The sequence below is a fragment of the Myzus persicae genome, unplaced genomic scaffold (assembly GCF_001856785.1).
Source record: "Myzus persicae strain clone G006 unplaced genomic scaffold, MPER_G0061.0, whole genome shotgun sequence".
NCBI classification, from domain to species: domain Eukaryota; kingdom Metazoa; phylum Arthropoda; class Insecta; order Hemiptera; family Aphididae; genus Myzus; species Myzus persicae.
In genome coordinates, this window is record NW_019103864.1 from 73,127 (window position 1) to 217,305 (window position 144,179).

Consider the following 144,179-nt stretch of genomic DNA (forward strand, 5'->3'; position numbering starts at 1 on the left):
AATTGTTATCGTAGCATGTAATCAATTTAGTAAAACGGTATATTGTCGTTTTAAAATTAAAGATTATTTTACCTCACGCAAAAACTAATCGAATTGTTCCGATCTATATTTAGTGTTGATGTTCGAATTCGTGAACGTGAAATTTTAATCATACGACCGGGAAATATCCACGGCTGCAAAAGGACTGCATGTAATTATCATTGGATTTTATTTTTCTCACAGCGATAAATTATTACTGAAACAAATTGCGGACTATCATTAAGTACACGTGTGTACATAGCTACAAAATACATTTTAATATGTTCATTTCAATATAGTTAATCGTGAATATAGTATTATGTAGTCAGGATAACGACTGTATGACTGTAAATCGTGAACTACTGTGGAGAAATATTGCAAAGTCAATTTCAAAATTAAATTTATTAATCGTGTCAAGCGACTCAAAAAATGTTAATTATAATAAGTACATAATATGTGTTTTATAATAATTGAAAACCACTTCCAAGAACACTGGTCTTGCGTGTGCTTTAACTATAGAGCGCCTAGAGGTATACACGTTACGACTTTTTTTTCGACACAGTATTAATTCTAACACTGTTTTACGTGAAAATATTATACACGGATAATGTTTCGAACGTGTATGATATTAATATATATCCATGTGCAGAGCAGTGATTCGCCAAGTATGCTACCCCATTTTTTTCATTTAACTACACGTTTATTCAAGATCTAATTTTTTGACATTTTTAATCGCCTAGGCTGATTGTCCACCAAACAATTTGCAGTAAAGCGGCCGGGGAGGAGGGGAGGGACAGAAGTTTTACTAACGTGCAAGACACTCCTCGCGAAAAACCCGACAGTCTTAAGAAAATTGCGTCCTCAAGTGCAGGCGTTCGAAGGTTCTAAAAACCGGCGTTTGAATAAATCGATATTATTATAAAGACGAAAATGGGCGTTAGCGAGCTTCGTTCTGTATGATCACACGTACGATAATGAGCTCGGGCTGATGTGAACGACCGCAAAGGATAATTATTGTTCGCGACGGGCAACAACGGCATTAGACTTTGGGTTGTGCAGCAAGGTGTATACGGCGGAATAATATAACCGCAATAAAAAATGTATACAATGTACACGGAAATTCGTGGAATCGGAGACAATCGAGCTCGTTATGCGGTTAGGGCATAATAACATCATATCGGACTCGACGACAATAATATGGCTTGAACGTGTAGGACAATAATAATATATACTGCATAAAAACGGACCGAGTCCCCACACGTGGCTTATCTGCGGTTCTGGGCGTGGAACTTTCACAGCAGGGTTCATTGTTGAGGTCGAACCCGTGCGGGCCGTGTTCATTGGTCGACGTGATCTCTTGTAAAAATGTGTCTGTTATCAGAACAGGTGGTGTGCGGTGGACAGGTGTCTGGGTTTTTCCATCGACGGCCGCTAATATTATTTTAACACGCTCGTTGTGGAATTCAACGGCGGCATCATATCATATAGTACTATTTAACGATATACCGACAATGTCACAAAAGCGATTTCCGCCCGACTAAATCGTCATGAAACGAATCAAAATAATTATACAACAATCGAATCAGTTTTAAGTTGTATAGTAGGTATAGACATATTCTGATGACGGGAGACGTGTAAAACAACATGACGGTTGCTTTTATATCGAACAACGATAAAGACATCAATATTTTCACTGACAATATTATTGTTTTGTGGGTTTTTTTTATTTATCGTTCCATTGAAATGTCTTGTCGCGAAAACCGGTAAAAAGGTATACGCAAAATTATAAACATGTAATTTAATACAATAGTTATTTTTTCTGTCTGTGTTGGTAAAAAAAAATAATTAGTTTTTAATATTTAATGTTTGTTATTTGTTAATTAATTAATTACCTATTTGAATTCATATGCCTGATTCGGATATTTTCATTTATTTAAACCACTCGTATTATATTATTTTCTTATGGCGACTTTAACGAAAAAATTCACTTTCGATATTTCGAATTTTCAAACAGTTTACTGACGATTTCTTTCCTATACTCCATAGTATTTAATGTATTAAATAAATAATATATTATTTGTTCGTAATTTAATAGACGAATTCATTATTTATACTACCCCGGATCTGCGCTCTCTGCAACACCTATTGGTACAATATTATTTTCATTATAATTCTTCCGAGTTCAATACAACCTCACAACGTTTCGTACGTATATTGGGTTCGATAAATCCAACGCTTTCCGTAGATTTATGTGTATAATATAATATGTAGGTCGATTCTAGTCTCGTCGTACGTAACGGTCAGAAAAGAGCTTCGGGTCGATCGATATAGATGGACCGAATATTACGGGAACACTACGGAAAAAACGTCCAAAGCAACTCTGGACATTTTTATATTATCACTGCAATGGTGGCGATGGCGATGATAATAATATAAAGTATAACCCAATAAATAACGACAACAATACAACAATATCAACAACAACAACAACAACAACAACAACAACAATCTCGGAAATCGATGGGTATACCACCGCGGAGTGTCTATAATAATATAATATGTCGGGAATAAATATCGAGTACCTACCCACACATTATGTGGATACAGATATCATGTAGATGCGTGTACAACATTCGCTCCTCCCTCCCCCCCCCCCATATGTATTATTACTACAACCCTTAGCCGACCACGGGGCGGGGGTGCCCGTAACGTCTACATCACACCGTATATATATGTTATATATGGTGCGCGATAAGGGCGCAACGTGCATATATTAAGTGCTGTACCGGCGAGTGTGAGTGTGTCAGTGTGGGTCCCATACAGAGAGTGTGTAGAACTGGCACGCTATAGCTGAATGCCGGTCCCTCGGGATCGGGTCCGGAATTCCGGGTACGGTCGAGGGGAGGGTGTTTCGAGAGTGGGAGAGAGCTCGCCCGCCCCTCGACGGCGGGAGTGGCTCGCCGGGGGAAATTTACCGTTTTACCTTTCGCGGCGGGCGGCCCGCAGTTATTCTTCATTTCGTCGAAGAATCTGACGTGAAATATATTTACGGACGAGCAGCGACCCCCCTCCTCCACGCCGCCGCGCGCCGTTTTAGCGTGTGTTATATTATTCGCACAGCGACAGACGATTTTCCGGGCCACGCAGAAGGTTTCACACGTTTAGCCCCCGACCACCGGACGAGTGATCCGAGCGCTAGGTTTGCCGCTGAGTACTATATTTTGTGTGTGTGTGTGTGTGTGTGTGTGTGTGTGTGTGTGTGTGTGTGTGTGTGTAGGGTAGTTCACCAAGCAAGGTCTCAGACTGTTTTTCATTTAAAAACTAATTTACTCAAAAATGTTAGTCTTGGTGACCTTGTTATCAAGTATGTATAGATGTATTGTATACACTACACCCCATATTTTAAGGAGTGCCCTGTGGCCATACCAACTTACTTTTTTCAATGATAATCAGCCTTCTTTCTCTGTTAATTGTTGTTTAGATGATATTATTAAAAATGTTGGTGTACTGAAATCGAAGATCAAACTATCCCCATGATAAAATATATAGGTTAGAAAGACGTGAGGGGTATTATGATTAGAAAATTCAAGTTATTAATCTAACAACATTTTAGATACGTTTTGTTAAAATCGTCCGAATATAATTATAACAGTACACGTATTAGATCAAATGAAAAATATATTTTATAGTTTTATATAGGATTATTTTCCTATAGAACCTATACACATTATATTGTAATATCTCAAAAATAATTAATCGTTAGAATTAAAATTACGATAAGTACATCATAATTTTCCAAAAAAAAAAATTGTTTTATTCATAATGTACAGTAAACAAGGCTAGTTCTCAGTAAAAAAAAATAACTATGCTTATAGAAATCGATGTTAAAAATCTAAGCATTTTAATTAATAAGTTTACTATTATAGAAAACAAACATGGTGAGCATGCTTGGTAAGTCACCCTATATTATATATATATTATATTATACATTTACATTGTATAGCCAGTAAACAACAAAATTATACAATAATGACTGCCTATACCACTTAACCTGGACAATAACATCACAACTTTATCCCAGTGCCGGATCCCCACGAGACCAGGCTACTGCTTAAATGGTGCAAATAGAGAAGTTTATTTTTAATAATATGTGGACACTGTTAATGATTTTATTCTTCACCAGTTTATATAAGCCTAGATATATGCTCACAAGAGTCGTATATGTACATATTTGGCTTTTCAATTAAATCGTAACGCACAAACATAGTATTATACTGTTTATACTCCAATCGTTCTTTCTTGGTCCTATAAATCTTAGAAATGGACACTTGTTGAATATAATATTATAATATTCGGTTAGTTCAGATCGCATTCCCAGAGATGACGTGGGCCGAAATACTTACTGTTGTTGTTATAATCATCACAATGGTTAACTGTTATTATTATCATCATTTTATTGGTGTTAGAGACGCTTGGGTTCAGCGAAAACCAATTTTCTCGCATGTCAATATACAGCAGTAGATTTTGGATAATAATTAATATTGGTTTCTGCTTGTCCCGACCGTTTACGTGTGCTGTGCCACGGTCCGGGGATAATAGATATTCCAATCGGATGGAAAGCCGTCTATGTCATTATAATTTATATTAAACCACATCGATTACGTAAAAAACATGATTTCATGTCACCAGAACTTAGGTATACAGTGTCATTCAACGTAACGCTCAAGAATAAACAGGGGTCGCGATCCCCACAATACAATGACAAACCTGCGAGAGCCTTGAACGGGAAAAAACGGGTTCCCCGCTATCCTGATAAGATGACTGATACGATATTAAATGCAATAAAATGTGTAGGATGCGAAACGAAATAAAAACCACGGACTAAGGATAAAATGGACTGGAAACGAGCTGCATATCAGTGGCCTCGAATGTAAGTGCAAGAGCCGGGGGGGGGGGGGGTTGCAATGAGCACTGAGAGTTTACAACGCTATCTGTGTAAACACGGACTAAGCTTAAAATGCGACTCTAAATAAAACCACCGGTAGCGCTGATCAATTCCATGCCCAGTGTTGATGATAACAGAAGAACTTTTTTCGAGCCGTCACCCGTCACCCACGCACACTGTCGTTTCAAGTGCATTATAATATCTTAGTCCTTGAATTAAAAACATACCATAATATTAAATTAAATGCATTTTGGACGGGATAAGTTTTTCTTCGTAATATTACAATACTTAACTTTTTTTTTATTATATTTATTAAAAATATGTTTTACGTTTTATGATAAGACGCGAGCCTCGGTTTGGCCACCTCTGCTGTGTAATTAGATGATAAGTGATAACGACTGTGCATCGTTACAGAACTGGAACATCGTGTTCGTATTATAATAATTGTATGGTAGACTTTATGTTTGGTTACGATAGGGATGATTAGTCTTAGCTCAAAACTGTATGGAACTGTTCGATTCCGAATGGAACGAGGGATGATTTGGTTTTGTAATGACGTTATTCGTTTTTTTTTGATATGGTGAACACATCGAAGGTTTTTGTATTTACACTTGAAGCCGATGTGAAACGTTTAGTACGGCTATCGAGAAAATCGGGTAAAAATCGATGATGATGATGTTATTATTATGTAACTGGCACGCGCCAGCTTTATAAAATAATCTTTCGACTGTTTTTTGGATGAACCAAACAGAACCGTTTTAATGATGAGTTCTCGTTGCTTTTTATTAAGCCTCCCGGCCAGGACACTAGGCTGATCGAGCTATACTTTTTTATCACTATGAATTATGAGTTATTTAGTATACACATCTAACTTTAATTATAAATGGTATATCTAATGGAAATAATTTTAATTGTTTTTGTTTCTTTGCTTACAGGTAATATATTGTGAAACAAAATATATTTGACAGTGTCACAACAAAGACGATATCATCATATTAAAGTATAGTTATCCACGAAAAAATATAATGTCGGTAAAGGTATTTATAATAAAATAATTTTGAAATATTTAAGTTAAAAAATACATAAATATTAAATACCACTCATAAAAAAATGTATAATACCTTACTAAACGTTTTACATGTGTACCTAATTATTGACAATTACTGTAATTATTGATTTGGAAAATGTTTAATGTAAGTAACGTGCATTTACTGAGAAACAAACATTAATAACCCAAGTGCTAACGTATATAAATTAAAACTATTTCTTGGAATTTCATAATGTATGGGTATATTATGCTTATGTGACACTAGTGGTATGGGTAAATCATGTATATCTGATGAACTGTTATGTAAAATCTACAAAAATGGTAGGTACCCCAGACCACTGCATGTCATTCTAAAGTTGTCCCGAGATGGTCAACTTTAAATGTAATGAGAACCCTTGGAAAATCAGTATCATGAATAAATTATTATACGTACATGATATGTATAATAAATGTACATTAGGTATATATATATAAAAAGGGGTAATTAAGGACTCTGCTGTACAATTGTAGGAGTCGAGGGTACCTCGCTGTGAGCAGCCATTGTAATGATTATTGTGTAAATTATAATTCAATGATAAATAATTGCACAAGATGAAAAAAATGATTCTGAGCGAAGACGTTCTAACTTTTCTGTATCCAAGGTCATCAAACAATTATTTTGACAATAGTATTAAAACCTTAACAATGTATTATGTTTTATTAGTTTTTCCCGATAGCTTTAATTATTTTAAAAATCACTGAGGATTTTCAATTTTTACATCCCAAAAATGACGGCTAGATCAAATCTGCTACTGTGAAATTCCGTCGAAGTTAATGAACTGAGAATTTTTTCTAATAGAAAAAGTTTCTCCAGACACAAAAAACACATATCATTGTAAAATCAATACATCCATCGCTCCGTTAAAAATCTGAAATAATTCATTTGATTTCGATTACTGGTCTAAGAAAACTTTAATGATTTTATAATATATATTTGCTATAATTTAATTATAGTATTCTTATCGTGTATTACTATTCTGAATATAAAAAAATAATGTTAAACACTTTTGATATGGTAATGCTATAAAAATCGATTGCATTTAGACTGAATTCCCAGGACTTTTGTACTTATATTTATTATACAGTGCAGCGTGAGTGGTTCAAACGTTATTGAATGTTGAAAAAATAGCAATTAAGCTTACACGGCCCTGTCATAACATGTATGTATGTCAATTTAGCTTTCGCATGTCTTATCATTGAGATTATTCCGATATGACCTCACAGTATAACTACATTTCCTAATAAATGTTTATTCATCGGATATAACGATGGAATATTATTTCTTCGTACGTGGACGAACCTTTTCCGACGACTTTCAACATTTTCCGATGTAATTACTTGAATTTCTCTCTAAAAAAAAAAAAACATTATTTTTTTTTTAAAATTTAAAATAGACATCGTATTCTGCTCAAACCGATGTAAACAGGATTCCATTTGCCGTTAATAACACTGTAGATAACATAACATTATATTAATGATACAATAGATATAGATTTTCTCTAGTATTATTATGTTCCGTACCCGTCGAAATACGCTTTCGCTTTAATATTATTACAGTCTCGTGCGTTGACATTGACATGATTCCGTCGTTGTTGGACCTTTTTAATAAAGCAACACATCCTGCATTTCGCTAGCTGCCTTCTTTATTTCCCATCTGCATGCTACCATAAAGTTTTGTTGGGGGTTGAACACTATTATTATTATTATTATACAGCCTGCGTGTGATATGTGTATTTTAATTTTGGACCATTTCACCGCTGACCGTATTTATGGTGCGTACCTAAGTGGTACGTGTACAGTGTGCACCTACGTCGTACCTATATATTTTTTTACGGCACTTTGTTTATTGTTTTTCCCATTCGCCAATACCGTTATAAATGCGCTGAGCACAATATGCTAACAATGTTATACATAATTATAGATGGGTAAAGAATCCACTTCTAAGTCACTTTTAATTCGTGTTTTTTTTCTTAAACGACGGGTTGTGTTAATTTTTGTTTTAAAAATTGTATGAATACCCATCAAATAGAAATGAGTCGACCTGTATTTTAGATTATTATAAATTGTTTGTTTAACCTTCATATTTGTACAAAGATCTGGTAATAACCGAACCACCAATTTGAGAACCGATGTAAGTCACAAAATTTCACAATTGAGATATTGAATGAAATGTGTTATAAAATGGTAGACGGATCATGTGTGAACATTTTGCAAAAATATATTTAATTTCACCACTGTAAATAATCAGTATGTAAGAGAAATAACCATGTATCACCTCCCACTGGTAGCGTAAAAACAGTTTTTTCTTGTTTTCTCAGAATTGCCTTTTATGGACGTACGTCGTTTCCCAAAAAGGTGGTTCAACTATTATAGAATTTTCTTTTTTAATAGAACTGGCATTATGTAGTGTTTTTTATTGTGATCCAGAAAATAATTATCTCAGATTCCAGAAACATAATCGTCCAGTAATATTATTTAGTCAAATAATACACTTTTTTCTAAAAACTGATCATTTTAATTCATAAAAATTCTCATTTTTAAAAACCCTGCGAATCAATAGCTCTTATATCAGCTATATAATTTCAAGAAAAAACAATTTATTCTTATTGTACTATACGCCTAATAGGTCTGTGGTAATTGCAGTAGTTGTAATAGTTGTATAATATTATTGTCTGGCTTTCAATTATTTTTGACACGGCGTGATGAGTAGGCAATATAGGTACATCGCAAGTTATCATGCATGCATGCTTTGGTTAATTATATTATTACCAATTACCATATTATTATTATTATATTATATTCGATACCGAATTAAACAACTAAATAGTAAGTTGTGGTTTCCATTGTCACCATTCCATCTAATAATCAAACGCGTATGGCAGTATTTTCGCCTTTACAACTTTTGTTTGCATTATAGGACGTGTACTCCATAAATAAGCAACTATAATAATACACTTTTAATCCAAAATTATTATTATTTTTTTTTTTTATTTCACATTAAATCCATAACTCATAACTCATAGCATTCGACGAAATGACTTAGATATTCAGGTACATTTACTATGTGGTGTATATAAGACCGTTATACGAGGTGCCATCGTGATATAGCAAGGAATTGGATGTGACGTGTTATGTTTTTATACGAGAAAATTATCAACGACACAATTTCCAAAACAATTCTGTGCGCAAAGTGATAATGCGATAGCATCAAAGACACTAAATTCAAGTGTTATATGTTTCTCGATTGTTCGAGAAACAATATAAATTTAAAATGTTGATGAATTCTGAGAGGTACATGAAATTCAAAATTGACGAGTTATGAATTTAGTTCCAATACTTTTTTTTTCGATCTTTGTAACAAGATGTACCAAATCTTAAACAAAATTAGAATTTACAAGAACAACGTCATATGAATCCAAAATATTAATAAATTGTGCGATTTTTATCTTTTTAAATATTGAAAAGTTCAATAACTATGTGATATAATAGCTGAGTGGGTTGTATCATTTGCTGAGTAGATGGACAAAAATATAAATTTCAGAAATCTTTTACGTACACGGTCATATCAAATAGTAACCATTTATCGTTCCACTTAGATAATGATTTTAGAATTTAACTCCAATTTTTTCTTCACATCGCCACTTTTAATATCACACGGAAACAATTAATAACTGTAAATTGTTTGAAACCTTTGAAAAATTAATTTAGGGTAATATTTTCTGTATCAGGTTTATATTTTATGTTGTACTTACATACATACGGGTTGTAAGTACACGTCTGTAAATATGTATAACATCGTTTACATAATACTACGTTAGTTTAAAAACCCTACGGACCTTCAAATTAATATGTACTTAAATTATTACGTAATTTAACAAAACTGATTACCAAGTTTCTAGATGAGAACACGATGTTATATGTGTTATAATATGTATTCCATTTTACCACATCACTGTTCATAATGGATGAACCCCAGAGATAATAATATTAATGAAATTGTATTATTTATATTAACTTCAACATGGCTGAATGTTAAAAATGAGAAAATTCCTTTTATTTGACGACGATTTGTAAATTAAATTATTACAAAAAGAAATCTTTTTACTAATAACGTATGAATTAATAATAGTATCAAAATAATTTTTATCTTTAGTTTAACATAAAATTGGAATTTTTCAAAACAATGTTATTAATTGACAGCAGCGTACAAATATTTTGTATTTATAATATGTACATTAAAAATATGAGCCTTAAGTTCGTAATATTATAAAATCAAATTATAGACATAATATATAAATAGACAATTAATTTTCCGATTTTAAGAGGAACAATGAATATTGTATTGGTTTTTCAAGTGTGTAATTTTTGTTCCGTGTAATACTTGACCTTTAGGTTTTAAGAGCGGCAAAGCTTCTTTTATCTTCAACTTTGATGTTATAGTTAAAGGTATCTAAAATTGGTCGAAATTGGTACTTTGTTGGGGGCCCAAAAGTAAAATGTAGGTACCTCCTTCTTGGAAGTTATTTTCAAAATGATCGGTGGAATACAGAAATCAGTAATCGCGGAATAAAAGAAATATTTATATTCCATATTTTTTTTATTGGTTTATTGTTGCACTTCAACGAATAACCTGCAAAATGAAATAGATATTTTCAGCAAGCATTTTTAGTTTTTTCAGTTTACGTATTATAACATTTTGTTTTTTCCAAAAACTTATCAATTTAGTAAACAGTGCATTGTAAAATTTCTTAGAAATTTAAAAAATATTGAAAGTACGTGGTCACAATCTTTTTTTGTTATAAGCGTATAATATTTAAACTGTAATGATATTCAAAATTATTAGATATTCGAAAATTAGTAAGTTATTTTGTATTCTAATATTCGTAAAATGTTCAATACCTTTAAATTTCTCACAAGTTTTTTACTAAAAATAAAAATAAAGTTCAGCATACTTTTCCACCAATTAGCATACTAACCGCAAACATTTTTTATGAACATTTTATGTTCAAATTTTGACGACTTGTGTATTCAAACACAAAATAATAATTTGTCACTAATCGATTTTTATTATTTTGTAGTAATTCAAAACAATTTAATCTAAAAAACTTGAAACATTTCACTATGACTGGACATATCATTTTTTAAACAGATTAAATTTTCAAAATATTTAGACTCATTGTAATCAATTTTTATACATTTGACATTTTACTATTTGCATTAGATATTTTCTGCGTCAAAATAAAAAAAATTACCAATGTCATTTAGAAGACGTTTACAAAATTGTCCATAGTGCATTTCACTGTATTTGTTACAGTTAGCATGTTTCTGATTAGGTAAAAATAATAGAATTCGTATCAAAATATATGCATAATATGTATATGCATTGTTATTTAATTTTGGAATAACTTAGGTATTAGAAATAAATCGAATTAATATCAAATTAGAAACTACTAGTCCTGCGTACGACTGTACGTTCGAGAGTTTACAGCTGAATTACACTACCCGGACGAGCTTATCCTATTTAAAATAAGAAATATCTAAGTACTTGGATCGATACAACAACGAATGTAACCCGGGTGCCTTGTGTTATTTGCGTCTACATCCTATTTTAAAATTAAAAATAAATGTATAGAATATTATTCCATTGCAAGTACAGAAGCATACCGCATAGTAATAAACTTTAAATTAACCAGAGTACTAAAAGAATATTTCGTGTACGATAACATTACATTTATGGCATAACTATTTGTTATTTATCGTTTGACGACCCTATAAAAATATCCATGAATGTACGTATTACGGGAATCAAGTTATTTGAAAAGCACAAATAATCGATTGTTTTTGGGTTTGGTTATGATATTATATACTTTGTATTTATATTTTATAATATTATAAAGAATTTGGATTTATGATTATTTCCAATTCCCACGATTCAAGTACAATTATCGCAATTTTCTACCAACTGGATTGTATCCAAACCATTTTCCAAAGCCGAAGATCGATATAGAGGGTCATGCTGATACACGATGAGCATTCGCGCCATTTTATCTTTCAGCTGTAAATGCGTTTAAATAAATTCTGAATTTTGGAATTCTTAATAGTACATATACATTTAAAAACCATATGATCAAATACTTTGATTGTTTGGCTATTTAAAAAAACGAAAGAAATGATATATTTTTAAATATGAAAATCATGTTTTTTGAGGAAATCGATTGACAGATAATGATATAAAACATTTTTAAGTTTCTGATATTGGCACACAGGGTTTTAAATCTCGTGTTCTTAAGATAGTGTCCACGATAATTGTATTGGAATGCAATATTGTGAAGATGATTATTTGAACACCATTATGGAAATCAATATTCAACATCAATCTATTATAAATTGATTACGTTTAAACAGCATAGAACATCAAAGTAATTTTCATCTGAAGAATGCGTTCGAATTACAAAAAAACCGAAATTTAATTAAACTCACAGGTAATGGACAACACGGAGGTGAGCGTGCTTGGTGAATTACCCTGTACAAATTTTAAATTAAATATTCAGCAAACTCATCAACAACAATGAAGTATTTGCTTGGAATAATACCACGTCGAGTCAGATTACTATATACGTGAAAGCCGATGCTACTCTTTTAGAAATTGCCTAGTCACCGTGTCACTCTTCAGACATATATTTATACGTGGAAACCAGAAACTGAAAGTTAATATCGTCTTGATATTTTTATCTTAACAACCCGCATAATAACTCACAGTAAAAAATTAGGTCATTTATTACACGGGAAGAAAAACCAAAAATATTAGTTTACATGTTTGTAGTTGTAAGCCGTACTTCCCCAATCCTAGTTTTGATTTTAAATATAAATTTGAGCAAACTTCATGATCACGGGTCTTAAGTTTCAAGTTTTACAATCGTTTGGCAACGTTTTATATTGTTGTGTAATATCGTTTTGATTACACTCACTCATTTTGGACGACTTACAACTATTAAGTATACCAGTACTCAAAGTACCGACAATTTTGAAAACAATATATTTTTATAAAGATGGTTAAGCGTTTCATTATTACTGAATTCGTTTGTAAATACGTCACAATAAAATAACATCTGTGCAAATTTCATAAACTTAATTTTTTTCAAATTATAATAATTATATTGTGTACTAAAAATTAGAAATTCAATATAAATAATGATAATAGTTTTTCTACTAAAACTATAAGCATTTAACAGTATTTAGTTTACAAACATAAAAATATGTTTGCATTTTGTTTTTTAATTGCGCAAATTTTAAGCTTCAGGATAGTTGTTTTTCTAGAAATCAGCACTCGATTAGTTAATGCTGAGTATAATATTTAGTTCACTAATTTAAAACATTTATACGCAACAAATTACGTGAAATTATATAATTCAACATATGAAAATGATTTCTCAGTTAAAAATTCATAAACATTTATCTTTCCATAGCTAATATTTGAAAATATCTCATAAGTTTTTCTACTTTTAATAAACTATAGTTTACCAGTTAGTAACTCTATTATAGCCATGCGATATTTTAGATTTGTTATTTTTTTTTTTTTGATTTTAAATTTGATTATTTATTCGAGTACTAGTGACACACCGTCTGCGCTCAAAATCCTTTTTCGTATAGAACGATTTATCAATTATATTTATATCGAACTCATCCATTACAATAGCACAATGACATACTTTGACAACTCCTGTACAAGAGAGTGAATACCACTCATTTTTTCTTTTTTTTTAACTACATTTTTAATGATTGTTCATTGAGAAATTAAATTTGTTTGTTAATATGTTTGCTAACGTTTTAGCCGAGAACGCGGCAGTTTTTTAACTTATAATAGATTATTATATTCCATAATTTAATAATTTAATATAATATAGAAGCATATATTTATTTTGTATTAAAATGTATTTGAAAATCATAAGACATCATCAATTAATTTTAGCAACTAAATAGTAATATTTTGAGTTAAAAAAATTAATCGTGTTAAGCATTTCATAACTGAGTAAGTAATTTTTTATCTACTTCAAAAATATTTACCACACAGATCAGTAGTTAGTGAGATCGTATTACTTCAGAACTCGATAAAAAAAAATAGACTGATATAAAATCTTAATATAAATTACAGCAATACAAAATAATGTAAACTTTATAACTACTGAATTAATGTTTATTATTTCAAAGAATTATGTTCCGTCCACGTGCCTTTAAAGTTTAAATCAACAGCTTTCAGATTTAATAATTATTGTGTGTAAAACATATTTCGGTGACTTTTTGATAAAAGTATTTTCTTTGGGGAGCAAACATTTTTATTAGAAACGTCGTTATGGGGTTTGACTGTGGAAATAAACAATTGTTTAATTAAATCAGATTATCATCGCAGCACGTCCTTTAATTTATAATCTAGTTGAACAATTTGACTAAATATAATTCAAGTTATCATAATTGTTTTATTAAATTATACATGTTTTGGATACTATATGTCTGAAACACGTATTGCTAATAATATTCAATATTATCGTTCGCATTTTTTTCTCTAATATTTTTTATCCTTACAAAAAAAATACGAACGTGGTACTTTGACATACATTCTTAACCGTTGAAAAAAGAAAAATTGGTTTAGTTGACAACATCTGAATAATAATAGTTTCAATGCCTAATAATGGTTATTTGTAGCAGTTCGAATTATTGACGTTCAACATTTCTACGATTTACTGTTTTTTTTTTCTAAACTTTTAACTGCCCATATAATATATAATATATGATATATAGAGATTTACTTATAATACTTAGATTTCACAAAACTCAAACAGTTAACAGTTTAAAACTCAACAGTATATTATAACGATTAATCAATTACAGAACAAAAGCAAAAAAAAAAAAAGAAAAGAAAAAGATCGATGTGAGTTATTACGTAAAAATACTATAAGGATTTCGTGAATTTATGTATACAGGTTGGTTTGCCAAACGGCTCGCCCCCTGTTTATTCCTAATATCAGATCTAGTATTATTTTATTGTACTTGGACCGTATTTACATTTTATAAATAATAATAGATTGATGTGAATTAATTTTTTGTTCAAAATTCCGTATCTCCTAAACATTAAACATTCCAAACCCATCGTTGTGGATCCGCACATAAAGTCAAACGTTAACTCAAAAACTACCTGTTGGAACTTTGATTCTGATGTATCGCCATTTTCAGAAGAATTATTCGTTTTGTAATATTTACAGTGGAGATGACGGGCGTTCATTTTAAAAACAAAAGTTTGTACCTACCTGGGACGGTGTAGAAAAAAAATATCAAGAATTCGAAAGTATCGTGGTTTTCGAGTATTTCTGAAAATTAAAAAAATCCTATTTCGAATAACCACGGTATTGAAAAAGAAAGGAGTGTGAGCACGCTTGGAGGATCGTCCCGTGACGTCTACGTCTCAATGACGTCTACGTCTTAATGTGATCACTGGTTTATAGAATCAACCGTTTCTTAGAATCAAAAATGAAAATCTCAAACCAAATTGTATGTTAAATTGACCCCTTATTAGAATCACTAAGTACCGGATAATTGAATCACTTTTATGAACAATCTTAACGTTTTTATGGTATTTCACACTGATTAATGTATAGAACCCATTTTATTTTTGAACTTATTAGTATAAGACAGTAATTCGTTGTACGTTATTGTGTTGTTCAAATATCTTTGTGCGTCGTGTACTCGTATCGTTTATTATGTATGCTACATTAAATATGTAATTACAAATAAATAATAATATGTAATCGCATAAAAATATTGAATAGTGAAAAAATTGTTGTAAATGTTTTATATGGGATCAACCGGTACATAGAATCAAAATGACCTGCACCAAAGTGATCGCATTAAGAGGAACCCACTGCATTATAGAACCGAATATTGTAATAAAACATAATATTATAACGTGGTGCCTTTTTTCGACCGGCAAACGCGCGTAAATTACTCCATAATAATACAGCGGAATATACACATAAAGTGTTTTTCAACTCGACTCGTTCGGCGTGACAATAGTCGCGTCGACAACAATAAACCGCTTTCCAGTGACCGCGGGCTACAACACACACACACCCACACACACCGACCACTGTTGCGTGTATATACACTCTCTGTCGTCGTGTATATATATATACCGAGTACGCGGTTATACGGTTTGGCGCGGGTCGGCCGAATAAAACCTCGCGTTAAACTCCGAGCACACGTGAATCGCACAACAATAATTCAAAACGGCGTTGGAGAGGTTTTTACGGGCCGGAGACACAGGAAGCGAAAAGTGCGATCGAGTACACTATATATGTATATATATATATACGCGTACACGTATCGCAGTGGCCGTCGAGCGGGAGGGCGGGCCGCCGAAGGGTTGCGTATAAAATTCTCGGACAAAGCGGACGGGGACACTGATTTAATGGAGTTGTGAAAAGTTGTACCGCGCGAAAACGTCAAAACCACGGTCGCGGTAACCGCGGCAGAGGTGCCGGCCGCAATAGTCGGCGGCGGCGGCGGCGGCGGTGACCTGCGAGCGGCGTGCAAGACTACGGAGTAGTAGAAGAAGAAGAAGCAGCAGAAGAGGACCGCCGGAGCTGTAAATTACCCGCAGTGTTTTCGCGTATATCCAACAACTAACGTCGTATATCATTGCAGTAGAACTTTTTGGCGGACGGGAGGGATTCCGGTCGCGTTGTGACACTCGTTAAAGTTGCCGCGTGCGCGTGCGCGTGCGTGTGCGGCCATTATTCGGCGGCCAGCGGTGTACGGTTCGGGTCACGTGTGTATGGTTGTAGTCCTCGCCGTGTGTGCAGCGATGGCGGCGGCCGAGAGGTAGTCGTTGTAGTGTGTGTGTGCGTGTGTGTGTGTGTGTGTGCGTGTGTGTGTGTGTATGTGCGTGTGTCGGTCGACGTGCTGGTGGAGGTAGTGGTGGCGGTGGAGGCGGCGGTGGTAGTGATGGGCAAGTCGCTCTAGGTGTTAAGAGTCGTGGAAAGAACGCACTGTCGTCTGTGGCGGAAAACGTTCGTTTAAAATATCGCGAAATCGCGAAAAAACGTATGTATACAAATAAAACCGAGTAAAACAAAATACAACTCGATCTATGCATGCGATCCGAAGTTTTAACGTCCGCCGCACGGTTTCCGGTACGGAATAATTATAAACATAATACAGCACCGATATTATATTATTATGAAATGGCAATAGTTGTGTAGCACATCGCATGGGCCGTACTACATAGGCATGGTGAAATTATATCGAAACACATATTATTTTCATCGTCGGTTTTTTTTGTTCGCGTCCATAAAAAAGTGTACGGTGACAATATCGATGCAACACTGTACACGCAGTCCAATCGATGAAGACGCGAGCAACAATAAACGAGACATTTATCAGATTTTGTATACATTTACATATTTTGTACGCTTATTTATATCTGTACGTGATGGATTTTATTACTTTTTTGAATTGTTTAAAAATAATTGAAAATTTTAACACATATTTTATTTTTATCATCAAAATAAAATGTCTGAAATATTTATTTTTCATTCAAAAACAATAGCATATGTATTGCGTGCAGAAGTGCATTTGAAGCTGGCTTATGATGTACACGAATTGACATTTTAAATTTGATTTGGTCTTCAACGACCTGTCCACCAAGATTTATTTTGGAGTTTGATATTGAGCAATTTATCGATAACATACAATTATTGCTTACCTATCTAATAATGCTATATTAAACACCTTCTCGACGTATTGATTTCGTGTAACAAAATATTAGTGTGATTGAAATAGAAATATAATATTTGGAATAATAATACTAATAATAGACATTTAAACTTTATATTCAAACTACTTAATAATGAACTAGATTATAGCAATATAGCCCTTTAAGACTTTATTAGGGAAATATGAGTTTCGAATCAATTTTTTTTTAAAAAAACACCATGGGTAATGTTTTGTTTTTCTTTACAAAACATCCAATTATTCAATCAACTCGGCAACAAATATGCTAATGGCATTAGCATATTCAGCTAATTTAGATAAATTGTATTGCAATATTAATGATATTAAACAAAATATATATTATGTGGTTTCATTTAATTTTACAGTGTTACCAAATTATATATTACTTATTATTGTATGCATTCATACTACTTTCTTGTATTTTACTATAATATTCACAGGCCTAAGATATAAAAATGCATCCATATACTCTGTAATCTATGTACACACATTTATGAATTTATATTTTACCTACTACTACAACTGCTATTTTTAAACATAATTTTTGTAAATGGCGTTTCTTTTCTCTATAAATTAAAAATAAGCCCCGTGTGAATCATATACGTGAGAGCATATTTTGTTCGTATAATCATGCTCATTATACAAATTAATAAAGCACGAGATAAGACAAATTACAATCGATTTCTTATTTTCCAATGATTGTTTGTGTATTGTGTGTACTATTTTTCGTTTGCATTCAATTATAATAATATGAATAGTATTTAAACATTTAGTCAATATACACTTATTCCTATTGTATGATCGGATTGTAATTCCGAAAAAAAAAATTAATACCAATATTTAGCCGTATAAAATTGTATACTATTTGACGTTCGTTGAAACGTTTTTTTTTTTTTTTTAATTAATAAGTACTTTTCTTTCAACGAAATAAACAAAGCAATATTTTTTGATCCATCATCATCATACTTATTTAAAAAGTTAATTTAATAAAGTAGTACATTTTTATTCAAATTTTTAACACGTTTGTTCGTATCATGTTCCACACTCCATAGTATTGATGATAGGTATTTTTATTTTATTTTCTTAATTTACGTCGAACAGCGTTATGGTAAGACTTAAGTTTAACTACTTTAGTACAAAAGCTATTGTATCTCTAACCTAAAAACTAATATAAAAATAACGTATTTGAGTCCACCATTATTTTATATAAAATTGTGTATCAAATATTTTTTTTTCTATTAAAATGGGTACTTAGCATTAGACAGTATATTATAAAATAATATGTTCATTAAGGGAATCAACATTATATTTTGAAAACCCTTCAGTTCAAAACGAGTTTGTGATAAAGTTTTTAGATGGATTATTAACATCAGGTTAATGTTATGATAACCAGCGAGGTAGGTTTATTAGTTTTCAGTCACAGAAAATCCCACGGCATTAATGGGATTAATTTTAGAAAATCACAGTATTATTTCGGATTAATGTAAGACAGATTTCATGGTAGTTGGTTCAAGTCAAAGATGAGGATTTTAGATCATTAATTTTAATTCATAAATTGGCAGATCACGGAGCAAGTTGTCAGAGACGGAGGGGATACGTGCAATCTAAGACAGTGCAACTCTGTGTGCTGTTGAAATTGCTTTTGTTATATTAATTTAATCTTCTACCACAAACTGAATTATCACTGCATTATTCAAAAATCGTCAGTTTAATGACGCATATTAACTAAAAACAATTCCATTAGATTGTTTAATCATACAACTGATAAACATCTGTACAATAAAATGGTGGTGGGTGGTGATAGTTTACTATGCAATTCGTATACATCTTCGTCGATTAAAAATTAACCCCTATAACGTTTATTTGCTTTATCTAATTAAAATTAATATTCATTCAGATAATAATATTATGATATTATTATAATGTAAAACAATTATTCATGCCTATAATTATATTGTATATACGATATAATCCAAATTATCATACTATTTAATTCATAAAAATAAATTAAATTGTTGATACTGTTAAATATTCATGTGTTTTAACTGCAAATAATGACGTTCATAATACGAACTTAATGTATACTATTTTACAAGCCTTTTGGGTCTATTTGAAATTCCAAATACGTTTTTTTATTACACTTGATGTTATTTTTTGCTTCTGGTGACATCTTATTTTGTTATTTTTATGAATAGCTATACAATTGCAATTTTTAAATGGCATGCATTATTAACATTTATAATTGTACACTGGGTGTTGAATAGAGAGTTAATATTATACTACAAGCAATTAAAGCAATAATGAACATTGTTTTCTTGCGTAGTATATAAATATACAAGCATCATTATGAATTCAATAATTTTCGTTCAATAGTTCACAGTAAAAAATCTCTATTTATGTTACGTAAATATTTAATTAGGGTGTGGGCATTCAAAAATAAGCCCCAACATCGTTTATTTATTTTTTTATATAAATTTCCTTTTTAATTTTCATTCATAATCTCATACCTAAAAATTACAGTTTGCAGCAAACCGGATTACATAATATTTTTGCTGACCGAATATATGCGTATTATTTACTGGTCGTAAAAAGCCGAAGGGATTAAAAAAAAGGTTCTTATTAGCATCGTTTTATTTCCAAGTTGCATAATAAATTAAAGTAAATGTAACTTCAACCATAAAATTTTCATTTGAAAAATATGATTCCTGTATAATACAATATCTGAAATACGATGTTAATGTTTATAAATAATTAATAAATTCTCATTTATATTTAACAAACACCACATAATTGAAAACTATATTAAGAAACATCGAAACATTGGCACATTTTTGACACAAACTTCATGCTTATACATTGGTATAATAAAAATCATAATATTAAAATATCAATATAAAATAACTATAATAACAATAATGACAATTCTGGGAGAAAACAAAAACTGTGAAAAAATATCTCCAAAAACCAAAATTATACCATCAAAATAATAAATTATAGTGGTAGTAAAATAAAGAATGATCAACTTATTGAGATGATTTTAAGATCCTATACATATACATATTATAATATAGAATATCATATACAAAGGATAACTATAAACAGTAATGTCACTCGTCAATATAAGCGAAAGCTGTCTGAACAAAACTAAAACATGTTTCAATATAACAAAATATTGAACACATCTGATTTCGAAGGTACTATTGTGTAGAAAATGGTATCGTAAAAATATTCGTTTTATTGTGTTGAGGTTTTTACTGATAATTTGGTTTATAGCACTGCACTATACAGTGGCGTCAAACGTGATAGATAAATATGAGAGATGGTCAAACATCTTTAAAATGTGTGCATGGCGTAGGTTGTCTAGCTATAAAGTCGCAAGAATAAAATGGAAAAATGACATTTAAAATGATTACTGCATGGTTTAGATTGCTAGTGAAAGAGACAGTTTTCGCCTTAGTACGGTTGAATTAACAACCAATTTATTGTGTTTTTAATAATATGTGTGTACTCAATACCATTATATATTTTATCGTTTAACATAATTAAGTGTATATAATTATTACATTGAGTTTTATGATAAGTAATTTTAGGTACCATATACAATAAAATTTTTATTTAATTATGGTAAAATAGTTGTTATACTCTATAGTACATTTTTTGAACGGATTTTTTCGAGCGAGTTTGATTTTTAACCAGAATTGTATTTTTTAAATTATTATTTAACCCAGTACAATTTTTTATTTTACCGACAGTATAATTTAAATTTAAGAAAAACCCTGTAATTAAAAATAAATTGTGTTTGTGGCGTTGACTTCACACATTTTTTTCATTCAGTCAAGGAAATCATTTGGTCGGATTAACTTTGTCTTTTAATCTTATTTGGAGTATGACTATAAGTTTAAAATGCATTAACTCGAATGGACTGATATAAAACCTTCTAAAAAACACTTAATAGGATAAGCTGGACTTTAAGGCGTAGATATATTGGTGAAACTAAATTAACCTGAAATGTTTTCGTATTATATATTCTCAAGGTATAAAATAATTATTTATAAGATAAAAAAGACATTGGAGATTGACCATAAAGGATTTAACATAGTTCCCGATTATCCTTTACCGTCCTAGTAGGTATGTTGAACGATTGGAGAGTCTAACTGTAATATATAAATAGTATTATCGTCGTTACAAGTTTACCGATATTTTTTTGGAAAGAAATCTAACCTAACCGTCAGCTAATGATTTATCTTAGACCGAAATGTGATATGAGGTACAAAAATTAACAGATTTACACATTGTTCAAACGTTTGCCAATGTTTTCTATAAGATCGATTGGATTCGTTAATTACTATTGTCCGAAGTTATTTGCACAAAAATGCAATACAATAATAGTAGGTATCTAATTGTTGTAGTTTATCGAGAGACATTCTATACAAGACGATTACCATTTTATTATAATATAGCCAATATAGGTACTTACATAGATTCTTTTATTAAGCGTAGTGAAGTCTCAAACTGACGGCAGTCGAAAGACGCACAATGCCAGAGACAATGTTGTTTAGATATTTATAATACGACTGATTAATTTTTAAATAGGTAATATAGATCAATTAGTTTTTCCTATGTATAACGTTATCATCATTAAAACTGTACAACATGGATAGTTATGTGTAAGTTTGGTAAATACAACTGTATTTAGTATTTACCCGTCAGAATTAAATTCGAATTGTATCTCAAATTCCGTTTCAGATAAAATTAAGTGTTGGGTCAAAAAGTTTATTTTAAACTAAATTGGCAACACGTAGAATGTACTCCGCTCGAAAACATATTATTGAGCTTGCAATTATTATCATCGACAAACAAATCATACACAAGCGCAGTAAATAAAAGTTTCGACCAAATAGTATATGAAATACATTATTACGTACACGTTGTACGCAGAGTAATATTTATGATAATCATTAAAAAAAAAAATAAAAAAACGTTCATAGCTCGAATATTACAATGCCGATATTTAGTATTACGCGGATGATAACGTTTTGGTTTCACCAGTAAATTACTTTTATATTATCTAATTTTATAACGCAAAATTATGTTTTTATCAGGTAATTGTCGTACTATTTGTTTTATTGCAAATTGCAGTTTTGTTATTGAGCCGGCCAGTAACAACGGTTATTTATTTATTTGTTTTGATACGACTGTGGATGCTCTAACATTATAATATTTCATATTATTATCCATGACTATGTAATCAAAATAATAACTCATAAATTATTGTATGAACGCTTCAAGTTATGAAAAGTGTCCTTCAAACACCGTGCAGTAAAACAAACTCCATCCAGAATCGTTTTTTTTTTTTTTTTAATGCAATCGTTTATCATTGTGCTTAAAATATGTATCATTATAATAATACTTCGCATTGGCTTGCGCTCGGGTGAACGAAACTAGACGAGTGCTCAACAGTTATTGGACCACTGTGTCCTGCTGTCCGTTCCGTTTTCAACATCCTTCCATTTCAAATAAAATATAGGTCAGACAATTTAATTTCAAGAAATAACCATCGTCAACAATTAAACCACGAATCTGCAGTTCAGCACGATTTTCATAAATTATTAGTTTTTGATTGTTTGCAGTCTCGGAATTTCTTGCGTACATTTAAAAATACTTCATCTCGTTTTATGATAGCGATTTTCTGTCACCACTTATCAAAATAAATTATCATCACTAAAAGGTAATTTGTTATATGGGTGTTATTAAATTGTTTTCACTTAAATCTAGTCGAATGCTTTAAATGTCAAGTGATAAACTTAAATTCAATTTTTTGAAACGATGTTTAGCTAATTCTGAATAGATCTCCCTCTACAAACTTTGCACCATGTTCTTGATGTATTTATAGTGCTCCGTTTACATGGTCGGAAGTAGAGAAACAATAGTTTCTATTGTTATTGTAGTTCGTACAAGAGAGGAAAATTTAGGATAGGTTCAAAATTTTGGGGGTGTATTCGTGTCCTTTTAAGTCAAACTGAGACAAAGTTTTCAGCTATTATGTAGTTTACTAATTGTTTAATTTGTTTTACAAGCCTAATTCAGTCATTCGGCCAACCGTTCAATTATAAACATTTCAAACTATTTTATGAAAATGTTAAGACCATGCAATAAATTGAAAAAAATATTTGTCTGTATATAGTACATCAACAGGATGTTGATTATTGCTTTAATTACTTGTTGTATAATGTTAACTCTCTATTCAGCCGACCCGTGGTACAATCGTACAAAAAACAAAGCGAAATAAAGTTGATCTTTCAAATTTTAAAATGAGAAGCCAATATAACATGTTTCTTATTGCTCGTAAACGATTTGTGTAATAAGTACATTGTGCGCTTATTTCTCATTTATAAACACATAATAATAATATATTGGTCTGATCGTTATTGAAGCGTCGTAAAAACCCAACCTAATAACGCGGTGAAGCGTTGAAGCTTGGGGATGAACCGACTGAAGTGTCTGCAGATTATTGTATTATGTGATATTAATTTAGACGTCGTACGAGAATTCAGGTCGGCTGTGTGTGTGTGTGTGTGTGTGTGCGTGAATTACCGAATAGATACAAAATTGATGTGCGGCCATGTCGGACCGACTATACCGACCGAAATTGGCCGTCCTTCGCGGTGAATCGCTAAAATTCGTATCGCCTGGAATAGGCAAAAAATACCGAAATAGTTCGGTTGCGATACAATCTGACCGCATACTATTCGCCGCCCACACAAAGCGTTTTCGTAACGGAATACTTTGTGAGGCTTTTGCCTACACAAGCCCTGCAGTGTTCGGGACAGGCGTGGTTAATTTCCCCGGGGTGGTGCTCTCGAGGGGCTAAGGAGACACTTTTGGTTCCGAGTTTATTTTTTATGACCATTAAGCACAGCGTTTGTAACCGTTACGGTGACGTGCAGCGCGCGTATAGTTAGTAAATCCTTATCATCTCTGTTGTTCGACATTTCGCAGACCTTTAGCCGTTGTCCGCGCACTAACTAATTATTATGAAAATGCCTTATAATATATCGTATGTACGACTCGCGTCTAAACAATATCACTGCGAAAACGTATTGATTCAAACAAATCGATATAGTGAGTACCTTTGGGATGGTTTTCTCGAAAAAAAAACATTGAAACACGTACCTACAACGCGAACACCGGTTGCTGCAGTAGTGAGGCCTGTCGGTAACTCAAAATTAACGACAGACCGGTGGTATTATGTCGTAACGACGGAGACGACGACAAAATTATCGATCGCTCTCTTCCACATATACCGGTATCGCCGATATAATATAATATATCGCGTAAATGTTTGAAGAATAGGTTAGGTGTATAACTCATCGCCGTAGTCGTATATAGTCGTATCTACAACCGGCGGCAGTCAGTTCAATCATAATAATATCGTGTGCTCACTACGTCCGATCGGTAATAATCGTAATGAACCGTACGTCTACATCGGCGGGGGGGTCACGACACTTGTTGTAGTGCGGTGTGGTCTAAACGCGGTATACGGTTACGGGGCGTACGATATATTACACGAAACCGGCCGAGGCCGAACAGGCGGTTAGCAAATAATACTCGTACACTTGGATTTACTAATGCAGTCCGTGACCACTGTACGACAATCGTCAATATTGCTCGCGATCATGTCAATACGGCGACGACGTGTTCGTGTTGTGCAACAGCCGTGGGTGGGTACCTGTAATCCATCTGTATCTGCCGGTAAACAACGTCGTAGGTGGTGTAGTGTGCGGTACCTACCCATATATGTTCTATACACCGCACGATGACAGCGAAAACAACGTATCAATTATTATCGGGGGGGGGGGGCCTTAATGTACGACCGGCGGCGTCGATCGATGAAATGTATTATTAATTATTCTAATATAATGCGTACCGTTAGATTTAGGTGTGAGGGCGTGGGCGACTGCAGCCGCACAGTGAGAGTACCGAGCGGATTTCGAGTGTCGACCGCTGAGCGTTACCGCGGTATCCTCCTCGAGCAACTCGGCGGAGGTCGCGGGGGGGGGGGGCTCAGAATAATATTAGAAATTGATTAGCGACCCGATCGGGGAGCAGACCTCGAATTTCCATCGTGTGCCGCTGCGATTCCTATATCCCCCGACCCGATTTACGACGTGTGGCCAAAGGTACGTCTTCGGTTTTTATTGTTCAACGCAGCGGTTCCCAACGTTTTTGGCCTAAGTGCTGACCGCCGATTTTGTAAAAAAAAAAATCTTCGAGGCCCACAAACGGCTCGCCTATATGCGAATGCATAAATATATAAATATAATATATACAAACTATTCAGTCGTTAGAATTGAAAAGATTTAAAAAATCAATTGTTTATTATGAAAAACACTTCATTAAACTTGATCACAAGTTAAACAATTTAATGTGATTTTTGACATTACTTGTCCTTCGCGAGAGAGTCAGTATCGGGATGAAAATCGGATGGTTTTACAATTAAATCACTTTCAACGTTCAGTTAATTCCTATATTGATTAACGTTAATTAATAATTTTGACACCAATTTGACACTACAGAGCGCAGATAATATTGATAAATATTACTATAACCAGAAATATTACCAGATATGTACCTACTAAAAATATGTAATAATATTTTTTTAAATACATATATAATATAAAATATTTTATATTTATATGGTTCACGGCCCAATACCACACTGCTCGAGGCCCACAAGTGGGCCGCGGCCCATGGGTTGGGAACCGCTGGTTTAACGGAATGAGCGAGATGTCAGCGATTTGATGAGATAATATAATGCGACAACAAAACGTATGACGTGTGGTACAGAATGATAACAGACACGACTGGTTGACGACAACGCGACACTTGTCCACTAACCATTTATCATAACAACAATGTCTTATCATTACAGATCAACTGTATTATTAAAGCTTACGAATCGAAAGTACCGTTAATCGATAATCAAACACGTATACAGACACTGCAGGGACCAAATGTACAAGTGCTGTACTATAATGTACTCGCATATCGATTTTTACCTAAGGAATATTTTTATCAACTCCAGTATCGCTAGTTTGGATTTTCGAAGTAGCCATGTTTAATAGGGACTTTGTGACAACGTATAATATTATAATTTATAATAGTAATATTATTGACATTTTATACTTAGTATCATAACAATATGTATACAAATCTTAAAACCGTAAATAATTATACACTTGCTTGGATTCAGTAATATTATAAAGACTTTTTTGATCAAATTGCAACTGATTTTTTCCATTTTCTACTTGTCATTACGTCTCAAACAACATATTATAGCTACCTAGTAATAACATAATAATGATATTTCGTATTTCATAATATTATACGATTAACATTTAATTTTTACTTTTTGTTTTTAAAATCCCAATGCTACACGACTATTGAACACAATATTTATAATTGGCGATATTAATTTCTGGCTTAATAAATTTATTAAAAAGCTGTAAGATGCAATGTGAAAAAAAACCGAAATTTTGACAGTGGCTTCTGGTAGTTAGTAGACATTTTTTGGGGGAAATTTTAAAAATAACCACTTTAAGTACCAGTTTATGTAATTGAAGATGATTACCGATGATCCAATATTTCTGTTACATTTTTTTTTTCATTCGTTAATATTATTAATTTACATTTTTTTTAATGTTAATTGAATGTCGAAATAAATATTTGTATCGTAGGTAGGTAACATATTTTATTTTGCGAGTATGATTTAAATTAGACTATATTTACTCATATTACTTATATCATACAATATTTCGTAACCCTACCGATTCGCATTTGGATATCTCTGTAACATAGTAGATACATAATATTAGAAATGGAGAATTCGTCCCGAGCTTTTAAGATACACATTTTAATGTAACCGAATTTCACGTGAAGAAGTTCACTTTGAACAAAAAAGAACTTGATTTAGAACCTTTTAGTATTGAACATACGACCTGTGTCCAATTTCCGAGCTACATAGAGTGAGGATATGTGAAACTTTTGGAGTACGACTGTTCCATGAAAATGTGTTGGTGGGAATACTAAAAAAAAAAAAAATAAAGAAAAATAAAGAAAACTATAGCATAACATCACAGTGAAACCATCACCTTCGGTATACCGTGTTCTCCGGAATCTAAATCTAATTACAAATGGCGCGCCGAATAAAAAAAAATCCATACTATTTTTTGGAAACATTTAACACACCTACTAATGTTATTAAATAGTATCAACCGACCCGACAAAGTTGTTGTTGTCGTCGACAGTTTAATAGGGCGCTGGAATGCATTATTTTTCTTGTACGCGTCATATGCATGTGCGTATAATGTAGTAGGTATATGGCCGTACGAAATTCGATTTACATTGAACACACGAGCGTAAGTACAACGCAGGGTGCAAAGTACAAAAAGAGTTTTCGGACAGTTTGAGAGCAACATAACGACATTCTAGCAAATTGCATTTCCTATGTGCATACAGATTTGAATAAAAACCAATTACAATAAACTTTTTTTTTCGATAAAAAATATAATAATACCTACTATATTGGTGTGTTTTCGTTATAATTTATCATAATTTCATACCGTTTTCGAATTAGTTTAAATTAAATGTAAAAATACTTTTTTTTTTTATTACGAGAGTATGCACAAATTGTTAGTGAAGTATTTTGTTTAGTAAAACGCAAGCGTAAAAGAGTTGCTGCTAACAACTGATATAGCTAATTTTTTTTTATTATTATTAAACTATGACATTTCAGGTTTATAGATTTTTTCCATGCTAAGCAAAAAACCCGTAACTCCATTTACGGTGGATAAATACTGCCGGAGAAAAAATCGTACATAAAATGTACAGCACACTGCACAACCTGCTTTAAAGTGTAAACATTTAATTTTCGTTATATTATTACAATAATAAGTAGGTACTGAGAAAAACTTTTAGTTTTCCAAGTACACAGTATTATTATTGTATAGTGTAATAAAACGATTAACTACTATAAAATAAATTGTACCCGTGAACTTCATGTCGAATATCGTCAACGTTATTATTTATATTATATTTTGCGCTCGTTCCGTAAAATATATTTTGTTGTTGCTCATTAAGCGTTTCATGATATTATGAGCTGAACTAATTACAAGACATTTCTTTTCCAACTTCTACAAATAACTTTCATTAGAATAGTAGGAAAACATAGAACAAGTTATACTATTTTGTCACCTAGTGCGACACCCACTGCAGCTACCACAACAGTACAATATTATCGTTTGAGCATGTTATATTATTATAATGTATGCCGGCGTTCAGGGTAGGCAATATAATAGCAGTGCACCAACCTTGGAATCAATGCACTTCTATATTATAATATAATTTATATATTATATAATATTTTATTTTAAAAGTAATGAACGGGTTTGAAACCCTTTTGAAATTTTTCAAAAACAACACAACGACAATAACAATTATAACAGATCATTAAATTAAATTTAAAATTATGGCAAATAAGATAAATTTAAATCATTACGGTCATTTAAAATTAAAAAAAAATTAATATAATAATATATATTATGTGTAATTAAGGATCGTTAGCGGAATCCTGATTGGCCATTAACATTGAACCCCCTACATAATATTTTTATAAAATGTTCATATTATTATCATTGATATACTACATTTATGTTCGTTAATTATTGAATGATGAACAATAAAAAATATTTATCTTGGTATAATTATAGTACTACAAATTTTAAAAAATAATACCTCTTTAAATTATTAAAATAAAACTATTTAAATGTGTACTAAAATATATTACTTTAATAATTAATATTATTTTGCAATTATTTTGTTACACAACTTTATTTCTAGTTAGTAACAATAACCAACTATACCTCTACATAAATAAAGTTTTAATTAAATCAGATGGTAATATTTTTTTATATCAATTCATATTTTCTTGAATGATTTTTATAATTTATTCCTTACTGTGACCCGGTTGTATATTATATATTAACATATTTGTTATTAGCTAGAGTTATGAAAAATGCAAAGTGAACGACAAATTCATTTCAAATCGGCATAATTGTGAATTCAAACTTTTCGGGGCATATTTCTATAGTATATTTAATAACAAATTAAGTACAATTGGATTCTCTTTATATTAGCAAAACGTTGTATAACTTAATTCCATAAATGAATAAAGGAATCATAAATGTCTGATATTGTCATCGTTGGCAAAATTATAATCATATTATGATTCATGCGCAGTACTCACTGATCAGTAAAAATATTATATTTTACTTCAAAAAAATTCATACATAAAATGGCCGGTTACAGTATCATTATGCTCACTTTTAACGTTATTATTACGAACATCGTCGAGATATCACTACAACATCTGTCTAGGGAATGATAATAAATTACAGTTGAAAACTTTATCATTTACAAATCTAGTTCTTGTATGTACCTATTTACAAAACAAAAATGCTGAAAAACTAGACAAATAAAAGCCAACCAAAAACCCGACGGAATATTATATAATATGTGTACACATTTTTCTCGTGATATTTTTATAATTGACATTGATCAATAATCAACACGGAGATGATGTAATTTAAGTTACTTTACTGTCCGAAGTTAGTTTTTTGCGTACGTCGTGACAGTTTGCAATGTATGTGTTTATAAGTTCGGTAAACATTGAACATGTTCAGAGGGGTCCGTTAACTTTTTGAAGAATAAATACATATGAAATAATAATGAAATATAACCTAATCTACTTTACTATCAATTAAAATATTGTATTTGTTCTGAAAAATCTTGGTCCACGAAAAAAAAAATATTTTTTTTATCCTATCAACGCGTATAATTCAAGATTGGATAACTAAAAGAAAAAATAATGTTTGTGCGCTCAGAGTTCCTTCAAACAATAATTTAATAAATGTAGTCGTGTTAATGAGACTGTATTTTAATTTTTTAAATAATTCAATGTTTGATTTAAAGTTCGGGTAGCTATTTAAATTATCGATCTACGTTGCATCGAATCAAAATTCTCAGTTTTTCTCAGTTTCACGCCTACTAATAGTTCATTGGGTATATTAGTGTTTGTTTTAAAAAAAAAAAACATTCTATATTCGGTGTTTTTACTATTTTTTTCTGTATTTGTACATTCTATGTAATGCTTTACACGTTTATCAATTAATAATCAAATGCGTTTTTTATGAAGTTAAAATGCAGAGATGATGTATGTGACATAAAAAAGAATCAACTACGGCCGCCATTGCACGAACATAAACCCATAACATAGTAAACCGTTAATTATTTCGTATCAACCTCGGTCGTAAACAGTTTTACTGAAAAAACTATTTTACACGATCATCAAATCAATCAGAGTTGCAGCGGATTCACTGTTGGATTTTTTTCTGCTCTATTTACACGAACACCGTCCGCACATAAATTAAGTTATTAGGTTAAACGCGATTGAAGTGTATGTTTATATTATATGGGTACACTTGGTTCACGGTAGTTCGGTCAAGAATTAGCACATGGTATGTATCCGTCAATACGCCAAACGTGTGTGCAAACTTTGATCAGTTCAAGGGACTCGGGAGTGCAATCAAAAAAACTGAGGAAACTTTTCCTCGATGTGCCCTATAGCTATACGCGTCGGACCCGTCCGTCGGTAAATTGAAAATGGAAATTCGTCGGAGTCAGAAAATTTGAATGGCTCTATTTACTTCGATAACAATTTAAATTTGTTACGTTTTTTTCTCCCGCTTTTCCTCTTGGCTCTCAGAAAAATATGTGTATATATATATCTATTAAGGGCATCCCGAATTCAGCAAAAGTTAATCGCACAACTTTCGAAAAAATGTATTCACCGTTCGCCGCCTAATCCATCAGCTGAGAACATAATATAAGTAAATTAGTTTTCGCGAACGATATAGGTGTATTGCATCCACCGTTGTATAAAAATATATAATCAAACGCCTCGACGGAAGATTTATAAACTATTTTCCTGACTTTTTCCGTGACTGTGATACAATAATTTGAATATATAATATATTATCATTTTTTTTCCTTTTCATTCTGTGCCGATAATTTGGTCTCAAAAAAGTTTTTCCATTTGTTGACCCAAACGGCTGACGAGAAACTTGCTTTTAATTTCACTTGTATATACCTTCCCTGCACCCCCTCGTCACTGTTTCGATTTTCTACTTTCCTTCGGCGGCCGATGAGATGAAGAAAATTTTTCAATTCTAACACTATGTATCGGGCTAACTCGACGAATACTCTTTCTGGACAACTTTTATAATTAATTGTTCTACGTTGTAAATTTATAAAGTGAACAAATAATTTGCCATCCTGCAAATAAGCAGAGAGAAAACCTCAACATCGGGGTTCATGATAATCGATCGAACGCCGTGATAAACTCAAAGGTCCGTGGGGACAAACTTTTCGAAAGCATTTTGTACCCCTCAGACTAGCTTTTGTCTGTATAATATTTATGTGCTCGAAAAAATAAGTTTTTGTCCGATCGGCCGTTTGCGAATCTGTGGAAAGTCACTAGGATCGAATTTCCAGGGTAATTTATGGCTAGGGACGAAAATGGCCCCCTTTTTTCCTAGCACTCGGTATTTTACAATCCATATTTATGAACTTATTACCTACAATTGTGAGACTGTAGAAAATATTAAGTGTACGATGTCATTCGACCAGCGTTTCGAGCAGAAAACAATTTTATAATATTTATATAGGTACGTATTATTGATTCGGGTTTACTCGTCTATCTATAATAGTTTTGTATTTGAAGTATAATAAAATTAGCGACATAATATAATGATCTTGGAAATTTAAATGTTCTGGTACTCTGCTGATCTATACTGTAATAACTGTTTTAATAGAAATTTCTTGCGCATTTACATAAAGCCCAATTATCAAAGGAGACTGTTCTATATATATATACATATTATATATGAGAAAAAATAATAACCTTATAGTGCTTCATAGAAATAGTCACTACCAAAGAACATAGTGTCGTTCGGCTACCGCGGTATTTACTTCGAAACAGTTATATAGCCTGGAGCCGGTCCAATTTTTTCGGTTTTCCTTACTTCTTATTTGTCTGTTTCGTTTCCTTTATTTATTTACCGCGGCAGGCTTGCAAAATCAATATTCTCAATTGAATTTTCACCAGACTGTTATTTTGAAAATTTTAACGAATTAACGTCTTAAATAATTGAATTAAACAACAAATGGAAATGAAAAGAATATAAACTATCTGATTTCACAAACGATTTGACAAGGAAAAAAAAAAATTAAACATTTCAGTGGAAAATAAATTACATTTCATCTTTTAAACTCCCATAAATATGTATAAGGTCGGCAATATCGAAACGAGCAATAGAAACGTTTAATGTTTTGTAAAAAAAAAAAAATAAACCATTTTTTATAATACTTTAAAATGATTACAATTATGCTAAAAAAGTATATTTCGCGTTATATCTATCACGTCTTAAACTCTAATATTATGTAATTTAACCACAGTTTACAGTTACATTCAGTTCGAGGAAACTTGGAAAAAAATTATTTACTTCGCGTGCGGTAGGTACTTATGGACTACTTATGTAATCAGTTCAAATAAGATACTATTCAAACATTTTGTGTCAACATCGGTGTCGGCGATTATTCATATCGAATGCACACCAATTGTAATATAGCCGGCTAATGGAAGCGAAGAGAACTTGATTGATTGATTCGATGAACGTTGTATTCCAGCACATCAAATATATATAAACTACGATGAACGGTATCACTTTGTCTACATTCGAGTTGCCCTCTCGGATACGTCTGACTTGGATTCCGGTCGATGTACAATGTTATTGACATTAATGCGGTTAAAACGTCCTATCGGTATTTCGTAATTTCAATAATTTAGGTATTTGTTACCCTTGTTTTCCAGTTACGTTGTACTATAATTGTTCAACGATCGAAATTCGCATCGAGAAAAATCAAGTAGAGCAACGGAAACCAACGCGGTTCAAAAGCTGCGTTCCGAGTGCAATATTATTTACCGCAGACGTGGGGGGGGGGGTCGGCTAGCTATGTAACTTGTAGGCGAAAATGGATTTAGTTTTTGAAATCGCAATTACATTTCACACATTCAGTCATTTAAAAAAGTCATTATTTTTATGTTATCATAATTTTCATTTTTACTGCGATATACCTATATATTTCAGTAGGAAATAAAAAAAAATAATAATTATCAATGATACCGTCTTAATTTGTGGTTCGTATGTCTATTGTCAATAACACTAGTTCACGCATTTAAATGTATAATATGATGATACAAAAGTTTATTGTACATATCTGTGTACTGCTGTCTACTGCACTGCTAGTCAAATAGCAAACGTGATAAAGGTAATGTAAACAAACTATGACAAAAAAATAGCAAAGTATAAGGCGGTAGTCTAAACCATAGAAAAGATAATACCAAAAATATTGTTTATAATATAAATCGCGAAATTCTCTACCCAGGTATATCATTGACTACAATTATTTAAATCCACATTTTATTAAAAATTATTTTGGACATGACATAAAATTAGTTGGAGAGCTGCACCCCCCTCCCAAAAAAAAAAAAAAAAAAAAAAAATTCGGGCACTGATTTTGATCGTATAGAAAACACACGCTAAACGGTGCGCTTAGGTGCGAATATTATGACGTGTTCTTCTAAGCAGATGCCGTAAAATACAAGAAGAGATTCTCAAATGCGATATTCGTAAAGAAATAGTCGTGTAAATCTTGAAACGAAAACTTCGGGGGTGATGTGAGCTAGCAAATGACCGATTTCGACGAAATCTCGTCCACATCCGCCGGTAGGCATACATACGGTACATAATCGAGCTGCGAATCGTCGCGCTCAGATAATATACGCCATTTGTATTCAATCGCCCGACGACCCGTCGCATTAATAGTGACGGGACGGCCATCTCGTCCGAATAACTCTGGTCCGTCGGAACAGTTTTATCGGGACGATGATATTGTATTATCGTCTGTTCGCCGGCCCCAGAATTCGCGGTCCTGTAACAGTCCTCGACGCTAATTCATTCCACGCACGCGCAATACGACAAAATCGTACAATGATATTATAATCTGCAACAAACCTGCAGCACATATTATATACCTACACACAGTAATACACGATATAGCGGGTACATATTATAATTATCGTATATTAATACATTTCGAGACCTGTTGCCGCCGCATTGTCGCCCTCCCCGCCCGTCCACCCCTTAACCCTTTCTTAGAACGGCGGTGATGGTCGGGGGGGGGGGGCAAGGCGGAGGATCGGATTACTCGAATGCCTGCAGCTGCGGTGCGCCATTTAACGATTAATTCGCGCAAGTACCACGAGGGCACGGGAGTACGACGTGGGGAATGCGCATCCGAGGAGGAGGTCACGAGATGATAAGAGTCCGACTTCCCGGAGACTTTGCACGTTGCGCCCAAACAAGAAATATACACGTGCGGTCGTCGAGTGGGTTTGATATTGAATTGAAATCCACGCGTTTCTCACTCGAGTCGGCTAACGTGTCGGGTGTAAAATAAATTCCGATAAATTCTACTGTACCAGTGTCTTCGGGCCAGTTATGAACGTGACTGTTGTAGTAGTAGTAGCAGCAGAGACCGTATAATAAGTAGGTATAGGTATTAAAAATAAACGTTTAAGTTTTGTATCTTTTAATGGATGTAACGCTAATGTACGGTGAACGGGTATTCTCGTACCCCTTTGAGAATCTTGGAAATTCGTCTCGGAGACGCACTGAATAAAATCATAATTAATGTTTTCGCTCGGACGGCATTACTTAATAATCGAATTATCAATACAAGGCCCAGATTTGTCCGTGACTGATGGTGTCTCGTTGTAATCGGGTTATTCGAGTTCGACTCCGAATCTAACGGGTTTAAAAAAAAACGAAAATTTAACTGTTCGGCAATTAATAAGACATTGTAATCGTTGCCGTTTCAAGACTTTTTATGGCCGCCATAAACACATATTTTACACGAAACCGAGACTGCCATTAATTTTGTTTCCGAAGATATCGCAGAATACATTTATATCTATAATTATTTACGTGTTGAAACATTTTTCTCTATCCGTTTTAGAAATGTGTCCCTTTCACCCGATGCCGTATATTTTATGTACGCGCAAACAATTACTGGCGATCAATTGTTGTACAATTATTATAATGAACCCGACCATTATATATTTTGATTATGTTTTCAACCCTCCCCCCCCCACCTGCTCCACGCCATAATCACCACTGCAGGGTAGATGCTCGACGTGTAACGGAGGTAAGTTTGTCGCCACTCTCGCTCTCAGACGACGACGACGACGAGTACTCGGCGAAAACGTCCCACAGTGCTGCAGTACACACATCAAAAACACCCCTTTCTCGGCCCCGCCGGGGAGGTGGGTGAGTGATAGAGAAGGGGCGCGAACGTCTTCAGGGGGGGGGGGGAGCGCTGCTCGCGTAAGCACGCATTTATCATTTCCGCGGGACGGCCCCCGGTGAATGCGCGTATGGTGTAGAAGCGTTTTGTCGCCATTTTTTTTTTTTTTTTTTCATGTCACCGAGCGGGTTTAATAACAATAATAAATCCGTACGCTCGCAACCCGCTCCATTCCACCCACCCTGTCCCGCCAGCCGTCACCGAGAAACGCTTTCGGGCGACTTTTACGCGCGTCGTACCTGTTACGCCGCTGCTGTCACGCTCTTCGTATCCAACAAATGGAACCGACCGAGCACACGCGTATATTATACATAATAATAATAATAATATATATCACATTATCATAATGAATGATTATAATAACGCATCTGCTATACACGGTACACACGGCAGACGGGGTCCCTCTACCTCCACCACCTCCCCGCCAACACAGCCACCACCCCCGCAGCTGCGCGATTGCCTCCACTGCTGCGTGCACGCATACCGGGGGTGGGCCACTGCAGGCGGCCCGCGCTACATTTTCAAATTGTATCGTACGATTGTATTAAAGTTTATCGTCTATACTCTGTATAGTCGAACTCGTGCGCCCTCAAACGAATTTGTTCGATAATCCAACGGCGGTCGAAATCGAAAAGCCAGACGCTGAACTTCAATATTATAGGATCATGTGAGTCGCAAACAGATCCATCATTGTTGTCTACAAAAGAGGTTGACACAAGCATTTGGCAAAAATTAACTATTCTAAAATATCCGGCGATACGAGAGCTCGCGTCGAAAATGTTGTCCATGTTCCGGACTACTTACATTTGTGAATGTACATTTTCAAACATGAAACATATTGAATCAAAACATAGTATGATCGACTTATACAGACGAAACATCAAGTCGTCGCCCATTTCGTGTTTCTTCGTCCGAAATAGAAGTCGATTTCGCCGCGCGACGTCATTGCAGGAGCCGCACGCGCTCAAAACTCACACTAAACAAATAACTATTTATATATTTTAATATTGAATTATTTTTAACAACCCCGTTTGTATTGTACACGAAATGAATGACGATTAAAATGTATGTGTTTTGAACGACCTCATTTTTTGCTTTCTACGCTCCGGCCGGCCGGGTTTTGATTTTCTAAAAATCGGCTAATCGAGTAACCCCTCGAGTCGCCCGTCCCCGACGCATACGACCGCGACTACCTGTTCTCCACTAACCACGTGTGTGTGTGTGTGTGTGTGTCTTTTTACAGGCAAACTGGCGACGTACACGCAGAGACCGCAGCCGCCACCGTCTCCGACGCCGCCGTCGGTCGCGCGGCAGGCCGACCGCACGTCTTCCGCCCCCGGAAATGGTACCGACCAGCTGTACCCGTTTTTTGATTACTACGTGCCTCGGAACATCACGACCACGATCGGACAGAGCGCGTTTCTCCACTGCCGGGCGGAAAACTTGAACGACAAATCGGTAAGTGATGATCCGGATAACAGCATATGTACGCGTGCTCGATAGTTTTGTTTTGGTTTTTTTCTCGTATAATTACGTTACATCACGTGTCCCGTCGGCGTGGTTCCTTGTCAGCGGAATAATACCAAACTTAAAGTGTGCGCAAGACGTACTGCATCAAAATGCACGATAAAACTACTCGTAAAATGAGTACAGCAAAGCACGTCTGCATACTACATTATTATTTTTACTGTATTTCTAGGCGATTTCTAGGTATTTTCTATTTTTGCTGGCCACCTATATTGCTGAAAATCTGAATAAAAAAGTTAAAACGTAATATATTAAGCTGAAACTATTTCTGTCGGTTATCTCGCAAACTGAAATAATTTCGTACAAAGGGATTAAGCATTAATAATTTATTTGAAAACATAATAATAATAACGGTTAAAATCCTATTGAAAATAAATAAAAGCTAGTTCGGATAGTCAATACCTCCTCTATTGATTATATTCGATTTTGTAAAAAAAAAGATAAGCATATTATTATTTTAAAACTGAGTACCTACTTACTATTATGCATAAATTGATAATTATTACAAAAAAATGTACTTGTTTATTTATTTATTTCAAGTATTTTTTTAAATTTTATATAAATGTATTGTCATTATCCTTCCATGTAGAAACATGCATAATTTTTTTTAACAAATTGCCACTTTAATCCCATACACCGGTACTTCGCCCATGTTTGAATTACAGTTGTAATACATTTTGCATCTATATAACAGTACGGTTAACACATTCTCAGGGGCTAACTCTTTGAACAATACGTACTTTATTAAAACAGCGGATAACGTGAATATCCGACCAATCACAATTATTAATGTCATCATTATTATATTGTATTAAAAAGATTAAAAAGCCATAGATGCCAAAGTGTCAAGGATTGGTATTTTTATGCACGTATCGTCCAACTTTAATAGAAATATATAATATTATATGTAGCCGATGGCGACCCTATACACGAACAAAAAATATATTCTTCTATCCGTGAGCTGAACAAAATGTATGTGTGATGAGCTACCATTTAGCTTTCTACAGCGGCTGAAAAAAATAACATAAAGTTTATACACCTTCCAAGTGTCAAGGAATCTATTGATATAACTTTTATTGAACTAACTATTCGTTTTTCTTTCCGTATAGACCTCATTAGGACTTTTGCAAACATTTTTTTTTTTTTTAAATTAGCCAAATCGGTCCAGCCGTCTCAACCGCTGATGAGTTTACCAATAACGGGCAGCATTTCGTTTTCATTATGTAAATTATTAATAACGATGATGGCTCAAGTGTGCACAGCGTATCTTTGTTTTTGTTTTCGTTCAAATGCAAAATCTTAAAACCACGTCCATGTTATTACCGGATACTGTTTGGCATTAAATATTTGTCATGCTCGAACTCGGCCGGTGTTCGGGTTCAAAATAAAGACAATACCGTCTCGCGGCTTGCGAATGTCGCAGTAGAATCGTTAGACGTTTTTATTTGCAGATAAACCGAGAGTTTTTTTTTATTCTGTAAGCCTATTACTTACCTTCTTTTTTTTTTTATCATCCTTTTTTTGCCGATCGAATGAATCCAACAACGACGAAATAATAGCAATTTGCGTACCACTGCGGTATACATTCGGTGCTGTACGCTGTGTTTCCTCTCCGAGGGACGTTTCTCACAGTAACCGTACATACATTCGTTATCAAGTATCACTTACCTTTAATAATAAATAACTAACAGCATTTATAAACGTAATGGACTCTGCAAATTCGGATATATTTCATATCGAACGAATTAGAGTCGACCTAATTTCGTTATTTTATTTATTAAGGAAATCCAACAATATGTACCTTAGTTAACCGTTGTCCAATTCGCCTTGAATATATTTGCAATATAAATAAATACAATACCTTATAAAATATATCCAAAAGTTTAAATAATTTACATAAAATTACATATATAAATAATAAATGTATAAAACTTGTCGCTTGAAGTTCGATCAAATGTATTCAATAAATTTCGAATGTTGATTGATATTCTTTGTCTAAACGAGTTTCATTTGTAAAAACGTAAACCATATTTTCACACCTCAAAATGTGTGTACATTAGGTAGGTACCATAAAAGTTTATTTTTTTAATCAGAGAGTAGTAAAATACAGGCGAACTTTGTTTTTTTTTTCATTATTTACAACTGTCGAACGAATGGTTTGAAAGTAATTTTACTTCTGTATTTTTTTTTTTACTGGAAAAGGTGATATAAGAAAATGCAAATTCTGATCAACAACAAAAAACTATAGTTTTTACTTCTAAGAAAAAAAAACAGATTGATTAAAATCATTTTTAACCAATATACTTATTCAAACTGTAATTTTAATATTTAAAATAGTAATATGATTTTTTTTATAACAACAGTTTTTAATATCAGAGTTTTAAAGTGCAAAACTTTTTATTCGTAATAAACATTTAAAATATCAATACATAATATATTATGTTATTTGTTTTGTGTTGGCAACTTTTAAGAAATACATTTTTTCGTTAAACGAGGGTAAATTTAAAAAGATAAAATTATACATTACTGTCCACTGTCCCTAATTAAAATTTATATTATACTTATCAGTACTCTAAATAATTACTCTACTTTTCCCTTCAATAACTATTTTTATTATTACAAAAGGTAGATTTTTTTTTTTTTAAATGATGACTTCCCTTACTAATATTTTTTATTGCATATTTTCATTGCAACAATGATATAATACAAATAATAATACTACAAAAAACTACAGTAATATATAGCATAACTCAACCCTCATAAACGATCTTCGTGGGATCTGCAATTTAAATGTATTTTACAGTTAATTTAAAAAATATGGCATTATATAGTATTATTTTTCAGTATTTAATTTAATTTAGTATAAAAATAACGAGTTTTATCTTCCCGGCGACATTGTAAAATAATATTTTAAACTTCGACACGAGTTAGGTACTTAAATACCTGAAATATCAGTCTGATCTCGAACACTGTAGTTCGTACTATCGTCATTATGACAACATAATATTAATATTTTAAAGGCAGCGTAAGCATTAAAACATCTCGTCGATGGTAACAAACCGTTGCGGTATAAATTATTTTAATTAAACCACGCTGCAAACTCGAGATACACACGAGAAATGTTACGATTGGTTGTGTATGGTCGTAATAGTCGATATGAATTACAGACGTTAACAATGATTAACGTTTAAAACAATACACCGTCTCTATATAAGTTCGCGCGATGAACAACTCGGTTGGCTCGTGTGCAAAATACACGATGGTATAGTGTTGTTGATTGAATAAACTCGATCCTAAATCACATTTAAGACGGCACGAATAATAATAATTGTATAATTGTATATAATTCAATTTGGCACGAGTACTAGGAATCCGCGTTGCGGACACGTAAAAACAACATTCGAAATAAAATATAATAATCGTACCCCGCGTATTTTATTGCAACATGGGCTGCAGTCGTATATTGATATGCGTATAAGACAATATACGATTTCGTTTAAAAAAAAAAAAAAAAATACATACATACAGTCCATTGACAGATTCCGGGTCGTTTTGTGTCGACTGAAGTCTTGACACTCCAACAGTCTGCCCAGACCGCATACGCATAATATCACCTATTTATGATCTACTGACATTATTCCCGATGGCCATACAGATCCGATGGCTGTACACAGTGTTCGTATATAGACGTCGACGGGATCGCAGCAAACGTTTCGACCGTCTTTGCGGGCACCATAAAATATATATTATTATTATATTGTCCTCCTCCGCGGACGTCTCATACCTGCGGAGGTACCTATTTGTTATTATGTTCGGATCGGATCGGAGATAGGTACTCGTTAAGCTTTTTAATTCACTTTGTGGATCGTCCTGTGAAACGATTTCGATATACCATTCGACCGAACGATGGTATGAAGTTTTAAGGTAGATTGCAAACTTGGTCGGGTCAAAGGGATTTTCATCATCGATAACCCATCGTAAAACCTATTTATACGTAAATAATTTCCGAAATCAAGTTCCAAAACATGTTAAATTCCCCAAAGGTATTAAGCACTGCGCACCTATATAAGTTTATATAATAATAATATTATCCGAAAACACTATACGGAAGCGGTGTTTAACATAATATATTATACTCGTAGATGATACGGGTGACTGATTGACATAAGGTGTTGTAAATCGTAATTAGTCCTCAAAAAGCCATTAGAGTCACGCGTCTTCGGCTAAAATTTGTTCATGTATTAAACATTATGTTATTATTATCATTCAAACACGTATAGTCGTCGGACACAGTAAAGTTAATTCAAATTTGGTAAATCAAATCGCGATGAAGTAAATCATTATTTTGACTGAAATATAAAATATATTATGTGCTTGTAATATTACAGTTGTGACGAGCATGTTTGTTATTAGTTTAAGTGCACGAAACTCACTATAGCCACATTGTGAACAATTATTAGGAAATCAAAAACCGAATGAAAATTATTTTAAAACAGTACTCTAACTGCAGTGGAATTAGAAAGCATACTTTTCAATAATTCTTAATCTTTGGGTTTTAAACCTGATTATACTACGCATTCACTGTATCTAAAATTCTAACAATATTATAGTTAGTTATAATTTTTTTTTACAAAATACCAGAAAATCAACTATCACATTATTAACCGATGCATATTGGTAACTATGGCAACAAAAGACTTTTGAGTATTGTTGGCGCACTTCGTGTTCTTACCGAAGCAGTTGACACGACGTACTCGCGGGGTCAGGAAAACAATAATAAAATGGTACAAATTGGTAAATGGTAGGTAGAGTATAATATCTGTATTAATCAATATCTCAGATAATAATAATAATAATAAATAAAGGGCAGTTGACGATAGACGTCTCTACGTCAACTACGTACATAAAACTCAATAATAATAATAGGTACAATTCATAATAATAATACAAAATAGCAATGCAACATACGGGGATAACTGTTGTTATTGTTGAGCGGCGGCGGCGATGGTCGTCGGAGGTGGCTGGACGTGACAATTATAGGCGACCAGCTGATCGGCGGCGGCGACCGATAATTGACTAATCAGTTAATATGGAAATAGCTCGGCGGCGGCGATGCTTCTTGAGCTTACGTAACATGCAGGCACGCGATACGCCACAACAACGCAAATACAGACGTACTACGCGCGCGACACAGCAAGTATCAACGACGGCGACCGACACAACTATAGCGTAACACACGAGTATACGACACGCAATTCGGCCGACACAATACAGAAGTCGGAACCACAGACGATACCCAAAAGGTCTCCACGGACGTCAAAGCAACGACGTCCGATGTCAAACGAGACAGGGCAACTCAACTAGACATATCGGCGCGCCAACACAACATGCAAAATAGCCAGTAAGATAACACGTCGGACGGGAAGGGGAATACGCAAGCTTAGTCGGCGGTCAACAGGTAAAGTCGCCAACACCGATAGCGGTACGAGTTTAACGACGGCTTGCGTAAACAAGTATAATATTACAACTAATTAAAAATAATTAATTAATAGTGATTAATCACTTTTTAGTTTGTATATTTATTGTTTACCGTTTATAACAATCGATTTGATTTTTGAGGTAACAAACTGGAAATGATCAGAAACAGAATGAACAGGTATTTAGTACTGATCATAAAAAATAAAAATAGGATCAAACTTTTTGCACCAAATAAATATTTTAAAAACCAAACTTTGATTTCCAAATAAACCTTTTTTATTAAATTTAAATGAAAATCTATAAAACCTAAATAAAATAAACAAACCTGTTTTACTCTATTACACATATTTCACTCGAAATATTTGTAGATATGTATATTACATTGTATTTTCTAAGTTTATACTCAAAACCGAATATATCCTCAAACGAAAAGTAAAAGTTTAATAATGCGTAAACTAAAAGAAAATAATAAGAAAACTCATTTAAGTTTCAAAAATAATATAAATACGGAGTTAAAACTTTTAAGGATACACTCAGGAAATAATATTAAGTGGATTTGTAAGTTCTAGGAATATGCAAAACTATACAATAACACGTTACATTATTTTTAAGTACGTTTTGCTACATAATTTAAACATATCAATTTCCAAAAATAAATTACAAAACAAATCACGAAAATTAAGGCTCATCACTTTTATTAATTTAATAATTTATGGTGATTTCAAAACATACCTGCAAGTTTTATCAGTAAAAAATTACAAATTGATTATTTTAAAGATCAGTGACCAAGCTCTTAAGGGTTTTATTTAAGTCTGCAATGTATATCTTAATAAACTCAATAATCAAACTAAAACTCAGAGTTCATTAAATTTAATTGTTTTATTTAATAAAGTCACCTAAATAAGTCATAAATAAGCTCTGATTATTTATACTGAATCATGTGTGATTTATGAGTTATGTTTTGCGAAACAAAGAACTAGAAAGATAAAAATCCAAAAATAACTGGATAAAAACTTTAATTAAATTTGACCACTAAAACTATACTGCAAATTTTAAACAACTTATAGGGAAATCATTTACTATATCGGAAGTCGAAAAAAAATTATTAATACAATACTGTTTGTCTTAATTAATATGCATGTGAGCAACTCTGCAAATAGTTTTTGTTCGTTTATCCAACCAAGAATTGTGGCTGAACAATTGGATAAGCGCCAACGGGTTTTGGCAATTTGAAAACAAATATAAATTGAAAAACTTTTTTAACAATATTATTCGAATTTTTATCGTCGTTGTTGGTTATTTATAAGACACCGATGATCGTGATAACTATGATGGGTTTTTTTTTTAGTTGTGTTTGTTTTTAACGATCTGAATTCCTCACATTAAAAAATAAGTCGTCCAAATTACTCCTAATATTATTCGACACGCAACCTTTAACAAATAAACGTCTCGAACTTCCTAACAACTTAAACTCGACAATAAACATTTAAAAAAAAAAATAAAGCCCAACTCTCTTTTTCTCAATTTACCATTAAATTATAATTATTATTACTATACGACTATACAACTATCGGTTTAAAGCCTTATTACAATCGTTATAAATAATTAGTGTTACCAAGTCGTAGAGTTAATGTTTCCAAAACAAAAGTTTTGTTTTAAACCACAATCAATTCTTATAATATTATATATTCTCAGCTTGTTTTCGAATCAAAGACGAATTGCACTCAATAGGATATTCATTCGACACTATAACGAAAGCAATTAATTGAAAAACTAAATATATTTTACAAAATACTTTTTACAACCCTTATTAATTATTTTTTCGACAATATCCTCGTTTGGATATGAATTTTAATTACTTAAACGAAAAATAAATACATTAATAAGGTGTAATGTATTTTATAATGTAAACAGTGAGTATTCAACTGGACTAAAAATAACAACCGAAACGTTTTTATTATACACTCGTAACGTACATTTTAAACTTGGTTTTACTAGACCCTCCTAATGGCCAATTTAAATCACTATGTTTTTATTGAATAAACGTTTGTTTTTATAAAACAAAATGTTCTTTCTCATCGACGTTTAAGCATTAGTACCCACAATTTAACACAATGTATTCATTTTGTAAGAACACGTTACAAATAGTAAAAATATTTTTATATTGCAAAAATATACATAGGTACCTATTATAATTCTAATGTTACAAACACAATAAAATAATATAATATGATTTTTGTTTTTATTTGGCAGCATTTTCATAGAATATATTTAACGAATGATTTGAATTACAAATGATTTCGTTAAATCTATATGTTTTGAATGATATAAAAAAAAAACGTTTTCATTATAACTTACATTGTAGTTGAAATCTCAAAACTTTAGATTTTTACCGAGACATATGACAGTTAATAATTATTTTGAATGAACCGAAAGCTAAATGTAAAGTATGTATCTGAAATTGAAAAATGCTCATAACAGTTGGAGATCTCAAAGTAGTAATGCAATGCAGAATAATATGGTTTATAATAAATTATCTTGTATTAAAAGAAGGGGCGGCGGTTAATAATTGTTTCTTTCTAAAGAAATTTTTATCTGACAACCCGTATCATATTGTATTCTTTATAATTGTGGTAATTTTTTTTCAGTTTTACGTCTCGTATTAAGTCATATTAACGAGCTATAAGTATCGCCAAAGAATAAAATATCACAATCAAACGTACGAAAATAAAATAAATACGTATACAACTACTTATCCGTAAATATGCAATATTGTAATATTTAGATAAGCAAATAACCACAACCTATTAAGTACCACATAAATCTGTAAACTAACTCTTAATTATATTTAATACCTGCTTATAAGTGATTTAGAAACTCCAATATCACCAATACGAAGTACCGCCTTGGTGGCGAATTGGGCCAAACGATATATAATAATTGTATTTCTCTCTGTATTAATAATTTATTAATATTGTGCAATATGTAATGCAATCAACTATTCTTGTATTTATTTTATCTATTTTTCTTTTTGGCCAGTAAATATAATCTTATAAATGAAAAAAAAAATAACTTCAATGTAAATGTAATTGCAGGCCAACACAAGCGATGTCGAAGTTCTTACACTCAATGAAATTAAAACCAAACATACGATAACAGTATACTCGAAAGTGTTGAATAATAATATAAACGTGTAGGTATATTGCACGAATTACCTGACCTTATCGTTGCCTTTTGTAAAACTGTTTTCAAATTTTCCGTGAGGGATGAAAATCGCGAACTTCCGTGTATTCTGTTGGCGTTGCAATCGGTTAGGTTGTGCCGATGAGTCTTAAACATTATACATATAATATTACAATAATGTATATATACTATAAAAACCGTATATATAGTGCCCGAAATCGGAGACGATTGATCATGATACCATTTCACGACTCGTGACTTGCTACGTGTATACCAGACGTATGTCTATACATGCACGTTATGAGAAAATTCGATTTTTATTCTCCGCCATTTAATAGTTTAGAAGGGTAAAGAATAATCCGCAGTACGTCATCGTTCAGGGCCGCAGTGCTAACTTCGTCATCGCGGTCGTCCTATATTATATATACAAGTGCGTGATTTCCGCCAGACTCGCCGAAACATGTTTGGGATCGACTAATAGCTCGTTAAAAAATAATATGTGTCTTGTACGTCGTATATGATATTATTATGTAACGCGCATGCGCGGGTGCATTTATCCGTTCGTTCCTCCGTCTAACCCTGCCCCCCCTTCCCTCCCTCTCGCTTTCTCTCGCCCTCTATCTCGCCCTCTATCGCTCTCTCCCTCTCTCTCTATATATATATATGTATATATATATTTATATATAATATGTAATCGGTTTAGAACAAATCCCGTCGAACCGTTATGACACGTTATTGTAGTGTTATTGGTAATATTCTTTGCACAGCGAGAATTCGTCCGGACGTCGTCGCCGTCGTGGAGGAGGAGGGACACTGCTGCACGCTCGGCGATCACGTACTGTACGCCCCGAGAAAATCGCCAGCGTTCGAAATCGAGTAATGAGACTATACGGCTCGTAGTGGTCGTCGGTAAACGTGTACACGAGGAGGCTGCGACGAGGAGGGTTATGTGTATAGGGTGGGTGTCCGCCGGTCCGGGTCGTATAGCGCCGAATCGAAAGACGCGGCGGGGCAAATACGTTTTTTTTTTCAAAATCAGTTTTCATTCGCTGCGATCGCGTTATTCAGTTGTACACACGAGTTCGAAAAACGACAACCGGCACATGATGGCCACCTGCGAACAGTAGCGGCATTGGTGTGTGAGCTCATCGCAAGAATTTTCGATGACCTGCTCACTCTGACGCGCCCGACCGATAGTATCGTTGACTATTATACTCTTTCGATCTCTCCCTTTGATTCGCTTCGAGTTTCGTTTAGACTTCAAGACGTGTATAACGATCGCGTGACGTTCTGGCAGAACATTCCGTCATTACCGTAATGTCTGCTCCAGTTATCTGCTCCGTTATAGATATAAATAATCGACATCGAATACGGTTTTCGACGAAAAATCAAAACAATAACGAATAGTGGATGTAACAAAACCGCGACAACCATTCGCCGTTATGCGGTAGACTCGGGCCTAGTGATGGGTAAATACCCGATAAATAAATTTTGGGTAAATAACCGAGGTATTTACCCGGTATTTTGGGTATTTGTTTTTGATTGCGTTTTTTTAATTTTATTTCTTTAATGTTAAATAAATTGTAAAACCTTTTACCAATATAATGTAACTAAAACAATGTTACTTGTAATTTTGTAATTAAACATTAAGATAAAATCAGGCTAAAAACTTATGTAGTGTTAGAGCTTTAAATACTTGAAATAAAATAAAAACAAATTATAATTTTTATAACATACATTATCATGCTATAAAATAATAAAACATGACAAAATCAACAAAAATAAAAGTAAAAATAAAAAATGCAATGCTCTGATTAATATTAAAACAGATAGGTACCTAATCTTATATTTCTTAAGTTATACAAGTATAAAACACGCACACGCCCACCAACTTCAGCAGTGTGACAGCCGCCAGTGCGATATTGAAAAAAAAAAAAAATACCCGATTTTGGAAAGGTATTTATATCATGGGTATTTACCAAGGTATTTACCAGAAATAAATTTCTTACCCATCGGGTATTTACCCAGTGCCCATCACTACTGAGTCGGGGCTATATTATGTTCTGCCGACACCCTATATTTTCAAAAGTCGTGTGTGTGCGCGTGTGTGCGTTCGCGCGATATTTATAAGCCGTCGATTGCGAAGAATCAAAAGACTTTTAACGCTCTTCGCTGCACAGTCGTACACTACGCGGTAAACGTATTTTTTATGCTCACCGGGCCGTCCGCCAGTCTTACTCCGGCGATGGCGTTTTCGTGCAGTCCCTCTCCGACGTACAGTGGCGTCGAATCGTATTCCTCTCTCTTCCGAGACGGTGTGTTTTTCTTTCGCTTTATTTCTGTTCTTCTGCCCCGTGACGCAGCGACGCCATTGCCGTCGTGCCGTTCCCCGTTCCAGCCGATTCGCGTGCACAACAACGCGTGCAGGGAATGTTCTGGGTGAGGACTGAGGGTCGCGGTCTGCACATTATGCGTCGCGGGCAATGCGTTATGCGTCGGATCGTGTTCGTGTAGCAAAACGGCCGGGAAATGGTAATCTGCGACATGAATAATGACCTTTTCTGAATATTTGACGAGCTATACCTGCGACAGAAATACCACGAGTGCCGAGTAATCTATACCATGTCGCATACCCGTTATAATTTGCAATTATTTCAACGGACGTCAGTTTAAAAAATATTTGATGAATTACCACACGTATAGGCGATATCGCAATCGTTAAGAATACAAAACAATATTTGGATTAAAAGTAATTTGTTTCCGAAACGCGAGGACTATCGAAAAAAAAAAACATTTAGACGAAAATCGAATTGGCATAACTTGCTGTTTTTTTGCTTCCGACATTTTTAAACAATATAAAATGTTGACTAACGGCATGTGCATACCGATAATATGCATACCTTACATAATTTTACCACGGATTCTATATACAACGCATTATTGTTCCTAGACTACAGTTGGAGCTACACTGTATAGTGAACGGTTTCTAAGTTTTTCAAATTAAAAATGCTATACATCATAAAGCGCGCACAGCACTAAAAAAAATGTAAGCATCATACATTTTTTTCCGTTTACCGCTGTCTTTACTGTAGAGTCGAATATTTCACGGGGTCGATGGTATATTATAATTCGATTTAAAAATGTTACCATGTCGGAGACCGAATAAGGAAAAGGTCCATGCTCTGTTTAAAATGATTACGTTTACTTTATAGTGACGATTCACGAAACGTAACTAGACCATACTGCCACAGATTAAAAAATAATTATTTAATCAGCGATACTACTGAACACACGACGAACGTGTAGCAGGGTTAGGTCAGGACTGCGAATAGAATTGATCGGACCACATAATTAGACTCGCATTATTAGGTCGGCGCTGGGGATTAATGGTAACCGGTTAAACCGACGTAATGACCGAGAAAATCGTCAGACAACGTTCCAGTTCGATCCGTCGTGGTGCCCAGCACGTCTTAATCAACAAGTTGGCCTTTGATCATAATGTATAGGTAATAAACGTTATGGCCTCAAACTGGAGCCGACACGTTTCCACCTTGCGCTTTCCCCCTAGGGATTCGCGGTGCCCGTTTTTTTTTTCGTTAATCACGAATTTCATTTAGGTCTTTTGACGGTAGAAAAACGAACAGAGTGCTCAGCCGCAGCTACCTAACCGTCTGTCCGGGTGCGAGTTTACCGATAAATCGGAGGAAACATTTCAAGACGTTCGGCCAAACATTATATTTTTTTTTTTTTGAAAAGCGTATTACCGCGACACAACCTGTGAGCACTGTGCCTTTGGAAATCTGCTGGCAATGCGTGCAATCCGTTTTATTCCCTCGCAAACATGGTCGCAAGACTATATTATTATTATTATTATTATTATTATTATTATTATGATGGGTTCGCGTTCGGCGCCGGCTCGACTGAAGTCACTCGGTGGTCGTTAACGTGTATACCAATAATGATTTTAAACCGCGACGCAGGTCACTGCGACATCGAAAGGGTGTGCGGGACTGTGTTCGGGCCATTGTTTAATCCGATATGACGATTTACTGCTCCATCGTCGGATTAAATTAATCGTAATCGAGGTGTATATAATTTACTAATGTTTGTTTATCGTATACCTAACGTGGCGTGCTATGTAATTTCACTGCGATTCCTTTAATCTGCATAATATATAATATTATTATAATATATTGACCGGAGGAGGAGGAGGATTAATCGCGGGCGTGCAATCTAAAACGGTTTGTACGAATTAAAATATTATGCGCGACTGCGAAAACGCATTCTACTAAAAAAAAAAAAATTTTTTTCAAAATTGAAACAGGTCGGCCGCGGACGACGATTTCGTTCGCGGCCATAGATCGAACGGCATAATACGTTTATTTACGAGTTAAGCAATGGGACGGAAGTACCTATATCTATATAAGTATAACTGCTGCAGTGTACACGCCGTGCTCTCTCTCTCTCTCTCTCTGTTATATGTACGTTCGCGACCGTAAAAATAAATTTCAGTTAGATACCCCCCCAAAGTCCCCGCGGCAGTGTATATAAATATATATCGACCTCCGCCGCCATAACTGTACGTCTATACGACCGCATTTGTCTCGCGGTGCAAATTACACAGTGTCCGTCTCAATACGAGTTTTACGGGATTTAATCCGCCGGTGGGCACCGCGGCGGATCGAGCAAAAAATAGGCGTGCGGTGTGATGACGATCTATGTTTATATACCTACGATTACGCGATATTATTATTATTATTATTATTATTATTATTACTATACACCTGTATAAATATATACGCGTTTAGACGGGCTTAAACGATAATGCCGCTGCAGAGTATTATATTTTGTACCCGCAGCGAAATAAAAGAGCCCGGTTCCGTTTTCAGGGAATTATTCCAACGCAGTTTCGGTATAATCCACAGTTTTATTATGCGCACGCCACGCCATGATGTCCGTTTAACGATATTATTGAATTCGATATTATTATCATCGTGGGCGTAATATTATCATCACGTCATATCTTACTGCTTCCCTCGTCCCTGCGAAATAGTACACCCCGACAAGATATCCCGAGGACACTGGCGCGGTGAATTTCATAAAAAATTATTGAGTACCTATGCAGAAATAATGTGCGCTCAAAAACAATAGTTTCTTACGATACCAACATGTCGGGTTATATTTTTAAAATCATGTAAGATAATCCATAATCGCAACAATAATATTTCATTATGACGTGTACGTTTCTATTAAAATTAATGAATAACTCGTTTTTACTATAGCACGCGATCTCCTTGTTAATAATTAAAATTTAAATAGAGAAGAAATAAATAATTCTCGTTGATGAAATTTCAATATTATTGTAAGTCTGTCGGAATCAAATAACACCGTTTTGCGTTTACAAAGCGATCACATTTAATTGTGAAGCTTTGATATTGCGTTATACTCAGGGCCATATTTAAGACTTTTCCTTTGGCAACAACATTTAGGCGCCCACGCTCTGCTTAATATGTTTATTCTTTCTTTTTGCAGTATCTGTACACAATAGGTATGTATTTATTATTCACACAAAATCAATAATAACTGTCTTATGGTTAACTAAATATTAACTAAATAAAACGGGACCCGTTTCGCCCAAAAATGACCGTACCCGTTTCGCCCGGGTACCCGTTTTGCCCAAATTTTGTTTTTATATGATTTCCATTTTGCCCAGAGTATTTTAGACCAATTTAAAATTAAGTTGGCAATAGTTTAGTCAAATATTATATTTTAGGGAACGTTATAAAACCTATAGTAATAATCCAGTCGTTATCGTATTGAAATCGATCAAAATCTATAAAGCTAATTTATCAATTACTCGTTATGAATTCATAAAAAACATGTGTAATCATTTTAAAAATAAACTGTAGGTGGTATTAATAAATATATTTTGAACGATTAAAATCGATTTTTTTTTATAAGATATGTGTAAATTTTTATGACGTTAATTTAATTTTTTAATAATAAGTATTTATAAATGTTGTGGACTAAATTTTAAATGTGTTAAACTTTTGTGCAAAAAAAATGACGTGCGTATATAATAGTGCGTATAATTTTTGGAAAACAAAGAATATCGCCTACTCGTGGTGTTTTCTGGATAACGCTAAATGATACTCAAATATTTGACTGAACTATTGCCAACTTAATTTTAAATTGGTCTAAACTGCTCTGGGCGAAACGGAAATCATATAAAAACAAAATTTAGGCAAACGGGTACCCGGACGAAACGGGTACGGTCATTTTTGGGCGAAACGGGTCCTGGCCCGGGGTAAACGTTTTCCTGATTGTACCACTAAAATTGTAATAATACACCACGTTCCTTGTTTTCGCGGTAACATTCGTACTGATCGATACGGTTCTCGTCGAGCAGCTGACCGCAGTCGTTTTGAGATCAGATATCATAGGCAGTCGGCCGAGTTCCTTTTTTCGCAATTCGCGAACAGAACCTCACGATACCATCACACCATACTGTATAGTAATATTATGCGTACGGTTTAAGGATTTACCGTGGTCCTGTGGTTTCCACAACCGTACAGTCGACGGATGACGTACGCGTACAATATATACATAATATTATATTATATAGTTTTTTTTTTTTTTCATCGTCTGCAGAGCTTGGCGACGAGTGCCAAACACTCGAACAATTGGCGCGCGTTTAACGGCAACGGGGCGACGTGTAATAAATTTGGTACCAACGTATTATAATTTATGAGAGTTTACATAATATTATCGTCGAGCCCGCCGCCCCGCAGTCTGTTTCCACGGATTTCCCGATAATACCAGAGTCTCCGCCTTATCACGGATTATTTTGGTGGGGAGGGGGAGAGTTTACCGAGTGCGTCCTGGAATGACCCTTAATTTAATATCCCGAGTGCGTTCCAAGAAAAAGAGATCATATTTTTGACGTAACCCGAATGCGCCCCTGCAGTTAATTCAACTTATCCAGCGTGCACAACACGAGTTGGTTATTATTATTTATTTTATCATTTTGGCGTACTCCCATTTTTATACGTTCTTGTATTTTCTTTTTTCTTTTTTTCTGGTATAATATCTAATTGAACTTAATATTTTTTTGAAAATTAAAAACACGCGTGACCACTCGTCTGTTACGGCTCTGCGTTGAGCATCAGTTCACGTTTCGCATTTATTGACCAAAGTGAATCGTAGTCGTGCGCTGGTACTATCGAAGTGAAAATGAAATTCGCTACCATCGACATGTTTGTTTTTGTAAAAGTCACATGCTTAATTGAGCTATCGTAATCGAGTGTCGGTTCTGTCTCTTGAAAGTTTTGGCTGCGGACCCAAGGACCCGATCGGGTTTTTGCAAATATAATTTGTCGACAAGACTCTGGACGCACACGGCCTTCACAGTCCACTTTCCATAAAAGGTAAAAATTAAAACAAGTTGCAGTCGGTACATTACCCGTATTCACTGTCACACGATCCCGCGTTAGCCGTATGGTTACCACCGTTACCGCGGTACATTATAGGTACCGATAAGTTAAAAATATTCAACCACTTTATACTACTCCGCGGCATTAGATGGTTATCAATTACTGTACACTTATACTTAGCGAAATCGTCTTACCCAAACAATGTAAAACAATATATACTTCCATGAGCATATATTTTGTTGTTTTTGATACAATTATTTACATCTTATTTATTTGCAGTGCCGCAAAAACCGAGTGTGCAGAGTGTGCGGCGCACACGGGCTTCAAGGCTTACATATATTTGGGAGGGGGGGGGGCGGATCCCAACCTGGAGCAAACACTGAAATTGTCTTAAAACTCAAAACTTAATTATTTACAATACTTTTTTTTTTAAGTTGAAACATTAGTTTAGGTACCTAGGCAGTTGTTGGTACAGTAATATTAGATTGAATAATAAGTATGTTAAAATAGGATGGCAGGTTTAGAAAAAGGTGGGTACCTATCAAGTATTCAGGTGTCAACGTTTCTAACTTTTTAAGTACTATCAATTTTTCCATAAGATCTATTTTCATCGCGTCTATGGGTCGTTTTTTGTTGAATTGTCGGAAGAACAACAGCCTGATAGCGGAAAACGACGACGGTTAACGAACGCACACAACATTTATAGGTATTTAGTACTGGGAGGCCTTTGAAATATGTTTAGTCTACCTTTTTATTTTTATTAATTTCAGCTTATTCTATACCATCGCCTATTCTTATTGTTCCATTTGAAACAGATTAAATGAAACGTATGAACCAAAAACAAATATATATATACATATATATATGTAGGTATACACAAAACCTGAAAACGTTGGCACTCATAGATTGTAATACTTACAGTAAAATTAATTTAGGAAGGGGCCCAAAAAAAATATCGCACACGGGCCCCTTATTATGAAATTGCGGCACTGTTTATTTGATACCTATTATATGGGCTATATGTACCTACACTGAGAGCGCAAGCCATATTTCTTCCTGTGGTTAACAGCTGATTTTAAAACACTGACAAAGTGTGAGAATCACTCTGGACACCAATTTCGAGGTTACTACATAGTATACCTTAAATCGCGGTACAAATGTATAAAATTTACGTTTAGAATTATTATCGCAACAAATAACATGATTAGAACCGTCTGTTTTTAGTGAGGAAGCGGGCTTTCATGTGCAAAACGCAATATTTTTTTTTTTTTTGTATGATTATACTTTATCATGCTTATTTAATTTAACTCTTGCGACTAGGTGACTTTTTCGGTTTATCTACATAAAATATTATAATGTGTCTCACTTAAATGTGTATTTAAAAAATGTATAAGACTCTCATTGATATTTCTAAATGTATAAATAATTTGAGCACATTTAAATTCATTATTTTCTCCTTCTCGTTTTGGAGTTTAAGCTGAAAGATAAATATAGGCATTTAAAAATATATATAATGCAAGATGTTTAACAAATATTAAAAATGATTCATTTACGACAATAATCCGAGATGGTATATTTTTTATCCGTCCACAAACAATTATCTTACATTTGAAATGTAAAGGTTTATTTTAAAAAATCCTCTCTTGTGATCATATTGGTTCCAAATATAAAAGAGATCAATATCGGCGCTAGAGTGTTTCCTGCAGTGACGTAACACTTGTATAATAAATTTCCAAGCCTCTCATCAAAAATGTATATCACGAGGAGACCAAAAACGTAATACCCAACCGTTTTAGTTCACACGGAAGTTCCTTTTGGAGAAATATATATTCCTTTTAGTCTAGAGTTTACCATTTGTGTTGAAAATGGTATGTGTCGCACAATTTCAAATTGAAATCAGAATATATATTAATGTGAATTATTTAACAAAGCCTATTTATTAGATCGTAAGACTTGACACAAATATAATATATTCTATTAATTTTAAACCCAAACAATTGAATAATCGATCACAGGATTATACATTCTTTAATATTAATTTTTTGTATAATTTTTATTTTGATTATTAATATCTTTGAATAAAAATATCTTTTCTTCGATATCATAATATTATTGATAAAGTCATTAAAAACACTTGTATAAATTGAAAAAAAAAATTGTGTCCTATCATATTTTCGCCTTGCACAGGAATGTACCGAAATCGCCTATCAATTTCATTGGTAAATTCATTTTTTTTTTAATTCGTTAAAAGTTCATTAGTATGATAATGTACATTTAATAATAAAATAAACATTTGATACATATTTCCCAAATTAATTTAAATTTGTTTTCTACGTCAACAGCGAAAAACAAGTCCTAGTAATCCAAAAAATTATATATTTTATTATAAATTTAATAAAATATTGACTTTTGCTGACATGCATACAAGCGCATATCGATTGATATGTCTCAGTGAATTTTATTTTATTTCAAACTGTTAGGGTGTTGGGGGTAGTTTTACTTTAAGAATCATAAATTCAATCCATCCCTAGACCAACACTGTTATTAAGCGTTATCACTGATATCTACATAGAATTTCGAAAATATTTCTGCTAAATACAACCGATAATTCAAAAAAACGATATCGAGTATTATAGAAAAATACTCATACGAATTCCTCTTATCTAACCACATTTACGTAATACGGGATACAGCAATGTTAATTTGTCTTTAAATATTATAATATTCGATTTGTAGTGTTTTATATAAATTATTAGTGCTCGAAAAGTTTTACCTTTCATCTTTTAAAATAGGAAATTGAGCATGTTTGGTACCTTAGACGGGTCGAGTTTTTACCATTTTTAGGCCCGTAAGAAAAAACAACCGTGTACCGACAACTATATACATTTTTTTTAGACATTCCGTCGCACATGATTTTTAACAGGCTTTACTCAGAATCGTTTATTAAACGCGATAATCCATAATATTACTTTCAAATTAAATATCGCGACATACCCTTATCCTTATGCTGTACTACTTGTTTAATATACTTTTATCAAAAAAAAAAAAAAATAGTAACATTTTCGGGCCAGTAACTTGTGTTTTTGAAGCCTAACAATATTATAATAATTATAATAAAAAGAAACTAAAACTTAACTATACTTAATATAATATTGATATTATACAAATAATAATATATTATAATATATTGTACACATGACAAAACGCATATAGTTGCATATGAATGTGTTGACGTCTAAGTTTCTATGCAATATTTTCATAAGTCAACACATCTAACCAAGCTTGGCTTTGTAAATGGTCATTTTTAACTGAGTTAAGTTGATATAAAACATTTCGAAAATTATAAAGGTAATAGTTATTCTAGTTATTCTATTTTTTTTTTTTTTACTAAACGAAGTTAAAATGCAGGTGGAAACTTACTGTTAACTTATTAACTTGAGTTAAGTTTTCTTTTTTTTTTTTTAATAAATAAATATCGAGTAATATGGTTTAAGTCAATAAAAATGTATGTTATGCAATATATTCATCATCAATAATGATTTCATTATATTTATTATTTAATTTTTTATAAATTGATGTAACTTGGATTTGATTAAGAGTAAATCGTTATTTATCAAATATATATTATTAAAAAACGGTTAATTCAAGAATTAAATTAATGAAAATTAAATTTAAAAAAGTCAAATTAAAAAGAACTTAAAAACTAAAACTAATGCATCTAACTGATTCGCATATCATAAACAATTAAAAGCCCATATAACTCTTAACACATTGATCGACCGTCCATGTGTTTTGAGGTCAATACTCTTTTAGACCCTATGTTTTTATATAAAGTACTTGTTTTCCACAAAAAAAAATCAAAATGGTTTTAAATTGTGGGTGGTGTGAATTTGTGCTACAGCATTAATTTAAATTCACATGACATGATTCATCCCCGAAGTCGTGATAAATCTACTTATTTTGTACTGGAAAATCAATTTACATGCAGAGCTCTAATGTAGTTTGTTTTTAAATGGACGTCTGCCACAACAGAGTGGATTCGATGAAATTCTTTTGACGACTGGACATTCGGTCGAATTAAGAAGAAACGTAATCCGTTTTTTGTTTTCGTTCATTTTGTTTTTTGGCCATTTGTGACCGAAACTAGAATGTTTATATTCGTATGTACTTAAGCATAGTTTTTTTTTTTTTTAATTTCCGGGCTCCAGCGTATTCATTATTCGAAACTAATTCTTCGGAGAAGGTATACAGCGCCACAATCTCTCACGTTAAAATTAATTATAGATTTGCTGCCGAGTTTAAACCTTCTGAATAATGTATTCCGCGTTCTATGTCAGCCCGAACTTATTTCAAATAACTCTTATTGTACTTAACGAATTGCCAAGAATGACATGTTTTCTTCTTTGTCCATTTTAAATTCTATTCTCTCTGAACAACGAAGGATTCAACAATGTTGTTTAGACAATATACGTGTATATAGGTACGTGGTTGTTCCATTGTTCTTTTTTTTTTTTTTTTATACTTTCTGATGATTGCTATTCCAGCCCAGCTCTTAGTTTAAAACGTGTCTAATATATATATTTCTCAGCGTGTGTTCAGAAGACGGCTTTTAGGTGTTTTTATGTCCTTCTGACTCACGTGTGTGGCCATAGATGAAATTGTAACTTCGCACCTACAACATTTACTCGATGTCCGAAGTGCGCTAAAAGTTATGTTCTCCGGTCGTTACTAAAACAATTGTACTGCGTTTCAGTTTTTATGACCGTTCGCCTCGTTGTCGGCCATCTCTGCTGCAGGTACAAATTGAAACACATATAATATATGTAGGTAGTATAGGCGGTACTTACAGATCATATAGGTTTTCGTTTGAAAATCGAATTTATCGTCTCGCATATATTTGCGCCGTGCCTGCAACAGCGCGGTTCTTCGTCGTCTTCACATCCGTTCAAGACCCACCGACTCCCCGACATTTTAATATTATGACTGCCGTTAGGTCTTAAAATGTATCAAAAAAGGTAGGTTTGCTATTTTTGTCGTTACGACTGTTTTCACTTTGTTTCTGTGTGCGCGGAAAAACAATTATTCGGTTGGCGCAGTAGTTAAATAATTTACTGGTTTAAATTGCATTCACGCGCCCAACGTCGCCGACCTATGACAAATTATTTTTATGATTTAGTTGATTAATTGTATGTCGTCGATGTATAAACAAAAAACTAATTATTATAAATGACACGAGTTCGTTTTCGAGATACCAAATCGAATTATTTTATACGGTTATATAACTTAAAAGTTATAACAAATAAAAATAAAAATGCATTCAAACGTGTAAGTGTGCGTGCACGTTGCAGTCATAGGTACCTATCCGCAATGTTAGCGTAAATTACAACGAATCAAAAATGCATTAAGTAATAAATGAACATAAATCAAAACGAAAAAAAAACCTTATGTCCGTAGTATCATATCGTAGTAATTTATTATAGTTTATTTCTGTTCGAGTATCATAATATTATACATATCCACTTTAAATCGATTGATTAATTTTGAGATTAAAAAAAAAATCTATTTCACTGTGGACTATAATAATTATCTAAATAGGTACTTCAACAAGCGTACCTTTATAGTTGTAAATTGTATATACGTTGTACGTATAATATTGCAGTGTGCATAATACATATAAAATGTATATTAGCGCGATGTTCATACGACTTATATTTTCTCGCGCGAAAAAGCAATTTTTCATTTACACGTACCGTTTTTTTTTTTTTTTTTTTAATAAACCCCATTCACAAAGCCATTGGAACAAAGTGAGTCGACAATTCGGGCAAACAATACGTGTTTGTATTTTGTAGGCTACGCAGCAGCCAGATATGACAGAACGCGACTTCCGGATGGTTTTTTTTTTTACTTTTCCACACACACACCCGCACGCACACACACACACGCACACACACACACGCACACGCACACACATTTATTTATATACATATACATGGATTGTATAAAACTACGCCAGGAATACGATATTTACGTACGCGCATGGGTCATCGGGTACATCCGTCGCGATTTTCTTCGACTAGGTCGTTAATAGCTGTACATGTGTACGGTATCCGTTGACTTTGTGTACAAAACATCTCGACGATGACATTTTTTGGCCTATTCTCTTCGCCGCTTTCGGCTCATATTATTTTTTATATATACATCATGTATTTTGCAATCAAATACAATATGGTGTGCTATACACATAATAATATCGTGTACCTAGTGGCCGTCGTCGGAGTCGCGTTGTTTTTACGACCTTTTTTCGTCATCCGGTTCTCCAAACGTAATAATTATCAATTAATTCTCCGATGCTGACACACACACAGTCGACGAGGTCGTTGTTGGGAAACACAATTTCGGACGGTTATTAAAGTCAATACAATTTAAATTATAGAAAAAAAATATCACTTATATAATTGTCACTTTTAATTGAACACCCACGATGTTTTTATTTGTGTGTCGCCCGCGTCCATAACTGTCTGCCGGAAGTCCCAGACCGGCGGACGGATAAGGGGTGAGGGGGGTACCTGAAGTCACTCGCAACGTGTCTCGAATCGGGACGTAATCAAGCAGTTCTCGGAATTCTCGTAAAACAATACGACAAATATAACTTTGGATTCGTATAATGCGAGTACACAGAACTCGGGGGTAATCACTTCGCTCATCCTCGTTTCAATTTTAATCAAATTATCGGCCAAAACGCACAGCCATTATCGGTGATGGTTATCCGTTCGGTTTCATCCGCTACACGGTGAGCGTGTAACCGAATAGAATATTATTATAATAGTAATCATTTGCCATAAACGAGCGTAATTATAATATGTATCGAGAAATAACAATGATCTCAACCATTGTTGTAGTGTAATAACGCGAAAACGAGGAGAAATCGAATTATCGAGAGTTTTATTATTTCATTGCAGAAAAACCGATCGGTTTATTTTACATTGAAATGGCGATGCGCCTGCGCGAGGAAAAATGTACATTATTTTGAGATGATCTGATTTTTGTGTAGCACTTCCGCGTAGAGTAATCTGCAGTTATAGTTGTATAGCGCGTACAACAATACTGTTATAGTTCCGTCCTAAACGTCTATTCAGAAAACTAATACATTACGAGAGATTATATTTCCGGTTCAGACCGCGTTCAATATGCTCGCAACGGTTTTTCATTCTGTTCGCGAATTATTGTGGCACACCCTTTAAAAAAATCGATCTATATACTATATTATTTTTCAACAATTTCACAATATTTCTCCTATAAAACAGAAAACGTTAATCTATTTCCAACGACTTTAAATCCAGTTTTCATTTTGTTATTTTAACCAAAAAACTTTATTTTCATTTACATTAAATCCCATAAAACATTTACAGCAGACCGTGATTATTAGATTTATAAAAATAATTTATATTTAAATTCGTAGCGATTTGTATTTCGTATTGTGATTCAATAATTGTGTTTTGAAATAAACATTTTTTTTTTCAATACCGAACAGGACGTTTTGAAAGATTGGAACGAAACGATTATAATTTTTTTTTTTTTTTTTTTATTCCTCATAAGCACCAAGTGCCACCGACTAAAAATGACTTGAAAAGTTTGTATACAAAAATGTATATTTACAATTTGATTAAACTTTTATACCTTTACAGTAGTAAAACGCTGTTGATTAATATTGTTACAAGTGACTTGTATACAGTTACTGTGCACGGATCCGATAGTTTACGAATTTAAAATGAGAACAAATATTATAGGTATAGTTACCTGATTAATTCGGTTATTTATGACGTCGTTTCACGGCTTCTGTTAGTTGAATTATTTCCGTAGCCATTCTAAGCATATGTTATTGACTTATTGTTCCATTTTTCTGGACAATCGAAGAACACTACACTTGCAATTTATTAGATAGCCGGACGAATACAACGATTATTGTTTTGTTTTCGTTTTTTCATTAGGTTGGTAGTGCTATAGCTGCCAAAGTACGTTAAAAAAAAATATGTGTTAGATTTATATACAGCCTTCAAAAGCAATCAAAATCGGAATGAGTTCTCCTCGAGGAAAAACACTTACAGATTAAGATATCTCGGGGTTCTCCGATCGGTGAATGACAATGAAATCAATCCAAGTGAAAAAAAAAGTGACATACGAGATTATTGGGTGGGACACCAAGACGTCCGTCTTTTAATTCGAAAGCGATGATAAATCATTGCGTTCGTGATAAAACGTTTTGGAACGGAGTCTTGTCAACTAAAAATGGTCGATATTTGGTAAAAAAAAAAAATAATAAATAACAATAATAAATTGAGTACGGTTATATTATAGTTCAGTGACCATCGTGAAAACTATTTGAAAATTCGGGCATTTGTCATCTCGACAAACATAATATTATTGTCCGGCTCTGTATGCTACACGGACGACGATTTTTCAGCTTTTTACCGTGGAAAAAATTGTCGTCGTGAGACGACTACTGCACAGCGATATGCACCCCGCGCTCGACAACTTCAATGAGAATCTAAAACGCTATTACCAGAGGTCCATAACTCCAGCATCACCCCAAGATGCAAGATTTTCGTACCTAAATTTCGTAAGATTGTGTAACCGTTTTTCCACAAAGTATATAACCACGAAACTTTTTTTGAAACTATTACAAGGAAGTTCAGCGTTCCAAACCTTAAAATGATTTCTTTGATTTTCGCCAATAGCTGTTGCCTGTGTCGCCGGGGGGCCGAGCACCTGCACGCAATGCGTCGTCACAGACGTAAATCGAAAACTACCTGCGATCACAGGTTGAAAGACGTTAAGGGTTAGGGAAATAAAAGTAACTCGAAAATCACAAAAACGTTAAACGCTCGACGACAATTATAGCGTCGTGTGATTTTCTGCCGCTTATATCGCTCGCTGCCAAAACGAGCGTTCGCAGCTACATTTCACCGTGTTCGCGTACAAATATACGACATTATTAGCATACGGGTGCAAACGGGTACTTGCCCGGGACTGTGCCCACACCGGCCGAGCGAGTGTGCTGCGGTGTAGGTCGTGCATACGTAATGACTGGATAGAATTCAGCGTAAAATCTGAGAGTGTACCGACGCGAACAATGAAAACTAATTGAGAAATAATACAAATGTATTTACGCGTTCGACTCGCAGGACGACAATTTAACAATATGTCTCGAGAACACATTTTTCAGTCGATTCAGCCCGTATTTTATATGCTCCTCGCCCATCGACTAAATCCACTTCACAATATGAAATTGTAACGATAAGTATATCGCGTTTCACGTACTGGGTTTTGATCAGTGGTAATTGATTTGTTCTAGTGCTGATTTGCGGATTACGCGGTGTAAATATATTATATATTTCGGCCAAGCCTGGGCATAAACGAGTTAAGACTTTAAGGCCGAGTTAATTTTAACTTTTCAAAATTTAATTTGTATTGACTTAGCTGATTTTTATCGATATAATCTTAATAAACACCAAGTCACTTTGAATCAAATCCGAGTTACGCTAATTTATAAACAATGAAATAGTAATTATGATAAAATTATTGTTGATGGTGCATATTGCATAAACATATCATACATTTTATTATTTTAAACCATATTAATGGCTATTTATCTATTAAAAAATAAAACAAATAAATAACTCAACTTAAGTTAATATCCGTATAGCTTTCACTAATATTCAACTTACCCGAGTTTGAAAAAAATTGAGACAACTATTGACTTTAACTTTTTTAAATGCTGTCCAACAACTTAACTGAACCCGATTCAAAATTATCATCAAGGCTCATCGATTGAAGTCCCGTGAATCTTTTTTCCGGAATTCTCGCGGCAGCGGAGGCCAAATTTCAAAGAGATTAGACATCGGGTAGGTCATCAGGTACCTATGTTATTATGCGCCCAGTTCGTGGGGTACAAAGTCAAATACAATCTTACAGTTTACAATTATTGTCCACGGTACACTCTGGCGGGTTAGCAATAATAAGCTTATTCGTCTCCTCTTCGAATTTAAAAACAATGAACGGTCTCTCTCTTCGTAATAAGATGATAAATTATAAACGAAGCTCGTCCGCCGACGGATTAATCGATTTTCGGCGAACGGCTCGGACGACGAAACGATATTGGAAACTTTTCTACTGAACGATAAATATTTGAAATAATTATTCACGTCATACATTAAACGTGTACGACTTGAAAACCCTTTGACGCGCGTTACGAAACGATTTTGATTTTGAAAACGTGATAGGAATCGGCCAAAAACGGAAGACTTTTTCTATATACTATTAAATATATTAAGCTGCAGTTATTAATTTGTCGAATCGTACGTGAGTCTGTGGTTTTTTATACTGTTGAACTTTTTGGTGAAATGTGTTGGTGCCAAAAATACTTGACGGGTTCAGACACTTATATTGTATTCCAGAACGTTATCGTTATGGACGTGATCTCAAACCATAGGCTTTATTGGTTGACTGTATTGTTTGTGCGGACGAAATAAAAATATATGAACACGACAATTTGAACTAAAAAATATTATAACATTTTTTTTTTTTTTTGTAATTTCCCGAGTTTGAAATATATTTTACAATATAACAGTATAGTACTTATTCAACACTTCCAGTGCGTTGCACATGTGCGATAGGTACCTACCTATAACACCGTTGATGAATTATTCGGTACACGTTTGCCGCCCCAACGAGTGCAGTTCAAATAAAACGCATTATAGGTATACTGCAGTACAACCGATGTAGCTTCCTCACTCTACAGCCGGAATCGAAAATATCCATTAATTAATTTAATAAACGAATATTAAGTTAGATATTATTGATATTGACTTTAACGATAAAATAGAAACGTGTTCAAACTAAATGTTTGGATATTAAATGGTAATTATCATATATTATTATTAACCCGTTTTCCAATACCCGTAAGTGCTGAAATAACTAAATTTTAATATTAAAAAAAAAAAAAATTGATCGACAACAATTTAAAAGCAGTTTAATAATCGTCCCCTTTTAACGTTTTTCCATTACTGAAACGTTGTAAAATTTTAAAATGTATTCATTGACCTGAAAACCAACGGAAATATACTTACGGGCTTAAGACTAACAGATATTTCCATTATATTTCCCCAAAACGTAATACTGTTATAAGAAAAGAAATTTATATCACAACATTTATGATAACCTAAAATATATTTCGGCACTTACAATATCAATGAGACGAGATATTTTATTTCAACATTATTCTAATATAATATAATATTTTTCTAATATTGTTATAATACAATGTCAATTATTAATATATTACCCTCTATAAATATATAATCCATTTCGTAAATAATTAAAAGTCCATCTTTATTAATTCCCAACTATGCAACGTACGAACATATAACATAATATCTTCGAGTAATCCTCTTTTTTTTTTCATTTCTCTTTCAATCGACACACCAACAGTGAACTTACGGAAGTCGTTACTACTTTGTCGAGTGAGAGAGATAGTTGTTTCCAAATGTTCAATGTAATTGCGATCCCACGACAGGCTGGCTTCTAGATTAGAAAATGGTTGAAAACAAGTCTTATCTTCATTTATTCAGACACTGTGGTAGGTAAAGGGAATTCATTTTTTTCTCTCTTCCCCCGAAATATGACAAATTCGATATCGTATTGTTTTTATAGTATAGTACCTATACAGTATTTTTTTTTGCGACCGCCTCAGACCATTTTTTGTCCCTAAATTACATTTTTACCAAAATATATAAATATTGCACTGGTTTAAAAGTAAGAAATGGTTTTCGCATCGTGTCAAATCGTCTACCAATTCGATATTAATTTAATCCTAGTTCGTTCATTTTTCATTTTTTTTTTATTGTTTAAATTTAAATTAAATTTTGATGAAATACTGAAACGTCCAGCTGAATTATCATTCCAAATACCGTTTGTATAGCATTGAATTGAATTATATTTTGTGGTTATTTAATTTAAAATTATAACCATTGGCATTCGTTTGAACGGTTTACTATTTTAGTTTCTCAGCAAAGCGCTCCATACGTCGCAAATGTGTCTTTATTTTATTTAATCGTTTGCTGGAACCTATGGATAAACTGGTATAAGCAGTAGGTGCAACTTCAACATAGTTTGTAATCGACTAAAAACGAATTTTTTTCCCTATTCAATTTGTAGTTTTAGTTATTAAAAGGATTGACGTTTCAATACGAAACGTTGCTCTAGCATATTATGTATTTCGTATTCAATAAATTCTGAAATCTTAACTCATAAATTATTTTTATGAGTACTTAAAATTTGAAAAATGTACTATAAACATGTAAGTATGATAATATGTATTCCGGTTAAAATCGTTTTTCGAATTCCATGATTTATCGAAACATTATTCATCGGTATCAAATTAAAAAAAAACGATATATAATAATATAATAATTCACTGCCTTGTGCCGAGACGAGCGAAGTGAGCCAAGTATCCCAAATCCGTTCCCACTCACTAATCCTCTACTTGAAATCATCTGGTACTCGGACAAGCCGTAAATATATATGAGAGTACAATACAGATTTTGATGAAAAATTCTAACTCGGTGATTTTGTTGCAGTTTTATTTAAATTTGTCTTGCCTTTATAGCAAAGTATGCGTTTAATTTTAATACGCGATGGCATATTCGTTAAAAAAATTATGAGGGCCATTTTGGTTAGTTTTTACATTAATCGTCCACGTTACAATACATTTTTGTGCAGTTATGCCTTAAATATTATGTAATCTCAACCATAAAATTATACCGGAATATAACACAGAAGTATCCATTATTTATCAAAGTTTTTTCCACGTATTTTCTGACTTGATGATGTAGAGACAGATGCAAACATTTTATAAACAAAAATAAATATTGATTTGTTTGTATTTATAATTTGTTTTCTTTAGTAAAAATGTAATTTCCCGCGGTTATTTTTGATTCAATAAATAAATTAGAGGGAAAACTGTATTTGTTGTACACATGTCAGTCCATACCAAAACATGACAATAATATAATGTTGAATTCAAATACCTACATAAAACTATAAAAGTATAAAACAATATTTGATTGTGATTTTTATTATTTTTCTATGGCCCACTAATACCAGCTGTATTCGGTTGAAAGCGAAATAACGCCCCAGCGGTCCTTAAGCATAATAATTATCGATATTTATTGCAATTTAGATTCCGAGCAAAGTGATGATCGTTGCAATGATTTGTTTTTCCGGAGACACTTTTTTAGTAGAAAAAATTATCTTCAATGGAAGATTCTAATGAAAGATTGCATTTAGTTGGTACCTACTTTCGGGGAGATAGAAATTGAAAATGCTCAGAACTGTTTTCAATAATCGGAAAACCCCATTATTATAACCAACAAAAAAATATAAACATTTGTTAAAATTGTAATATTATTATGAAAATAATTGTTCGGTAAAAAATGAAACATCGTGAAAGTTATGATTATAACAATGATAATAATAATAATTGTTAACATATTATTCATAATATACAGTGTTTCACAACGTATACGTATATACTATATGTGATATCCACCCGTATACGGTGTATCTCTTAAACTTTAAAAAAACTTACAACTAACCGTTTTATTGGAAATTAATAATTCAATTTTCAAAACGTTTACACAAGTTATAAACTATAATATTTTTAATCTATGAGCTTGCTGTCTCGAATATTTCTGAGAAACTCAAAACGAACTTTCGTTTTTAATAGTAAATCGAACATCATAAAATTAGGTTTAAAGAAATTCCTAGTATTTTATTTCAAAATATAAAATAATATTGATGAATCATAAAGCGTATAACTTCAATGGAGAGCAAACACTCTGTACAATACTATATTATAAGGCAGGGGTGGGAAACTGGCGGCCCGCGCTACATTTTCAAATTGCATTAGGTATAGGTATACAAATCGATTTTGCCGCGTTGTCATTAGAAGCCACACATCCTCAAAACTCTCACTAAACTGCGAATAACTATTTATATTTAAATATTTAATTAAATTATTTTCAATAACGCTTTTTGTATTACCTATTTCATTATAAACAAAATAAATGCTAATTAAAATCTATATTTTGAATGACTTTTTTTTTTTGCTTTCTATGCTCTGGCCCGCTAGATTTTAAATTTCTAAAAATTGGCCCTCTAGTAGCTTTGAGTTGCCCATCCCTGTTATAAGGTATTCTATAATAATTGTGATGGTATATAATATGAACCGAGTGATTCGCCAAGCATGCTCGTCCTCTATTATTTGCCTTAAATTATGAATTTATTCTAAAATATACTCAAATACCATGTTTTCAAATCCTTAAATTCTTTTTTGCTACTTAAGGAGTGCGCTCTAGTGATATAAACTTCTTCTTTTTTTTTTAATTAACCCCCCCCCATCCCCCCTTTTACTGGAAATTAATTAGTGTATAATTTTTTTTTGATAATAGTCCTTAAAACTGATTTTACATAAACATAAAATAGACATAAAATTGGATCTAGTATTTATTATACTTGGGAAATTTTTCCAAATTATTACGATACATTAATATTAATGACTACAATTTTCAAATCACCACAGGCCCCATATCTCATAAACTCATTACTATGGACCTTTTATCCTTGGAACTCGACAAATACTCATACAGTGGACACAGGACGCTCGTTAAGTAGTAGAAAAATCTCAAAGATTTGAAAACATGGACTTAAAGTATTATTTGAAAATTTAAGAAAACAGGTTTTGAGTAACTGCATTATTGAAGAAAGCGAGGAGGCGAGCACACTTGATGAATCATTGCGTACATTAGGTTATAGGTAAAAATCCTGTCCTTACTCATATCGTTTAATAATGAACGTGGTCAACGCATTACAATAAAATATCGAAGTACAAAATAAATAATCAAGTGTTTCGAATGTGTCACACTGTGGGTAGAAGTTATTGTACGTCATGTGAACTATATAAATATATTATATACGAAAACCCATTTAAAAACCAATCGACCCAACCTAACCGTCTCACTGATTAATTCAGTGGGCAGAATCGTATTCCGCCAATGTCGACTTAATGCGTAATAATCGTACGGATTTAAGTTATGCGCGTGAGACGCTTAACGCCCGCACACGACGGTATATCATCGTATCGATCCCTTTGTACATTTTTTCAAAAAAAAAAGATATTTTTAATTATATATGGCTATAATGTTTGTTGATATATTTTTACCGGTCGTCGCGATATCAACGATTCAGTCGGAAAATTCCTCGAGAATATCCTAGTTCCCTCGGAGTCCCGCGGGTCGCGGAGCGTTTGAAATTCGTTCATATTACAATATGATGGGTCGTGCGCCGATATGTTTGCCGCCAATAATGCGCTTGGGCCGTACTGTGTACTGCGCGACTCGTATAAAACCGAGAAACGAATACGATTCGTTGTTTTTGTTGTTGTTGTTGTTGTTGCTGTTATAATAATTATTGTTGTTGTTGTTGTTGTTGTCGTCGTCGTCGTTATTATATACTGTTGTTGACGGCGTTGTTTTTGACGTGTGCACACAGGTATCGTGGATGCGGAAGAGAGACTTGCACATACTGACGGCAGGAGTGCTGACTTACACCAGTGACCAGAGATTCCAAGTCATCCACCCGGATAACTCGGACAATTGGACCCTACTGATTAAATTTGCTCAACCGAGAGACGCCGGAATCTATGAATGCCAAGTGAATACCGAACCCAAAATGAGTTTGGCATTCCAGCTCAACGTCGTGGGTAAGTCATACACAACACGTGGAAAATTACCGCGAATCGTGTTTCGCCTGCGTAGGTATATTATACAAATGCGAGCCGGCGCGAAAATATATAATATAATATACATTTGAGCATAAATTACGGTGCGGTATGAGTGGAACGCGAAAAACAATAATAATGTGCACAGGGTGGCGTGTCGCTACACGACGACTGTTGTACGTTTCGAATCCATACGCGCATCGTCTCTATTTTTTTATTTTTTTTTCGTCCCTTAAATGGCAACACTTGTTTTTAATTCCGTACCCGGCAATTGAATATTTTTCCGAGCATTTTGATACATAAAATATTATATCGTACATACCGAATCAATAGTTTATTATTTATAAGCATTTATGGTGCGGAAGAGCGGTGCAGTGCAAACTCGCGAAGTAAAAGAATATTTTTGCCCTTCCCGCACCAGTCCGTTCTCCGAAACTTTATATGCTTATAAATAATAAAATATTCGTTCGATATTCGATATTTAAACGTTGACGTTTTCAGTGAAATATTTAGCTTCGGAAAATATGAAATTAAAAAAACATCGATAACGGAGCAGGAATTGTCAGACGAGAGCGAATACGGGGAATATATAGATATTAACCCTTAAAAATACAGACACGAAATTATGATATTACGTGAAACGTAGAAATCGACAAACGAGTAGACGCACCTAAATTCCAATTGCCACCTGTAGTTTGATGATTTTTAGATGAAGTAGAAATGGTTTGTCCGTTTAATCGCACCGAGGAATAATATGAGATATTGGGTGTATAATAATTGAACTTTTAATTTGCGCTTTTTTTTTAATAATTTTTTCTTTCCCTGCCATTTGGACATTAAAAATGAGTGGAATCAGTGTTACGATTGAAAACTTAGTTAACTCGACAATTTTAAAACCGACTAATTATTGCACTCGTATAATGGGGACCTACCAATAAGGCCTTCGAGAAGGGGGTTCTAGGGAGTGTCTAAGCGTGCAATATATATATGTCAGTTGGCAGATTGATATATTAAGTATTCGAGTTGGCATTCGGCAAATTATAATGTTTAAATAATTTTGTAAGTACTACAAAGTTCAAATATGTCATATTAATGTATTGTAGTTTATAATAATATGAAGGAATTATGTTAATTTTTCGATTGCCAACTGTCCAACACAAATAGTATAATAATATTTAAGTACCTAACAATGAACACATATTATGTAATATCATAACAGTACACGAATTTGCCTATACATTTGCATAATCGTTGAATTATTTTTAATAACACTGTTATAAGAGCTGATGAGAAACTGTTGTGCGCTGACGGCTGTAATTTACATTCATAGAAGCAATGAGAACATTTCATGTTGACTCGTCTCACCTAGACATCGTTTAAGTGATAAGATTCTAAAATTGTTTCACTTATATTATGTAGTCAGTATTTGCAGTATTAACAAAATATTAATTAATATTGTTATTGAATATTTGGTTGTTTTGTGCGTTGAGGCATTATTCATTCCAATCCTTCCACAGTGGTATAATCGATATGCAACAGTGTTATACATTTTGTTGTTGATAACATTTTATTCCAATATACTAGTCAAGATGTGACGAAAAAATATATTATATAAAAGATAGCAAAATAGAGAACATTATACTAAAATATTTAATATTTTGTAACATGGTGTAAGATACGTCTACTGATTACAATAATGCGTGTAGGTAGGAGATAGTTGTCGAGCGACGCGAGAGAATTTTTTTTTGAGTCGACGCATTAATGTATCTCACCTCCCCCCCACCCCTCCTTATTATTTTGTTCGGGACGGCCCGGGTACCTACTACAACGAATCGCACAATATTCGCGGACGAACCGGACTCACTCCATCTCCCTGTACATAATAATGTGAACACGTGCATAAATGAATTCGACTCGGGGATTAAATACGTATAGGTTTGGACATTTTGCATTTCCATGAGCTATTAAAGGTAAAAAAAAATAAAATATAAAAATATGTCTGCCGTTAATATACGGATGGGTCCGGTTGTTATTAATAAATGAAAAAAAAAAAATAACGAAACAGGTACTGTATAAGAGGTGCGTTAGTATGAAGTATATTTTATCATGTATAGTTATATATACAGTAATACACACCCTTGGATGGTTAATCCATAATTTTATAACACTTTAAAACGTAATTTCACGCACGAAACCACTGCAGCGTCGGGACACATAAAACCTGGTGTATATAATATATAATATAAGTATAATAATATTAAATTAATGGAGTTTTCATTAGCCGAACTTTGTGTTTATGGTAAAAACTCGGCGGTATCAGCTGTATAATAATTAAAAAATATTATTAAAAAAAAAAAATCATAAATACTGTCGGTTTTTTCGAAATTAGTAAATTATTACCGTACGTCCGTATCAGTATCAGAATATTACCGCCGCCTCCGCCACCGTACCACAATAATAATATATTATAATATTGTGGCGAAAAAAAAAAAAAGGTACAATATAATAATATAGTAATTATTATTCTACCGACCGTTATTATGTTACACTCGTATAATATCGTTACGACCTTATATTTTCATATCTCGACAATGCGATTCTACCCCATATGTATACCTACCCCGCCCGTCGTATGGAGAGGAATATTATTTTTGTTTATAACCAGTTAATAACAAATGCTCTGCGTCGCACGCACTCTCCCAAGTGTGCACAAGCAGTCTATAGTCGTCGTTTTTAATCCGAGACACTTTATCCGCTACTGCGTGCCCAGGCATATTTCTTATTTTATTATTATCACTGAATCAGACCGTCAGACGAATAAATACGATTTACGATGATTTCTACCTCCTCTAGACGAGCTCGTGGTGGTGGTATAGACTATATTATAGAGAGTTGAAATTATCATACAATCGGATTAAAACAACAATCAGAAAAAACTATCACGAATACCTACATGGGATTTTAAATTCGTAGTAAACTATACATCGGACATATTCTTATTGCGTAATTTATAAACAAACAAACCGTTCTAATGTCGTCGATCAACAATAATTGTCTATAATATTATCGTGTATTGTACACATATTGTTGTCACTGTACGCATTTTGTCATTCGGTTGTGGACAGCGTTATTTTTTTAATAACGCATTTTGAAGTACCCATCTGGAAAATGATCTTTCAACAATTTGACAATTGATTCTTTTGACAATGATCTGGAAATAACCATACAATTTACAAATATTTACGTTTTTGCGACTATTTGTACATCGTCCAAACTCGAGATGATGTGAACGCGCATAGGTAAAAAATCACAATTTTACAAAGACATACGGATAATTATAAACGATAAATCCATCTGGACGAGCATCGAATCGTTAAAAGTTTACACGAAACTGCATATTGTCGCGTACAATGGGTATAACGATGTACGTCAAATGTCAATAATCGAACCGCGGTCGAGTTTTTGGGATAGAGCTCGCCTCAGACCTTGTCTGGCACATTTGAGAAGGCCATATTTTTGGCCAACCATGAAAGACACTTCGAAAATTTGAAGTCTTTCACTCCGACAGACATGTACAATATTATTACACGTTACGTTGTACAACGCGCGGAATTCTTCCACCAAACACGAACTATTTCTCGTTCGTTACAACCGTTTTTTACTCTCTTCACTATAATATTATTAGCCGGTCTCAAAATATGTTAGACATTCCGCGTATCTTAGACAGTCGATCGTTGTTTGCCGTTTTTATCGCATACAACGCGTTTATGTGCATCCACATAATATAATATGAAATCGCAGCGTTCGAGTTAATTATTAGAAACGATCGCTTCCCGGTCGCGGTTCGTGACGGAATGAAAAAAAAAAAAAAAAAAAACGGTGAGAAAAAGCAAAGGAAAAAAGAGGAGGCCTTCGCGGTGAGTTATGTTAGTTTTTCGTTTTCGGTCCATCAATAGCGAAATAGAACGAATGGTTTTATCGCCAGATATTTGTGTAACACATTACAATGGTACGTTTAACGATTTTCTGTAATCCGAGTTTAATGGTGGGGTTCGAAAAAAATTACGTTTTGTACGGTTTATATAGTATATATATATATATATATATAGATGTACAGAATATACGCACACACATATATATATATATATATATCGATAACTCACCGCGCCCCGCCTTCCCGCCGAAACGTCGGGTGGGGAGAGGGGGGGGGGAGAGCAAAAATAAAGAGAGGAGAGATGGTACGTACGAAAAAGAGAGGGAGAGACGGCGAGAGAACAAGAAAGAATACCGACCTACAACCCCGTCTTGCGCTCGACTACCGGATTAAGAAACATGTAATTCAAAACAGGAGAGTGATGTAAAAATGTTTCGAGATCTCACGTACGTAAGTCTGCGGGCGGATTATGCAGCCATCTCGCGGTCGTACGGAACTATTTGTTGAAATCAATACTTTAAAAGCGTTTTTATTTTCTGGCGCTATAATATAATACAAATAATACACACACAAACACGGAACAATATTTTATTGTACGATATAATATTATATGGGTGTGGGTCGTCGTACACATACGTACCGGCGGTGATTTAAAGCGGGCCCCATCACTCGCGCGGGGACTCGCGCTCAAAATTCGCGCCCGTCGCATCATATTTTTTTACTACCTGTATTATTGATATTATTGAAAAACGCTTTGCGATCCCGAATCGTCGATTTCGGTCTGCCGATCGATCGGCCGCAATTGAAATAATAATAATAATATAACACCCCCGACCTAACTCGACCTGATGACGACGACTACGATGCCCGAGGTTTTTATTACACCGTATGCATGGCCTGCAGAACTATCCCGCGGTCCGTGTATAATATATTATAATATGATATTACACGCGGGTCGATCGATTTAACAGATTAATTTTTTCAGAAAACGCTTATGCCTTTGAACTCATTTCTTTTGCGCAATGTTGACATGAATCGTAAGTCGAAAATCGCATTATTTCGGTACGGGGTGGGGCTGGCGACATGTGCAAATTTCGGAAATTCGTATAACAGACGAAATATTGGCTTGCAAATTTCGACAACTACCTTGCAAATCGTTGCTAATTGGCTGCTAAATGATGGTTCAAGAAAAATAAAAAAATGTGTTTTCGTTGACATGGGTGGGGCTGGGGACATGTGTCTCCAGCCCCACCCTTAGTTTTTTTTATTTTATGATTCAACTAAAGGCTTGCAAATTGTGAAAACAGGTTTGCAAATTGTTGCTAATTGACTGCTAAATGTTGAGTTGAAAAAAATGTAAAAATTTTTATTGGGTGGGGCTGGGGACATGTACGTCGCGAGTAGCTACGGACAATTTTTTTGGACATTTTAGACGAGTAGTTCATTAGTAATGAGCACTTAACGTCGAGATGAGCAGAATAGTGAACCTGCGACGTCTTGCGGGGTACATCATCACCACTCGACACTTGTAAACTTTAAATGCTTATACCTCATAAGCTACTCGTCCAAAATGCGATTTTTATGCATCGACCAGAGTACAAAAAAAAAAACATTCTGCCTAATGCGGAATTAAAAACTCAAGTTTTCATTAAAAAATGTTTAAAAAATAAAAATAAAAATGATAATAAAAATATGACAAAAAAAAATGTTGTTTTCTAAAACAACTATCAATGTTTTTTTTTATGTATGTAGGTTGATGGTTTTTGAAATAATGAGAGTCCAGCGTTAAATAGATCACCCAGTATATAACTAATAAATATATATAAAATATATACGGACGGAGAACAGACTTTGTATAATATGATCAACGACACGATGACTTCTAACGCGACGTAGGTATATACTTCCAAACACGGTTGAAAGTGCGGTTTCCAATTTGATAGTTTCGCACCGTAGCCGTTATTATATATTTATAGGATTTTGGATATGCGTCTCGTCGAATCCCCCGCAGTCATTATCAATCGACCCCTGGTCAATTAACGGCGAAAAGGGTGTCCCCAGACGTTCGGCGACGTGAAAATCTCCGCATTATATTATAACAGTGTACCCTAGATGTTCAAATTAAATTGCACTGGACATCTGCAGCGTAGAAACTTTCGGAAAAGTAAAGACTTACCTGTCCATGGTTATTTTATTATTCAACTATTTCGGTGAAGATCACAATAAGTCATTAAATTACATTTTAGTATCCCTAATGATCCAAGGGACATGCTTACTAGGAGGGAAGGACTACAGCCAGCCCATCTGGTTCCTTTTTTATATTCATCTATTTTATTGCCCCGTCAAACCATAAAACAAATTGTATATTTTAATGGTTAAAATTAAAATTCGTGTTATACATTTTTTTTTCTGTGTGATGTTTAATATTTCATACAAGTTAGCTAATTGAGAAACAATAAAATATTTGATTGATAAAGCAGTGATCGTATGTTTACCTCCACCATGGGATGATTTACCCTAATAACTTAATAACAGTTGAAAGTTAGTAAATCTTAATACCGTGTAATTGTTTAAACGTCCTAAAATAATTATATTCTATACCTGCCGACGATGACTTTATTAAGGTGAAATATCTTCGACTAAAACTTTTTTAGAAACAATATTCTTATAAATTGTCCACCAAACGCGGTAAAGCACGATTGAGCATAGACCTTTTTAGCAACACGATTGAGCATAGAATATTTTATGCGATGTTGCTAACATTTTGTAATTTATTATTTTCACGTATTATTACATCAATTATTATTATATCAGCGCCAGCCGTGAGCCCAGAAAATTACAATCCGCTAAAGAAATAAAAAAAATTGAATTTTATATTCAAGCCTACAACCAGTATTTAAATCGTAAGAATACGGAATTTTTATTATTATATTTAGGCCAACTTGGAAACAGATACCAAGGTATATCAATTTGATTTATAAATATTTTGATTTTATTATTTTCATAAGTCATAACTATTATTATTATTATTTTATTATTATCAAACAGATTTATATACTATGCTATATTTTGAATTATTATGATTATTTAAATACATTTTTTTGAATACATTTCAAAATTGAAAATGGCAACGTTGCAGAGTTTTTTATGCTCAATCGTGTTGGTTTTCTTTTGTATTTCAATTTCCTTTGATGCGCCGACAATTTATGCTCAATCGTGTCGCAAAAAAGGTGTTCTATGCTCAATCGTGTCGTAGCCATCAAACGCATATTCATAAACTTTATACAAAATTATTATTATTTAAATAACATTTATCTATTTACACACATAATGCAGTGATTAAAAATCTGATTTTTGTAATTTTTAAATACTTACACTTAAACACGTATTTACATATTCTTAAAACTTTTTGTACTAGAAATTTGTACTCCTCTAAATATTCAGAGGATCATTATTCTAAACATTTAGACGTATCATAATTGAAATTCGAAAAAGTAGTTTTTGAGTTGGAATTACGTTTGGTCAGATAATATAGGGGCTATAGTATTTTGAAAATTTTAATAATTTATATTAATCGATCAATAAACTTTAAAAATAGCCCAAGTACAACAAGTAGGTATATACAAGATCCGATATAACATCTATTTCTTTTTTTAAAACTATTTTTATGAACTATATTATTATCCTTGATATAAATATTTTAATAACTGTGAAGCTACTAGTTTAAATTTTAAATTAAATGTGTAAATAAAAAATTTAAAAAAAAAAAATGATTTGCTTAATAGTTTACAGTTGACGGTAAAGAAAGAGGGTTATCATTTTAAAAACAGAAGTTTGTATCGCCACAGGACACTCCTTAAGTAGAACAAAAAATCCTAAGTATTTTATAATAAAAAGTCTTTGAGTACTACATAAAATATTTAAAAAATTCCAAAAATCATAACTTTAATGAATTCAATATTAAATACGAAATAAGAGCGAGCATGCTTGATGAATTTATTTAAGTGAACCACCTTGTACAGTATAAATTATAATATGTGATTCTTAAAGATGTGAGTGCGGTAAATTTAAAAAGTAAAATTTAAGGGTGACCCCATCCTTAGTTAATATTGATTGATTAAGATTAATGAAATCCGCTATCAATTGTTTACCTCTATATTATTATCAGCTACCTTCAGACTCAACCGACCAAAATTAGGTTGTATTTAACTGTTACTATAATATTACTATCGTATACATATTTATTAAATATCTTTTGTGATGACATTTTGAATATTTCGAAAACAGTTTTTACTTTTTCTTTTATACGAAGTAAATAGTACATAAATGAGTCTTAAATAAGGTGTCATTCACTCCAAGTTGCCAATTTTACCATTTTCACAATTTGTTGGCAGTTTCTTTTTAACTAAATTCTCTATCTCTAATAATTTCAAAATATATTATATTAACAGCCACACGAATTTTATACGGTTTACAGATATAATTAGGTTTGCATAATTACCGCGATACTTTTAAGACTTTGTTTTCCAAATCCTAACTTTAATAAATAGGTATTGAAAACAACGCTAATAGCAATATGACTACATCTTTCATTGTTAAATTATGTTTTTACCTTTGGGCTAAACAAAGTTGTACATTTTGTTTGTTGTTACAGCAGTAAACGATTTTTTATGTTTTAATAATCGACCATACTTATTTTATACAAACAAAAATGTTTCTGAGATAACCTCGAAAAACGGTTGATTGCTACTCCGACTAAACTCTGATGTATCTCAAAAAAAATTTTAAAATTGTACAACTAGTCAAAAATACATTACTCTGCAGTATTATACATTAAAATGGCACAAAGTATTTGCTATTGCAACATTGTTGTTGGTGCCTTTCTACCTTTCTTACGGTATGCGTGAATATAGTAATACTAAGAAAGGCGCCTACCTAAATATTCGATATTTCATTTTCACGTCTATGTCAAAATGATTTTTCCAATTTGTAATCAAATTAAACTGTGCATATGGTTATTATAATGATATGAGACATGGTACTTAGATTTTTTTAATAATTCACTATTTTTATTAAATAACAATACAATATATAGTATTCTAGTTATGCAAACGTGATCGATTCACTAACATAAAAAACATACAAATATTATTAATAACATAATATTATATGACCTATACAAATGGTGTGGTTTTTTTCTTTTGTGTTTTTAATTTATTGTTCACATATTTTTGTAATGAATCGTGGAAATGAATCCTCGTCGGTAAAACCAGTACTCTGTCACTCCGGTTTTGTAAACGACAACTGATGCCATCTGCAATAGATTGGTCGAAATCGATTAGTTTACATAAATTCTGTGTGGGTAAAACGTATATGGAATATTTCAAATTACGATTCCTTGACATTCGTCTATACGGCCATAGATATGTTTCATACTGAAACCAGTGTCCTTCATAGACCGCGCGAACCTGTAAGTGATCCTGTCCGACGATATTGTCCGCGAACTACCACTACCGTCCGCAATATCGGTCGCGTTAGAGGTCACCGACGAAAGTGCCTAAATTGAAAAACACATCTATGACATTGCAGCCGTAGTTCATCGATCGTTAATTGTATAGTGTTTTATGTTATAGGTCAGTGCACGTTTTAGTACATTAAGATATTTACTATGCGATATATTAAAATATACATTATCAGCATTTTTCGCATTTTATCCTCTAGTCAATATACATTCAAGGGACAAACCACAATGGTAATTTAACAGCATTTAACAGCCGTGACCTAGAGTAGAGTAATCGTTGAATAGGTCTTGTGCAAGGGCGTAGATAAAGGTGAAGGAATACCCCCACCCCCTCCTCATTCATAGCTGACAAATATATTAATGTGTAACGAAATTTTTATTAATAAATTAACTTAATTGTCATTACCTCTTCACGATGTGATCCAATTACTTCTATACATTTTAGAGGACATCGTAGTTTTGATTGAGTGTCGACATAATCGTTGTACCAATATTTTGTCATCATACTACCACACGGACTTATGCGCATGCAATTTTTCCTCTATTCGGTATGTTTAAAAAATAGTGCGATTTAAATAATTATAAATATTATTTGTTAATTGTGAACGGATATTTATTAAATGTAATTTACAATAGAAAGGACCCCCCCCCCCTGTCATCATTCTCCTATACCTAAAACATCAGCTTTTCTTTCTTTAATAAATTATTTAGCCAAAAGCTAAGGTTTGTCAAAATGGATGTGGCATAAATTACGAGTTGAAAAACACAAAAAATAAAAATCGAATATAACAAAAAAAAACATATTATAATATTTTAGCGCGTAGGCTGCTCGAACAGAAAATTCACCGCTGAAACGATAATATGGAGAAATGTACGTTAATATATTATCATATACGTCAACGACGTTTTATTTTGTTTACGTAGGCCGACACGATTTATCTTTAAGCCATTCGAGATCGACTTTGTTCCGTTGACGTTAATTATTATGGAAATATATCATCGCGATTGAAATAGGCTGGGTTTTGTCGGATGTGAACGGATATGAATTATTATATTATAAAGAACGAGTTTTTTTTGTTCTATTCCAAAACTGCGCTCTCGTATAGTTTGCTATAATGATAATAAAATAATACCAACTTATAGTGTTGGGTGAAATATTCAAATAATACAATAGATACTAGAAAACGCTAACGTCCTGATACGAATCGTAAGCTCTTCCTTAATAACGGTTACTGTGGTTCTCATCAAAACTCGTTTTGGATGTAAGTAGTTGGTATACCTTTGCAGATCTAGCGAACGGCATGAACTTCGGAAAATTCTCTGGACGCGAGACGATCGACCGCTGTCGATGTGCACCAGACAATTTCTCATTATGAGGGATCTTTGTCGCCATGTTTTTCCACTTTCTGAAAAACGTGTGCCATTTATTTTCTGCAGTAAATAATTTAGTAGTTAATTCGTTTTTTATTTATGAATTTTTTTAGCTCTCATTATAGTCGACATACAGATAACACAGAGTTATATTTATTGTTTTGTAAAAACATTATGGGGTTAATTCAAATTGGAATAATTATTTAAAGTTACATCACCAAAATTAGAACTCTCGTTGGACGGACTTATCAGAACATAATGCTGAGTTGTTATAGTTGCTATATGATTGTGTAGCTGCGTTGTACACGTACTTCAGAGGAGTATTATAAATTATAATGCAGTTTGTATTGTAACGTTGTGTAACAAGTCAGTGATAACACGATACATGCTAAACAATTGAAAGTTCTACTAATCTAGAACCACATGCTTTGAAAATCTATCTACGCAGAAGCGCTTCGGAATCCTTAAAAAAAAAGGTAATATATTTATTTGATTCCGTTCCGTTTGGTTGTAACGTTTACGTTCAGCGTTGAACTATAGTTCTAACAGACTCCTATTTAAGCATACATATTCTTTGTTTGTTTCTGTTCGGTCAGATCGAACACCAGTTGAAAAGTGTAAGCACTCTTTAAATATTTAAAAGTTAACATTATCATATCATAATATGTAATATTATGTAATAGATATTCATAATAATATATAATTTCATATTTGTATTTGTTGTGTATTAAATAATTAATGTTTCACTATTTTACTATTTTACTATACATAATCTTTTATTCTTAATGCCTCAAGGTGTAAATTTTGTAAATAAAATAATATTGGAGGATCCTTCTCATATTCGACTAGATTTAATAACTGAAATAGTTTAAGACTGTTTTTACCCTTTATTTAACTGTGATTTTTAATAATTTTACTAGTCTTGTCCAATATACAATTTCAATAGAAATTATACTATTGAATATAAATGAGTTTTATTTATTCGTCGTTTTTTTGTTAAAAACATTAAATTCGCATTTTACTTCTTTAATTACTACTTATATTTTTTACCTACACAGTGTTTGAAATAAAAATGAATACAGTGACTGCATTGCAATATAATACAATTTTATGAATCGAAAATAGCTCGTTCATTAATCATCCTCATCAGTAATTTAATTATTTAAACAATAAAAACATTCTATCCATACTATGATTCTATAATACGATAAAAACGATAAAAACGATCACTGAACTTATTATGGAAAAAAATAAATATAAATATCGTAAGTGCTGTCGTTGGTTTTACAATATTTTATTAATCCTACCATATTATGCTAAGTGTATTCGTATGAAACTATAAAAAACTATTGAACTTAGACGTTTACCTGCGTAGCTGTAAAAAATTTGGTCGATTTTTGATAGCTTTATGACTTCACCAAGCCGTCCGACGAACACCTAAGTACGTTCAAAAATGATTTGAGTACGTTAAAATTAAAAAAAAATTAACTTTTAATAAATAATGAGTATCATTCGAACCGTAGACAGATGAATGGTGATTTTCATAAGTCACAACCAGAATCCATAGATCACTGTGCATTTTTGCCAACGTAATAATTGTTTTAATTTACCAACGACACGATTTTATATAATCTCTTTTTTAACATAGATATGTTTTTGGGCTAGATACAATTTTATTTTTTTCACCGATTTTTGTAACACTTTGTTTATTATTTATTTCCATGGAAACGCAAATCAAGAAAAAAAAATTTAACTAAATATTAGTAGGTATTTTTTCACTGTACTTTACCAAAAAACATTATATCCACATGCATGATTCCTTAACGCCGTTCAGCGTTAATATACTAATAAATAAATATAATAATTTTCCTTAACGAAAAAAAATATCTAATAGCTACTAATAAATTATAATATTATATATTTTTAACATTTTTACATTAACGTTTACTTAAAGAGTTAACTTTTACTCGATTATGACGGGATATTCTTTGTCTTGTATTTATTCTTGAGTTGCTGCTGGCTAAAAGTTGATGAAATACCTAATAATATGTGAATTTCCGTTCCGTGTTGCTTTGGTCGGATCTCAAATATTCTCATTCGTTTCTCGTGCTACACGACACAGCGATAAATCGCAAAGTGTAAGACCACGTGGATCACAACGACGAACACGATCGCTTCCGGGTATGGGATCGCGGGCACGGCGCCCCGTCGTAATAAATCGTCCAACCGACGGAGCCTCCCTGGATTGTATGTGTTGTTAAACAATATTATTTTGGAGCCGTAGCCACAATAATAATAATAATATATTTCCCGGACAAGCTCGCTAATAAACGGAATTTGCACCGACCGCTAACCGATGTCGACGACGACAGACAAATATTCTATATTATGTTATGGTCGTCGCCGGTGAGATAAATCACCATTATAGGTTCGTATTGAATTATGTGTGACGGGTATATTATGTGTGTTGTAAATTATCTGAAACAATAAAGAAGATTATAAAATGACCAGAATAAGCCTATCGCCTCCTCCACCCCTTCTCACCGGGCATCCGGATCGAAATATAATATTATATTTTGGCGTATTTATATACATGCACAGTATAGCTGTATATGTCCGCTGACCGAGAAAATTGCGACCTGGAGCTCGTATCACGTGGAAAACCGAGAGGCTGACGCACTGCTGTAATATATCGTTTTTACGCTTTATATATTATGTAATATTGTCGTTGCTCACAATTGTATTATTATTATTATTATTATTATTATTATTATTATCGGCCAGACTCGGCGTTAAGTCGCGCCGTGACGAGACTTTACAATACTCTGCCGGTCGCGGGACGCGGGGCACGTAAGAAAGTAAGTCACTGTTGTTATTTTTTGAAATTAGTTGTAACCTTTCGCGAACGGATATTAGAAAACGGTGCAAAATATACTACGACTAACGGACGCGAGGAAGTGTGACGAGGAAATCGAACTTCGAGCGTCTAGTTTCACGATGTAATAATAAAATATAAAAGACAAGTGCGACCAAAATTAATGAAGAAAACCAACAACACAACAATAGAATTAAAAAATTTTTCAACTTTTAAATATGAATTATGACGTGCATCGAGTCATTTCGTCGTTAGAAAATAAGTATGCAGAGGAGTGGGGGGATACTTATTTTTAATTTTTCTCTTTATATGAATATTATGTGTTGTATATTTTATCTTCCGCATGATATAATTACAGTGGTGACCAAAAAATAAATAAATAAATAACTATTTATCGTAATTAAATACTTAAGACTCTCTATATTATATAAAATAATTTTAAATTACAGATATTAAAATTAAGAATGCAAAAAGGTGGTTCTTGGGTAGTGAAATCGTTTGGTTCTACCTCCCCTCCCAGGGAAATGGTGAGCAGAGCGACAGGATGCAGATAAAAAAAAAAAATAAAAAATAAAAACATTTTTTATAAATAAAACATTTTATGTTAATAGAATATTTGGTTGGAAATCTTGTTTTATCTATAAATCGTGTTCAACACTAATTTCCTGGGCGAGCAGAGACAACTTAGGGGTTTGACGCCGGCTCTAAAGCTATGTATTATACCTCCAGTATGTGTGCAGTTTACAATAGGTACATTTTATTCCATTTTTCATAAACTCTTCCTGCTCTCCCCAATCCCCATCATCAAAATAGTTTATCATTAAGCGATAACCCGACAATCTGTTCCCGAAAACTAACCTGCTATCTGTGACTAGTGGCAAAATCGAAATAACAAATAATAATAAACTATACCCGTTTCGAATTATTATAAATTTTAACTAAAATATTTTAACTGTAGTTTGTATCAAACTTTAAATTATCTAAAAAAATAAATATAATATAATAGTTTATAATTATGTTATAATAGTTCGGTTGAATACAATTAATATAATTTATATTTTATCAGTGCCGATATCTACATATTTAATATGTCCGAGGATATTGTTGTGGAGTTGTATTCTATTTTAACTGACAGTTTGCGTGTTTTAAAAATATTTTTAAGTCTTTTGAATATAATCATTATTGGTTGGTCGATTTTCAACAACAAAAAAAAACCAACCAACCATCTGCTATGTATGGACAATGCCCATTTCAAATGATCTCGTGCGTGTAGAAAGTTTAGAAGTTAATTAAATAAATTAACTTTTTTTAATGGATTCCGTGATTTTAGCGATTTCCGACGAGAAACAAAGCACAAAACAGCGCCACACACGTCCATCATCGCACTACCACAATCTCATTTTTAAACAAAGTTCACGTAATAATATTTGATTACGGCACGTCATTATTATTAGAAAAAATGTTCGGCATTATAGTAATGTTCAAAATTCAAAAAACGAAATATCATCGTAATATAAATTCGAAAATATACAATCATTGTTTTTCTCGGCAAACGTGGAATTAATTCCAATTGTGCATTATACCGTGTTTAAATCAGATTCCTGAAACAAAATATTGTTCATTTTGTTGTTTTCCCCACAATATGATGATACAATATCGATAATATTAAAACCATCATCACTATTTTTTTATTAAACACATTTTAAAATTTAAAACATTTTGTACCTAAACAAATACGGGTTATTTATTCGAATATGCGTACTTGAATTGAAATTTTACTCTTGAGATATTATAATATTGCAGTTAAATAAACCATGATACTTTGTTTATGAAAAGTAACAAAACAATAATAGTTGTACATAAATAATTATGAGTTTGACTTTTGGCCATATATATTGCACTACAATAAATTCAGAACGAAATTAGCCTCGTTACAACGGTGTAATAATTGCGCCTCTATATGAAACGAACAGTTTATTTTCACAAAATAAACAATCGATTTAAAATATTTGTAGAAGCATCTTTTTTATTCGGTTTGTTCCTTTCAGATTGTTCTCAATTTTGTTTGGTTTATGTTCTCAAGTGGAAAGTTGAAAGAGATTTTAAATGAGGTACACTGAAACTTTACAGCGGTTCAAGGTTTCAATGAATAGTTTCCGCAGAATTTACTTTTATAAATGAGCCAAGTTTGAAATTAAATTAAATTAATAAATGCAGTCGAAATTGGTACGCAATTCATTTTTTCGAATGCAAAACAAATTTACCAGGGAAATAAAGCAGCATGACTCCTCAGCCTTACGGAAACGTCCATAATTGCAATGCAATAGTACCTAATAACGATTAAAGGTTATTCTTTTCTACTACCTATGTGCATTTTGTAGTACAACTCTTAGATTCTTCGTATAACATAGATACCTATACTGCAGTAAAACTAAAATAGTTTTTCGCTGTTAACTGGTATGAATACTCTAAATACCATGAAATAATACAAAAAATAGACCTATACGCGTGGTCCATATCCGATCCAGTTCAAGCGATAACAATACGTAAAACTATTCCTGCTCCCGAGACAACACTATACTGGGGTAAAATGTAAACGTCTTGGCACCTCATCCAAACTGACCCGCCTTCGATCGAAACGCCCACCATCCTGCACCGAGCCCACGAAACAAAATTGATCGAATCGACGTATACAATGCCGTTTAAAATATCTAATCGCTATGAGTTTCTTACTAAGCCGCTCAGTTACGATTACAAAACTTAGAGAAAAAATAACAATAATTGTAAATAATATCATACATCGTGAAATTAATACTAGGTTGAACATTTTTTTTTACGCTTGATATAATATATAAAGATATGGTTTATTCATTGAATTCATTGGTTAAACAGTATATAATAGGTATCACATCATAGAAAAGTTATGAACTTTATATATCCACTAATTATTATGAATAGGCAATTATTATATGACATGGGGTCAATTATTAAAGCTGAGCTGTATTAAAAAAAAAAGTGCGTGTACCTATAGAAACTCTGTGATATGGTTGTTACAGCTGATTAGTTTCTAGATTAAAATATTTTTTATGTATACTAATTAATTAATATTAACCACTTTACAAAATTCTACTACTATTTTATTATTCAAATAAATATGATATTTCTGTTGTTATTATTATTGTATATTTGCCATATTGACAAAGGTATTTTATTAATATGAACTGACTTATTTATTATTTTACATTAAAATTGCTGTGATATTCTATGCCTGAAATGTCAACAAAAAAATCCACCAAATTCTATAATTTAATTATTTATTTGAAATACCGTGTAAACATGTAAAATACATTCACTTGATTACCTTAAACTACAATCGTTTTACTTAATATTTAATATTCACAGTGTCACCTTCTCCAATATTTATATTGTTTATTCTAATGTAACAAAGGCCCATTCATTCAGTAGAAAAGTAAGTTAAATTATTTTATTGAGTAAAATTATACACGGAATGCACTTCGGTCAGACCCCTCTAAAAGATGACATACAATTTGGACATTCCAATTTATGTTCATTTTTTTGGAATGTGATTCGAATGCATCGTAAAGCTATTATCTTTTGAGTCGTCGGTAAAAGGTAATAATATTATATATTATTAAAGGCTCGGTCTTGTGATTCCAGGACCTGTATGAAAAACATTGTCAATTTGTAAACATCGAATATACTAGAGTACACATACGTCAATTAGATCGATTTACTGGCATTAAACGGGTCACTGAATATTTGTACCGGCTGTAATTACTAAAAAGCAGACACCGTGGTGACTTTAAAGTCACGTGGTTTCGAACACAAACAATACGTGGGATTTTAAATTAAAATACGTTTTTACTCATAAATATCACCGGCAAGTACAACCACTATCGGTTTACTGGTAATTGTATGGCTACCGTTGATTGTTAATAATTATTCAACCAAATTATTTGCACCTTAATATACCGAAAACGCAAAACAATAATATTACCAGATATTTTTTTTCACCATCAGCTCCAACGATGTCGTTTGAACGTTGAGGTAATTTTAGATTCTGAGTGGAGCGATCAATGTATAGACTTTACAATAATATGTGTGTTTTTTTCTGTCTGTCATGACCTCTGGAGTAGTAGAAAAGCTGGATTTTCAACATTGAGGGTATTTAATCTAGTTGGTACTTTACAGGCGGGTCAAAAGTAAAATTCCAAATACTTTTCAAAATAACCAGTTTTCGACAAAATGTATTTTAACTTTTTTGTTGTAACTCATAAATTAATAACTTTAGGGACATAATGTTTTTACAGAATATTCATATGTATAAGCATTTACTAGACATGGAATGATTTTCAAAATACTTAAGATCTCTTCGTGTTATTTATAGTATTATGAATTATCGTTTTTTAAATTGATATTCATAGTATAACGTTTTAGTTTTTTATATCACTAGGTTCCTCATAATTTATTCATATTATACTAATTAAAATCCAAAAACCAATACTTTTTATAACCGTTTAGTCTAAATGTTTACAATATTATGTATTCGTAGCAATCGATTTTAGTTTTTTATTGTATTTCAAATGTATTAACAGTAGAAACTTGAAACATTCCACTGTTACTTAAATTATAATTTTCTATACCTACTCTAGAAAAGATTTACATTTTAAGTACTTGTAAGCTTTAAACAATTATGATTTTTTTTAGTTTTTCATTTTCAATTGTTATTAAAACTAATTATCCACAGTCAAAAAGCAAGACATTTTAATACGAAATTCTACATAAGTTTACTTTATTGTAATCCATAAATATTGATAAATATTAAATACACGTGCAAATTTTTATTTTTATAAGCTTTGAAGTTAAAATGTTAACAAAATTCGTCAAAATCGCGAATATTTTCAAACTATTTTGTAGTTAAAAATATATTAATATTCAATTTGTATAGATAAAGTTTTAAAAAGTAATAAAAGGTTCTTTATAAGTTGTTCTTATTCCATTAAAAATATTTAAAATACAAATACACAGTTTCATTTATTATAACAAGCATTTGAATCCAAATATTTATGAAATTGTTTAGGAATTTAAACAAAGAACAATGGTTTTTAGTTTTTTTGTATGTAGTTTGAAATATTAATCGTTAGGGGTTGAGACTTTTTGCCATTAGGTATATTAATATTTCAATATTTTCTAAACACAAAGAAATCTTCAAAGTATTATTTTGAATTCCCATTTCCAACTATTTAAACTAAGATCTTATTCACATATACTCATGTTTGTACTTCGTACTTTTGTTTGTCTATTTATTAAGGACATATTAAGTGATCATAGTTAATAATAATAATGTAATTTAAAATAATCGATTTTTTTAGCTGACGGACAGTCTTTACCCAGAACAGTTTTTTGTATATAATTGTATAATATCATTGAATTCAAATTTAACACATCTATTACTACAGTAATCCACTTGACACCTACTGTACCTATAGTAGAGTATGTTCAGTAGGTACCCACTTGTCATAAAATTTAAAAACAATATATTTTACAAAACTGTTTTGTAAATTTTATCATGCGTCTACAACGTGTATACATAAAATACACTAAAACGTGAAAATTTAAAGTCCCTAGGATTATTTAAAAGTTTTAAAATAATGTTAAAAGTTTGCTGTGTTGTGGAAATCCAACCCGGGCTTGGGTTTTCCTTATACGGTCGCGGTTTTTGGGTATAGTCCTTCGCGATTATCCAGAAAACTACTGGTGAATTCCAAAAATCACCTGTTTAAAGTACCATCTGCGTCGAATTACCGGTGCGGTATGGAGTGGGCTATACAAAACTTTCGGATGACACTTTCCACACGAAAAAGTGTTTACGGACGTAATAATAATAATAATAATAATAAAAAACACATCAACGTCCAATCGAACGGCGTACCGAGTCCAATACACAGAGATCATATACATCGTGTAGTATACATTCCAGCATAATACCCACTATAGCTAAATTATGTAGATGAATGAAAAAGGGACGAGAATATATTATTATTATATTGCGTTTTAAACCAATAAACCTAAACGGATCGTAAACATCTCTGCAGGCAGGAAGATTTTCAACGTATTATAGTTATATATTTAAGTGCTCGGCCCAAAGTATATCAAAAAATGGATGTTGTCGACATCGAGAGATCGTGTGTGAGAGAGAGAGAACGAATGAGTGAGAGCAATAGGGTCTGTCAAAAATGTTTTTTAAAAAATACCCAGACATTTCTTATTATTTTTTTTTTTTGCACAAGTTACGATCTGCCATCGTTTTATACATATACTTTGTCGTAGGATATTAATGCGGATATTTTTCGCATTTTATCGTAACTCTAAAATGATAATAATGTATTTAGAAACTATTTGTACCTATATATATATAAGAGTCGCATATACGTTTTAAAACTTTAAAACGCTATTAAATTGTTGTAGTTGCTAATACAGCCAAAAAAAATCCTTCTACGGAAAAAGTTTGTTTTTTTTTTCGTTTTTTTTTTACGATACGATTTACAACTATTTTTCTTTACGCGGACGCGATCCCAGACTTTTTCGTTTAAATCCTTAAAACGGTACATAAAATTGGGATCGTCCATTGACCGCGGATAATCGTCGTACTGCGACTTTCCAATTTTTATTGCTAATATTTCTATAAAGGTTTATGGTCTTAAAAATATATATGAATAATATGCGGTAATTCTAGGGTACGGAGGAGTGAGAAGTGCGTGCATAATATATAGCGATGTGTTTCAAAACGCATAATAACTGCGTATATTATATTCGACCGACGAAATTGTCACAAACCTCGCTTCGGGCGAACAGTACTCGACACTCCGCTGACAAATCGGCGGCAAACCCGGGTATGAAGTCTGCTGCAGCAGTAACCATTTATCATATGAACGCAAAACGTGCAACGATCGAATTTGGTGTCAACGTAGTGGCTTAGCACAGCGCACGATTAATCATTAATTTACAACAAATTTTAAATCAAACTGTTTTTTATGACGCAGCAACAAAAAACAAAAACAGTTTCTGATCATACCGCATTCTCCGCAATCACCTGAAATTGCGAGCACTCGTTGTAAACTGCGGGGTATAACGATTAACGAATAATAGAATAAAGCCATCGAGTGTAGGTAGTCCGTTGTACAGTTGTTGTAGGTCAAGAGTGTACTGCTACATAGTCAGTGAGTATGTCACTATTACAGTGACCATTACGGGTGTGTTAAATTTGAATTCGATGATAAAAAATTATTATTGTGTACGATGAAAAACGGTTCTCAACGAAAACGGTCTAACTTTTTTCACCAACAGTTATTATAATAATAATACTAAAATGTAACAAATGTTCGTATTTGTTTTTAGTTTTTCCCCATTGTTTTTAAAAGGACTGGAAATGTTTTACTTCTAAATCTAACTTCCTACCTCTGAGTTGAAATCCGACTATTTTTTTTTACTATTGTAAAATCAATACATTCATCGCTCCGCTCAGAATCTTTGACCAGTGACGAACTCTCTATTGACTATTGTTCTAATCTGTATTCGAAAGAAAAAAAAATTCTTTACATAATTAATTATTATTGATAATTATACAAAACAAAAATGGTGGATTAAATGTTTTACTTATTCTTGCCGGCTTACAAAATTTTAAAATGTTTGATCTTTTTTGTTAAATAATATATTATCCAAGCATCAACGACTCTAAATAGCTTAAAAATTGTCTTTCTCTGGCATATCGAAATTGAGAAATGTTTTGCTCTATTGAAGTCGTCGACTGATGATATTTTAAAATGTAGGTGTTATCTGAGATTTGTGCCATGGCTACGAGATATTTTGGCGATACTTTATGGGGCCTATCCAGAAATTATATAATCAACATCGTGCAAGTTGCAGACAATTATCGAATGTTTACAATGTCACAGGAATTTGAAAAACTAGTTGAAGTGTCATGTTCATAGGGTTTATATTGTAAAAAAAAAAAATAAAACTAAAAATACATTTTGAAGTTTCTCCTTGATATATTCAATGTTGAATATTAACTTATTAATGGCACCTACGCGTATAGGTAACTCAGAAGTCAGAACCCAAGAAAGTGTCAGACTTTCGACATGAACTGTATTTGTACGTAGAATAGAATATATCATTGTTATTAGACACGTGGTTATAAAAAATTGAACAAGTTGTATTATTAAGTTTGCGTAGGTACTATGATATCAATATAATATGTACTTACATTTTGTTGATTAAAAAATATATTACAATTTCGTTTCAATCAAAATGTCTGTCCCTAGTTTGTGAAATATTAACCTACTATATTAGTCTTACGTAACATGTATATTGTATACCTATACCATAAACTTGGAAATATTAGGTACTTGAAGTGTTCAGGAGATTTAATGATTCATAAACTAAAATATTTTATTAGATTTGTATAAAAAAATAAAAATCTTAGGTTAGGTTAGCGTGGCTCCATATTTCTCCAGTTTCCTCCTTCAACTGTTTTCGGTCAAATTATTTTTCATTTATGCCCAGGTAAACTATACCCAGAAAACCTAAAAATGATCAGTTCGAAATACTAGTACTGTAGTACTAGATTTTTCCGATCCCAACTCCTGAAATTGTGTGAATGAGAACATCGACACATCGTTGCTAAACCAAAATGTAGTTTACTCTGCAGATTTAAAAATGAGTGGAACATTTATACTTAACAAAATATCATGTTTATATATATATTATAGAGTACAGACATTAGAAATTATTGCAGTGCTGTCGAGTGTATAATGTATATAATATATTTCGTTTTCTTCGTCTCGCGTCAGCAGAAGTAATCGTTTGCGGATCTTCGAAAACGGACGAAATTAATATTCTCGTGGACGGCTCATCTGAAAAATAAAGAGAAAAAAACTTAAAACCTAATCGCCAAACACTTATCGACACCGACCCGACCAACCACATCTGGTAGTTATAGTGATCAATAGACTTAGAGGGCGGGTTTGTAGATAAACGCATATCAAAACGATTTAGGTGCATATTTTTTTTTTTTTAGTAATAGGTTGTTAAACGATTTCCAAAAAGTTCCTACATTGTGCAGTTTATTTAAAATTAGGATACATATTCGGTACTTAATATGATCTATCTATATATTATTTAGGAATCTTACTTTAAAGAGTTACTCGAGTGCAGAGCCACGGGAAAAAGTCGCCAATAGAAAATTCGAATAGAAGTTAGATAACGTATGTTTGACGTTTGTCTGTTAGTCAAAACTTAGCATCAAAAATCTAAAACCCTATCCATACCGACCAACCACATATTATATATTATGGTGGGTAAAACGTAACAGAGTGATTCACCAAGCGTCCAAGAGTAGTTTTTATCACCTCGGCTAGGACGGTTCAAGAAATCCCAAGAATTTGAAAATAATATGGTCTGAATGTGTATATATTATGTTTAAAAATTCCAAGAATCAGAATTTGAACTAATTCATTATTAGAGGAAAACTGATGATGAGAACTCTTGGTGAATCACTATGTATGCCTACACACGCATATACCTAGCTAGTAGATATCGACATAATTATACTTATAACCATTGCATTGTATCCGTAGATACTGGTTACGATTATCGTTTTAATTTAGGAACAGGAATTTTTCTCGGTCATTTTCAGACACCCGTACATGCCACCCCGTTGGTTTTGGCGAGCACGCTGAACAGTATCGACCCATGTCTATATGCCTTCTACATGTATGTATATATATATAAACTATACACTACACATGTGTGTGTGTGTATGTGTGTGTTGGAACCAGACAACGTTTTGCCGCGTCCAGACCAATGGCACGACTATAATAGGATCTCGAGCATTATACGCTCGTCAAAATGACGCGAAAAACACTGAAATCCATCCGTCGTATTATTACACTTATATATTTGTCGAGAGATCAAAAACTTTGTTTTGTGACGCAAAGAAGCGAAATAGAAAATTGTAATTGTAATTGTAATTCACGTACCGTTCGTTTCGTTACACGAATTTTCAGCATAAAATATAATATTTATAAAACAATATGTTGTAACGACATCATAATATTATTTAATATCGTAATATAAACATATAACTATTATATTCTACAACCTAATTTATAGTATTATTATGCTTTGTTTTCTATTGTGTGAAAACAAAATTGTATACCTAGTAATATATCTATATCCACTATCTCTCGCCGAGTTAATCGGGTTAATTTTCAATCTATTTTCTTTTTTCTATATTTTTTAAATACATCCCATAGGGCTGAAATGAAAAATCAGTGGCACATTAATAATTATGGTTTTGTTTTTTTTTTTTCTTAAATTTCTCAACAAATACATTTAAAATAAAAAAATGTTCTTATTTATGTACCTATAATATATACTTATACATTATTTTTCATAATTTAATGTCACGCAAAATAAAAATCAATTAACTGTTGGCAACCTTAAAAAAATGTGCAACCCTGACATAGGAAATATATGATTATGATCGTAATAATAATGATAACGATGGTATTTTGATTTTAGACAAATTTTTACCTGATTTATTCCGGGAAATAATTTCCATCACTGGCTACCACACAATAATATCAGAAAATATTAGGTATATTATTATTACGGTACATTTGTTCAGTCTATTTTGTCTGTTTTCAGTACTTTTGTATTAAATTCTATAAAATCTTAATGTAATTATAATGTTCAATTATTGTACATAGTTTATATGCAAATATTTTATGTTATAATTTGTAAACGAGAAACCCTCTGTCCGGCCTAAATAAACGATACACAAGACATTTCACCACTTCCTAGTTGTTGGATGGCGAATGTAAATTAACGGGAATTAGTTTAATATTGTATGCTACTTAGATGAATTAAGAATTAGTTGTCCGCATCGTTATTATATTAGAGAAATAATTCCCATCTGTGTACACATCAAATTTACGTTTTTAATAAATATTATTTTTAATGACACTATATGTATTCCAATAATAATAATATAACCTTCTACCTTTAATAATTTTCTAGATAATCATAATATCATTTAAAAATCAAATGATAACAATAATGGTTAACGTTATTTAATTTTTTCCAACTTTTAAAATCATTAAAAACAGCAAATTTACCGATAGTTACAAATTTAAAAGTAAGAAATTATTAATCATCTTATTTTATTCGCCTTTTATCTTCATGACGTACTTTATAATGTGTAATGATATAATACATTGTATCTTTGACCGTTTTGTTACAAGTCGAATATTTTTAACTCTAATAAGACCATTAAAATGTAATATGCTATAATTATGCATTGTTTTTTTGGTTAAGGTTTTTAGTTGTTTTTTGTACTTACCAGTTATGATCGTATTGATATACCTACAATGTAGGTAATTACTGAGTACTGAGACAGCCGATGAGGATTTAACTTTTTATACCACGGTAAGAAGAGTAAGGAGGATTAATTGATGAAGTGAAATTTGAAATAAATTTATAAGATTATTAAAAAATATATTATAGTACACATAAACCAAAATATAATCTTATACAGATTGTTATTACTGTTCACGAATGCACGAATTGGCATGAATAAACTCCGTAAACTATTTAAAAATGTAAGTTATGATTTTCCGGAGCCAATTTTGTTTTGAAAAATAATATATGTTTGGTCCTGGGAACGTTAGAATATTATTAGTATTATTAGTTATAAGTCCCGGGAGAGGTATAAACAACATGCACATTATACGGCGTTAGCCTAACGCTAACCTAACATAATGTAAGGTATATGTAGGTATATGATTTTAAATAATACTGTAATGTATACAGCATACAGCGTAACATTTTTATATTATTATTTTCAAGGAATAAATATTATGTATAGACGTATAGTTACCTAAAAGAAATTCCAATAGTTTGTTAAGAACACTTCCAATAGGTAATTTTATTTTACAAAATATACCTTCACACAAAATATACAACACTGTCTTCCTCAAAATGTTTTTCAATTTTCGATCCATTTGAATTTTCATTTTTACTGAATTAAAAAATAACATCTGTAACAACAAATTAAATGAACATATTGACCCACTTTTTTATCAACAAATATCGACCATAGTTTTTTGGCGTTCAAGTTCTACCGTAATTATTATACGCTTAGATAGACTATCAAAATCCGAAACGTAATTCATAAAAATCATAGAAATCGTTAGACACCAAACATCGTAGGTTAAATCTAGATGGTACGTATTATGTTATTACTGATTTCCATATCAATTGCAACTGCGGTATTTGTTATGAACTTAAAATTAAGTAAATTATATAATATCATATTATATATTTGTAAGAATTTTACGCTAAGTGTTTCTCAATAAAATTTAATAACCCGATAAATTAATCGTAATATTAGACTTAACAGTTAACCGTTATATAATTGTGTATCAACGATAAAATAGAATGGACCATTGACTTAACCGCAAGCTAACGACCAACTGTAAACTTTGAACGAAACTTATTATTTTAAGATAACCTATGATAATAAATGCATTCAAATCGATGATTTCCGATTGGCGTATTCGACTAACGAAAGACCTAGAGAGCGCATCTATGAGCACTATATACCTACAACGTTGCGTATCCATTGTTGTGTTATTGTCTAAAGTATATTGCTGGCGTAATTACCTACTATATTTTCACAAACCACCACAGATCATTTTTGTCTGTCGATTAATACTTCGTAGCAACAAATTAATATAACTATAAATGTCTTAAAAGTCTGCAAATCAATCTTTCTCAAATTTCAGAAGGTATGAAGGGATTCAAAACAAAAAAATACTCTTCTCCCCGTGAACAATATATCATGTAATCTTGTATTTACTTATCATTATTATTAAACAATGAACGGAATTCCAATCAAAAACTTTAAAACCAGAATTTTTCAAGCTTCTCAATAATCAACCATTTTGTTTCATATAGAAACAAAAGGCGGTAGTTGGTCTCGTGGATTTATTTTAATAATTAATTCTCTGAAAAAAGCACAATGAATTAAAAAAAAATCTTAAGTTTGAAATCCCTCAAATTATCATACGTTATAGTACAATGGTTTTATCCACCAAATACATAGCGAAATAATCAATTGTATTAAAATGTATATCCATTAACGCATTAATATTTTTTTAATATTTAAAAATAAACGATTACAAATATTATTTTGTATTAACTCGTATTATTATATTATTAGATTGACTTGAGAAAACCCGTAATTTTATTATTTGAACATGAGGTGTATTGGGCAAGACAAGATTAAGTTAGGTTAACAGTTAACACAGATTTCATAACTAAAAATCAACCACGTAGATAGATATAAATTAACTATTTTTTCAAATATATATATTTAAAAATAAATGATTTAATCGAGTCATTCCTGCAAAAGTATGTAGATATAAAAGCTATTCATAATTTATGGTATAATTTTATTTCAAGTTGTCTATTAGTATATATATATATATATATAAATATAATATGTAGTCAATAGTCATAGTTATATTAGCATAATATATAATGAGTTGAAAGTACATACTCCGTTTGCTGAGAAAATGTGGTGCACAAAACCAAAAAATGTCAACGCGTCGTATTCTGCCACGGCAACCTACCTCCTCATTTCTCACTCGCAGTCGTATGCACAAAGAAATCACATCCTCTCGGTGAACGGAGATACGCACCTTTATAATATTATACCATTGAATGCTCTTTTTGGTAACCAAAAATTAAGTAATTAGCAACGGTTTTTTTTTTATTAAGACAATATTGTAATTTAGTTTAAAGTTTGTATATAAATGACTATTCACCATCATGGCATATTTTGTTGTCAACCACGCGCGTCTTAATATTGTGTTATCATCGCCAGTGTCATTGATCGAGCGCGCGCGTTTGATTCGCAGAGATGAGGGCCAGGATTTGCGGACCGCCGGAGCTGTACATCAAAGAGGACAGCGAGGTGAGCATGCGGTGTGAGCTGAGTCAGGGCCCACACGACCTGGGTACCATATTCTGGTACTTGGGCAACGTTCCCGTGTACACGGACCAGGCAAGCCTGCAGTCAATCCGGCAGCCACGGGTCAGCGTTCACACCGAATGGGTGGACGGACTCAAGAGCACGCTACATATAGCCCGGGCCAAGCTTGCAGACTCCGGGAACTACACGTGCATGCCCACGTTTGGACAATCAGCTACCATCAACGTGCACGTGGTCAACGGTAAATGCTGCATGTGTATTGCATGTCCGTCATGTCTTCTCCCTCCCTCTCCAAAAAAAAAAAAAAAAACGATATCCGTGCCAACTTTTGTTGTAAGCGAGTTATTTATTTAACAAACGAATTTATCACTTGATAGTGCAGAGGCTGGGGGACAAGGTAAAATGGGTAGTATTTGAATATACCAGGGCAAACGCCGAATTCAAATTTTGAAAACTGTCTTATAAATACATATAAATTATGTTCGAGTATCGCATATGAAATATTATGTTCACGGATATCGTTTGTGGTGGGAGGAAGAGGAAATGTACTTTGTATGTTTTAATACCTATAGCTATAAATCCTATATATGTACATTGTAATTAGTGCGTATATTATAGAATGTAAGGATGTTATATTTTTGCGTATCTGCATTAGATGTCAGGAACATTTGCAAATGTACGATACACTATTCCTCCAAAAGTGTACCGTAACTGTCCTCCATCGTACGAGGAAACGACCACTCTCATATAATATTTTAAAAAGTAATTATAGTTGTGTATATTATTTTGTCCAAGGACGTCATCTGGGAAAAATGTCGTTCCTGGGAATGTTCTTTTCTAATGAACAAACAATGTCAGAATATTTCTTTTTTAAATTAATTTAAGTAAAACGGGAATACACAGTAAATTTCAGAAGTATCGCAGCTTACCATACTTCTAGAGAATGCCGGCTCTGATTTTTTTTAATCCACGCACCGATGTGCGTATTCTAGTTATTTCTCCTCTCAATTTAGATGAGCAACTTCCCTCCCCTTCATCCAGGCCCAGTTGATATATAGAACACGTCACACGTCGAATCGATTAAACCCCATACGTTGATACATGTATAATTTATGAGCATCGACAAGGTTATATCAGTTTTGTTCGACGTTCAGTGAGTTAGCAGAGGAAAAAAGTACTAACCAAAATAATGTACAATCATTTAAGTACTATCAGCAGTAGGTACTACGAATATTGTTCATGAAACTGGAGTAAACGCATGCCGAGGTAGGAGGCAAGATGTATAATATGTATAATATTATACAATTATAATGATCTAATTATTGTAGTAAATTATGTAACTATTGTCACTAAATAAAATTTTCAATGAGAATAATACGTCATATTATTATATAAAATATAAAATATATGGTTTAAATAGAGATACTTTGATCTGTTCCTTGACAATTACTATTAGCCATTAGGTATATAGTCAGACTATTCCGCTATAACTCACTCAAAAAATGCAATATTAATATAAAAACTATTAAGATACCACCAATGACTTTTTTAATTTATATAATCGATAAAAATTAAATTGAATTAAACCACCTATCGTCAAAAGTGTGTTCGTATGAAAAAATACAATAAAACTGCTTTATTTAATCTTTATTGAAAACCGTTATTTTTAAAGTTCTCCGTATAGAGAACTATTTAAAGATAACTATTTATGAAACCAAAAAAATCTGACGTTTCTAATTTTTAATCGACACTTTTCAAAACAATACATTTTTGCTGGCCTCACCGAATTAAACAATAAAAATAGTTCATTGAAAATCAAACATCCATACATTTGACTATTTGAGGTACAAAAATATACATATGTACATTCTTTGGGGGCAATTTATTTGGGTTAATTTATGAAAAGAGATACATCAACGTTTTTTCGAGTAATAACTAATAAATGATATTATTAATAATAATTGTATATTTGTGTGTCTGAATATATTTAAAAGTGACATCTCGATTGTGCATTTTCTCGGTTTCCAAACTGATGCAGTTCAAGACCAAAATTATAAAACAAAACAACGTGAGGTTTATTATTTACCACTAATACAAATTTAAAGTGCGTAACAACTCAAGAGTCTATAAAAGGATTAAAATACTGTGTTGAAAGTTTAAAACTATTAATTATTTTAAAAATAAATTTTTTGAAAAGAGTTTATTTAAGTGCTTTTAAATTGTGCTTAAAATAATTGCTATTTCGAAAGTCTTTCAGCAGACTTTAAAGTCGTATTATTAACACATCACAACGAAATATGCACACGATTAGCACAAATGGTATATTTTCAACATAGTTATATACTACTTTTACTTTAAATGTCAATCTTCTACAATATCATACGCGTGACTATATCATACATCATCCACACAAGGTAAAATTCTCGAAGACTTGAACACCGATTTTGTTTTCAATTTTAGTACATACCATATTTATCTAAAGAGTGCTAAAGCTCGTTCTATAAAAGCACGTGCATATACATGCTTACACACAATATTATCACAAATGAGTACAAGCCTACTAATAACGAAATAAATTATGCGGAAAGTTAACAAACATAATAATAATAATAAACATCAAACGGGCATAATAAATTAAAACGTACAGGGAGTAAAAATAATGTTCGGAAAAAATGTGTTCAAAAATTTGGTTGGCTGACTGAAAATTCTGATTCGATTAAACCTTAGGCCAGCTTATGCTTGTGTATTATATTATTATATTTTTTATCCTTAATATATTCACATATTATATAGATAAGTATAAACGTATTATAAATAGTGTTCGCCCAGGCCCCGAAGCCACAGCGACTACGCATATGTACATTTGTAATTATATTCGAGTCATTGCGACATTCATTAAGGATTTAAATAAACCCCTTATGGTTGTTTTGGTAATTTATTATAGCTCCACCGAGAGAAGATCGAACTTCAAAAATAAACATACGGCATAATATAAGTACTCATAATGATGTACGACGAAAGTCGAACTTCACTAGTGTTTAAATTATATATATACACCGTACCACCTACAGCGAGTACACATTCTAGTTTTTGCTTGGCGGAGTTGTCAACCAAACACGGATTGTAGATAACAAGCAGGGTAATATGTAAATATTTAAACTCCAAATAAATAAGTAGGTATTAAACACCGAGTGTGTCGTATATGTGAACCAATGAAGAGATGCCGAAAATCAAGCTCATACGTTAATAACCAATATAATATACATGCACGTCTGTCGTGTTTGGTCATTCTGCAACATAAAGTCACACTAAAAGGACTGTTAGTTTTCTGTTACATTCAACTCATCCGTATATTAAATAATAAAATGGCATATTCTAAAAACTTTTTTACAAAACAACATAATAATTATTTTTTGTGGAATTACTACATTCATTTCAGAGAGCAGCGAATCTCTATTGATTTTACAATGATGCGTTTTTTTATTTTGCGCGACTAAAGACACTTAAAACAGAAAAAATAATTCTTCAATTTTCAACTTCAATATCTTTTCAACATTTGCACTATTTTTTCACAAGCGTTTAAAATTCATATTTTGACAAAATACGTCAAAATTGATAACAATTGTAATTGTATAGCTTTGAAAAGTTCCTTATCAGTACCTCTAACTAAAAACCAAAAATATAATAATATAAAACACATTTTTCCTTATAGACATTTGACGAAATTGGATATTTGAACACAGAATCGCGATTTCAGTTATTATAATCCAACATTATTCTTGGGGCTTTTAGATATAATATTTAGATTAATTTTAGTTGTTGTTCCAAAAACACGGCTTCTGAAAATTTCAAAATTTCTTACAACTTGTTGGTTATTTTTGAAAATGTTCTCAAAGACTGATAGATTTAAAAAATAACTTTGTGTACGCTGTAATAACATTTGGACCGGATTAAGCGATTACAAATATTTCATACAACAAGTTTTACCTTTATAAAAATAATATCATACAAAAAAATACAATTCTTTTTAAAACTAACTATTGTTCCAATTAAAATCTCATAAAAATATATCCTATCTTAAAAATATAAAACACTTTTGATCAAAAAATATAAATATGTCATGTCACTATTTCAATTGGGGGGGGGGGGAGATAAACCACAAGAGAAGCAAACAAATACCCGTTTATAGAATAGGGATATCTACAACCTTTCCCTACTGGGCCCACCATTGAGTTTAGTTCAGAAAAATCGTTTGTGATTTGTAACATTATATTAATTAAAACTACATTTATGAACCCAATTCTGTTTATTTGAAGTGGCATTTTCTAACTTCTTGTAAAACAATATTTGAGTAAAATTTGTTGAAAAGTAATTTAATATCTTTATTTTTAATATATATACAAATTTAAACAGTTCTCGTAAAAAATAAATAAATAACTGAATAAAAATCCAATTTAAAAAACTTTAAACGTCAAAATAATAAATGAGATGGCTTTAGTCGCTATATTTAATTTTATTTCGCTTAAAAAAATTATATCATTTAAAAGAATATATGAACAATTTATTTATTTTAATACGTTTGTACAAAATATACAATATAACAATAGTTTAAAATAGAATAATTTTAATAAATATATATTAGTCATAATATAATACATACAACCCTAACTTACTACATTTTTTAACATGTACTTGAATAATTGAACAATGTACCTAATAGTTCATTTTTCTGAAATATATTGAAATAAAACCAATAAGTACCTAAACCTAACCTAACCAACCTCAGCAATAACATATTTTTAATTTTTTAATTAATTCATTGATATTTCTTTAAACAATATAGTATTATAACATATCATTAAATAAATTGGTATTTTATATTAAACTTGTCCTAAACAAAATTTGTTGGGTACTATTTGATTATAATATTAAAATAGGTATAATATCATTATTAAAATGTAATAATACATTCGTTTATGTACAATAACGTAGTGAATAATCGTTCATTGATCAAAGATAAAAACTTTCACATTAATTTACAGCACTTGTGTACAACTCCGATTCGTTTTAATGTTGTTTTAAGAGCTTTATAAATCCAGAGTCATGTGTTATATACGGTTATATATAATACACAGGAGTGCATGTATAGTGTTCTCTGAGGTGTCATATAATCCGATTATCTTGGCAATTCTCAAAACTGCGGTGACGGAGAGAAAACTCACAAAAATGTAGTTTTAAGCAAAGTAGGTTGTTGAAAAATAAAAAGTCGATCGCTCGAAAATTTTCAAAATAAATAAATACACATCACTGTCTATAGTGTATAATACTCGACGATTATGCTTATGCTTTTACGAAAAGTTTTTCGGTATATCCGTTTTTCTCTTATATTATACAGAATTTACTTTTAGCGCATCAACGCTAAGCCATTATGGTGAAAACATCGAAAACCAAGTAACTGTAGTAGAAGTGAAAATCATATATTATAATATATCAAGTTAAGAAGATAAAAAATGTATGAAGATAGGTACGTATAGTGAACGAAATGTAAATTAATTTTGATACTTATTTCATATTTTAATCTAAAATATCATCATCGCATTCTGCAAAATTCTGTGCATCTGGCTCGCATAGACTCGGTAGGTGCATGCCATCCAATGATTACACAATTTTTTTTCAATTTACATTTTAAATTATTCAAAATAACTAATAAGTATATATGAATATTTAAAAAAATAAATTAAAAAGACTAGAACGTCTTTCGTAGGTAATAAATTCTACGTTTTCTATTGACTTGAATCAAACACGATTTAGGTTCTGCGGACCAAAGCGAAGATAACGTATATATTAAATTAGTTGGTTTGGACATTTTAATCCAGTCGTCACGTTTTTAGGGAGGTAGTTTTTTTACTGTCTCGCCTGAAACATTTTCCAGAACTTATTTCTGTCTCTCGTTACGTCTGCTTTCCACGATACTAAAACTTATACATACCATAACCAGTTTTTTGGACACATTAGATAATAATTGTAACAATGAAAAGCTCGATATTTAAACATTTTTACGACCTATCAAACAATAGAAATAATACAATAGAAGTAATATAAATACTAGTGATAATTCGTTAATCAATCACGCAGATGTTGATAAAAATTACAGTGTCAATTTTCTGAGACCGAGAGAGGATGAGAGACTGAGAGGATGAGACTTACGTAATATAAAATATACGTTATACATTAATACGTAAAGATTAGGTATTTATATTACAGGACACTCAAAAAAAGATCAAGTGGTGAGTTTTTGACGGTTACTTTTCAGTTAGAACTCGTGCAAAAGTGTCTGCAGTAAAGTCAGTTGTATTGCGCTATTTGCCTATTTTACTTAAATTTGATAGACCTTTATTATACACTACGCATTAATAATTGCAGATGTAATCGAAATCGCCCACGTCTATTCCTTTTAAACGGTAATATATCTAATAATAATACTAGTGTACGTCTTACCTCGAACCGACACTTGCGGCAAGCATAATCCTTTCAAAAACGAACGAAATGGTCGTTAGGTATGTCGGTCGGTAGTGATGAAGATCACGTCATATTACATTCATAATAGTATATTTGCACAATACTCGTTTCGGCGGAATTTTGTGGAGCTGCACACCGTTAAACGGCAACAAACGGACGCAAATGAAACGTCAGTTTTCCGAATAATGGCTGAAAACTGAAAATATCGTGGTTATCCGATACTACTTAGGTATACACATAATTTGCTACTTACCATGGTCGAAAAATAAATTCTAACCAGACTTAAGACTATCGCAGTTGTAGTGAATAGTAATCGCGATTGTGTAACCGCTAAATAAGGGACATTCACAACTCGTTCGTGGAAAATAGTGTTGCCAACATTTTGTTATCTGCATATTGAACACCAGGAACGTAGCCCGGTGAAAGGGTTCACTCAAGTCGTGAAATTCCTGAATTGGTCAAATTGTCATTGGTGCCAACATAACTATTTATCATATACAGAGTGATTCACTATGCATGTTCGCCCCTATTTTTCATTTAATAATGCATTTATTCAAATTTTGATTTTTAAGATTTTAAATACTTAATTAAAAACCATCTTGTCAAGTTCTTGATATTAATATATTAATTGTTCTACTTATACTTAACTTCTGTTTTTTAAATTACAGTCCCCTTTTCTACCATAAATTTAGCGGATAATTTTTCTGAACATTTTAAGGTATCATAATCAAATTTCGAAAGAGTAATTTAACTTTGTATGCTAATGATTAGGGCTGTGAATTCATAGGAAAGTGCATTTTTTTTTTGGTGAATGTAAGACATAGCTTTGTGAGTACATAATTTGAATTACGTAATAACGAATCCATCTATGAAACTTTTATTTTGCATATTTTTGCATTTTTTGACGTTTTTAATTTTTTAGGTCATTTTTTTCGCATTTTTAGGTCATATTTTGCTTTTTTAGTTCATTTTCTAATATTTTTAGTCAAATTCCGTCAATTGACTTGTTTGAAAACATTTTTATTTTATTTTACGCGGGCTGTACCTATATATTATGCCAAATGTATATTTTATTAAATAATATTTTATACAAGTCACACGCTATATACGGATTAGGTAAAGATAACGATTCGACAAAATAAGGCAATTGCTAGACAACTAGATAACTTAGATAAGTTATTGTGGCATATCGTCAAATCAAATTCAATCAACATTTTTATTATTATTTTTTTTTTTTTTTAAATACTTTTTAAACACTTTATTGTACTAATGTTTAATATAAAGTATCCAATATTAATATAAATATAATTTTTGGCATTTTATATTCCTTTTTTTTGCATTTTGAGTGCATATTTTGCATTTTAAGTGCATATTTTATTGCATATTTTTGACATTTTTAATACATTTTTAAAGGTTTTTTAGTGCATTAAATTCACAGCCCTACTAATGATAATAGATCCATAATAATGGGTTTGGAAGATATGGTGCCTATAGCAGTTTGACAATTTTAGTCATTTTCATTTTTTATTGATATATTAATCTACCTATTGATATTTATAGTTTATAAGAATGTTCCAATTATGATAAATGCTAGATCCGATAATACATATATTTTATATTTTTGTAAAACCATTTTTAATGACTAACAGTAGTATTAACATTTTAATAACTGAAATATTACTCGTTGGAATTTTGAATTATGTACATCAAAATGTTCATCAAAATTATCCACTTAATAATTTACAGTAAAATAAGTGAACATTTTATTTTAAAAACAGAAGTTGTATCGCCACAGGATACTTCTATTAAGTAGTATAATAAATCTCGAGAATTTTAAAATATGGTCTTAAAGTATATTATTTAAAAGTTCGAAAAATCATAACTTTAATTAATTATATTAAATAAAAATTGAGTGTGTGCATGCTTATGGTGAATTACCCAGTATATGAAACGAACTAAATTATATTTTCTACTAATAGAATGTTTAAAAAATATGTCTGCTTTTCACCAGTGTTGATGTGTTGCAGCTGTGCTATTGTAGGTGTTATTAAAATAAAGAAAAGTGTATCGATAATACATTTATACGCTTAAAAATAATACCGGTTTAGTATTTTCTTCGCCATTTTGGTCTTCCAAGACCTCATTATCATTGTATTTGCATAATCTATTATTGGCAAAGAATCAAGTCAGAATCGTCCCGTGATACGCTCAGCCGTGGATTTGATATTATCTGGAAAAATAAACAAAACGTGTAAATAAAAACGAAACTACGTGCTTTTACGGGAGGAAAAAAATTTGTATTTATTTTTGCATTTCGTTTCGGTTGCCGGGAAAGCAAACCCGAGGCAGTCGTATTTGGTTTAATGGTGGTGTATATATTATGTGTGTGTATATATTTTTTCGGTAAACACATTTGCAGTTGTCGATGTATAGGTACTTCAATGTCTTACTGCAATGTAAATCATAATGTGAAAAGTAATGTATTGAAAATCGCATATACGTTTTAATAACACGTGCAGATAGGTTACATTTTATTATTATTATATATTGCATATTAGATGATTAAACTGGCATTGTACCAAAATTATAATATTTGATAATGTTGTCCTGTTCAATACACGTCACTACCGAGTTTAAAATTTGTTCATAAACGGACATAATGGAGTATTTGATTTGATACTGTTTTTAACTCGTCCATATTATTATCATTATTATTATTATTATATATTCGTATAAGCAATGATTCACGGCTTTCGACTGTGACGTGGCGACAGTTTTAACTCACGCCCACTCAAAAATTAAATACTCGGGAGCACCATCGGTAGTGACCTATTTATGAAATAATAAAAAAATAATCTACCCAGCTTTTTAAATCTGCCCTCCCGTCGTCATCCGGATTTACACCGAACTTCCCCCTGCTTCCGAGACGTAAACGTAATGTGTGAAAAAATGTAATGTGCAGTGGGAGTTTCAGAGTAGTATGCTACTAGATATTAATTATCCTCTGCAAGGAAAATTGAGGCATCATAGATATAATATGTTTTTGGATATAATGCAGTAGCATGCTACTACATCTTATTAGGAATTTAATTTAGTCACATTTTTTTGTTTTCCGTTAGCGAAATTGGTTAGAAAAATAGGTACCATCCAACCCAAAAACATATCAACGTTAAAAAAAATACCAACAATAAACATAATATGAATAAATACAATTCCATCTTAAATCGACTATGGAAATAATGAAGCTAACCTAGAATAATAAACGTGCCTGCGTAGAGCAGAGCACCTCCCTCCCTCCCTGCATTATTTTACAGAATTCTACAATAATATGCATAATAATGTTATAATTCTGTATCGCTTTTTGTGTATACAAACTATACTGTGAACGAATGACGATCCTCATTCGGCCAATGGTGTATGCCTTTTCTTGTGGGTAAGACGATATTATTTATTATATTTCACAAATAAGGTGTGCATAACAAGATGGAGCACTGAGATAAAAAGTTCTAGAAAGTTGTGGCTGAACTGTGTGCAAAACGAATTTCGGTAACAGCTATTAAACGAATAGTGCACATGACGCATGCGTACAATAGGCTAAAAACATTGATGATATCAAAAACACAAGTTTTATTACGAGTGGGCATATAACACACAGTGTGTTTTTATTTCGTATCTTCCGCAGTTCGTCGACACCCGACCATTTCGTTGACTAATAGGTTAAATCAATGTACACAAAGGACGAGGAAGACCGAAGAAGACATTCATATGAGAGATGATTGGAATGGCTGGATGAAAAGGGTATTTACATATGAAGACTCTAGCATTCAAGAGAGAAGAATGGAAGTCTATTTTTCGCTATGACAAGGCTTAGTCTCTAGAAAAGAATGTAACGAGACAAAATACCATTTTGTTATCGGTCGCGCGCTCTAGAGGAACAAACATGCGCAATAAGGCCATGTACCTGTATCGGCCCCACCGACAGTAACAACCGTTTCCATAGAGTGCGTGCTGGAGCTCGCACTCTACGGTCACCGCACAAAGTGCAAGTTTATAACAAAAGTCCAACTTAATGTATCATCTTTATTCAGTCAGTCACGTTAATACTTAGTCAGCTTTCGAACGCAGGCAGCCGCCCGGAATCTAGAGATGATATAAGTAAACAAATATCAGTTTTATACACGGACATGAAACCTCATCCTACATCGGTCACCCTTACAGCAACACGCAGATATACGAGCCAGTATTAACCCAGAAGGCAAGAAGTTTTTTCTCGTACAATACCGCTCTTACGAATCGTCATTTGTAAAGTGTTATTCCGTCCGTTATACCCTCCTCTTATCCAGTGTGCATAGTAATACGTTTAGGCGTATTGACAAGCTGTGCACACCTGGGTAATAGGAGTGGTCCGCTGTCGTCCGCCGGAGTAGAGTTGTGGTGCCTAGTAATACGTCTTGGCGTATTGACAAGCTAGGTACCACACTCATCGAAGTTGGCGGTCCCCGTTGCCGCCGTCCGTCGACCGCCGCCTCACGAAGTCCGCTCTGCCGTCACTCACGCCGTCCGTCGACCGCCGCCACACGAAGTCCGCGCTGCAGTCATCCACGCCGCCCGTTGAAAACGCCGATTTTACCGTCGAGTCATTGAAGAAGAACCCGGATCGAGTCAAATTGTACGAGGAAGAGCCAAGGCTGCCGCCCGACATTACCACCCAGGAGTTCAGTATAGTCTTTCAATCTACTCAGTAATCCAATACCGGCAATACCGTGAGTCATATAGATTCGATAAATGTCTGTAGCTCAAAGAGCACTTGTCAATAATTAAAGAAAGATATTGTAAAAACATTATTCAAACAAAAATATCTGTAGCTCGAAGAGCGTATGAGAATAATAAAAGAAAATATTGTAAACTTTATGTCACGTGAGAATAAATACACACAATTATTTATGAATCAAACTTAAAGTGAATTGAATTCTTACAAGAAGAAAAACTGTAATGGTCGAGCAAATTGAGAAAAATACGAATGTCACGTTAGGTGTCTAAAAATCATAACCACCCAACACAAATGTTAAATTACAAGACAATTTGATAATCTTCGGATTTCTAACAAATTTTATCTTAGGTTTAAAACGCTTAAAAAAAAGTTGTGCGTGTATTTTTTTTGATATTTCTATATTGCTCCAAACCGATATTTTTATTTTTTTAATAATGACAAAATGACACCTACTATCTTACTTAAAAACAAATTTTTCAACATTATTATACATCATTTTTCTTATTAAATATGTATGAGCAATATGGTATTAAAAATTATAGAAGAATCTTAAATATTATAAAAAAACTCGGGTAACTGGAAGTCAGCAAATTGGACATGGACCGAATCGTTATAGAAGACGACGCAAGCCGATATTTAAGGGAGCGTTATTAAATCAGATTTGTACAATGGAACCGTAGTCCCCCCTCTCATTTCTCACACCACGGTGCAAATAGAAATTAGAATTTGCCTAAAAAAAAGAGTGTTCGGTCGACAACTCCTCAGGTTTATTATTATATATTTACGAGCCGCGATTTCCATCCACCAAGAGTGTAGTGGGAGCGAGGGGGGAGGCGATTTTGACGTAAAAGTTTTGGAGTGCTAACAATACACTTCAACCAACCGAAAAACACGTTCACAGGCGAACCGAGAGAAAAATCCACACTCTCGCTGATGCGTCTAAAAAGAAATACTCGGTATACAAGTATATTATATGCACCATATTTGTATCTCGTCGTGACTTTCAGTCTGCATAATGCATCACACGAATAGGGGGCAAAAAAAGTTTGTGAGAAACCGTTGTCGTAGTAAAAAGTCTTGAAAACCCGTCGTGAATACGTTCGACCGTTTCCGACGAGAATAATGTCATATTCATTTTTATCACGGATAATAAATATCGCGGACTAGTTATGTTCGACGTGTGTGTTTGTCCTCATCGTCTCCGTGATCACATTTATACTGAGTTACATTTTTGCAGACATTTTTCGGAATCGTAATCATATTATAATCAGAGAGCCACGATTCGAGTGGCGTTTTATGGCTTACCTAAGCTCAAAATAAAAACAATAAAAACTCGGTTACTGGGCAATAATTCTAAAACAGCCATATTTAATACCTACCTGTATAGTTGATATATTTATTTATATTATTATTACAATACGTGCTGGAATGGGGGTAGAAGGTGGACATTTAGATGGATATGGATTATTCACAAAGACAGATAGCAGTTTACATTCATACAAATATTAACCGAGATATGGAATGGTTAGTTGCAGTTAAGGGATATGTCTCCTCGTTAGCACTATGCATCATTCTTTTGATAGGCTATTTGCGTGAGTAATATTGCCAATTGGTGGTAGATTTAAGCACATGAAAATGATATAAAGACCGTGAGTACTAAATTGAAGGAATCTTATGGAATTTTCGGGCGGGAGTGAGATGGGTGTGCTTATCGCCTCCAGTTTTTCATCAAAATTGCACCCCTCGCCTTCGCGTACGTCGTGTTTTTAAGTTCGCGGTCTGGAAATGGTTTATTGTTAGCAGAGGGTGAGGTGCAGGACACCCTATATGCAGTACCCCAAGCTGAAGGTCGTTTTCTCCGGGTGCTGCAGGGATGCCAGAAACGCCCGATAGGAATCGGCTGATACACCTGCCGGCGACCGCACTGGAGTACATATTGTATATATTTATATATGTACGCACAACAATATAGTACGCTGTATTGCGGTGCGATATTAATGTTCGCCAGTTTTTCTACGTCAAATTTACCAGTCCCCGGTGCGTTCTGTCACCGGCCGAAAACCCTTTAAATGTGGCGCATTAAACAAACTCGAAAATCCACGAGACTCGTGTATAATATATATATATATAGGGTTAAGTGGGCTGTATAGAGGCGTACCTCACCCGCACCGAGGTTTCCTCTTATTTTCACATTTCTCGGGACGCCGTGTCGTCGTGGCCGTCGCATATCGTTCGACCGTAAAAACGATCGATGGTCACTTTCGCTTTTGTCGTCAACTCATACGAATACATATATATATATATGATGGGGTGCGTGTAAAACGAGCTGATTCCGAAATGTACGGCTATTTGGAGGAGGAAATTGCGCGGCAATCCGTCTGGCACACACAACGCGTATGCGTCTAAATGTATAGGTATAATATAACGTAGTGGCAATATAGTATAATGTGTACCTACCAGTCTATATACACAGGTACAATATCGTCGTACTTATTGTATTTTTATGCGTTGTGCAATACTTTAAACGGCTTTTCCAATAATTCCGTCCAAAAAGGTATCGAAGCTTTCCTCATAACCTGAACTATCAAAGATACATAATAGGATCATGGATTTCCCACACAACGACTGAACAGTGTGCATTTTTGCAACGTATTTATATCGTTATTGCGCCGTTGTGAGGGTTCAGTATTCGATACTAGATCGTAGGTGCGTGTGAGCCTCGAGAGGACGTGGCCATGTAATATTATTGTAATCCTACAAATAAAGAAAAATATTATTTCGGTACACTAAAAATAGTTCGCTATAGATAGTATTATACTACAGGACGCGGTAGAGTCAACTGGCGGGATTTCCTACTAATTTTAATAAAACTGTTTTTCTCCAAGTTGTACTGTTAGTTATTTACGGCCCTCAAAACTCGTTAGTTGGCTCTGCCACGCGCCCACACCCTGTATTACAGTATTCGTGAATACATTATTTTATATAAGTACTCTTGGGAATTACGAGGCGATCGTCGACGAGCTATATTATTACACTACCTATACCGTTATATAATAGAGTATTAAATTAATTTCGTCGTTAGTGTATAAATGTACCTGTATTAATACACGGAGTGACACGATAATCAACGAATTTTAAAGCGTTATGCGGAAATGGGACGCGACCTCCTCTCCCACTACCCCAATTTATTATTGTACGGATTTTAATGTGGGCAAATTTTTTTCCCCAACCCGCGTCGAGTTCGTCATCCATAAATGCACGTATAAGAGTAAATTACATAATACCTAGGTATATATAAATGTATTGAGAAAAAAAACACGCAGGCACTCAAGTCATTAGACATTTCACATTACCGGTGGCTATGAGAAATAAATTACGACTTCGTTTTCAAACGAGCCTTGACGACGGTCGATATTTAATTTTCTCGGTGAAAAGTCCCCAGTGGAAAAGTAGGCGGGTATACACATCTAATCAACTTAATCGCATTGGAATTTTAAAAAAAAAATCACAGTATTTAGATGATAAGAATTGAACAATGTAATACTCACAATCGGTTTAATTCGACGTTCTGATTGAATAAACCAACATTATATTTTAAAATATTTTTGATGAAATTCGAAAGTCTGAAGTGAACATAGAATTATTTAGGAAATTAAGTAAATATAATAACGTAACTCGAGTATCAAACAGAGTATTAAGCCACGCACTTGAGGATTATCTATACTGACCACATCACTCTTCTTATCAAATCACCGTGCACTGAGACATTTAAGAACATTTTAAATTTCAACATTTTATGAATATTTTTTTGATCCAGAATTATGGAATAAAATGGATAATAAAGCTTCATATTTTCAAGTTCAATGTTAGTGCTGCAATGTCATCTAAAATAAAAATAAATGTATAAAAAATATTCAAATATTAGAATTTGGTTAAAATAAAGATGCTTCAAACGATGACAAAAATATTTTTTAAAAATCGTTGAATAAACTTGAAAAAGTAATTTTAATGAACTTTCGGGATTTATCATTGAATATATTACTGTGTATTTATATAAATAAAATGGTCTTTAAATACTCAATTTAATTACAGTCTTTTATTTTCTTTCTAATTAAATTCGTCCTTTTTGAAAATCTAAACAGTAAACAAAAACTTTGTTTCCACGAATATCGAAAAAGCGTTGTTTCTGTTATTACTCAAATATGCTTAAAAAAATATATTATATTATATTTACGCTTTCTCGTTTATTATATTAATGTTAATATACAAGTAAATTAACTACACATTTAACAGTGATATAGGTTTGTGGTTTATATGCTAATCATGCAGTAACCTTATTGTAGGTGTATTACAAAAATCAGAAACAGGAAACGCCATTGAAATACGTATATTATAATATACATCGGAGGAAATATACCATCATAATATGGGTAAACGGATTAAAAAAAATCACTGTAACTAATGAACCGAACAATTGTTATCGTTTCATTGACTTTTTCGGGACTAGAAAATGGGGGAAAACGTTTTGTGTCCTTTTTTTAAATAATCGACGATAAAGATTGTTACTGTCGAGACGAAAAAACAAGAGTCTAACATAAATTGTTTGGGGAAAAAATAGCATTCCAAATAAACATGTTGTTATTTTGTCCGTCGTCGTTTACGAAAAAATAAAAAAAAAAACGTTTCCTTTTTTCCGTTACACTAGAAATAGCCGCACTGGAGACCATTCGATAAAGCCCAAAACACTTAAAGTAAACACTACACGACTAACAAGTATAAAAATATATAAAAACAAAAAAGTACCGTTTTTCTACAAACACAAACAGTTTGTACATAAAAATAAAATAAAAATAACATCGCCAATTTCTGCCTACTATATTGTAACAAATAACGGCCTTTTCAGAAACTGACGTTTTACAAAGCGTATTATTATTCTTGTTTTTGTTTTATTGGTTTAGTGCCTCAGTGGTTATTATTTCGTTTCTCTGCAGTAAGTAAAGGATGTCGTTATAATTAATTTCACTATAGAGTCAATAATTGAACACTGTGTTTACTGATATCCTCGTGGTTTCGTCGTATATTTCGAAATGTTAGTCGTAAACTTTAAAACGGTCCAATAAACGCGTTAGAGCTTATAATATATTGTATGGTATTAAATATTATACTATAGGTACTCATAGGACTGGGCAATAATCAGTTACGTATGGTATCAAAGTTGTATTTTGCAACTTATATAATATAACTTGCAATCACTTTTGTAGTTTTCAAGTGACAGGTTATTACAATTGCCTAGTAATTTTAAATACACAATACACGTCATAATATTGTATAGTTATTATGAATTTACATTTAAATATGTAATAATTTCTTACTAAATACTAATAAATAATAATTGAATGATTTCAATATCGTTTGTGTCATCATTTTTCAATAAAAAAAAATAATACTGCGTACAACGAGCAAATTTTAAATTTTAACAAGTTAATTATTTACATAAAAATTGGTTATATTTTAGAAAAAAAATCCGACATAATATAGATATTTGTAATTTGCTCAAGGATTTAAAGCTTAAATACATACATGGTAAAAATTACATTTTGCAATATTTTGTAACCAATGTTTTTATACATTTCTGTGTTAAGTTTAGTTGTATTAACCTACTATCTATAAAAACATTTAGTAACATCGTAATTTTCTTGAAGAGTTAAACATAAATCATTGATTAACTTGTAACTTTAAAAGACGTAGCAAAGTTACTCCGACTGTTATTCATAACCGCTTGGAAACTGTCGAAGTGTATTATCTTGCAACTATAAATACACAATATTGCAGTGTAACTTGTAACCAGTTACAACTAATCGATTGCTCATCTTCCCCGAATACATAATTACAAGAATATTGTATCAATCCTAGACGTTAAGGCATTTTAGGTTAGGAAAGGTCCGCTTCTATACGAACCTTCTATAGCAGTAAATGCAACCACTTATATTACAAAGATCCTGAACACTCGCATATGCACACATAGAAATATTGGAGTTGAATTCAGTTTCAATCAATTGTTAAGTAACTAAATGTTAAATTAACTGTAATTTGTATAATAAATAACAACATTGAAGTGTTGTATTGAATGTCGAGTCCTACACTACGTTTAGTTAGAACACTCATTACGTATATTCATTGTTAACCATATTCTATATTTGAATTAAAGAAAAAAAATGTATTCAAAGTATATGAACGGTTAAATTAAGTTTTTTTGATGTAACTTTAAAATCATATCCATTAATAACTTAACAATTCCATATTTAGTTAATCATGATTCAAATAACCGCAGTTGGCGTGACCTGAGAATATTTTATACTTCAATATAATGTACTTCAGTGCCGTGGACAGGTGCAGAACTTGGAGCACATTTTCCCTACAACAATAAATATTAAAATAATACATTATATTGAATCGATCGGTTGATTGAATCAAAACGACGTAATATACCTGGCTCGTGTGTGATGTGTTTATTTTACAGTAACCAACCCCTTCACTTCACGCCCACACAAAAAAATATACAATTATAACAATATTATAATAAATTGCAGTATACTGTGTGGGATATTTTTTTTTATTATTTCCGTTCTCTGTCAACAGGCGAACACCCTGCAGCAATGCAGCACGGCAACCGGAGTGCGGTCAGCGGCCAGATGACCGTCCACGTGCTAGCCCTGTTCAGCCTGGTCATAATGCTGTCCAATCCGGTGCTGTTCGGACACTGAGGAAAGCAAACCGAGGATGGCGAGGATGCGATGGCGGCGCCGCCGTCTCGTCCTGACCTCTCCTTCGACCCCCAAGCATCCACATACCCCCGCCCTCGCCGCCCTCCAGGCACGGTACGCCGCGAAATCTTATTTTTATTCGTCAGCCCCGGGACGAGTAGGAAGACGACCGGCCAAACAGACGCGGACGGTGTTTCTCTTCTCTTATACATATTATACTACATACATAATATAATGCATAATATTATATATATTATATAACACTATAAAATATATAAACATTTCACGCGTACATATATAATACTATATTATATCCGTCGTATATTATGGTGTTTTTGGAAAAAAAAAAAAATTTTGAACTGTAAAATTGTAAAATAAACGATCGGCCGAAAACGTGTCGCACGTCTGTCCAACGATTCGGTGACCATTACCGTGGTGCAGGTGGGGGGGCAGCAGGCGAGCCCGAGCCCGGATAAATTATCGTTATTCGAGCGCGCGCGACGTCGATTTTTTCTCGACGATTCGTCCCTAAGGGTTACTGCACATAATATAATATACAATATACAGAGACAATCCTTGACCGGAGATCACGCGCCGTCGGGGGGGGAGGACGTGCTTGCGTTTCGGCGTGGACGCGTGCTCAACGGACGGACGACGCCCGTGTCACGAAGTACACAGCTGACTCGTTCGGAGTCGACGAGATCGGACGACCGTCGTTTACTCGCCGGTCTCGAAGATTCGGAATTTCGTTCGCGTAGACCTTTTTATTCGTCGTGCGATAACAGTGTTATACATGTTACACCTATTATAAATGCGACATCCTCGAGGGACGTGCCGTTTATCGATTGTGCAAAGAATGTTATCACTGTTATTATTATTATTATTATTATTCGATTTTGCTAAATGTATTTCTCTGTACTATTCTGACAAGGGGCCGAATACCGGTGTATTCGGACCTATGTATATATAATACATAATATTATATATATATATACCTACTACACAGGTATATAAAAACAAAAAATTTCTATACGCGCAAGTAATAATTCATTGTTTCCTCTTCATCCGTTTGATTCGGAACGAAAAAATAAACACAATCACTCTCATCCCTCTAAACATAGTATATACACGTATAATATAATATATATTATATACATAAAATATTATATACCTATATATATATTATACGCACATCACGTCACGTACATATACACATATACATTCATAAACACACTATATTCTGTCGGATCGGAGGTCAAACAATTTTTCATAGTTTTTCGTGTTTCATTTTTTATTACCGTCGAACAAAGCGGAGGAAATATTCCTTTTATCGCACCCGCGTGATTTTGACCTTAAACATCGTCCTCGCGCACACACAGTGCGATACGGCAACCGCCATATTTTTATTATTATTGTTATTATTATTATTATTTTTATTATTATTATTATTATTATTATTATTATTATTACGAAACGTCCAATGAAATTATAAAACATACTAACCGTCGTTGGCGCGCGGTAATGAGTTTGAACGCATTTTGAGCGACTTTTTAAGATACAAAATAAATCCCGAAAACCTCTAGCGGCGCAGTTTTATTTTCACAGTTTATCATTAACCGTTAATCGGTCTAGCGTGAGTGAATTTTCGTATAGGTATATCTACACAATATCTCTACTATCGCACACTGCACAGGGGTTAGATTACACCGTCAATACGCAATGTGTTAAACGTGTATGCGATATTGTATTCGACAGGGTAGTAGATTAGAAAAATGATTTTTGAGAGAAAAAAAATTCTTCAAAATATGTCACTAATTTTTATTTTTTGTTTACAAAACATTTAATAATGCATGGAGACGCCTACGACCAACGCCAGGGTCGTAACTCTAAAGTAAAACTTTAAAATTTTAATTTAACTAATCAAAAAAGTTTCATACCTACTCAAATCGACGATAATGAATTTGTTATGTGCGATGTACGTACTAATTATTAAACGACTAAGATGTAAGATCGATAAACGTTATCGGCAGTTCACTTTGTCATCAGGAAAAAAAAATAAATGAAACAATAATTACTAATTGAGAAGATAGTCTTACAAAACTTGATTAATCTAATACCAATGCGTAGGTATTAGATAGGTATAGCCCCTCTACAGACTAATCAATCGTTTTAGGCACGAAGAAAATCGAAACGCAATCGTTAAAATAAAACCACAATGCGTAAACAAATTTTAGATCGTTTTTATATTACACCGCACAATAATCTAATTATTAATCGACTTTAACGAGTATGTATATATAGCAGTTTTAACCGCACCTCTGTCCAAGTCAACTAATCCACCAGCGAGCTATCTGGGTGTGTGTGCAATGAAAAATGTAAACGACGGATTTTTATACTATACCCGACGTACAGATAATACCTGATATACCTATAGCTGATACTAGATGATGGCATAGAAGTTCAGAAATATCACGAAGTTTAACATTGGTAATTATTGTTAGTAACGAGACCCGACGATGTTAAAATTTAAAACGCTCTACTATATACTACTTCAATATACCCTCTGCGAGGGTAGTTCGTAAAATCGGACGCAGCCCTTCACCCGCGGCGTGAGTTCAATACCGTTACATTTTATACATATATATAATATATACCATATCATATACCTACTACTACTATTATAGTATATATTGATACCTATTACTAGGCCGTTAAAACCCCATAAATGTATACAGGGTGATTATTTTATTTTCGGTGAAGACCAGGCGCTGTGTACGAATTCGTTTATTATTGTTTTGCAACTTTTAAGTGTTAACGTATTTGAGTTAGGAAATAATAAACACAGAGAACACTGCTGTGGTCGTTAAAATATAAAAGTGCTAAAAACGCACCCGGACAAGGTGTGGCCCGGTTTGCGATAAAATCAATAATCACCCTGTATATATATATAAAAACCACGTGCACAGTATATATAGTTTATATTATACACTCGACGTTACACGACATATAATAATAATAGGTATAATATACGTTAAAATTTAATGAACCGAAAAAATTCGATTTACGGTCGCGACTTTATACGGCAGGTACCATTCCCCCCCCTCCTCATCCGGATATATTTAATCTGGCGTATACGTAACATCTACAGCTAAAAGTCAATTACCCGATTACCGAACGGCGGATCACGTTTTCCACTGACTTATACGCAGTAGTACAAGTACAATGATGATGATGATGATGATGATGATGATGATGATGGTAATAACAACAATATAGGCGTGTATTATCACAGTGCAGTTTGACTCACGAAAGCTTTTTTTTAGCGCCAAGATCCGAAGACGTCACTGGAAAAGTCCAAATGAATAGGTTACTATCGGTTACGCAATACATTTCCCAGTACACGTAACATAATATGCAATCCAAGTTTTATTTGAAAAACGTTTTTATTTTTTTCGACCAACAGGAAAAAACGATAACGATTAAAGCGCGCGCACAATCGATTCGTATCCATGACGTGTCGTTTTAATCGTTATTAAATTATAATGAAAAACGACGCGAAACGTTTAAAATCTGTTTTCCAATACCATACGTTATCTTAAACACATACATAGTATCGTTAGGATAATAATATATACGATCCGAACAGATGTCGCACACTTATACAACTCTATAGCAGTAGCAGCTCATGTCAGACATGCGCAAAAGTATCATCTCCAGACGGTGTCATCTCATTCAAATGAGTAAAAATTAAAATACACAACTGCAAAGAATATGAGACACTGAAATTCGTCATGGCGCTAAAACCATTATTAGTTTCACAGAAACGCAGAAATCGATTTTCCATTTCCATTTATGATTTCGGCGAACACCGTTTATAATTATTATTTGTTTCTATATTTCCATGTTGTCCAAGTGTTTTTTATTATTCTGTGTTGTTGTTGTTCTTCTTCTTCTTATATGTACGAGAAAATTATAGTAAAATAAAGTGAAGCGCAATTCTGTTGTGAATGTTAATTTCAACAACCAGATAACGATGACTGTCTCTCCATCTGCAAATTATACAGTCACTCAATAAGAACAGGAAATAATAAATAGTATATTTATTAATATATTATAGGGTGTATATGAAATATTTTATAAATTCGCTACTGAAATTAAATTTAAATATCTCATATCTTCCAGGTGCATCCTGTATGTGTACCAATAAGTATAATATACCTGTATACGAATATACTGCGACGGTTATATGAATATTATATTTTGTTTTAAACTGGCTTTCATTTTTCTCCGCTGCGAGGACTACTACTGCCGTATTAACGAAACGTACTTATTTATTGAATTCTGCGCGACAGAAAATAAGAGAGCTTCATAAAAATAATGTCACATTTTACTCACCCCCGCGCTACACATCTCTATAATAATCCTTGCCGTTCGGCGACTTTCACTCCACCCTCTGGGGACCTCGGAAACGGACGTCATTTCTTCTACCCTCGAGGCTATTAGAAAATATGGAATTCCCGCGGTCATAAATTCACATATCCTGCAAATTGAAAATACTACCGAGTCTTCGTTGTGTGTGTGTGTGTATATATAGGTAGCTACTTTATACCAACTTTATGTGTTCCACATAAGTTTGGTCGTACTCGAATTCGGCCTAAAATCGTCATACGAAAACACTGTAAACACGAGGATATAAGTGAGTCAAAGGCTTTACGAGAAAACGCCTCCGCCGCTTGTTTTATATCTGTTTTTACGCGTTTTCCGTTTATCCTGCACATAGGTACCCACGCTTCGATTACTTTGCATAGAAACCGGAAAGCCGTAGTAGTCATAAAAAAAATTCTTACCCGACTAAACACGCGGGCGAAAAACACGAGATACAAAATTCTGTTTCTCGTTTACCCGCAATATATGCTATGCATATCATCCCTGAAACCGGGTACATCTTATATTACCTACCTTTTGTATAATTTGAAACACAGACTTTGACAATCGATTTCTTTCCACGACGCTCCGTGTTCACACTATGTCATATATAATATTATATTTTGCAAACTATTAAAATAATGCTGCGCATTAATTAGAATTGTAACATAATTCTTAACGAGTAGGTTGAGACGGTTGCAGAGGAGGAGGTGCGTGAGTTAGTGGGGAAAATGACGTCTCGTTCCGGATGATGACAATACTTCAATATATTATATACCACTCGATATATTGTCCATAACGAATAATATGATGATGGGAAAAAAGTTTCCGTCGGCGCGAACAACTATTATTACGAAGCGATTACTATTTTACCGTCACGCGAGTAGGATGGCGGCGACAGTGAAATTCAATACCGTATACACACACACACATACACATAAAATATTATTATCAATAGGTGAGGTATATACCCTATACGCGGTTCTAAAGAACCTCCTTCCTATTCCTGCACCGATATTTAGCCCGGGGTCCAATATAGCGCGGTCGTTAAGAACAAACTTTAATCCAAAGAAATGAATCCATTAAAAACGCGCACTTTTCAGATATTGTCTTATTTCAACTATTTCCCATCAATTGCAGCAGCCCTCGCACTCCGTTAAACCAAAGCAGTAAGCACCCGATATCCTTTACACGAACGGGTATGTGTGTGTGTGTGTGTGTATACAAGTGTATATATATATATATATAAGTTCTCTTAAACGCGACGCCTACGATTCCGAGGTCACTCGAAATTACCACCGAAAAAAATAGGACCAAAAACTCATTCGGATCGCGTTATATTACATTCTTCGTATATACGCGTATTTATTTCAAAAAGCTAATGGGCAGGACGTATAATATTCGATCTGTATGACATCGTCAGTGAGTCTTATATTTAATAAAAATTTTCTGACGAGTATTATATGAGTAGGTAAAAGTGTACAACAGACACTGTACCCGGAACACTGGCAAGTATGACGAGTGAGCGGTATTTTGTTCGTGTGTAGGTCTATATCGTTTTTCATTAGATGATCAGTTTAAATTTAAAATTAATATTTTCGTTTACAGTTTAATATAATATATTAGTATAGTATTATAATGATAGAAAATACTTCAGTCTTGAGAGGAAAAATAATGTCATATACGTTGTGTGCGTGATTCGAAAATACCTTTCCAAATGAACCTTTTGTTGTAATCGTTAGGCGTATATTAATATGTTATATTTAATATTATCTTACAGTAGTTATTTTGCTATGCAAGAGAATAACAATAGGTTTTACATTATTTGTTGACGTGTAATGGTCGAGCTCAATAAATCGGTAGGTATATTACATAAAAATATGAACTCGAACAAACCTCAATATCAATAACATAATATTATTTAGAGGAAACGCCGGCTGAGTCATCGTCGTCTGCGATCGATCAGTTTGCACACCTGTGATGTACACAGTACCAAACAAAAATCGACAGTCCTGACGACCCGTCGCCACCGTCGTGTACCGACCAAAACATGTCACCCCTTTACCGGACTGCGTCTTCTTAACGAACGAGGGGTGCACGCGCTTAACGCGTAGAAATGCGTCTGTCGGGGAAGCCGCAGTTTCACCAACGGTAAATCCTTTAGGCTCGGCGGAAAAACCTTTCCAGCACTGTCTCGTGAGACTTTATTCTTTCCTTTTGAAATGTCCATAATGCGCGCCTAACCTACAAAACGGGGACCATTAAAACCAAGGGGACCTTATATAATGACTCTTAAGAGACGTCGCTGACAATTTGACACATCTCACAGCCACTACTGGTTGAAAATCCGATAAATTTCGCAGGGCGAATATTCGCTATACGCGGCGAATGATGACCTTGTTATTGTACGCGAGTGAAAAAGCTCACACGACTATACGATTTATTAATCAACGTTATGGACCGATGGCGACAGGATGAACAAAAAAGCAAACAATCGATTTCACGGCCGTTCCGGACGACAAAATGTATACGCGTGTGTTACTTCACCGCCGGGTTCAAAGGCCGTTCCGTGCGCTTTATGTGCGCGATTAGTCTTCGTTTTGTCTTTCGAAGTCTCGATTCACCGCCGCCTCCGCCGAGACGACGAGCAGTGTATATACTATATATATATGGCCGGGGGGCAGTATATAGATCGTGCGAACCCGACAAAAAAAAAATAAAATACAATTCCAGAGCTGTCGGACACGCGTCCGCGGAGAAAACTTTTCGTGACACGAAACGTCGATAGTTCACAAACGCGTAAAAGCGACTTTTTCATTCGCAAGATTTTTATTAATGTTTTCTTAGTGCGGTTCGATAAAATTATATACATATGTATATATATTAGACTTACTTCGTTTCTTATTTTTTTTATTATTTGTCTTTTTTCAGTATTTTTCTGTACTTCTCGACTTTTTTCTCCACTCTTCCCATCATACGTTCGTATTCATAAAAATATATTTTTATTTTCGCCGTCTCTTTGTCTCGCACAGTCGTCGTCAATGCCGCCGTCATGTGTGGTCGAAACCATAACGGTGGACTTGCTTGGCAAACGGCATCCGACGCTGCGGTTGCAGAGTAGTTTGTTGACTCTCCGATTTTTCGTTGACCAACCAATATAGTGACTTTTATAACGTCCTTTTAAAGACAGTAAACAAAAATTGATTTTTGATAAAAATGGAACCCTCGAAACTCAATATAATAAACAACCAATCGACCAATTTTTCAATCGCAGATAATGGAAAAAAAAAATATACACACCAGTACACCACACGTCTATAAGTCATCTGGGTATCCGTTGGTGATAGTGTAGTACTGAGGTCACAAGTTTCTATTTTACCTCCAAAAGTCCCCTATAGACTGTGGTTGGGAAAAGTGAAATGTGTGCTACATCAGTGCAATAATTATTATTTCTATTGACCTCAAATTCATCATTATAATATTATGTCTGTCAGTAAAACTACTATATTGACTGTTAATTTTTAATTTTATTTTTTATTACAATCAAATTACGAGTTTCATAATCGGAAGCAGAATACTCGTATACAAAATATCGAATAATGAAGGATAACATTTTTGAAATAATTAGTAGTTAGGTGATTAAAGCCTTAATAAACCGAGTAGTGCAAACTTCAAATAATTATTATAGTTTTAAATAGTTTAAAAAAAAACTACTGTAATAGTTTTTAAAATAATATTCTACTTCAGATTTTCCCAGACAAACGTGAGGATAAAAATAATAGGTGCAATGTAGTATAAGCTACGCATATTGTGTTATATATATACCAAAAATATTAATTCGAAAAAGTTGATAATTTTCAAAATAATAAGTTACTACTGTTTAAAAATATCACACTCCGTCCGTCTATGCCATTCAAAATGTTTCCCAGAATAACACCACAGTATAGTTAATCGTTTAATAGATCAAATACGTACTTACATGAGGAAATAACACTATCTGAGTTTAGATTCTTCTGCAATATACCTACCTACGATTTGTAATAGCAGAGGTCTAAAAGTAAAGTAACATAACCCATTCGTAATCAATCTTCTAAAACATATGCACTATTAATTTCGATTTTTACTTCTTTTTGCGCATATCGGTCGGAGAGACAACAAATTTCGTGATGGAGTATCGCGAGATAGATGTATAATATAAATTAAATGATATGTATGGTGCGACTTTAATAATAAGAAAACGACGTTTAAAAAATACGATTTTCACAACAAAGCAAAATGGTAACCTCAGAGTATCGAGAAGGAGGGGTGGTGAATCGACACCCTCCAGAGGGAAAACGTATTGTCACAATCGAGATTCCATATAATTTAATATGTTATTGTTGTGTATTAACATTTAACAGCCAAAAAAGCAGATAGGTTCATTAGCATAATATATTACCAATTATTATTATTGTTATTACTACGTAGTGTAATTTATGCACCTCGATCGGATTCGATTTCGGCTTTGAAAATAAGGTTCGAAATATAAGGTTTTTTTTAATTTATCAAATTCTTCGGTATCGTTTCGAGCTGGATCGTTGAGACTTTTTTCTTTTGATGCACACGAAAAAAATTGGTAAAAAAAAGTATCACATACCTTTCGACACAAAAATAATTTTTAAAAACCATTCGATAGTTTTCGATGGATTAGGTTTTCTTTGTTGGTGGTGGGGGAAGGACTGTGTAGATTCATTGTAGGCACGTACATCCCTTATTTGTATTGACGTGCGTAGCAAAGACAAAATATATAGTGAGTCCCGGAAGGGTGATGAGACCGCCAAGTGACACTCGATAATACAACCTATACTCGATAGGTAGTAGTAAATACATCGAATAATAATAATATTAATTATTGATAAAACAAGAGAGATTAAATTGTACTGTTATATTATGGTCGTCGGATTACAGAGTTAATCTATGATACCGTGAGCATAATATATTATTTTTCATATAATAAAACAAAAAACCATACGAACACCAAAAAAAAAGCAGTGACCCACCGGCCGCCGCATATTCATATTATGCGAATTCCCGTAGAGTGCGATAATACGTACATCTACAATATCGTAAAACGGTTGTATTATATACATATATATATATAATTATTATCTTACAATGTATATTACCTATATTATATGTTGTACACTTGTACATACAAAAATGTTTAATGTTTAGAATATTATTAATAACTATATACGTTGAAAAACATACTTTCTTCGTAAGAATTACCTATCATTATGTCTTACCATTAGTTTCCCGGACGATCACGGTCCTTTTTATATAACCGTAAAATGTAATACAAAATTATATATATTATCTATATCAGTGTTATATTGTTTTAACGGCGTTTATGGGAAATAATTTTTTACTCCTCCGATTCGACATTTCCCATAGTGTATTATTTATGGTACGCATTGATGCATAAGTCAAGTAAATAAATTATTATATTGCTCTTGATCTAATGACCAGCGAGATTTTAAAATAAACACACGAAAATAGCACTACGCCTCCAACCCCGGAAGGCTGCAGGATGTCGTACTGATACCTATAACAGTCTGAAAGATTTTTTAATTTCAATCAAAAATCGGGAGAAATTGCCTTTTTTAAAACGGTTTTCTTGGCGGTCAACCGAACATGGCCTGCGATAAGGACCGGGATATGATGATGACACCGCATGATTCCGCACTCGCCCCAAAACGTTTTCGCGAAGTTTCCCTCAAACGCTGCAAGTCTAGTGCCCATGACACATACGTTCCTTCAGTAATCCAACGACACGCGCGAGTATAAATATACATACGGTACCTATATACCTATCCCCATGTGGGATAATATATATATTAGCCATACTGACCGATCGACCGACCGATCACATTTAATTCTTTATCAGATTTCCGTTTGTTTGCCCCCCTTACTCGTACGACGATAAATTCGATTTCCTCGCGGCTGCCGTCGCGTTTTTCACGATACAGTTAAACGAGCGTGGTTCAACTCCCTCCCCTCTCCGCCAACCACACCACAAGCACGCGCACCGCACAGTGTTTCGCCAGCCAGACCGTTTATTTTTAGTTTTTTTTTCCTTCGTCCGTTTGCCGTCTCCGAAACGACCAGAAAAACTCGAAAAGTTTTGATCATAACTCAAAAAATAATACATTTCCCTAGGATATCATCGTGTTCCTTCGTTCTGCATTTCGAACGTTTTATTTCATTCCGTTTCGTTTATACGTAACGGCGACATATTATACGTTTAATACATGTATGTATATATATATATATATATAATTATATTCTTCGTCATTCAATGCAGGCGTTTTTATTTCTCTCACACACATATACATAATATATGTATAACTGTTATAAACGAATTGTTCGTATCGACCAGCGTATAATATGCGAGTTCTTTACCCGTCTTATTGTATAATAGAATAACGCACGTTAAAGTAAACTAATAATTCTATTTTTAATTGTTTCCATTTATGATTAAGGTATTTTTCGCCGATTTGACACGTCGTCAAACAATACTGTATACGATAATCGTTGCCGATCCGTTGTTTCTCGTGGAAACGTTCAGATTTATAACCAATATTACAATTATTATTATATTTAAAAACCCACTCATGTTATAATGTGGTTACTGGTTATACACTTTGCTGTTTGTTTTTTTTTATTTATTATTATTATCATCACCTGTTAGTGAAATACGTATAATAGGTAGGTATTGTGTTAATTTTTTTCCTGGCGTTTTATATACTATATAGTATTATTATATAAAATATAAAATTGTTATTATTGTTAATATGTACATATACATAGATTTAAAATATTAATACCATGACTTTGTTAAATAACTCTTGTTTCGGATTAGATTTTACGAACATTTCTAGTCAATTAATACCTACTTGAAAATGTGTTTTGAAAAAAAGGAATTCATTAAAAACTTTTTATATATAGGAATAAAATAAATAGTGTATGTATATTATACACACTATGAAAATTCCATATTTGTTAGTTTCATTGCAATAATTCACAGGTAAATCGGGAACTTGTGTACGAGAAAAAGTCGAAATAATATCATTCACAGAAAGCATGTAAGTATATTTTAGTATGCATATGTGTTCATGGTGTAAATAGAAGAAATTTTATTGATAAGTCATGATGTCTAGATTTAAAATAATTAAGCAGTTCATATTTTTGAGTATTTTACATATATGCATACATCTTTATACATCCGGGTTTTTATGAGCTTAGCAACCCTAAAGTGACTGGACAAATATAAAATGTATAACAATTTAAAATCTCAATCCCCATAAAGAAAATTTATAAAATATTCTCCATGTTTAAAAAAATCGACCTATTTTATCTAGCCATGCCAATCTCTCGCAGACAATAGTAAATAAACAATATATTATAATGAAATATTGAATTATGAATTATATTTATAAAAGAATACACACTCCACATCTCATTAATACATAATATATAATAAACTATAATATTAATATAACTTAGTGTGTAAACATAGCATAAAACAAAAATTATTTATGATTATAATATTAATATTTTATTTCATGACGATGAAACATGTTCAAAAATTATGATGCGCATTAATGTAGCTAAATTGCCTATACGTTGCGCCGGATAAGTCAAACAACAGAGTATTGCTGATTTTGAATGCAAAGTACGACTCAACGGTGGTGAGTATACAGACGTATAGTACAATCAGATTATATAAAAATGATATATTATACACATTCAATTGCATATAATCTGTGGTATAATTTTTCATACATTTGAAATCAACAATAAATCTTCGCATTCAATAAGGATCCTGAAGTACTTCAATGATCATACATTTTTTAAATGTCAAATTCTGTTTATTTTTAAACCAAAATATTTTTAGATTACGAGCACAGCGATTAATGTGTTACTTTTTTTCTTGGGTTATTTGTGTAGGCGATTTAAAGTAGAAAATAATATAATATAATAATAAAATAATATGCTTTGTTTTTCAACTTCGATATCTCTTCTGGTCTTTCTATTCTTTTGAAAGGTCAACAAAATTTACACTTTTTCTTGATAATTCAGAAAAAATCAAAAGAAAAAAAGGGAAAAACGAGAATTTATACACAAATTATTATTGTTATATTATTTGGTAAGAAAATCAAAAACGAATATCTACTCGAAATACACTGAATATACTATGATACTAGAAATTTTCACCAAATGATTATACTAGTATCTATTATACGTAGTATAATTTTCAAAATATTTAGACTCTCTTTGAGTTACTTATAAATAATACACATTTAAGATTATTTTAGTTTATTTTCTATAAAAGACAGACCCCACCTTTGCTCAAAATTGTTTTTCATGTACAATGAATCATCATTAAATTAAATTTTAACACAATCACACTACAATGACTTCTCAATGACGATAAACACTCGACACCAACTGTACAGCAGAGCGATTACCTAATTTCTCCCTTCTTTCTATCAATAATAATATATCATTTTGCAATCTCAAACAAGATTGTTTTAATCATTATTTAATAATACGACGAAGATATGAAAATAAATATTATTATTTTCCATCACCAAACTGGAACAGTCGAAGTTACAAAACAAGAGCGCGGATCGATTTAACTCGCATTATGCATAGATAATTATAATGTATACACACCCTACTAACTACAGCAATAAACCTTACAGATGAAGATTTGGATGTAAGTATTAAAGGTTTTCAAGGAAAAATACGATAAAAATAATCGTACAAAAATATTTATTATATTAACACAATTGCTGAGTTTTCAGTTTGTTGGTCGTATCTGATAAATAAATTGCAACGTAGCAAGTGTATACTTATATAATATATATGGGTAGGTAAGAGGCAGGTAATATACTTTTACAAAAGAAAATAATAACTTCTCCAAACTTACAAAAAATAATAATAATAATACATCGAAAAATCAATAACAATAGCAATATAATATAAGTCCAAAGAATATTATATACTCTCGTGCACACACGACATCACTACTTAATACATACAATAAACGGTGCATTAAAATATTATTTGATAATCGAGTTATTTAAACATGTATATCATGTATATTATATAATATACATTTACGATTTACGATTTATCTACCTATACAAAATGATGGAAACCATATGTTGCACGAATTTAATATAATAGCGAATTATATAGGAATTTATTCGGGACGCAGCGTATAACCGGAAAAATGTTTTCCAGAAGTGAATACGTTTCAGTTGTAAATTTCGAACCACCCCGCCGATGTGTATGATAATAAACGGTAACGGAGTCCAATAGCAGCGGTATACCGTGTACATATAGTTATAGTAATAATATTTTTACGGTAAGGCGTGTACCACTGTATAGGTAAAGTAATCGAATTTGAAAACGCGAAATCACGACTAGCTACCGGTGCGCATATTACAAAATAAATATAAGGTACATCGATGCATGCGCGTCGCCAGCTAGTATCGTTCGGCGTGATGGTGAACAACAAACAACCCCTTCTCTGCATACGCGCATAACATACCTACTTACAGACGCGGTTTATTTACAGTTCGATTAGATTCGAGACGGCCGTTTTGCTGGCGTCGTGTTTGTGCCTGGGTGGCGGGAGTGGATCCGTCGGTGGGTTGAAAAATAAATCGCTATCGTCTTCATCCGCCACCGATCTTTTCGTCCGGCCAATTTTCTTCCCTTCCTCTGGATACATCAACAGCGGATCCTGCAGCAGTGAAAAGTCATTTAGTTTTCGTCAGCCAACACGTGGATCAGCAACTTAAACGTCCACGCCCCCGGAAAATCATTCATAATAACATGATACATTTATATTTATATTTATTTTTGATAATTTAAATATTTTATATTTATTTAAGTCGTTTAACAAATACTAATAAAATTACTAAACTTTTTTATAATAAATATAAAAGAACTTTCTAACTGCTATTTTTTTATACCTTTGTTCAAAAACTTTTTATTTCATATACCTAATCGTACAAAAAACATTTAAAAACTATTATCCAATAAATATTTATTTAAAATCTATTATCTATAATATCTATCGAACAATTAATTAAAACGCTGAGATCAAGTTATTTTTTGCTTATTTTAATATTATATTATTTAAAAAAAAGGCAGTTTATTAATAAAAATTGCGCGTATATATCACGTATCGCACAAAATCTAACCTATAATAATCTGAACTTCCCAATACCTAGGAGTACTAACATGTTTGAGTTATACCTTCCCTTTCTTTGTAATATAAATACTCAGTCGTGTACTTAAGGGGGGAGGGGAGTAAAATAACTTTTTGTGTTAACGACTTTATATTATTATTAATCGATTATTAGTTAAGTATTTAATTGTTATTGTTGATATTGATTTTATATAATTAAATTATTTAAACACCCACTTGTGTCCTTCGAATATATCAATACCACGGCCTACCTCGGCACTTTAAGCTCAGCAGTTAAGCGACAAAATGAGTCCGCAGAGACGATCTATTTTATTATAAGTTATACGTATACATTACTATACGAGGTTTACAATAATATGTTATAATAGCTCGATCAACAACGAATGGATAGATAAACTTACCAACCGTCATACCGTGTATGTATAGTGTATACGGTATCCCATTAAAAGGATTTAAATTCGAGCGTAACATTTGTTGTTACGTTTTAACTAAATTTTATTTCGAGAATCGAACAAAAAAACGTGTTACATAATATACCAACTATATGACACTTGCCACTTGAATGCACCTGTTTAACGACCTTTATCTGAAAACGTATGCGGCGTGTTATACCTACTGCTGCAACGATATTTTTATAATAATGACATTTATCAGTGGCATTGATGCACATATATTGACGCATACACTCGTATTGAACTAAATATCGTGTAGCAATACATACTTTTGAGAATAATAGTTCCCCCGGGAGATAAATTTGTTTTGATTTTACTGCAGACGGCACACTTAAATGTAGTTGGTCGGGTGTTCGAGTAAAATGTTATATTTCCGCAATTACACAACTAGAAAAATTACCGACAGTAGATAGATAATAATAGGTACGTACTCTTCCAGTAAGCTCCACGATTTTTTTTTGTATCGACGTCATTCGGGTTCTCATATATTCGTACCTGAAAAATAAACACTTGTCAATCGTTGTGCCTAACTGTAAACCTATAAGTAAAAGTATACATCTTACAGACTGAAATACAAATGTAAAATGATGAATACAATAGTAATAATTTTGTAATTTTTTACATCGAATTTACAATTTCGTATTATTATCACAACATCGCCTATCAAAACTGCAGAAGATTGAATATCCACCCGAAAAGCAATGGTATACAACCCATACATTTTTTTTTTTTATTAGTTGAAATTAGATTATTATGTAAGCAGTAATAACGGCAATGTGTATACCCATAAATATTATCCGTTAACGTATAATATAGTATATACATACTATAATCGAAATATATCTCGAAAAACATATTTTAATAGTTAGATTTAAATTCAAAATAAGTTCACTCATTGGAAAATATTAAAAGTTGTTTTTCAAATTAGGTCAATATGTAGGTATATAACTATAGTTATCCTAAACTATATTAATTGGTTCTGTCAGAGTTTTGCCCCCATCTATATAGTTTTCTTCTCAATTTTTATTAGTTGAATTTAAAATCATGGTTTTGCAATTCAAAAACTAGGACACATCAGGTACCCATATTCATACAAACACAGAAGTTTAACTAGCATGCTTAATTGGTTTATATTTTTCTTACTTGGAAGAAAAGTAGTTTTCTACTAATGGCGAACGAATTTGAATAAAGTAAAATATATAAATAGGTATTGTTATATTGTTGATCATAAAAACACAGTTCTATACATAAAGTTGAAATTCACAATTCCTACCTAAAAATCAGTACAGAAATCTTCCAACAAAAAATTAAATGCTCTCTAGTAATATTTTCATTTTAATGTATTTAAAAATGGTGTTTCAAGTTGTTTTTTCATAGCTAAGCCATAAAAATAAGAATGAAATGGCATTTAACAAACTTTTCTATTTCCATAGCAATGTATTTGACCGTATAAAATATAAACTTAATTTAAAATGTGTTCTTTAAATATGTCAGTAGGGTAACTCACAGCAGTAAGCATTAGATTAGAACTTTGAAGTTTCAATGCTATTTTACTACATTGATATTATGAACGAGTGGAAAATTCTCAAAAGTTTTGGGAAAAACTGAGAGAAAAGTGAAATAATTGTATCCAAGTGCAGTTCATACAAAATGTATGTTTTTCATGTCATGATTTATTAAGAAAAAGTAATAAGTATAGTTGCATGTTTTTATGCATTAAAAATTATCAAGTTTTTTCAGTCATTTTTTTTATTAAAAATATTAAAAATTAAAACAAGATCCTCCTGAAGTGCAATTTTTACAAAAATGTTAAAATATATATATTCTGCAAATAAATTTTTATTGATATTTAAAGTTATAATTTTGATGAAATTGGATATTTAAACTAAAAATAAAGATCTTACCTCTAAGATTTTAGTTATTTTTATGTAATTCAAAAAATATCAAATTTAGGATTTGCAGCATTCTGCCATTACCGTATACTACTATTTTTTTATTTAAAATGAAATTCCCAAAATATTTTACTAATACAGTACATGTGTATCATTATACAGTACAACAGTAATGAGTTCTAACATAATTTATAAGTTGAATAAAATTAAATAGTATTTAAAAAATTAACAATTGTTTATCATGAAATATTTTTAGAAAATTATTACAATGACGAGCTACACTCAAAATCTTCTATATAACAAAGTTATTTTTATAATATTTACCTCATGAATAATAAATTCAATTTGAATTTCAACTTGGGTTTTGAGTCATTCCTAATATGTCCACTTATAATAATAAGATATTTTAGTAAACTATTACAGAATATAACTTGAAATAAAAGTACACAATCATAGCTTTACCAAATAAAACATATACATCTTATAAGACACTTACGTTGAGCTTTGAATACATTTGATCCACTGATGAACATGATCCTCAGACTGACTAGAAATAATATACTTTTTATCTGGTTCATCTTTAAACGAAAGAGAAAATGAAAATAATGTTCCTGGCATATTATTCTCAAGTCTTACAATAGAATTCTCCAAAACAAAGACACCAGCTGGCTAAGAACATATTGTACAAAAGATAATGAACACAATTAATAGAAATAAAATGTAATGACTAGAAGTAATTAATTAATTAATAATAAAAAGTAGATAAACTTAATACATTATTTAATCTATTACAGACATTAAACTATTTAAAATTATCAACAAATTAATCAAACAAAAAATGATTTATTCTATTTACTTGATGTAAATCAACTTGCCCAAATCCATTAATTTTGAAGTAAAATAATAAGTTGTACTTGAGTCGAAACCATCTTTCCTTGAAACCTAAAATTAATTATCAATTAATTTTAAGTACTTTTTTTTTTGATCTTAAGCTCGGCAACTATGGCCATTAGCTGTCTGAAGGGGGACACTTGTGATTTGAAACAAGTGTTTGTATGTGTGGCAAGGATGTGTTGCTAAAAACCCGGGGTCATCCATCCGAGTGCTAGCAACGACAGCCAGTACGTACGCTCAGAACGTTGCCGCAGATTGAACATACGACCTTGCCTCACCAAAACCACTGAAATACTTTATAGGTAGGTATAAGACATAAAAATAAATATTAAAATTATTAGATATTAATAGAGCAATTTGTATTTTTTTTTTTTATATTGGTCGAATTATATAAAATATGTAAACTATTAGTCTGCGATAATAATTAGACATTACTGATTATGTTAGTTTATCCAAAACACTAGATTATATTATAATTTTAGTTCCTTTTTCGTTAATTTGTATGACAATTTATATATTGAGAACCACTGTGCATAGTACATAAGTGCAAACATAACAAAATACATTTCCTATGTAACCCGGCCTTATTTATACATAAAAAAAAACTAATATATAAGTAAAGTAAAGTTTTATTTCATTAAATAGTATCATTTAAAACAATTTACTCTCTTCTACAGTTATAACTATTACAATTAATAATTTATATTGACCATAAAATGGTATCTAAACAAGATACTTATCTTAATTGGATATAAATTATAAATACTAGAATTTAAAAAATATATCTGTTCTTATAATTTGTATGCTTTACAGTCTACACATTGTGCATGTTGTTTTGTTTGAGCAATTTGATGATTATTATTAAATTTTTTACCATACATCGACAAATAAAATAGGTGAACAAATAATGAATACTAAAAATGACAAAAAAATATAGGTATAGGTACTATGGTAATTTTAAATTGTTACGCATAGATGATTATGTTTATATGATGACACTAAATGGGTTTAAAATTTAAACTTTAAATTCACTCATACTTATTTTCTTAATGATAATTTGAATTATATAATTTAACCTTTAGGTACTTATAAAAATGCTAATACCTATGGGTACAGCTATTGTATTGTCATCATAATAAGATACCTGATTAATGTAGTAATTTGATACGTAAAGATTTGAAATTATCAAAATAGTAATATGCAGTAATATACAATTAATGTATAAAGCTCATATTGACACCAAACGTATTTTGCACCTACTGATTGAATTCACTGAGGGTGTCTCTTGTAGGTAAAAACAATTTAATTTTAATTTAACAACTGATTTTATAAAAGCCTTTTAGGTAAATGAAGATGACAATTGTTTACATCAAAATGTAATGCATTTATTTATTTAATAAAATAATAAAAATATACCTTTGAATAATGAGACAATATCCGCTGATATAGGTAATACTAAAAATCAATGTAATTCCAGAGGTGAGTAAATATAAAAATGATACAGGCAGTTGAGTATACAAAAAATACACATAATCAGCACACTTGGCACTTAGTTACTCAGTAGGTGACTATGTGCTTTGCCAGGTTAATATTTTTACCTACCTTTTGAAGCGTATCCGTTGGACATTTTTGCATAGGACATCCGGCCTTCAAGAGCAGGATTTGAGTGACTAACGTGAATCATTTCTTTGTTGTTGAACCGCATGCTAGATCTGTCGTTTTCTTTTCAATACAACTTAATCTATCGCATTGAGATGACACAGAAGTTTATTTTTTAATTGAAATCCATTCAACACTTATGGTTTCCAATCTAAAGCATTACTTGAAACGGCTGAGTCACTGTGAACCATAATTTTTGATGACAAATTTTCGTATTCACTATTTACACAGTTGAATATTTTATTTATACAAATACACTAGTATTACATTAATTTACAGTTAACATACAGTTTAAACTTTTTTTTTTAATTATACACAATATTATTATGCTATACCTATGGTTGAAAAAACCAAAACGCAATTAATATGATAACTGATAATGATAAGAGAGATATTAATTTCACAAGTTTGTTCTTTGATATCACAGATTATAATACTATAATAGTATAATACCTCAGTCGCCCATTTTGCGTAATTGTTTGGATTCGAATATTCGATATTCCAACCCCACCAGGTGGATTAAATGGATTTATAATTAACATCATGTTCAATCCAAATGGCTTCTTCCTTATAAGGCCATAATATTATGCGCACGATGAGAGAGTGAAGGTGACTTTGTCCATGTCTTATTTTACTATTGAAAAATGGCAGCCTCCTCCCACACCCAACATAACTTTAAAGCCTAGACGCCTAGTTATGACTATGCTTGGTTCTTGGTTCTTGCTATAGTATATTTTGTCACGGATACTATCTTAAGTCTTGCCCCTGAGTACGAATCCGTAGGTATTATTGTGTATTATTTTGGAGAGAATAATTCCCCTCAGGTTTCCAATCCACCTCCCACCACCGATCATCTCTAAAAATATACCTATAAAGGCAATCGACAATCAGTCTACAACACTTATGAGTTATAAGTTATAACTGTTATATCATCAAAAAAAAAACATAAATTATACCGGCTGATTAATTTAATGAAGAATACTCATTACTAAAAATCAAAAAGTATTAATGATTTTGAAAATAAATGTTTGCATGGTTTCAAGTCGTAAAAAAAACGTGTTTTTTAAAAATATAATTTATAATTTTTTATGTTTTTGAGTTATTTGAATGACAACATTCAGTTTTGGCTTAGGTATCTTTGAAAGCAGAATATTTCTCTAAGTATTCTGATACGTAAAAATCGAATTTAGAACATGTAGCTTAGGAGTAATAAGTAGGGCACATAACTTGTAGAAAAATCGCCAAATATGCACTAAAATGTACAAAATACACATTTAAAAATTATTCTGCATATTAAAATGCATTCCAAATATGCATTAAAAAATAAAATTATTTGTATGAATATATTTTTTTTTAATTTTGATGTCTGTGACCGACGTCCCCGTGGCCCGTATTGATAATATATTATGCAGAGAACAATATCTGTACATAAATAAAATTAATAACCGGAAAATAAATCTCATCGGCAATCCTCGAGACGTGTCTAGGAAAAACATACATGTGAGAACAGTCAACAACCATATTAATATGATCAAAATTTTAAATAATTTTAAATTCAACATTATTTTGGTTGGATATTAAATATTCAAATTTAATAAAAACATAGGTTTTAATTAAGGTTACCTACCTATTATCATTTATTATTTACCTATTTATTTACTTGAATTTAAATTTATATACCTATGCATGTTTGTGAGAGAAATTTAGACAGTACCTTTGAAGGTTAAAGTATGCTTAATATTTTTATGTTGGATATAATAAAATAAACTAATAGGTAATGTCAATTTCCAATGCTGTGAATGTTAAAATTGACCATTTGAAATTAATCGCAATGATCTTTCGTTGTTTGTAGTGGTTGATTCTGTAAGAATCATCTTATTCATTAATATGTGATCAAATCGGTTATTAGATAATGTATATATTAAAATGTACATCAGGATCTACAAACCTATGTTTGATCAAAAATAATTTAGTACTATTAATTTGTAAAATGTATAAATAAATACATGCACAAATGAGTAAAAGAAAAAACATTTATTCCATATAGCATTTATAATATCAATATTCGATGAAGTTATATTCGTTGTCTTAAAAGCTAATAAGTAAAATATGTTTGTTCAAACCATTTAGAACAAGCATTTTATAGTGCCGACTATGACTGATAGTTATAATATTTAACATTATATTTTACCTAATAAATATTACCTAATTTATTTAAACAAAACAACTAAAAAAATCATTTTACCTAATCTAAGATATTCACAGATAATTTAACTGAGATATGAACACTTGAGCTCAAAATAATAATATGAGTATGGTTTTTCATTTATACTTTGATAAAAAAATAAAACCACTATTTGAATACAAAACAAAATAACAATTTTTCTTATCAGTATTTCATCACTTATGAATATTTTACATTTAAAATTTTAAACATACAAATAATAAATTTAACAACTCGTAAATGTTAGAAATGTATCAAACAAAATTGAAATATTAAACTAAATTTTTTCTTTCAATAACTAACAAAAATACCACCAAATCACAAAAACAATATAATCAACAAAAAAAATATTGTTTAAAAATAGTTATTAAAAATAAAATACTCGTTACTGACAATAATACAGATTTGAGATTATGTAGAAATTCATAAAAATTAACCTTAGAACTTAATACCACAAAAGTGTTATGAACTTATTATACTTTTCAAACAGTACCATGATTAAATCAAATTAATATAATATACTATGCAGTCAATAGCCATATTATGAGCTTGGTTTTTTTGTACTTCTGTCCCAATCGTCGTGCAGTGATTTCATGTCATTAAGTGCCTCCTTAATACGAACAGAAAACCTATTTGAATCCTATAAAACAGCACAATGTGATTAAAAACAAAACTAGCAGTTGAAAATTAAATTAACATACAGTGTGGGGAGAACTTTTTTTGCTCGAGATGTGGAAGAAAACTAGATTTTCTCCAGCTATTATGTAACTAACACCATATCCATCATTGGCTACAGGGCCAAATCCACCACCAGCAGAAATGCAATTAGGAAATTTCCTCAAGTCAAACTGAGTGGTTTGTCCATGTGGTGTTTGTGATGTTGACAACCTCCATGGTTCACTCAATACTTTCTATAAATGGGAAACATATTATAAACTAGTTTAAATATTGAAAGACATTTCACAATTTATTAAATTTAGATGTTTCTTGGATACATAAATACAAAAATCTGTTAGTACTCTAAACACATGAATAAAATGGTCACAGCGTATATTATGCATGTAAGACGCAAGATATAAAAATTGAATTATTTTACCAACAATTGTTCAATGATTTTAAATTTTAGTTACGTTTAAGAATGGTGATTCGACTTCCAAATACTTGGAAACTACATATAAGCAAAACAAATGTCTGTCAATTCCTTTTCCACACATTGCATCTTGATAACCTCTTTGGTGAGTTGCACATGCTTCTCTCAATAGAGAGATACGTTTATTTGTCTATACATAAATTAGAAATTTGAATAATTAAACACAGAAATTTAATTTATGTGTGTTAACAGGTAACAACTAACATCAACTTTTGGATCCAACATAGATTTCACCCAAATTGAAGACTCAAGAGTACAGGGTCTCACAGTTTCCGTTCTACCTTCCCTGTACAATCTGGTCATTGATGCCTCATATGTTAGACTAAACTTACCAGCGTCCTATAAACATAAAAATCAAATTGTTTTGTTAGACTTTTTGTGACGATTAATTAATATAGTAAAATTAAGATATCAAAAAGTAACTATAAATTACTCTGAAATATGCCAGTTGGAGTGCCATCTGAATAAAAGCATCTGGACTGACTCTAGCAGTTTTCATGAATCCCTTGCCATAATCATCGAATGCCAAAATACGCAGATCAATATCATTTACTAAGGCTAATGAGACCTAAAATAACAATAAATAATAATAAACAGTTCATTAATTAACTCCCCAAACAAAATGTGTAAAAATATTACTTGATATGATTTTTCAATAGCTTCTAACACTGGTTCCAAATTCCATTGAAGCCTTATAGGTTTTGGAGGTTCCAATTCAGGAGCACCTTTCGTGTGTCCATTTTCTTGATATCTTTATGTATGAGAAAATGAATACTATTAATTGATTTTATCAATACAATAGTCTTATTTTATTCTTTGTGGTAAATATTATAAAGTATGAAATGTGTAAAATATTTAAGCGTGATGTTTCATTATGTCAGAATGAAATGATGTACCTATGATTTTTAACCATAATCCATTATTATATATTCATATATTATCAAAAATAAAGGAACCCATCCATCATCAAATTATAAACCAATTATAACAAATGTTACACAAAACAACATATAATTAATTTTTGTTTTTTGTTCTTAGTATTGGCTTAAAACTAAATTATATAATAATTAATAAATAATGATGATTCATGATAGTCATTAACAATTAATAATTATTAATAACACAATATACTCAGATGAAAATAATTGTTAATATTAAAAGATTACAACCCCATTATTCGAATAATTGACATAATAATCATGAAATTGGATGGCTTCCTACAAAATAAGAATTGTGTGCACAAATTAGTAAATTATAATGGATTAATTTATTTATTGTATGGATTATTACCCCACAACTAGGTCGCCGCATAGAAAATGTTCCCATAAATGACCCATAACCGGTGCATCTGCCCTGTCATCAATGAAAACAATAACCAAGTAATACAATTAATCAGAAGCCGAGTTATATGTAGCTTATCCAAATCACAATATTTAGATAAATTGATGAAATTATTAATGTGATAGTTAAATTATAATGTTTTGAATTTGTAGTTATGATAAAAGATGACGTGCGTTTTTAATTTACCATGAGTAATAATGTATTATTGTTGTTTCTTCAAAGAAGTACCAAGTCCATAAAAATAATTACGCAAATATTCCCAGCAAGCAAATTATAAAATATCATACAAAAAAATTCAGGCTTTATTACAGTAAAACTGCAACCTATTAAGTTACCCAGATTTTTTTGCTTCATCAAAAATTATGAACTCCCAAAGATGAGACATAACCGCGGCATCAGCCCTGTAACAACGCTTGTTAAATGCAAATTCAAAACAATATTTGAAATTTTAATTAAACATTAGAAGTTTAATTCAAACATTTACAAAACGTGATACAAACATACACATTTCAATTACTGATTGAATAATAATACTATGAAACACTCACCACGAATGCTCAGCATTGAAACCCACCTAGAAAAGATATGGAAATTATTAATTTGTTTAAACTTATAGCATTATTATTTATTTTTTATGTAATATATTTATGAATAAACATTACTCTTCCATTTGATCCAATACATAAAGTAAATGATTTATCAAACCAACGGTCATATCCTTTGCCAGTCATTAATATTCTTCCAAATTCATCCAATTTTTTTGAATTTTTCTAAATAAAAGATAATATTTTTTAATACTAAATAAACTATGAATATACATATTAAGTTAAGTAATAATAAACCTTTACCAATTTAAAAAAGGTATATTAATATTATATTCTGTATTATCTCAGCTCACAAAATTAATAAGACCTCATTAGTCACTTAATATTAAATACTTACAGGGTCATACTCATATGGAACCTCATCTAATGTAACAACAAAAGCTGCTTTTTCAATAGCATCTAAGCTTTGTCTGTTTATGCCCTTAAAAAAATATTGGGTGCGTGTATTTGCCCAATGTGTTCGATCAGCAGCAGTTAAAGCAGCTACTTTTTCTTCTCCAGCATATGGTTTTTCTGTGTTATCGAGAATTGATTGTATTTGTCTAAATGATTAAATATATATATTTTTTAAATATCATCACAAGAATTAGATACAAAGAAAATATTTACTCTTCAATTTCACAAGGATGAAGTATACGGTTTTGACTATAGATAATCACTTTAAAATATCGTCCAGCATGATACACTACTATGTGTCTACTATCGTTGTAATGAACAATCTTATCACTCACAGCACCAGGAACACGTGTTGTATTAAATATCCTTTCATATTGCCATGAACACAAAGGAACCAATCCTTGAACTCTTATCTACAAAGTATAAATATTGTTGAGTTATTATATTGCATTATATTTTTAACAGTCAAATTTCTAAATACCGGTTCAAGTTCTTGACGTTCAATCAGTCTTCTATACTGTAAACACTGCCAAATTATCATAGCAGCGCGTGCAGCTTGAATAGAAGTTGAATGTAACATTATGGCATCAGTACCATAAAAATTTGAATTAACTATTAAAGGTGTTCGACTTCTTAAATACACATATTCTTCCCACCAATCTGATACATAATTACTCGACCACCTATTAAAATCAAAAGTTCATCTTAATCATTTTTTAATTTATCAAACATTTTATCATAGGTATAATATATAAATATGGTACTTATAGACCCTATAATAATATTATTAAAGCAAATTTACAGTTTTCTGTGCAATTATTTAAGTGCCAAAAAGTATCTTTTTTAGTGCTAGAACTTACAAGCTCTGGTTATAAGTTATTAGTTATTACTAGAGGTCGGATTTATATTCTCTTAATATTCCTTTAAAATATCAGATATATGATGTTTTATGTCTTTAAATATACAAAATATTCTTTTAATATTAAAAAAAAAATCAGTTCAAATTTATTTTTTATTAATTTGGTTTTAAATATATTTAATTAAATTAATTTTACAAAAACAATTAATAACTATATATTGTTCGAGGGATAGTCGTGAAAACAACAAAATAACCGATATGCTAGCGCAATCGATAAGGAATACCTGGAGATTAATTTTTTATTAAAACCCAGAAATAAATCATTTAATGAACATAGTATTTATCCAAGTGCTGATATACATGAAATATGTTCATTATGTGCCGGACTTTACAAAAATATTCTCAAATATTCTATAACCCCAAAAATATGTTTTTTATGAAAAATAAACTTTTTCCTATGAATTTTGTGTTTCATGATTCGTAAAGACTTCTCACTCCCATTTAACTGTATACACTAGAAACAAATATGTAAAATCATAAAAATCCGACCACTAGTTATTACATATGCTCTTATATTATACAGAATATAGTTAATTCTATCTGTCAGTTCTTTTTGTTACACTGTTGTATAAGTTTAAGGAAATAACTAAGTTTATTCTAACTAAAAGAATATTTATACATAGTATTAACAGAAAATGTAGAATGAATCTTATAAGTCACACATTAATGGAATAAATTTCTTTAATTAACGGGACTATTAATGTCTATGGTTAGATCATAAAAGATAAAAGAAATTGATAGTTATGAGAAAATACTTTAACTCAAATGCTTTAAAGCACTGATAAATTGGAACATTAAAGTAGTTACTTTTGTTTATCTGTTTTAATAAACAAATGTATAACACTAATTATAAAAGGTACTTCTATTATTTCACATTAGGTAATGAATAAAATTACTAATATGATCATACATTTTATTAACAAGGCATTTTTAATTACTAACAATATATTTGAAACCTTAACTATATTTCTACATATAAAACATACCAAACCTATTTAATAAGTGTATATTTATAACAATAATCAATATTTTCTCAAAAACCATTTTTACAGAATACAAGTGATTTAAATTGTTCATGCAATTTCATCAATCAACAACTAAACACAAGTGAAAATTAAAATAAAATCACTTTTCTGACTTCCCAATAACTTTAAAAACTATTAAATGTAAGCGAAACTAATTTTAACAAAGTTCCACCACTCATTTGTATTCTAGTTTAACCCATTTTTTATTTTAATAGTTTCAAAAATGATTGAGGTCATTTATAAGAACTTTCATAATGGTTATAAAACAATTATTATATAATTATATAATGATTTAACTACTAAAATGTATAGCTAAAAGATAAGAAAATTCAGTAAATCATAATTAAAATAAGGTAATAATAAAAATATTATTTAAATGACTCATAACATTTCAAGATAAATAAATATAAAATAAATACCATGATTTCAACCACAGATATCGTTGAAGCTTGACTGCTATACCTTCTTCAAATTCATTTGCTAGCTTTACCATACTTTCATACTCTGAATCGTTCATTAATGGACGGACACTTTTTAAATACTGTAATAAAATACAATATTAAAAATAATAACTAAAAGTTTTAAGAATTAAAAATGTAATAACTTATTAGTTATTTAAAATAATTACTCTTTTCATAGTTTCATTAACTGGAGGCAATGGAAGTTTTGGCAATGAACCTTGATAACTGTAAAGTAATGGTTTCCTTTTCGAAGAAAGTAATTTTATACCTAAGGCCCAAAGTTTGGTTTGTAAAGACACTTTATGTCCTCCTCCCCTGCTTTCATACATCCATCCTGAATAAGCAAATATGTGAATAATATATTAACATATTACATATATATCTTAAATTATGATTTCAAATAATTACCTTTATACATTAACATGAGCTTAAAGGTGTATCTCACTATGTAAATTAATATTAACCAAAAAGTTAAGGATAAAATAAAACAAGATACTATTTGCCATATGTAGGATGTCCTAAAAATAAGAAACATAATAATTTTAAATTATATTCAGTTTTAGAATACAAATTAGTAATTCACTTACCCTGGTAAATATTGTAATATAATGTCTGTATATTTAATAAAAGCATTATTGGCATAACGAAGAGCAAGCACAATACCCATCATAGCCCAAAGACTTTGCAACGGGGCTGGAAAAACTCCATTGCGTACATTGTTCTAAAATTTTGAAACAAATTCAAGATTCAAAAGGATAACGTACAAAAATTTTAATCTTAGAAAGCAACATATATTGAAAT

General features: G+C 32.3%; 3 protein-coding genes and 1 long non-coding RNA gene across 7 annotated transcripts in view; 1 reads left to right on the forward strand and 3 right to left on the reverse strand.

The window, feature by feature from the left end:
* Positions 1-37,205: 37,205 nt before the first annotated feature.
* LOC111035582 (inactive tyrosine-protein kinase 7-like) lies at positions 37,206-115,954 on the forward strand. The gene is made up of 5 exons (XM_022317256.1): positions 37,206-37,230; positions 37,621-37,835; positions 69,605-69,815; positions 97,541-97,855; positions 115,544-115,954. Exons 1-5 carry the CDS (start codon positions 37,206-37,208, stop codon positions 115,666-115,668), a joined length of 891 nt encoding a protein of 296 aa, XP_022172948.1. The 3' UTR covers positions 115,669-115,954.
* Positions 81,983-88,129, reverse strand: LOC111035579. The gene is made up of 3 exons (XR_002604657.1): positions 87,553-88,129; positions 83,204-83,341; positions 81,983-83,137 (listed from the first exon to the last, which is right to left on the reverse strand). It is a non-coding gene; the product is annotated as an uncharacterized LOC111035579 (long non-coding RNA).
* A 12,939-nt stretch (positions 115,955-128,893) lies between the features above and the next one.
* On the reverse strand, positions 128,894-135,611 carry LOC111035583 (pleckstrin homology domain-containing family J member 1-like). 2 transcript variants are annotated; one of them, XM_022317257.1, is made up of 7 exons: positions 135,421-135,611; positions 135,201-135,339; positions 135,015-135,053; positions 133,561-133,646; positions 133,201-133,373; positions 131,244-131,307; positions 128,894-129,889 (listed from the first exon to the last, which is right to left on the reverse strand). In XM_022317257.1, the coding sequence occupies exons 2-7, from the start codon at positions 135,301-135,303 to the stop codon at positions 129,716-129,718; spliced, it is 639 nt and encodes a 212-aa protein (XP_022172949.1). In that variant the 5' UTR covers positions 135,304-135,339; positions 135,421-135,611; the 3' UTR covers positions 128,894-129,715. The 2 variants fall into 2 exon arrangements, with proteins under 2 accessions (XP_022172949.1, XP_022172950.1); XM_022317258.1 differs by lacking the exon at positions 135,015-135,053 and having other exon boundaries at positions 129,716-129,889; positions 135,421-135,576.
* A 1,679-nt stretch (positions 135,612-137,290) lies between these two features.
* LOC111035584 (carnitine O-palmitoyltransferase 1, liver isoform) overlaps positions 137,291-144,179 on the reverse strand; it is a 9,450-nt gene continuing 2,561 nt past the window's right edge. Inside the window, exons 3-19 of one of the 3 annotated variants that reach the window (XM_022317259.1) lie at positions 143,966-144,099; positions 143,787-143,896; positions 143,546-143,712; positions 143,337-143,458; positions 141,455-141,656; positions 141,187-141,386; positions 140,915-141,119; positions 140,635-140,742; positions 140,521-140,546; positions 140,308-140,373; positions 139,922-139,984; positions 139,271-139,382; positions 139,065-139,199; positions 138,836-138,970; positions 138,612-138,761; positions 138,183-138,392; positions 137,291-138,121 (exon numbers count right to left, since the gene is read on the reverse strand). In XM_022317259.1, coding sequence (XP_022172951.1) covers positions 138,023-138,121; positions 138,183-138,392; positions 138,612-138,761; positions 138,836-138,970; positions 139,065-139,199; positions 139,271-139,382; positions 139,922-139,984; positions 140,308-140,373; positions 140,521-140,546; positions 140,635-140,742; positions 140,915-141,119; positions 141,187-141,386; positions 141,455-141,656; positions 143,337-143,458; positions 143,546-143,712; positions 143,787-143,896; positions 143,966-144,099 — 2,244 coding nt within the window. In that variant the 3' untranslated portion in view covers positions 137,291-138,022. The remainder of the gene's footprint in view (positions 138,122-138,182; positions 138,393-138,611; positions 138,762-138,835; positions 138,971-139,064; positions 139,200-139,270; positions 139,383-139,921; positions 139,985-140,307; positions 140,374-140,520; positions 140,547-140,634; positions 140,743-140,914; positions 141,120-141,186; positions 141,387-141,454; positions 141,657-143,336; positions 143,459-143,545; positions 143,713-143,786; positions 143,897-143,965; positions 144,100-144,179) is intronic. The other 2 variants (XM_022317261.1, XM_022317260.1) reach the window with 2 other exon arrangements.

Coding starts and splice junctions, on each gene's coding strand:
- LOC111035582 (XM_022317256.1), top strand. CDS start 37,206: ATGAAACATATTGAATCAAAACATA. Junction 37,231..37,620: donor ACATATTGAATCAAAACATA/GTATGATCGACT, acceptor GTCTTTTTACAG/GCAAACTGGCGACGTACACG. Junction 69,816..97,540: donor ATTCCAGCTCAACGTCGTGG/GTAAGTCATACA, acceptor TTTGATTCGCAG/AGATGAGGGCCAGGATTTGC.
- LOC111035583 (XM_022317257.1), bottom strand. CDS start 135,303: ATGCGGTTCAACAACAAAGAAATGATTCACGTTAGTCACTCAAATCCT. Junction 133,374..133,560: donor GGCAAGTTGATTTACATCAA/GTAAATAGAATA, acceptor ATATGTTCTTAG/CCAGCTGGTGTCTTTGTTTT. Junction 131,308..133,200: donor AAATGTATTCAAAGCTCAAC/GTAAGTGTCTTA, acceptor TTTATTTTTCAG/GTACGAATATATGAGAACCC.